This window comes from Electrophorus electricus, chromosome 6, assembly GCF_013358815.1.
Source record: "Electrophorus electricus isolate fEleEle1 chromosome 6, fEleEle1.pri, whole genome shotgun sequence".
In the NCBI taxonomy this organism is placed as follows: Eukaryota; Metazoa; Chordata; class Actinopteri; order Gymnotiformes; family Gymnotidae; genus Electrophorus; species Electrophorus electricus.
Window position 1 is genome coordinate 23,538,849 of NC_049540.1, and position 103,375 is coordinate 23,642,223.

Here is a 103,375-nt window from a genome sequence, read left to right on the forward strand (position 1 = left end):
AATCCACATCAGTCTTCAGTCTAAAAATGATTTTGAGACAGCAATGTATGTACCTTAAAATCTTGCTACAACTTCATAAATGTTTTGGTTTGTCAGGAGTAATATCTTTGTCCTATCATTCAGCCAAGTCTCCAGTCTAGACAGCGCACCACTAATGCCACCTGACAGTCACAGTCACAGCCTGTCACATGCAAGGCCTTTCTTTTTAACAAATTGGCCTTACTGTGGTGTGGACCAATAACAATGCTTACCATAATGTCCAAACATCTCCTGACAGGGGTGTCATGAAGCATTACGACCGCTTATACCATGACAACAAATCAGAAGAAATTACTTACAGCAGCAATGGAGCCATGTCTCGATTAACAAAATACCCGTTACACAGCAGAAGTCATAAATGAATGCGACCTAGATAGGTTGAATGAATGATAATAGCCTACTAATCAGGGCTGTATGGCAAATGCACAGCTCCATCTGGGAACGCCTGCCACAGGAGGTTGACCAGGGTGCCTTCCCATCTCCCAAGGTTGATGAGAAGTACAGGCTCATTCTCTGTGCACGCCTCCCTTTGGGCTTGGCTCCTTTGTGACTGCATGTTCAATTCATCCCTAAATCAATGTTCAGACAAAACAAACCAATGCACTAGCAAACTAAAATTTCATGTCCAAAACAAAGAAAGAGCTAATAACCTGACTCAAGCAGACAGAGCAACACTGATTCAGAAATGGGTTCATGCATAAATGCAGCCAATACTGAAGGTGCGATGGCACACAGAGACACTGCAGGTTTTAAGGAAAGTCCTCCAACTCATTTCCTGTGAAGGTCATTAGTTCTGCTTTCTTTGTTCTGGCATATGCAAGAACATCTGTTGTGGGAGAATGGCATCTTATCCCACACTTTCCAAACACTCTTGCTCTGCAGTATTTATTTGCATTTCCACTGCCCCTAGGTTTTACCTTTCAGCAAGGTGTCACCACAAAAGGAAGGACTTTCATTTTAATATCACTTGAACTTGCTGGGGTCAATGCTTTCCTACCTTGAATTCATGCATCATGGTTGCTTTGGCCATCTGCTCGGATCATGTGGTGCTCTCTAGCACAGCTATTGCAAGAAAGATAAACAAAGATATGTAGTAATGGTATGACTTGCATTTGAGACTTGAAATCAAAGTACTTCTTTGATAATAACAAACTCCAATCATTATCTTCTCATGCAAAGTTTATTTGTCTGTCAGACTTAATATTTTACTGCCTTTCTACATAGACCTTATTGCGTTATGATAACCCTGGGAATAACACTAAACACTTTGCTGTACTGGAAGTTCTGTCTGACCATGCTTTGCTGGTTTTCCACCCTGCGGGAGAGCTTTCATGAGCAGCAATAATGAGAAGGCTAGAAATCTACATATTCATTAATAGGAAATTAGTATGCCATGTATGCATGATGCACCACTGTAGCTACTATAGGTGGGGCAAGATGACGGCTGTGGTGTGAGCCATAAAGCTGTGGTGCACAACCATCAGAAAAGAGTATGAAGAGAATAAGCCCAGAGGAGGCTGGGGACTGAGAGTGTACAGACTGACTGTGGCATGCTCTTGTGTTGCAAATATAGTCGTAAATCTTCTTAGGAATTATTTAAGATATTTTTGCATGTTGACATATATACACTTTAAAAAAAAGGGTTTTCTTGCTATATATTCAAGAAGAAAAATGATTTTGTGGTTTATGGTACTTTGGACTGCAGGTTATCAATACCAAATAAGCACTGGGAAATAAAAATGCACTAGCTCTAATCCTAAACTAATGTACACTGACATATTCAGTCAGTTAGGGCATTTAGACAAGGAACTTTCAAAGGAAAATTTATAGGCATGCGTGGGTTATGCAATAGAACTGCATGAAGGCTGTTTAAATGTGTTGCAATTAGTACTGATGGTTATTATTGAGGAAGTCACCCAGTGAACATAACCTTCTACAGAATATGACTCATCCTCCTGACTGTCCTTATTTATATTCCATTTGGCAAAGGAAATAGTGCAGATGCTTGGGAACCAGGCAAAAATGACTGATCAAAGCCCAGTCTCTATAAGCCCATCCTAGAGAAAAGTCAGCTCAGTGTTAAGTCTTATCCCCATCTAAGCAAAAAGCCACTCGATTGGGGGTTGCCCTCAGCCTGATCATTAACCATTAGTTTGCGTACTCTTCACAGCAAAACTGCCTTTTATCAACTAACTGTTATTAAGCAGGCTCATTTCCTTTTGATGAACAGTTCCTGGATAAATATAGATGACTGCTATTGTTGTTAAAGTGCAATCACTATTATTTGGAGCCTTGGTAAAAATAGGTGTGGTGTGGACTCCCTGTCAGAAAGCCAATCACAGCTCTGCTCTGATACTTGTCTATGTTGAATGGACTGCACAAATGAGTATACAATTATGAAACTAGTACATTTTCTTTTTTGTGACAGGTCACCCACCTGTAAGTTACAGGACCCACAGTCTAACTTTTAGTTACTCAGCTTCACTGGCATATTTATTTGCAGTAGACCAACCCAATTAATCCAAAATAAAGACACATAGACTAAATATTTAGCATTAGTATTTTACTAAAAAAAAAAGAAGACCAAAATAAATATTTACAATTTAAACCAATGCACAATTGGTTTAACACAATTCGCACTGTATCAGGGCCACTATACTGAAATGTGTCTGTGCAGTGGCAGAAAATAAGAGTACATGTACTTCATCATTGTTTGTAGGTAGATTTGTCAAGGTTCTGTACTTGGATTGTTAACTCATTTTCTGGCAACTTTAATTTTTACCTTACTACAACAAAGAAAAAATGGCACTTAATCCAGCTCAATTTTTCTAATACACAAAAGTACATTTTAGAAAACAAAAACTCCTTATGTCTATCATACAGTCCAACATAACTTTACATTAGTGTAAGCTTAATAATGGTTTCCAGAGATTAAATGTTTGGACTGTCTGTAAATATATTATCATTGTTTTGTGAATTCTGAAAATGTAGTTTGAATCATACAAGGTGAACAATACAAACATGTTTTACTTAAGCTGATTTAACTTCCACATCTTATTTTTTTGAGGGAATTTACTATAGTTTGAGTACTTTACTTTTCCAGCAACTATATATGTGAGTCTCTGAGAGTAAGACAGTATGAGAGTGAGAAAGACATAAAAACAACCACAGATAGAGGACACAGGAAAATAACATAAAAACAGACCAGAAATTGCACTTTTTAAGGTAAAATGCCTGTGTACAAGAGGTTTGGGTAATAGTTAGTTGACATAGAGCAGTGTCCCATTGTAGTGTCCTGAAGCCAAGTGATGGTTTCAGTGTCCTTAATGTGGACATCCATTCAAATCTTGTGATCTCTGTAGACAGACTCATTCCTCTGGCTGGAGATGGCTCCATTGCTACAGATTCTGGCGGAGAACACTCTCAAGGCCTGGATGAGGTTACACAGTGTTTTGTAGAAAGGGCCAAAGCAAGGCTCTGACCATGGCTCTCAACGATACAGTGTCTTCAGAGTTTCAGAGTTCTTTTCTACACAGTTGCCGCTTTTTTGTTTCTTGAAAAGGCATAAGAATGCCTACTACTCATAAATATTGATATTTGATTCATAAACACATGGCTGCTCTAAAATTAACAGGCAGACAGTAAAATATTAAAGTACTGAAAATTTAGACATGAACAACCGCATAAATAAAAAAAATAAAATCTTTTTCTGAGCAAAATAAAACAGTCTAGAAAGTTCCATGGTCTACAAGAGCACAGTGAGTATGCAGGGCATGGCACTGGGGGTGGGCTTTTATTTAGATATACCATTAAACTGCCCTTCCCCAAGTCTGGGCTGAGCACATTTTCACTGCAGTTGATATCACGCCCATTGAATTCAGTTTTGGAGCTTCATATACTGTGTGTCTATATAAATAAACCATTTTATTTCTTCACAATTTTCTATTCATTATTGCAATGAATTATTTTCTAAATGGTTAAAAAAGAGAATTATACTTTATCCACTACAGAATCAGCTATTTACATTTGTTTAAAAAGCAAGCGAGTTTTACAGTCTTTATTTATATTTACAGAGAAATGTAAATAATTTCTTTCGTTATGATTTCAGAGAATATACATTTACTCTTCTTCACAGTTTTTAGTGAGTATTCATAATTAATACTGTTTGAATATTATTCATGTTACATCTAAAAATGCCTTGTACATGTGAATGCCCATTTTAACTATCAGTTATGCTTTTCCATGTCAGTGCTTCAGGCTGGCAAGGTCTACGGCCTTGTGTTGGAACAAACATAGTTGCACCTCATTTTTCCCAACAAATCATCAAAGTTCCATGCTGTGTTCTAAAATGACAGTTTTGTGGTCCTTTTACCCTCTTCATCCTCACTGCTGAACTTGCTCTGCCAGTGCAGCCCTGAATGGCAGTTCTTAACACAGCTTTCGAACACTGACTTCTCACATTCTGTGATCAATATCTCATTGTGGCCCACACTGATGATCTATAATGTCTTTGCCAGTTGTTTTCCAGTATAGTTAGTGGCCAAAGGGCTCTGTTTCGGCTTTCTAAAAACTGGTTGTGGTGATGGCTCAGCTCTGTAACGTTACTGCTACTCTAGGTAGGTTGTTATACTGTTTGATGTTAGGTGGAATTAAGGCACTTAAAGGTTTTTGGTTTTCATGGCAAGTCAGATGATACCAAAGCCAGTCCAGAGCTCTGTCGCAGGGAGGGGCCAGAGTGGACAGCTTTAGGGCAGTCAGGGGTGAGGACGCGTCCATTCTCGCCCACACTCCCTGTGATTGACAGGCGAGCCTTGTTCCGCATGGCTTCAGTGAAGGTCAGCTGGATTCAGAGTGGATATAACAAGAGAAAAATGGGAAAGGCAAGGGTGGAGTGAGATAGAAGGAGGGAGAGAGAGGAAGAAATGAGTGAGCCCCACAGCCTTGAGAGAAAAAAGCATCTCAGGATCACCATTATTTGAATGAACACAGCAAGCACAGACAAAACACCAGATTAAAACACACCTCAGCGATGAAGCATTTTAAATGCATCTGGCAAAGTCCTGCATTTCTACAGTGTTTAGTAATGAGAATTTCTAATGTGAGTTTTTGAAGTGTTGGCAAAAAAAGATTACGGATCACAGATGTGCTTGTGCATTTTATAAAATCTTAAGTCATGTTTGATCATATTAAGACATCTTATGTGTAAGGCTGCTTTCTTTATCTGCAGGTCTAATTCTGCAGTTTACTCTGCACTGTAGGGAATTTGCTGAGCAAGGTGATTTTTTAAAGAGACAACAGTTTGTGATTACAATCTATATGAAGTGAGAGCCTCAGTTTTGTGTGTAGACAAATGTGCAAATGCAGAAGTCTCCACTTGGCGCACACGGCGAGGGAGAAAACAAAATGAGGACATCACAGACATGAGCAGCTTTACCACGGGTTCACACGCTCAACACAGCAAAGCTACTGCGGCAGTACAGAGGAGCTCCACTTACTACAGTAGGACACCTACGTACGTCTGAGCGCCTACATCTCTATGCCTTCCGTCCCGTAGATGTTGTAACCCTCTCTATATGTGGCTAAACTCTGAGTGCTGTGGGCAGGACTGGGCGCTGGGGTTGGGTGAGGGTCAGGGCTGGGGAGAGGAGCAGGGTTGGGATTGGGTGTGGGAGAGGGGGAGTGGCTTTCAGCAGCTTCCACCTTCATTCGCTTGGCTTCGTTTCGGGACTTGTAGCAGAATTCGATGAGGGCTACCAGCATGGCCAGGCCCAGGCCCCCCACCAGGATGTAGAAGACCCCAGCCACATTACTGAGGCTAAGGGCCTGCGAACTCTTGTCCTGGAGGTAGGAGGATGGAGGAGAGACAGTTAGATGGATGGAGTAAAAATTCAGCACAAACAAGTATCCAGACCCCATTCAGATGCATGAAGCGCAACTGTAACTCCACATGACTACATTGCTTAATTCTCCCTCTCTCTCTCACACACAAACAGACACTGATACACATTCTCTCTTATGCTTGCAATTATTCAAATAAATGCACATTCTCACGGGCAACATTTATCTTCAGACTACTCTCCAAATTGAGATTTTGCTGTCCTTTCACTACTGAATGTTAAATGACTGTTAAACGTATTTTTTTTTTTTTCAAACCAGGCATCAGTTTTTTGACAGCAAACATGGAAGAATTTCTACATAATTACAATGGCAACAGTTTTTTTTTTGGTCACACTCTGGAATTAATTATCTCCATTATTTCTGGGTTTAGAGTAATACACTGTGAGTTCTCTTAAAGAGATCAGAAATAGCTTTTTCTCACAGAGCCTTACGAAATGCTTCACAGTTCAGGCTTTCCTTTCACTGAGGGATCCAAAAAAATCAGGCTCACAGTAGTTAGTCTGTCATGCAACAAATTGATATATTCTATGCAAAATCCACAAGTTACTTAAACTAAGTACTAGCTCAAGTTACTTAAACTAAGCAGCAAAGTCAATTCGTTAGTTTTCTCAAGTAATGCATTAGATGCAAGCATGTCTTATTCTTGGTTGTGATAGATATTAAAGCATGCATCAACCTCAGTGAAAAAGACTGAGTAGGGCATGCAGAAACTATGGTGTTGTTTGAAGCTTTGCACATATATCAAGCAATATACTTGTAATTTTTACATAACTGATTACATAACTGGTGTATAGTAAAACTAACATCTCTTTTAGAAAGTACATGCAATAACTAAATGCATGACTTTTTCAAATCTGTTTGGTCTTCCCTATTCTGTTTCTTGCTCTTTCTCTGACACACAGGCTGTCACTATGTCTGTGTGAGCATTTGACAACAGTGATGGTCCCAGACTTGTGAAGACTGACCTTACTTCCCGAGTCCTTGGGTCCACACTCGCCCTTATCGTACCACCATTTGTTTTTCAGCTTGTCTAAGATGCCTGATTCACTCAGTTTCAAAACGGCAAGGTTTACGGGCGTTCTTCAACCACGTAGGGGAAATAACATAAATAACATCATAGGACATGTTATTTTATGTTATTCAGTTATAATAGCTGACACAGCAGTAGCACTGGCAAAGTGACAGAGGACAGACTCCCACTGGAATACATGTCTCTATGCTCCTGGAGCAGAAAATTTTAGGAACTGGGGTGGAACTACAGACACATAAATGGGAGCCTGCTCCATCGCTTTGGGCAACGGGCACATACTGCCACGGCCTCTTTTTCTGAAAGTACCGGAGGCAGTTACTATTAGTCCACAACTATTGGCATACACCAGGAGAAGCACATGCATGTGACTGCATTATACATCACCATATCCTGTTTTGGTGAGTCCTTCAAACAGGACGAGATACTTAAAAAAAAATGTATATAAAAAAACTGCTTTCTTTGAAAACTGCTAAATACCGCAGGAGCATCATCAATAGATGTAAGATTTTATAGGGAAATCGCTTTTGAGAACGTTCCAGTTTTCTCATATAAAAAAACACAATTATACTGTGACTGCTGAAGGTCTTTTTAAAAGCCAATGAATCAATCCTGCAGTTTTCATCCTTACAGAGCTAGATGTAGCTCCCAGGGGAATAGGAATGATAAAAAGACACAGATTAAGTGCTAAGGAGAAAGGAATGCAAAGCATAATGTCTCAGTGCATCAATTCTAAACAGGGTGCATGGTTGTGGATACATCACATTAAAGGAGGACTTTAGATCTGGCAGAGAGCGAATATTTGTGCTCTGACAGTAACTGCTTTCCTCTGCCTAAATGGGGCTGGAGCAGTGGTCAGGTTTACTTGGTATGGCCCTGGCAGATGCACTCGTTACAGAGGAATGTGGTTACCCGCACTGGTTGACATAGTGGCTAACCTTCTCACCACCTCCTCCGCTGCCACACTCGCCTTTGTCGTACCACCACTTGTTTTTCAATTTGTCCAACAGGCCTTGTTCATTCAGTTTTAAAACTGCCAGGTTAACTGCACTTCTTGAAACGATAAAACATAGTTTGTCAGAGTAAGCAGTACCCAATCAGTTAAAACAAACAAAAAAAAAAAGACAGAAAAAATGATGGGGTGGAAAATTCTAGAGTTTTAGTGACCTCCCCATCCCTCCCACACAAAACCCATGAACACACTGGACAAACCTCCCATCATTTGTTTCCACGTTATGTAAAATGCACACTGACGTGGTTTGTTTTTAACAATAACAACAAAGGACCTGTAAAATAAAAGAACTGAAAAATCTATAGCTCCTGTACACACCCTCTCAGCTCTCTCCTTCCTCAGTCTCACTCGCTCGCTCTCTCTTTCTTCCTCATTACTCTAGTCAATATAGCTTTGAGATACACAAAGGACCTTCACAGTATTGAACACCTGTTTTTATCCCCCGAGACATTTTCAAATAGCTTAAATGAGCAGTGAGCATCTTGAAAAGTGCTGAATCAGGCTGGTCCTTGACTCTAAAATCCTTTATCCTCAAGCCAAACTCTCATTTTCCAATAGCTACTCTCCTTTACATGAGCTGGCTAACAATACATTAATACTTTTAAAGACCAGGGGCATTCTTGCCCTGTATATTACTATTCTCCGAAAATTAGCAAATAACTGCTCATATGAAAATGTGGCTAATCATCAGTTATGATCAATTATCACAGTATAAAACATTTATATGATTTTCAGGTGAGGTTTATCCAGAATGCCTATCCTAAAGGAAACACTGATATACACACAGAACAAAGGAGGAAACACAGGAGAAGAATGCAGTAAGGCCCGTCTGAGCTAAGGAATGAGAAGAGACATCATAGCATTATAGCAGGCAGTCAGGGAGCTCAGAGAACGCCCCAGCCCTGCCCTGACCCTGCCACATGGCCGGCCCAGACTGTTCCCTGTTCAGGCAGGCTGGAAGGACACACAGACGATGGTAACTCCAGTAAAATGGCCACTGCAGGGAGCTACCGTCATCTGCAAGTGACACTTTTTCTCTTTTTTTCTTAATAGACCAAACATTGTGAACATTGTGGAGTTTACAGACCGAATAGTATGAATTAGTAGGATTTGATTCCCTGCAATTCAGTGTCATTCTAAAAGGAGGTTTAATCTCTCTCTCTCATTCACTCACACACACACACACACACACACACACACACACACACACACACACACACACACACACACACACACACACATTGTTTTTATATCTTTGTTTAATCATTTTTTCAGGCCATCCTTCCAGTCTGTAAATTCCACAGCAGGCACAAGAACAGGGCAATGTCAGACAGGGTTGTGGGTTCTCTGGGATCCTCATTAAAAACAAACCATTATCAACATGTTTAACACATTTGTGCATTTCATCTCAGAATCAATGGTATCTGCATGCAACTCAGTTAATCAAATTAAACGTCTCAAAGTCATACAGTCTCAAACAAAATCATAAGGCACTACTGCAGCAGTAACTCCACTCCAAATAATAATGTTCACAAATGCAAGAAAAGTGAAACAAGACAGGAGACAAGGGGAAAGAAAGAGAGAGAGAGAGAGAGAAAGAAAGAAAGACAGAAAAGTGAAGACAGGCAAGCCAGGGAAGGTGGAATACCATAACAACACGTGACATATTGTTATACTACTCCACCCACCTTAACTGTGAGCCCTTGGGCGTAGCCACTCCGTAGCCCTTGGAGTCCAGGTTGCCTCCGACCTTCATGGTGTCACAGGGTTTGCGCTGCTCTGTGTACTCGTTCATGGTGGACTCCAGCAGGAAGGCATACTTCCCCTTGGACTTCCTCACCCGGGCCACGCCCTCTGCTGTGGTCTTAGTGAACACTGTGGGCTCGGCTGAATTCATGTAACCCCACATTTTCTCATACACAGCGATCTTTGACCTCTAGGAGGTGGGACGAGAGTGACATTGAAGTGTACAGATGTACGGTTCCAGTTTGTATTAGGTTTTGTTACTGATAGATTAATAAAGTGAATGCACACAGATTCTACTAAGGTCTAGGCATTCTTAAGTCATACAAATAAATGTTATGTGTTTCTTTCAGCTGCCTAGTATACATAAGCATTACTTTTAAATGCCTTAATTAAACTGCAGATAAAGATATAAACTGTGCCAGCTCAATTCATCACTCCTCAGTCTGGTTTACTCACCTTAAAGAATTCTTTGGTGGAGCCTGAGTCTAGAGTGCCATACGCTATGTCTGTTTGCTTTGCCAAGTCTTCAGCACTCTCGATGGGTGACACCATCCTCTCCACAGTGAGGAAGGCTGCCAGGTTGGCTGTGTAGGAGGAGATGATGATGAGGGTGAAGAACCACCACACACCTCCCACGATACGACCAGAGAGAGACCTGCCCCGGGGGGTGGCAAGAGATGGGTTAGAAGAGAGGCATGCTTATAACAGAGAGAGGGATCAGGGTGGGGGTCATCAGAAGTGGGGTGGGGGTGGGGGGGGGTTAAAGAGAAGAGGCAGTGAGAAGCACCATCAGTTAATGCAGTGTGTAAAGCAGTGATCAATGTCTTTGGACAGATCCATAATCAAACATAATGAGGCCAAGGCTTATCACCTCAGTGTGGGCAATTGACTCAACATGAAACATGCAGTGGACCACCGGAGCGAAATGGCAGCAGCGAAACTCCTCGTTCTTGAATGGCAGCCCTGCAGTACTCAGCTTTACCCCAAGCTTAAGATGTGTTCCACCTTACAAAGTGCAGGCCATTAAAGCAAGCCTTGAAGTCACAGTGGTCATCAAAGGGTCAGAGGTCTTGTGCACTAGGACCCTGCCTGGGAGCTCTAGGAGAGACTGTAGCTGGGGGTGCAAAGGCTAGTTCAAGGGCTTCTTTCTTTTTCTCTGAGTGGATGACAGATTGACAGCCATGGTGGGCAGAACAGGACGTCATTGATGAGTGTCTTCATGGGGGTGGAGTGAGAAAATCCAGCACCGCTTAAATTTACACCCTACACTGATTATGCAAATTGTTTCATGAGACTGATCAGAAGGATGTGTGTTGTGAATGTATGCCTTTCTTTTCTTGTTCTGGGGATTCTTGCATTTCTATATTGGAGTGCACCAAATGTGAATCAAAACTAGATTAATAGTGTTGAAATGGAGAGAGAGAGTGGCTGCTTAAAGAGCACGGCTGTCAACCTCCTACATCTCTAGTACATGTCCACACTGACTTGAAGATAGTTTTGTAATTATGGTCTTATGAAACCCCACGTGAAATGGCTGAATGCACTGGGGAGTAATTGTCTACTGTTAAACTCCAAGGGGCATGCACACACACCGCCCACCATGGTGACGTCCAAGGGACAGAGGTGTCTGAAATCACAGTAACCATAGCTAATCGATTTGACTCTATAAGACGAAGTCAATTTAATAAAAAGCCTCAACTGAGCGGACATGGCACTGGCGACGTGCTCAGCGCGCTGCTTTGCTGCTTCACTGCTTGGCATACTGGATCATTCATGAGGACATATGATCCATGACAAATAGGCATTCTCTCTGGTCCCTCCCATGTCATTGCTTGTAATACAGCCTTTCTGATCACAGCACAGTGATGCGAGTCTGACTGTCACACACACACACACGCACACACACACACACACACACACTCACACACACACCTGCCACCAGTACATGTATCAGAACAGCTCTTTTTAAGGCAGTGTCATTAGCGGCACATTATACGTATATTGTTGACAATGAAATGCTTTGTATTTGTCACCAGAATCAGTACTTATGCACTTGGCTCTGGTGCCTGAAGTCTGTGTTCAACAGAGTCATTAGACATCAAAAAGTCAGTTTATGTGTTCTATTGGGTGAGAGAGAGAGAGAGAGAGAGAGAGAGAAACAAAATATATTTTAAGTCTCTGAAATGAGACTCCGCCTACTGGGCTCATTCTCAGGATACAGATCTAGAAGTGGACAAAAGCTCACAGTGGACATTATCTACCAAAAAGGCTTTTTAGTCAAGGGGAAGAACCAGTCCACTGAGAATAGGTGAGTATTATGATAGAGTAGTAGTATGAGAGGGTGGGGGGACCTTGAAACACTGTAGATAAATGAAAAGGTCACTGCCTGAAGCCCTAGTAAGCCTCCAGTGCTTTATTTATTCATGGCTTGCTCTCTACTGGCCTGATTAAGATTTAATACCTGCAAATCAATTTCTCCATGCATGAGGCCAAAGCCATTCGCCATCACCCTCCACATTACTGATCTCTAATTTTGCTGGCAGGTTGAGGGGAAAAAAGTGCTCCCATTTCCTAACTGAACAGCAAGCAATTATATTCCATTTCCTGCCACTGCCGGATTCAGAATGGAGCGTCAACCCATTTGGCAACGCCTTGAGGTATGTGTTGCTATGGCATGGACATTTACTAGTTAATGACAGTGCAAGGTCGTTTATAGAATTATGTTTTGTTTTGTTTTTTATTATTTTGTCATATGCATGAATGATTCAAAGAAGCAGTCTCGAGTCCTAGTCCAGTGGGAAAGGGCCTCAGCTGTAGTGTGAGCTCCACCCACCAACCTCTCTACTCTCATATGTCTGGCCTTATGAGTGACTCACATCCTCTCACTAGCATCACTACCATGAGCTTCGCCTCCGCCTAGCCCTGCAATAATTTCCCATCCATTTCCAGAATAAAGGAAGCTATTGAATGGAGGCAATTACTGAGGCATGATCGACCCTAAAATACAAAAAGTATAAAGGAAAAAAGAGAAGGAGAGATTGACAGAGAGAAAGAGAAAGATCGAAAGAGAAAAATGGAGAGAGAGAATTTTATCATGCTGTGCAGGAAATGCGTTGGGATGATGAGGAGATCTGGAGCTGAATAAAGGAGGAAGAGGAAGTACTGAATTGGGAACAGAAAAAAAATAAAATATATATATATATATATATATATATATATATATATATATATATATACAGAGAGAGAGAGAGAGAGAGAGAGAGAGAGAGAGAGAGAACGAGAGAGAGAGAGAGGGGTCCTTCATCAGCTGTGTAAGCAGTATGTCTTGCAATATATACTATTATACTATTATACTAACTGATAGATAAACAGGAAATAATATCACACTGACCAAATGCATCTATCACCTTGTTCACATAACACACACACACACACACACGCACACATTTATTGTGCCATCCGTCGTGGACTTCAGGCATTGGCTAGTCAGGGGGAGTCGAGTAGGGCACAGTGAAGACTCCTATAATGTCATGTGCTTCTCTGCAGATTTATTCAGTTTAAATATTTATTATGCTGGACAGTTGATTTGCGTGTGCATTTGATTCTGTCTAATTCAGCCTTCATCTTTTAGTTAAGATTTAGCATTTTAGAATTGTTACTGCCGTCTTTATTGTTTTATGTATGTTTTATTGTTAATAACCCTGTCCTCATTTCCTACTTACATTAATTGTTTCTGCTTGTTTTTGTTGTGTGTGAGCCATGTTAAAGGCTTTGCTGTTGCAATAAAGAGCGTTTCTCCGAGAATAACTGTCTTTGGAATCTCATATATATATATATATATATATATATATATATATATATATATATATATATATATATATTTTATTATTATTTATTTATTTAAAATTTCCAACTGGTCTTTTTCCTTCAAGCTCGTGTCTGGAAGATTGAGAGTGCTGCGTAGTATCTTAGCTATTCCCAGGATGGATTGCACTTTTCTTCTCAGATGTTGCTCCTGGGATCTGCTGGATCCATTCCCCCAATTTGGGGGTCATAGATCCTAGTGCTCCAATTACCATGGGAACCACAATTGCCTTCACTCTCCACATCTTATTTACCTCTTCTTTCAGCCCTTTGTCTTTCTCAAGCTTTTTGTATAGCCTGTTCATCTGCGATCTTCCACCTGCCTGGTCTCCCATGATGGTCCCTGCTCCTCCTCATTCCCATCCTCCTTGGGTTTCTGCTGTCTGAGGTACTCACTAAGCACTTCATCACTTGGGGCCATCATCCTGGTATACAGCTTGATCATGGTGGTTCCTCCTGGATATTGGCTCTGACACTCACTAGTCCTCTACTCCCTTCCTTCGTCTTAGTGTAGAGTCTCAGAGTGCTGGATTTGGGATGAAACCCTTCAAGCATTGTGAGGGGTTTCCTTGTCTTGATGTTAGTAGCTTCTATCTCCTTCTTAAGCCAGTTTATTATACCATAGGTGTTGTTAACTGGGACGTTATTTCTCCCATTCAGCTGACTTCTCAGGACTTGCCTCCCTTCGTAGGTATTTGGCTATAGCTGTTTTCCTTGTGGCCTCTTCATCTTCCCCATTTGCCTGTGGAATTCCAAGGTACTTGTAGCTGCCCACAACATGTTACCTTCTGGTAGTGCAATACCCTCTGTTCTAGTTACCTTCCATCTCTTTGTAACTATAAGACCACAGTTGTCCAGTCCTAATGTTGCTGTATATCCTGGTAAGATGGATTAGTGAGTCGATGTCTCGTTCATTTCTGGCATACAGATTGATGTCATCCATGTACAGTAGGTGGCTGGTAGATTCTTCATTCCGTAGCTGGTGTCTGTAGCTGCTCTTGGCGATGATCTCAATGAGGGGATACAGACTTATGCAGAACAGCAGCATGTGGCAGGGCATCTCCTTGGTAAATCCCGCACTTGATGGTGACTTGTGCTATTGGCTTGAAGTTGGTCTCTAGGGTTGTCTCCCACAGCCCCAATGAGTTCTCACTTAAGGCTCTTAGAGTGCTGTTGATATTATACAGCCTCAAGCATTCCAGGATCCATGTGTGGGGTACTGAATCATAGATTTTCTTGTAGTCAATCAAGGTGGTGCACAGGTTGGTCTGTCTGGTCTTACAGTCTTGAGTGACTGTATTATTCACCAGTAGCTGGTGCTTGGCTCCTCTGGTGTTCTTGACAATGCCTTTCTGGGCCCTGCTCATGTATTCAGCTATGTGCCTACTCATCTTAGCTGCAATGATGCCTGTCAGGAACTTTCATTTTGTGCAGAGGCAGGTAATCAGCCAGTAATTGGATGGAACTACACCTTTCTGGGTCCTTCAGTATCAGGACTGTCCAACTTTCAGTTAACCATCCATAGCAGGTGGTTCATTTGTGCTGCCAGGCACTCATGGAGTGCATTTAGCTTCTTCAGCCAGTAGTCATGGACCATGTCAGAGCCTGGAACTGTCCAGTTCATCATATCCGAGATCCTTTCTTGGATACCTGCTAGTGTGATGGTTACTTGATCCTGTTCAGGAAGGTTGCTGCAGTCAGCTCTCAGGTTCTCTAACCACTCGGCATTGTTGTTGTATGATGCCTCCTTCTCCAATATGCATTTCCAATATTGTTTCAGACAGAGGCCCTTTGGAATTGGTCCACTGGAAATGACAAATCATTACTTTTGATGATTCAAAGGTGTTCAACAAAATGATCAGCAAGCCTTCTATTGGTTTCTCCAATGTAAATCTGATTACATCCCTAGCAAGTAATACAATAGAACATCTCTTACAATAATGCACGAGAAAGAATGGGTGATAACAATTTATCCATTTGTCCTAGTTATTTTAGTGGCTGTGTTAATAATTTTACATGCAGCACATTTAGAGCAGTGTAGGCTACAGTACCGCAGTTATCTGAATGGTCATTTATCTCATGTTTGATGAGCATGTGTTTGATGTTTTTAGTGGAGGATCTTTAAAATAGGATGCAATGTCAGCATCATCCTGGAGGATTCTGAAGTGTTTAAGTATAATCGTAGCCACTGCTTTATCTGTAGGATGATAAGTCAGCACCAAAGGAATTCTTGTTGCCTTAGCATTAGATTGTTTATAGCTCAGTGAGTCCATTCTCTGAACAGATAGAATATGAGCAGAGGCATCATCTTAGAAAATCCACAGTTATGAAAATATTCACACATTTCCATAGTTTTCATGAGGAAGTCTTCATTCTCAAGTTTTAATATCTGTGAGTAAAGGATGACTAAAGTAGAGGGGGGGGGGGGGGGTTGCAGCTAAAAGAATATTCCACATGAGTAACTGCAGTGTACTAATGCACTGCAGTGTACTAATAAAAAATGTAGAGATTGTCATAACTGCTGTGTAGTACACAAGGTTTCCAAAGAAGTACTTCTGAAGTTCTAAGTCAAACCAGTTTATAGTCAAAACGGTAGCTAGATGTTTAAACATTCATTCCATGAAGTTCTATAGTTCCAATAGTAATATTAAATAGTACTAAGTTCTTTTCCCTTATGTTTCCTAACTTCATTGTGCCATAGCAACAAATGCCAATGCAAACAAGTACAAAAGGTGTATAATTTTTTCAGACTCTTTTGTTATGTTTCAGATTCATGTTAAAATGGATTCAACTCATCAGTCTATACACAACACTCCACAACAGCAAAATCAAAAACAGCTTATTGGAATGTTTTATTCTTAAAAAATGAAAAATATCTTCACTTAGTACTTGGTTTTGCATGTCTTTATGTTAGAAGATTGTTCAATTTTCTTGGCACAATAATTGGATGGACTGCATTAATGCATAGCCATTTTCAGGTCTCTCCAGAGAAGCTGGAGATACAAGTTTTCTTGCTGGTATGATTCAGATCATTGTCATGTTGAAATTTTTACCTTCACCCCAGTCTGAGGTCCTGGACACTCTGGGAAAGGTTTTCAACCAGAATTGTTCTACATTCTTCTGGATCCATCTTTTCCTCTATCCTGACTCATCTCCCAGTCCAGGTTACAGATAAACATCCCCACAGTATGCTGTCACTACCATGCTTGACTGTAGGGATGGTATTATTGTGACCAATATTGTGGTATTATTGCGATTATTGTTTATCAAGGACTGAGAGTTGTTCCGGTGTATTTCATCAAAGAAATCTCTAATACCTTTTCGTTAGGCATGGCTTCCATCTTGCCACTCTACCATAAAGGCCTGATTGGTGGAGTGCTTCAATCCATGGTTGCCCTTTTGAAAAGTTCTCCCTTCTCCACAAAGGAAACCTGGATCTCATTCATAGTGACCATAGGGTTCTTGGATACCTGTCTGACCATCATCCTTGATTATTCATATCTAGGAAGACTGATGGTGCTTCCAAACTTCTTTGATTAAAGAATGATGGAGGCTACTATACTTTTGCACTTTTAAATTTTATACCTGTGACCTGACACAATCTTGTCTTACAGGTCTACAGATTATTCTGCTGACCTCACAGCTTGCTTTCTCTGACATACACCATCAAGGTGTATGCCTGTCATAACTATGCCCAATTAATTCACTTTGGCACAGGTAGACATCAGTGAAGCTATAGAAGCCTTTCAAGGATCATTGAGCCAAGTAGGAGGCCTCAGAGCTCAACTGAAAATGTAACAAAAGAATACTTATATAGTCATATTTCAGTCCTTTATTTTTTAATATATTTACAGAAGATTCCAATGTATTTGGGCTTTGTTGAGTTGTTAATTATTATGTGTAAATAAAAATAATTATCCATTTAATATGAGTCTGATACATACAAAGATGTCGACAACTTCAAAGGGACTGAAAATATTCTATATATACTGTATGCCATTAAAACAAAACATAAAATTGAAACATTGTCTGAAGGTGTTCAAAAACAAACACCAAGCCTTCTGTTTGTTTCTACAATATATAGCTGATTACATCTCTTGCGAAAGATACAATAGACAACACTTGCAAGGGGAATGCAGGAGTCAAGGCTTATCACTTTATAATATAAAATTGGAACAGTAACAAGTAAGTAAGTGAGTACGTAAATAGGTAAATAAATAAATAAATAAATAGATAAATAAAATGTCAAATATGAGTGTTTGTTTGCTGTTGAGGACATTAAAAAATTAGCTTAATATATGCAATTTTAGGTTTGGCCAATTTTTAAAATATATATAAACTATTTTTATCAACATGATTCTCACTATCAACACCACTACCTTGTTCAAATGTACACTCAGACATTTTTCCACACATACCTCCACCGCCTGCACATGTAAAAACACACACTTGCAGAAAATATGTAGGATTTGAGGCAATCGCAGTATTTCAAGGACTTGCTTGACAGAAGCATGAAGACTGCAGGGAATTGGTGAAAATGACATATGTGACAGAAATGGCTTATCAAGAGGTTTTATATAGGAAAGCTGAATTAACAAACCTCTTAGTGCAGAAATACTATGACCAAAATTAGCATAACTCAATACACTGCTGCGTTTTCTGCAGCAGACCTGTTTAGACCTGTTCCACTGGCTAAGTATTAGGAATGTGAATATGGTTTTTCTGTCTGCGGGTGCCTGATAACGTCTTCTGCCCATGTGCACTATGATTCCTAGAAGAGTCAAACAGCCGGATGCTAGCTGTTCTGAAGCCCAGAGATCTGTTCTACTGGTCTACTAACGACACTTGTCAGACAACTGTGCCAAAGAAAAAAAAAAAGAAAAGAAAGCAAAATCCCCCACAGGAATTCAGACAAGACTTATAGCCCTGTCCAAATCTATCACAGATGCTGGCCTCAACAATCACGTCATCCTTTATCATCATTCATCTTGTTTTGGACAGGTGTTTTCCTGCTGTGATAACCATCACCATGTCACAATAGGGAGAGAATAGGATAACTAAAGATGAAAATGATTAAATATGAGATGGAATGGAATTAAGTTAAGGTCCTCTGCTTGAAAAGAAATAAGACACAACTTGAAGTGCCAATCTTAAGCAAGCAAAATTCCATTTCGTGTTTCTCCATCCAGTGATAAATAATTCTAACATATGTGGACCTTGAAAGTAAGCGCAAATCTACAGCTTTAAAAATTCCTACTTCAGCTTTATCACATGTGTATGGAATCATTAAGAGAGTTTCCTCATAAAGTGTCTTTATCCTCTACAAATGATCAGTATGGTATGCCCTGCTGTATATTACACTATGATTGCACCAGCTTTGCACAGATCACAAAACAACATATTTTAGCACCAGAGAGATTGTGGAATAATGCCTGAAGGAAATTAACAGAATGTAAAATGTTGATGCAGTTCTTTTTGCTGTGCCTCACTCTGTACAAGATCCTTAATAAATTAGCATTTGACACAATCTCCCTTTCTCTCTGCTCCACGCATCCTTATTAGGTCTATGCTGGGATGATGAAAGACATGGGCATCTTATAAGTCCTAAATGAAATCCTAAATGAGTCTTCTTAAGCCAGATCAAAACCATAGGGCCTGCTATAGTGCTGCGGGCAGCAGGCTATAGCACCAGACGGCTGGACCCTATGATTCTGATGCCACTCTAAGTACCTGCTGTCTTCTGTCACGTGTTGCTCTTTCTATTGCTCCTTTGTTCCCCTTGTCATGTGAGTGATTTCTTATCTGGCACGAAGGGGGCTGAAAAATAGAGTCTGTTTTTTTCTCTTCTATTGATAACATGCCTTAAAAACTCCATCTATGGTCATGTAGGTGTTATAAAGCAGAGAAGGAGAATGAGGTGGATAGAGAGAGAGAGAGAGAGAGAGAGAGAGAGAGAGAGAGAGAGAAAGAGAGAGAGAGAGAGAGAGAGAAAGAGAGAGAGAGAGAGAGAGAGAGAATGAGAGTGTAGACAGCACAGATAGCCACACAAAGCTTAGGGTCAACCGAGCGGGCAAGGGAAATGGCCAGAGACAAATAACATTAAAAAAATTGTATGCAACAGAATGTGAGTACAAAATAAGCTTCCTCAATAATGGGGATGTTTCAGGCAGACCTCAAGAGTTTATTTGCAGGACAAATGGGTGAGGGCAGAAACTGAACAGCATCGGGCAATGACCTCCATGATTGTTTACTGATAAAACCCCACTGGGTTCACAGAGAGTGAGATTCATCAAAAAGCAATGCAGACCAGCAATGACACTTCACTCACCACCTATGGCCCTTCAGCACAGGTGAGACACGCCATTTAGCTGGCCGAATGAGACAAAGATAATGTATTTTGTAGGTGCAGAGATGCACTGAATTACAAAGACTCTGGCCACAGATACACAACAATGAGAGATGACAATGTCATTTTGTCCTAATAAGGGAGAGAAACATATGGTGTGGAATTACAGTAGCATTCATCCCCTCTGCTTCACCCCCACACATAAAGCAGCAAAGCAGACACAATGATAAAGCAATTTACATTAAGGTTAGTCTGCTGCAGAATACTGATTACACATCACTCATTCCTTGTTCTCCTAGTTGCAAATTACGTGCACTTTTCAGGCAAGTTGTTTGGATACTCTTTGTCACTATGGTAACTATAGTGCTACATGTCTATTTCAGGTGTCTGGAATTAGCATATCAATTCTCCTGATACCTTTTCATGAGGTAACCTGAGGTTAAGAGACCCTTTCTCCAATAAATAATCCCCTAAAGAAAGAAATGAGGGCAAATGAGCAATTTAAACGGTGGGTGAATGGGGGTGGTGTTGCTCACCTGGGAGTGAAGTCACAACCCTGCTGCATGAAGGCACCCAGGGAGAACCAGAGACTGTTGAAGATCCCGAACTCATTGGGGGGCTGGTCAGTGGGCAGACTGTCGGCGCCCTCGATGGGCTCCTCCGTGTGCCACTCATACGGGCTGAAGCGGCTGACCAGGAAGAGCACCACGCTCACGCCGATGTAGGCGAACACGATGCACATCCAGATCTCGTAGGCTAGAGGGTCCAGGAAGGAGAACACGCCTGGCTTGGACTTCTGGGGCTTCTTAATCATGATGGAGATGCCTAAGCTCATGAAGGGCTTGGAGAAGTCAATGACCTCCTCCCGGACCAATGTGATAGTCAGTGGAGCCACAGCGATTTCCGCTTTCTGAAACCAGAGGGGGGATTAATTTGTACATTGGCAAAGAGAAACAAGATAAATCTTCCTTTGTAACCAACACAGTAAGTGGTAATGTTAAATACATTTTTTAAGATGATAAGAATGACACCTGTGCATGGTACCTCACACTGTTGAACAAAACCCCAACAACTGAAGAGAAATGAAGAACATTCCATTCTTTTCCACCCTTTCTCTCACATCACATTTTACAGTTCCTCTAATTGGACAAGGCTTTGCATCTTAGCCTTGGAAAAAACTAAGCAGCTAATCCTTAGGGCTTAATTCTGCACAGCTGAAATTTGTGGAGGACGATGAACCAATCAAGTCAGAGAAATAAGACGGAAAGACAGATGTTTAGGTTTGGCTGCAGTGTATTGTTACATGGTAACATCCAAACACTCGATTATTGTTGATTTAGCAACACACCCGACCTCGCCAGGACTGTGAAGGGCTCAAAACTAATTCAAAGAAGAAATTAAAATTTTGTCATAATAGGCTGGCACTTTGTTGAGAAAATACAAAAAAGGTTATATATTTTTCATGCCTCAGCATAAATCTACAATGTGTGTATGGCTGTATAGTGTATGTGCATGCACTAAAATACACTGACTTGCCAAAGTTTTTTTTTTTTTTCCGGAGGTGCAAGGAGTGTCATGCACTTTTACTGGGGTTTGGTAAGGAAACTGCTGACATAACCTTCTCAAATCCACCCCAAGTCTGTCCAAAAGCCTCCACAGAGAATGGCTATTCCATAGCCATTTTAACCCTCATAAGTGCAATGTTATTGAACTGTCTTGGGTCTTTTACTCAGCTTTTCACACCAAGTTACACAGGCATTGACTGCCCTTGAACTGAATATTTTATCCCAAAGCATGAACGTGCAGGGTCCGCAGAATACAGACTAGCCTAGCATGAACTCTGCACCGTGAATTGTTGTTCTATTGCTGTTACTAGGCACATCTGCATACTTTCAGAGATGAGTGGTCACGTCTCAATAACCGCATTGACCTTTGCCCCACTACAAATGTTCAGCTATTATTAAGGTCTGTAAATCAATGAGCTATTCTTGCAGTTGTGAGTTCCTTCAATCATGATTCCATGCTGGGGGGTTAATTCTAGCATGCAGTCACATTTGGTAGGCAAACTGTTTAGACAATAACATTTGGTCAAGATAAGACTTGAGGAATTCTGGGCTATGCTCACAGTTATAGAAAAATAATTCTCTTTGCAGAGAGAGGACATGAGCACGCAAAAGGAAATATCTCTTGAGTCTAGCACTCCCTAGCTCACTCTTGCTCTTTTTCTCACTCTTTCTCTCGTGCTCACTACCGCTCTCTTTCTTACTCTCTTTTGTGCCTACTTCTCTTTCTCTCACTCTCTCTTCCTCTCATACTCACTCCTGATCTCTCACTCTCATGCTCACTCTTGGTATTTCTCACTCTCTCTTGTGCTTACCCCTGCTCTCTCTCATGCTCACTCTTGCTTTCTCTCTCTGTTTCTCTCTCTTCTCTCATTTTCCCTCTAGTTCTCTCTTTACTCCATGCTGTATCTACTGTACTCCATGCTTAATCTCTGTTACTTACAGTATGCTTTATATATGCCAACACAGTATCCATCCAATAGAACTATTTAACCAATTTATTTTATACCGCAGTAAAACTGCCCATTTTCCTTAAACCCATATGAAGCTCAACTTTTTAAAATACCACTGCACACAAAACGTGACATAGTTCAAGACTAAATAACAAAGTAAAGTTAACCCCTAGTCGTCGACACACATGCCAGAGCACGTGCTCGATATTTTGCACATCATCTGCCTCTCACCGTGTGATTCGTGTGTCACTCAGGTCTAGTCCATCTAATTGCCATGAGTGATTGATGAATTTGTGTGTCAATCTGTGTGAAATTAACCAATAAACAATCATAAAATCACTAAGAATTTACCTTTCACACAGGAAACATTTCCTTCTCCGTTCAATCGACATCTAGCTAGCTAAAATGTTGCAAATTTACCATTGCAGAGATTCCGGTGCTATTTTGTTTCACAATGATTATAACCTATGTTACACTTAAAACAATCTTTAGCATATTTAACATATCATGACCAAATAACTGGCCTACAACAGACGTAAATCTCCTCAATATCCCAGATTCCATTTCATGGGGAGAGAAACCCTTGATGCTAAAATTATAACAAACATGCAATTATATATTTTCAATGAGTATTTAAACAGCTTTATGTGGCTTCATTATTTCATTATTTTAGTTCTATCATGTTTTTATATGTTTGCATAAAGCATTTTGCCACTGTGTACAAAATAAACTTGCCTTGCCTTGCCTTCCCCAGTGCAGAGATTCCCAGGAATTACTCTGTTCTAATACCCTTTCATCTGCAGTTCTAATACCCTTTCTAATACCCTTTCATCTGTAGTTCTAAACAGAAACTAAACAGCTAATAGTTCAGAAAACCTCTTACCCCGTACACCAGCTCCCCAACCATCCCGTTCCAGATCTTGGTCTCTGCATCCCGGGCTCCATACTTCCCATCTGGCACAATCGAGATCTTGTATTTGATGCCAATGTGTTTGGCGATCTCAGATGCCAGATCCACGCAGTATCCCTCATACCTGTCATTACCCTCGTACATCTCCCAGTTTTTCTTCAGCATCACATAAGGTCCTTCCTGGAAGGAGCAAACCACACAAGAGGTTCAAACTGGCAACTAGTCAAGACCTCCATTGAGCCCAGTCAATTGTCCAGTTCATGTAATTTTGTACAATTGTTGCAGCTTACTCCTCTCAAGATGGAAAAACAAAAATAAAACAGGAAAACTGCACATTAATTTGAATATAAAATAGCCCTGTGTCTAATTTTTCACACACACACACACACACACACACACACACACACACACACACACACACACACACACACACACACACACAGACAGACACACACACGCAAACACACACATGTGCACACACACACACACACACACACACACACACACACACACACACACACATACACACACACACACACACAAAGAAAATATAAAGAAAATATTTACAAAACAACAACAAAAGAAAATACAGTTTGGAATGTTTGAAGAAATAATGAAAATAGTGAAAATGTAACAAATACATAGGGTGCAGGTTTACTGTTTTACTATTGGTCCTACAACCATTTAATTACAGAACAGCAAGTACATAGAATATCCATTTAGTTTAGATTTACACCAGTAAGTAATCAGATCACATGAAAACCTAAACATCCTATGCAATTATAAAACAGATAAATGAGGTCATAAAATTAATGAACAAATGTTATCAATAAAGATAAACATAACTGAGTATATGCTAGTGAAATGATATGTAAGATCAATGCCACCATTACCATTAATACTACTAATATAATGTGTGGTTGCTAGTTATAAATTTGTAGTTCACTATTTAATTATTGTATTTTGTATGTTTGTGAGAGAGAAAGAATGAGATGATGTAATTGTGTCTGTGTGTGTATTGGGTAGATATACCAATACAAAACAAATACAAAACAGGACCTAACATAAAAATATTTAAATATAATTCTAAATAATTGAACCTTATAATAGGAGACAATTTATTTTAAGGTGTGGTTTTGTAGCATTTTCCTAGTTTTTCCAAATATTAAATATTAAACTGTAATGATAACACAGAAATTATGGTGTTAATATTTTCAGTATAATACAAACAAAAGAAAATCAGTTTGGGAAAACAAAGAAAAATACTAAGGACAACAATGTCATTACATTATTATAATTCCACCATAATAACAAACATAAATCGAGTACATTTGTCTAATAACATAAAAAATTGCCATGAGAGGGAAACAAATTTCCATAAGGATCCTGCAGAACCTGTCTCACTTCTCAGAGGTTTTCTCTAAGCCATATGGCTAGAATGTAACCATGAAACACAGCCCAGCAGGGCCAATCAGGTGTTCACCCCCAGAAAACAGAGAGCTCTTCATTAAATGCCAGCTAGGGATTCATTTCATCTTGAGTTTCTTTTTTATGTGCAAAAATGCAGCTTTTCCTTCATATCAACACATTTGTTACAAGAGCAATAATATATTGTTCTTGGATAATGTTTATAGGTAAAAGAAAAGGCAGGCAATTTATCATAAGCCATACATAGTGCTACCAAACACAGGCTATCTGTTGCCCTAAGACATGCTTTAGTGCAGGATACTCAGTCATGCAAAATGACATCCCAAGAAAAGCCACAGAAAAACACACATACAAGCTCTAACCTTAAAAAGCTGCCACAGAGAGAAATACCAAGCAGCAAGCATCAGAGAATAATAAGATGTCCTACCGAACGTCATCAGTATCTGAAAAATTCCTAATGAATGCATATAAATATAAATAATAATAAGCACATACAGTGTTCACTGTTTCACTTAGAATAGCAAACAAACCCCAACCCTGCATGCTACAAGACCACATCTTGTTATTTATTTACAATACAGTACCATTCAACCTTCTAATTTACTTCTAAATAAAACCTCCTTTAGATTCATTCAACACATGTTTTCTAATGAATGAGATGATAGTTCTTGCAGTCATCCTCCATTGTTCTGGTCCTTAATGAATCCTTGTCTTTGTCTTTGCCTGTGTTTATCCATGGCTCACTTTCTCATCATGAAGTTCATTTCAGCTCAGGAAGTGTCTGTCCATGGCACATTCTTATTGCTTTCAGTTTAGAGCTGTTTGTGTCTGTCCATGTCTTAATAAGGGCTTCATTTCAGCTGTGCAGAGTCCGTCTGCTGCTCAGTTTCTTAAAAGAGGATTCCTCAACAGGGGCTGAAAAGAGGAGCATTTGCTTCAGGTGTAACTCTCCTCATGCCTTCTCCATTACCAAATGCTGCATCAACATCCATACCTTTTAGACACTAGAAAATATAATTACTCAAGTGCCTGCATATAAGCACTAATTAGTCATATGCTCGGTTTCTCATGAAATAAGAACACAGTGTAGAGAGGCTGGAGCAACAGCATGTTCCAATTCATGCAGTGTTCTGTCTAGTATCTTCAATGACATGAAAGTTTTTCAAAGGAACATGACAATTGCAGAAGACAGAAAAAAGGCAAACAAACCAAAACATAGTATTGCATCCTTGGCACCATGTGAGGCAGCCATGAGACCTTCCAACAAACAGTATATGAGAGAGGCAGATGACACATACATTCCTGCAGAGGCAGCGACCAACATCACACTGCACAGAGCTGTTGAGGAACGCTAATCAGCAAATGCAGACATAAACTCTGGTAATCTGTCTGGACAGTGATATGACTGACAGGTCAGGCACACAGAGACCTTGCTTTCGTGAGCGACAACACAGCAGGATCGTGATTTACATGAACTTTGCAGCCAATCTAGGACACACTGCTTATCAGAATGCAAGTGTGTGTATGTGCGGCGTAGGCATGAGGCAGTGCACTGTGGCTATCTTTAATGTAAATTTCATTCAAATGAGTGGAACACCTCATTAGTTGGAAGCACTTGGATGAAAATTTAGTTATTTATTTATTTTGTGGCCAACAATTTAATAAAAATGTATTTATTTATTTATTTTGTGGCCAACAAATGTTACTGTGTGCTATTACTGTGAATATCATTTGTCTAAGAAAGGGATAAAATCTTTATGACACTCACCATGATTGTTGTCACGACCACAGTCCTGTTCTCCATTCCAGAGGTTTCATTTGTAAGCAAGGCTTGATCTTGGATCAGAACCAACTTATCTGCATCATTCCAATAGCCAATCTAAGGATGAGATGGTCATACAATTAAAAATCATGTATGTTTTGGTTTGGATTAGTATATGTATACGTGCCTATGTGCGTGAATATCTGGAGTTATGCTAATTAGAACCAGTTACTCTGAGAGCCAGCATCACTGAATTCAGTGTGTATACTGAACGCCCACTCCAAAGGATGGCGCAGTGGGGCTAGGCCTGAGAGAGCACAGCCAAGGCAATGATATCGCCTTGTGTTATGTGACACTGAGCAAAGAGTGACTGATGCATGGAGGAGACAGGGGCCGTGTTCATGCGGGACCTGGCGGAGTGAATGGAGCCAGGTCTCCCTGCCCACCCCCACCAGCACAGGCTGCAGCCTCTCAGGTGGCTGATTGATGCTCCCCAAAGGCTGCCAGCCCACACCGCGTTCCTCGCCTCCCTGCCCTGCCTCCCTCTATCGCTCTTCCCCAGACACGCTGCTCAATAGCAGCCAGAAGCCACCACACTCCATAAAGCAGCATGCTGGCACAGGACCCTCTGTAGGACTGTAGAAGAGAGATGTGTGACAGGAACCTTTGCAGTACCTACTACATAAGACCAGGCTTTGTTAGTTTTTGTTTGTTTGTTTGTTTTATTGTTTTGATTAAACCTATGATAGGATTCAGATTTAAAAAGTACTTTGGTGTGTTTTACATGTTAATTGAAATGGAAAGGTGATAGCAAACTCATTGCTATTTTCCACAGTCTCAACATTCAGAAAAAGACCAAACTATTGGATCAGGAGCACATACACCATTTAACCAGATATGCAGGAAGTTGCTAATTTTATGAAAATCCTGAATAACATTCTTTAAAACATTTTAATGAGTCTTATTATAATTTCAATCCTCAAAAGATCCTCAGGTATGCTATGCATACCCTGCCACCCTGCAGCAGCAAGAGAGGGCAGTCAGGATAAACATGCAGTCAAAAGGCAAGGCAGTCTCTTCAGGATCGCTCCTGTTAGTTCCATCAAATAGGCCATGGACTATTAGACACAGAGAAAATCAAGTAAAAAGACCAAAAATCAGCATATGAAAGGGGAAAGATTAAAGACAAAAACTTTTCTCAGAAAGACAGACACCAAACAAAGGGCAGATAAACATACACATTTACTGTATGAGTTGACTGGTTCACCTGATGTTGTCACATTTACTTGAAGACAATAGTAAAATAATGCATTCTGGTATTCACGAAAATGCATGATGTATGACAAAAATGTAAAGATAAGACCAATCCAGGACATTACAGATGGGACGATGGCATGCTGGAGATATTACTTTTCGAGGGCCGTTGTTTTTCAGCTCAAACACATCCATAGTGTAGTTGACTCTGCGCCCGTAGTGGTCGAATTGGACATTTCCTGTTAATCCTTGGAGCCGGACCTGGATTGCAGTGATAAACAATGTAATTACTGCTTATCCAACTGCTGCTGTGCACAACCCCATTAGTCTGCTGCCCCTACTCACTCTTAAGTCATTCTCCTCATTCAGGCTTAGCACCATCTTCTCTCTCTCTCTCTCTCTCTCTCTCTCTCTCTCTCTCTCTCTAGCTCACTCTATTTCTCACACCTACTTTCAATTTCCTCACACCATTTTCTGCTTGAGATTTGTGGGTTTTGCGGGTGTGTCCAGTACACGTTTGTCTTCATCTTTAGCCCACAACCACCCTCTCCCAGGATGCTTTGTGCCCCTGACACTATACACCCTCATCCCTTCAAGTTCTCTAGTGGTGCCAACCTGTTTGAGGGTGCGCTCCATGTCGATGCCCTGATTCCAGGGAGCTGCGGGGTTGGCCAGGCAGTCTCCTGCATTGCCTCTGCGAGAGATGTCCACTTTCTGCCTGCGCAGGCTCCTGAAGGCCTCCGCCATCACCATCACACCATCGTATGTCAGAGCAGAGGTGTACTTCAGAGGGAGAAAGGTCAGGTAAAGGTCATAGAAATACCAAACATCCAATGCAGTACTTTCTCAAACCTATGTTCCTTTATCCCTTCCTCCCAAGCCATGTACTTAATTCTTCCTGTACACAAATATTGTTCTGCTACCATGGACATATGAAATAAGTAGAGTGGATCTCATAATTGTAAATGGCTTAACTGTCATGTGGTGTCTAAAAGAGGGAGTCCATGTTTATAGTTCAACCGTTCAAAATAACAAATTCAAAGCACACTGAACAGCAAAATTTAGCAGAGCTGTTAGGATAAGAAGGATTTTTTTGCTGTAAAAGACAGCTGCATTACAAAAATAATGTCACGCTTCTCCAGCATAAAAAAAAGGAAATGGCTCAGCTAGTTCACAGCATATGAATGAGAGAATGTGTGAGGTTGAGACGCACAGAAAAGAGTGCAGGCAAGGGCGGGCAAGAGAGGAGAGAGCAGTGGCACGTTGGAGTGCACAACTCGCACAAGCTTGTCATTGCACAAGTTAGGAGCAGGCTGAGCATGTGAAATCATGGCACTCTGACACATTGCCTGCCAGGCGCTGTTCACCCTCCAGGGAAGAGGGAGGGGAGATGGAGGATGGCTGGCCGGATGTTATGGGAAGCAGGTCTGACTGCACCGATAACTGGCCATGCTGTGATAAAAGAATACAGAATGAATCATGCACACACATATGCGTGCGCACACACACACACACACACACACACACACACACACACACACACGCAGATGGAGCTGGCAAAGAATTCTGTCCATGAACCATGATCCATGAGAACTCAAACCTGTTATTGTTACTTAAACCAATGTGAATCTGTCCACATAAAATAAAACAATGTGTCCACAGTTTTCCACTCTTCTGTACAACCCCAGTGCTCACAGTTCAATCAGCCTGTTCTCTTTGATGGCTGACAGGACAGCTCTATGAAAATGTGTTTGGATTCCCACAGAAGGATTGATGGTGTAGGAATGGCAATTCTTTGTTCCATCACCAACAAAATATGGAGAGACCTCAAGGCAAAAACATCACATGAGAAGAGGAGGGAAGGGAGGCAGAGCATGTGCATGTGAGGGAGAAATAGAAAAAGACAGAGGAATGGCAAGAGAGATATATACACTCACTGACAGAGAGAGAGAAAACACTGCAGTGTTGCAGTTGTGTATAAATTATCAAAGATGGCAGGAGTTCATCATTGAGACATTGGTGTTGCAGTGATGGGGACTAGTGACCCACCGTTTGTACCAGGGTAGAGGGTTAAAGAGTGGATGCTAAACAGTTCGATCAGCCTAGCTACTGTGCGGTGCTCGATTGGCCCTCTCTTGGGCCATGGGGGGCAAATTTGTGTAAGCTCTTCAACATGGGGATTGGGCCCTGACGCACCTGCCAACAATTCACATGATGAAGAGAACTGCCTACACTTTAGGGACTTGGAGAATATCTGTGGCAGTAAAAGGGCCTTAATTAACAGGTAAGAGAGCTTTGAGTGTACTTTTAGCAGTGCAAATGCTAGAGAGTAGTCTTTGAACAAAGAGAACAAAGAAAGAAACGACCATAAGAGATAGAGAGTGAGCCAAGACAAGGGGGAAATACAGCATTCCTAGACCTTGCATTCACAGTCAATGTGTGCAAACCATGTGTCTCACTGTGTTATGCATCTATTTGTCAATATGTGTGTGTCTGTGCCCCCCAGCTACATTATGAACACACACACACACACACACACACACACACACACACACACACACACACACACACACACACACACACACACACACACACACACACACACACACACACACACACACACACACACACACACACACACACACACACCATGCTGCCCAGCCACCTTTCTCTGAGCTCTTAATACCTTTAAACTCTTCAGAGCACAGGTTCTAGCCTTAGCCAGTGGTGTGTGGTGAGAAGTAGCCACCCAGTAAAGCAGCATCCCTGAAGGGATTTCCTTTGCCCCACAGCACCCTTCACATGGACATCCTTAGTCCCCCTGTCCCCCCAGCATGCAGTCACAGTGAGAAAGGATATAACTACCACAGTGCCTTTACCTGTTAGACTCTGACAAGGTTAGACATGGGCTAAATCACTGAGATTAAAATAAGACCATTATAGCATATACAGCAAGACTTTATTGTATATGCAAAGCATAATACAGGGCATATGGGGCTTCAGGTGTACATGATTCCAGCATGTGTTGGTGAAGACTGCTTCAAACCCTTTTGAATGTATAGGGTCATTGGGGATTAAGTCTTACTAATGTTACACAGCAATGCATATGTGCATTGCTATCCTAAAATGTTGGATAAGATCTGAGAGGAATTGGAATGCTTGCGTTTGGCATATCTGTAGAATATCTCTGTATGATTTTATATGCTAGAGCCGGAGCAAAAAGAGAGAGGGGCCATGGCTTTAGGGGGAGTTTACCTTAGGAGGGATATCAGAGCCAGGGTACTCGCGTTGGTCCAGCTTGTTCCAGCGCTGCAGGAGCTTAATCACCATGGGATGACTGAAGTCCACCAGCTGAAAACCCGTCACATTCGCCCCACCATACATGAAGCGCTCCAGATTGATGTCTTTAAAGCCCTTTTAGGGCAAAAGGAGGGGTGGGGGTGGGGGGAAGCAGAAAAATGAGAGAACGAGAGTGAGAGAAAAATGATTAAAGCTGGGCAGAGATAAGAGTAATTCTGCAAACACTCATCCCCTGCATGCCCCCATGAGTCAGTCCCGTGCAAAAGCACAGAGCCAGTTCTGTCCCTGCCACTGCAGCCGGGAATATAAATTAGACTCCACAACTGACGTACCTTGCACAGAAAATAGAGAGGATTAAGAAAGCCACAGAAAAAGGGAGGGGAAGGAGAAGTAGTAAGATGAGGGGAATAAAGCGAGAAGGTGCTAAATAAGGAAGACAAGAAGGAAGGGTGGCACAAAGAAAAAGATAAATGGGGACTTGAAAAGAGGCAAAGCTGACACGTGCAATAGGGTAATAAGGGAATACAGTTTTGCTCACCAAATTTGCCATGATGTAATGGTAGCCTTTAACATGCTTTCCAACACTCACAATCTGTGGAGTTAAGCCAGACAGTGTGATGAGGAAGATCCATAGCACAAACACAGTTGTCAATGTTCAATCCTCATCTGAGAGGGACAGGGCAAGCAGCAGGGATGTGGACCTCTGCTGCTTTTAATTATCAGTAATCAGGGAGCCTGTGCGTTCTGATAATATTCTGTCAGTGCAAGGATAATAAGTAAATAACATCTTTCGTATCTCAAAGGCATATAACAGTGAGGAAATTATTCCAAAAGGCAATCTTGTGGGACTGTGATCTAGCAAACAGTAGATGTTTTTCTTACAGATTGAATCATTTCAAACTGTATTTTTTTTTGCCTACTGGTTTGTCATTCTTTTTGTTTACATAGATTCTTTGAAACAGTAACAAAAACAATGCACTTTGTGGTCAGGAGACATACCTGCTCCAGCATGTTGGAAAGTCTCTCTGGATCCAGATCTATCACAAACGACTTCTCCTGTCTGCGGTCCAGGTCTTCCAGGAGCTGTCGGTAGTTGGCATCATTGAAGTTCTCCACACAGATGGCACTAACCTGCCAGTTGTTCTGGCCTGCTTTCTCCATGATGGCCTGCAGTACAGAGTATCCTGCAGGATGGGAGAACACTGTCATTCTGCTTCTAACTGAGCAACAAAAAGACAACATGTGACTTAATCAGCAAGTCATCGCAACCACATTATAGAGAACACAGCTGCAGCAAACTGTATAAAATTCAATGCAGTGTCTACATGGTAATGAAAATAGTCACATTTCAGCTGGCTTTAGGCCTCCTTCCACAGCAGCAATCATTTCATCATGAAGAACATTTTGGGGGAAAAAGGGCAGAATGCCACACTTCTTGCTGCCATTACCTGCAATCCAAAATAAGTAATTCTTGCAACTGAGACAACTATCACATTGTAAAGCCAAGTTGGCAGAAAGAGTAGCCTGTTCTCACACCCTAGAGGTGTTAGTGAGGCTCTGATGACAGCTCTGAGGAGAGCTCCATTACCAAAGCTCTAATTCCAGCCTGCCATACTGCTTGCTCCCGTCACACCAGGATGATGTTAGATATGTTAATCTGGCTATTCGAGAGAGACACCCTCAGCCTTCATAAGCCACTTGACTCCAAGATGAGCAGATGTCCCTGTAAAACAGACCCTTATGGTCACAATCAGAATTTGGCAACTACTCCCTCTTGCTCCCCTAATTAGTGGATTAACCTATGTTTAATCTGGCAACCCTGCAGTTTGCCATTTGGGGCCCATGTTTATTTATACTTACTAGGTTCTTATCCTAAATTCTCACATAATAAGGCATATGACCCTGCATGCACCTGGGTCTTTCTTCAGGAGCAAGAAAGTTATATCCTGTTAAACAGCAATCAGACTGACAGATAACCTTCTGGCTTTCTTGAGTTGTATATTTATGCACAGTTGGTGGGTTGGATGCATATACATTAAGCAGTGCACATTAGATGTTATTAGATGCTCCAGGGATACACTTTTCCATAGATTTCCATTAACATATAACATATTAGGACCAACATAACATATCTTCCACTGTGGCAATCTGTAAACCAATTCAGTCAATGCCAATCAATCATAAACAAATATCACATAGGACCAGGTATGTGCTCACAGACATACATTAGGTTCAGTAATGTTAAAACTATGCCTGGACACAAAGCCTTCTCTGGGCCCCTAGCAGCTGCAGACACCTGCAGTAACAACTCTCTGTGCTGTGTCATCATATGAAATGCCTTCACTTCCAATTCCCTGTCACAGCCCTTGCAACTAATAATTCAAGTACTCCCACAGAGAATACAGCACTGATTAATGTCTAATAAATCTGTAGCCAGAAGCTGTGTGTGTGTTTGTGTGTGTGTGTGTACATGCGCGTGTGCGTGTGTGTGTGTGTGTGTGTGTGTGTGTGTGTGTGTGTGTGTGTGTGTGTGTGTGTGTGTTTGTGTGTGTGTGCATTTTTGTATAGAGGACGATTCATTAAAAATTCACATTAGTATAATACTCTGCAAAGCAGCATCTCCTTGACAACCCCCCCTCTAACCCTTACTGCATATTTGCCATCCAGCCCAGCAGGGGGAAGCAACACTACACAGAATTGCTTTCTTTCTATCAGTAAAAGAAGATGAAAAGAGAAAGAAGAGGAAGAACAGTGGTTGACAGCAGGAAAGAGATATGGAGAAGGAATGAAGTAATACAGAGATAAAGAAAGAGAAAGGTAGAGAACACGAGCAAGGACATCTCCTCATTCTGAGCCATTCATCATGTATCTTTGCGCTCTGCTTATGTCTTATGAGATCCCTCACAGTCCAGTGAGTTTGAACCAACCCCACACTGCTTTCTGCATACTCAGTCTGCAGTGCAAGCATGCACTCACAGGGAGGCACACTGGCCCTACAACCACAGTAGCACTGGATCAGAAACACCTAGAAATATTTAAAAACATTTTTCAATATTTGAGATATAATTTCTGCAGTAAAACCATGCTCTACTATTGGTCTACAAAAGTTTGACATCTCATGCCCCTAATGCGTACATTTGTTCCTATGTCTTGTCGAAATCATTATTTTCTTCCTGAAAGCATCCTCTGATACACATTGCACAAGCCATGAAATGATTCCATATCTTGACACTAACTGCAGTGCATCAGTTACAAAGTACCTTTTACAAACTCCAAGAACATCAGGGCATTGTGGAAAAATAACACATTCTTGCACCCAAAACACAAACTCGAAATGTTATTTCTCACTACTTAATATTTTTAAAGGCACTGTGGCCCATTTACACATGATTGACTAAACATGATTTAACTTAAAATAAAAAACCAAAATAACCATATTCTTAAAAAACAATAACCATGATAACCCAGATACTATACTAACATATGTCAAAATTGCACTTCTTGCACTAACTCTTAAAATTCAGATGCCACTGCTGTTTCACATATTGAAATGCAGAATCTGCTCCTTGTGTCATAAAAATCAATAGACCTTCATGTTATTTAGGTTGGAAAAAGAATATGGCCATTTTTTTTGTTGTTGTTTTTTCTAGATGGTGTGGATTACTCAGATATTGTGAAATTTTAGGTGTACACAAAACACACACTCTCAGATAATGGGAGGATAAAACAAGATGTATCTGTAGTTCATCTACTGGGCTCTTGCAGAAAGGGTAAATGTGTAACAGAAGTCACAGCTCTCCCACTGGGGCTCCTGCCAGTATGGTGATTGAGCACACTGGGGAGGAGGAAGAGGGGAGTGGAGATGCTGACAGAGAGGAAGGACAAAAGACAAAGGCTCTGATTCTTGGCAAGGGAAGTATTCAAAACAAACGGGACCAGGACACATTCCAGAAAAATAAAAGCACAGCAACCATCCATTCTAATACAACACTAGCAGGAAATATAAACACTTTCCCAAAGAGAAGAGCCTATAATCCCAGGCTGTCAAGATGTCAGCACTAAAGACATCATACTAAACACCAGACTGTTCTTAGAGGCATTGTGCAATGAGTCTGTTATACTCAGATCAACATGTCTTTTAACCTCTGCATATATCTGTTAGAAATCTTTATTTATTTATTTCTATTTTAGTGTTGCTATAGTCACGGCAAAGTGTAGGAGGTTTTATAGATGTTCGAAGCAAGAGGTATCACAGCAAACACTTATTTTGAGGAAAGCAGCAATTACTTTCATTCATGATCCACTGGAGCAATCCCATCAAGGCATTAATTTGGTACTGGTATTAAACCCAAAATCTCCTGTAATTTAGATAATTGTTTACATATATTACATACTCATGCCCTGGTAACATATTAGGAACATGCCTGAAATTTCCAACAATTTAAAGAGCTCACCAATGCAGAAACATTGGTCATTTCTATAAGACTCAGTAGAAAATGTATTGGTTTATTAAGTGCAAGGCCTCAGAATAATAATAAGTTGCAGCTGCATCTTTATTCCCAGATGAATGTTCCAGATCCGATCCATTTGAAGGAAGAAGTGCAAGCACTTCCTCTCTCTACGAAGCACTGACCCTTGACTTCAAACATATTGGCTACACTGCCGTCCTGTGTTTTGTGTGTATGTGTGTGCTTGAGTCTCACCCCGATCAGTGTCATACAGGAAGACGAAGCGGTTCCAGTCATAGTGGTCGAGGATGCTGAGCAGGGCGCCCCGCATGGATGGCCTCATCTGCAGGACGAACTGGCTCTCGCCCTCAATAGGGAAGCTGGGCGTGATGAGAGAGATGTGCAGGGCTCCGCAGAAAGACGTCAGCGTATGAACAGAGCGCTTGTCGTACAGGCCAAAAATGGCAAACACACCCCTTGAGTACTGTGAGCAGACTGTGGGATGGTAGACAAAGAGAGAGAGAGAGCGAGAGAGAGAGAGACCGAGAGACAGTTAGGGACCTAAAAGTTTAATTAAACAACCGACCCCAAGGGAGGATATACATCCACTTTCTATTGCATTTGCACACTTAAAGCAGATTAGTTTGCACTCGTAGAATTCATTTAGAGTCTCTTTGGTAAAATTCAATAGAGGGCCTGAGAGAGCTGCTTGCCAAAGTGGGTAACTTAAAGCAGTTCATGAATTTTGTCATCACATTTTACTAATCCAGGATATGCAGAATAGCTCGGGTGCATAGCCTCGTCCGGTATGTAAATACACAACATTAAATACAGAATGTATACAGATTAACATACACTCTACTTCACCATTTCCAAAAAGTGCAAGCTATAAAAATATAAGCTGTGAAATATACAGATGTAGACGTGTCCATTATAGAAAATTTATATTGTGTTCAAATATGCAAAATGCATATAAAGTTGTACAAGACTGTACATGTTGTACATGTCACTGCAGGTGTAGATGTACTAAAACTGTGCATTTGTACACAAGAATCATGCATAAAGAATACCACCACTGGACTCCAGAACAGTGGAAACGTGTTCTCTGTAATGATGAATCACACACTATCTGGCAGCCTGACAGATGATAATTGGGTTTGGCAGATGCCAGGAAAATGCTTCCTATTGGAATGCATAACGCTAACTGTTAAGTTTGATAGAGAAGGTGGGCGGTGTTTCGGGGTTTGGGCTTGGCGCCTTAGTTCTAGTGGAGCATAAAGTTAATGCTACAGCATCAGCAGCCATTTTGGAAGGGCCCTTTCCTATTCTGGCAATCAATGGGGGAGGAGTGGGGGGACTCCATATTAATCTGCATGGTTTGGGGAAGTACGCAAATAAGTGTGATGGTAATGGGCTTTTCATGTCACATATTTTTGACCATATAATGTATGTGCAAAATGTATGTAATGTGTTGGTTAACCACAGGAGTGCAACTGGGGATTTGAAAACACCATAGATATATTTTTCCCATAAAGGAAAATGGCCAGAATGGCCAGAAAGATAGCTCTAGCTATGACAGTTAGCTACTAGCTATCTGTTTATCTTGTTCATGAAAATGTATTAACCCCAGATGCAGGCTGTGCAAAGATGCCCCTGAGACAATCCAGCACATAACAGTGGATTGCAAGATGCTAGCAGGCAGAGCATACATGGAATGCCATACCCAAGTGGTTGGCATAGTATACAGAAACATCTGTGTCAAGTATGGGCTGGAACTTCTAAGGTCTAAGTATGATATACCCCCAAAGGTGGTGGAAAATTATCATGCCCCAGATCCAGTGGGACTTCCAGATACAGACAGACAAGATGTGCAATCCCAAGTGATAACAACATCAGGAACAAGGAACACAAAAAGATTGAGAAATACTAAGGGCTGAAGAAAGAGCTAGAAAAGATGTGGAGGGTGAGGGCAACTGTGGTTCCCGTGGTAATCGGAACACTAGGGGCTATGACCCCCATGATGGGAGAATGGCTCCAGCAGATATTGTGGCACCAGCAGACCCGAATTAGTTCTTTGTAAACATCTACTGAGAACTACATTCATTTAAATGTTTTGTCCCATCTGGATGCTGGTTAATCTTTCAGGTAAGTATTTTTGCAGACACCAAACCCATCATTTTTACAACTGCAAAAATGATAGATGACTTTTTAATGTCCTTCATCAATTTCTTTTCTAAGACCATGAAAGCTTCTCTACATTTAAAAAAGATGCCTTGCATGTGACCACATTAATCATCTTCATCTTTTCTATACTGTTCAAAGACATATTACAAATTTGCACTGTGGCTAAAATGTAGACATTCCATGGATGTCTGCAAAAACAATCTTTCACATGTTTTAGATGAATTAGAATATCATGGGAAGAAGGAAGAATTTCCATCATTCAGGTCAGGGCAGAATACTTCAATAGGACTGAGGTCCAGGCTCTAAAATAACAAATTTCATCTGTATGTGGCACTGTTGCTGATTTACCTGTGTGCATTAATTGCATGACACCTCTGAATTTTATCCTCTGTTCTGCCATGGAACATTCTAACACAATTTAGAATTCATTGGCCACTGATTGCAAGCCATGTGAGTCCTGATTCAGCCCCACATCACTGTATATCTACCTCTATGTATCATAGTGGAGATTAGGGTTTGGTGAGCAGTACTTTGTTCCTACATACTTGAATGTACACTTTCTATAAAGTTAAATTATTGTTTCATCTCTCTATTTGACATTACTCTAGTAGTGCCATGGAACATCCAGTGTTTTTTACAAACTTGAGAAGGAATAGAATGTACTTTTTAGTTCCTCCTGAGAGCTGTGGTAACCTCAGATGAACACGTGTCAATGTTTTTCCTAAAGTAGATGCAGGAACACAGATGTATAAGAGATGGCAGCAGATTCTTAGTTGTCACTCTAGGGGTTTTGTTACTTGTTGGCAGATTATGAGGCATACCCTTGTACCACTTCATGTAAGACTCCCTCTCCTAGAGTAGTAATGGTGCTGAAATGTGTTTTACTGGGTACAGATCTTCAAAGAACCCTCAAGTTTGAAGTCTTCTAAAATCTTTTTTTGTCAGACCAGATTGTACTTATCAATCCATGCTGCAAAGTTTTCCTTAGAATACTATTGTAAGTTACCAAATTGTGCACTTTTAAAATAAAGCAGCTAAATTCAACAACTGAGTTGACTGGAAAACCTGATGTCAACTAACCTGTTTAAAACAGATAAATAAAGATAAAATATAATGATCATATTAATATAAACATTTTTGCATATGTAATAAAGGCCTTCTATTAAATGCTTCTCCCTTCTAATAGTTCTGATATCCTAAAAGTTTCATCCTGAAAGTTTCATCTTGAAAGTTTCAGCAGCCAGTCCTACTCAGAGGTCTGGAGCTTAACTGCAAAGTACTGCCAGAAAGCTGGCTTTGATGGTTCACGTTCTTCCTTATCCACACACACACTGCAAAACAATGCACAAAACAATGTACAAAAAATGTATTGTTGCGTTCAGCATTTGCTGTCAGGGAGACATATGTTAGCATTAGTTACCCACACACTACGTTAAATTGGCCTCTGTCATAATTATAATTTACCGAATATAGACCCAACTAAAGCATCTTTTGTCTAGCTGTCTCAGTAATTCTCCAGTGATTGCCACTCATGCGTGTTCGGGGATAATTGTAGATTATTAAAATGGTCTTATTGTGCTTTAAACACAGGCTCTTTGATTATGGATGCATTGAGAGGGCTGGCTTATGGACGGCAGACTGCAGAGCCCTGCCTCTCCTGAGGGCAGAGGAGGACCCCGGCACCTGGAGCTGAGCACATAGATGAGAGTGCAGAGGAACACTTTATCCAAAAGGACAGAGGCCAGTTTATGTTTTCTGTCTCTGTCTCTCTCTCTCTCTCTCTCTCTCTCTCTCTCTCTCTCACACACACACACACACACACACATCACACAGACCCATCCGAGCAAAAAGCACTTGGCTAGAATCTCCACATTCCCATGGGATCATAAATAGGGGAATTATACACACTAGTAGAATTGTTCATATACACACACCCACACACCATGCATGCTCTCACTTAAAGACACACGCACACACACATGCACTCACGGACAGTTTGATCTTATGAACATACGCCAGCTCACATGCAAAACATGCAGAGTTAAAGATATCTGCAGGCTTCCACTTAAACAACCACCTTAGAAACTCTCATCCTACTCAAATCAAACAGAACTGCCACAGTCAAAGGTTTTATTCAGCTGAGTGAAGTTTCGGAGAGCTGCAGCTTTTAAAGACTCTTTTTACATACCAATCATACAATTCCACAGTGAACACTCTCTGATTTGATGCAGTATATTCCCTTACCTGGTTTGTCATTCCAGACCTCTTACTCAACATGAAACCATTACAAGAGCCACACTGTCTTGTTTATACTACATATATTTTTTTCAATTAAATCTCAATGTGCTTCAATTTGCCTTTTTTCATGGAGCATGGAAATCTGGGAACAAACATAGAAATCATTCCCCAAACATAGAAATCATTCCCCATCAAGCCACCAAGCTGTACATACACACACACACACACACACACACACACACACACACACACACACACACACAGAAACGGGCTAAATAATTCCAAGCATAACAAGCATAACAATGAAAAAATATAGAAAGAAAGAAAGCCTTCATTGCAAGTATTCATTATCATGCTGCAGTGGATGCCTGAGTGGCAGTGATGGGTTTCAGGCACAAAGCACATGGCAAGCTGTTTCCATACTACTGCAGTTTTTCAGTAACATTTTCTACTTTCTTCTGTCTTCTGGTGCAGTAGAGTCTTCTATGTTCTACTATCTGCTAGAGTGGCGGGTGCATTGCATGCTGAAATTACCCATGTGAGTCCATTCCCAGGGGGATGGAGGGAGGAGCGGGAGCTAGAGGGAGAGAGAGAGAGACAGAAAGAGAGAGAGAGAGAGAGGGGAGGGTAAGAAGCAAGGGAGAGCGCTATAGGGTACATGCAGGCTGCTTGTAGCAATCAAGACAGCAATCACCTTAACAACATTCTCCCTGGCCTCCCCCTCCCAAACCTCATCTTAACTCTGCTCTGGGTCAGGGTGACCTTTTTAAAGGGGCTTTGGCTCCTCAGGAACATAGCCCAAGGAAGGCTTTCATCTGACATTATCAAAAAGCTCTAAGCCAAACACATTCTATGTTTGCCTTCTGTGTTGACACAGAATACATAACTAGTTGAGTTGGTTTTCAGTGGGTGCTTTGGGAGATACTATTAAGGTTTGGTTATATAGGCTAGATCATAATCATTGATCTATTTTATGGAGAGATCTGGTTGCTACAGCAAATCTGTTTAACAGCTAGCTAGTTCTGCTCTGGCCCTCAGTACCAATGACAGAGCATCTGGGAATATTCAACTCAAATGAACAGGCAATTCAGTGGAGCTATGTTGCATTTCATATAATCAATAGGTGTGTGTGTGTGTGTGTGTGTGTGTGTGTGTGTGTGTGTGTGTGTGTGTGTGTGTGTGTGTGTGTGTGTGTGTGTGTGTGTAAACAGCATATAATATTAATATATTTAACCTTGGTTTTATTCATCAAAGCCTCCCGACATCCTGGCCATTCTTAAAGTCGATGTGATCTGTGCTGCACAAGCCAATGGGGCAGATATGACCAAAGTGTTATATATGTTTCATGAAGCTCTACATAAGTGATTCCTAATTAAGATTTTTCAAACTTGTTTTTAGCTCATGTGTCTGTACATCTCTAGCACATATGTCTTCCAGAGGCTACATAAACTGGCTTAATTCATATGATGGGAGAACAGTATGATATATGATCCAATGAAAGCTTGTTGGTATTGCTTTTTTCCAAGCAGACCCCCTCTCTCCACGTGGTCAGTGGGATTGATAGCCTCATGAATGTGAGGGAAAGGAGTAAGGGTTGAGAGGCTACTGATTCTATGTAAACCATGAAATGCAGGAAAACAGATCCTGCTTTCTGCTTCAGAAAGCTCAGCGCTGCTGACAGGCTCTCTCACAGTGTACTTGACTTCATCTTCCATGTTACTCCTAGGAGACGAAGGATGGGCTACCATCCCCCACCTCTGTGGCAAGACCTAAGGATTATGTAGGGAAAAAAACAACAGCCCTTGGTTTCATTAAGCTGTAATGTGAGATGGACAAAAAGCATTTAGAGGCATTTAGCTGGAGTCTGTGCGTTTAGTGAATACACCCCTGAGCTGGCTGTGGTTGCGGAGCAGTGAAATGAGGACTCTATAGACCCATTGTCTAACAGCAAAGTTAAGAGGCTAAGGCATCCCTCCAGAAACACCATGAAGGTGGCTGCTCTATCAATACTTATAGACTTGCACATAACAAGAGGAACACCAGCAAAACTATCTCACTAGTTCACAAAAACAGCACTACTCTCACTTGGGGAACACTGACAGCCATAGCATTTTTGGTATTGAGAAACACATGATAAGGTGGTCATTGAGTGTATGGGTAAATATTTGTAAATGCAATGGTAATGGTGAGTGTACAGTGTATTGTCTACAGTTTTTATCCCCATTCTACCAGTCTCCTGCAGGAATTTCCTTAGCAGAAAATGTAGAACTTAGAGATAAGAAATTTAAAGAGTAAATATTGTGCTTTTTGGGTTTTCCTTTTTTAGTGTGTTATATAGCTTTTTGTGCATGTTAACAGTCTACAAAGCCCAAAGTACATGCCAGAGTGATTAACACTCTTCTGAGGAAATCACTTTTCTGAGCTACATGAAAGACCTTGTCAGAATTTCAGCCATATTCTTTGTTACAAAATGATGCAATCTCATAACTGTTTATATATTGCCTGCCTAATGACAAGCTTGGCACACCCTCACACAATGCACAGCAAGTACTAGAGGCTGGGAATCATTTGTCGAGATTTGTAGCCATGCTGAAGAACTTCTGCATTGAGGGGAAATCTCCTTTTTATGTACTGCCAAAGGTAGAAACATAAAGAAGTCAGTAGTTCAAATAAATTAATAATAAATTAAATAAATGTACCACATTCTTTCCAATTATTTTAATGTGTACCTGACAAAACTGCTTCAAAAAAAAAGTGCAGTTTGATGCTGGATCTTTGAATCTATTACTCCTGAATGAGCCAGTTCCAAATTTGTTTAGCCCAATGGAAGATTTAGGACCACAACATTGAAGTATGTGTTATTTTTTGTGGATTTGTGATGTTTAAAGTATACAAGGCAGCTACTTTGAGAATGGAGTAGTTGTTCAAGAGTGGAGTCATTGTCTGTAGCTAAACCACTGACCCAGTGCTTAACCTGACAACTAATCTTATTCTGTTATAGTGGTTTTGCTAATCAATGACAGGTCCACTTTCACCCAAAATTTGAAAATATGACAATGCACTGCTTTTAGATCTCTGTTAAATACTATTCAAGTGTGGAGGTTAATTTATGATTACAAGCTATAATGCTACTGTCACAGTCCACTTGGCTAGCCAGTTAAGTTTCTAAAGCCCCCAGTATATTTACACATGTACAATGAGTTCTGCCTGCCTGCAAAGAACTGCATATCCATTCATGGCACTGTGAACAGCTTGGAAACCATCAGACACTGTAATGATTTCTAACATTTCAAACACACTGTTCAATAGAGAAAAGTATGTCTGCAGACTGCAAGATGGGTGGAAGTGCAAAGGAAGACCCCCTCTGGTGGTTGACCAATCAGAACAGAGTGGATGAACTGACCAATCAGAGTAGACTGCGGGAAGGGGGTTGCTTAAAGGCACAGAAGCTCTAACAGATATACAGTATGAGAAAAATGTTTTTTGGAACACTGAAGCATGTAAATCTATTCCAGTAGACCCTAAAAATAAAATAATAAACAGTGGAAATGAGCATACTAGGTCCCCTTTAAAACCTATTAAACCAATCAAAACATATTAAAACCTATTAAACCAATATGTGATTATGACAATATGACACAGGTTAAATTTATCCACTATAAGTATATGAAAATGCCATATAAGAAGGGGATGCACAACATAAGGCATTTTATGAACATGAATGGGTGGAAATATGCCAAAGCCCTCAGGGAGGAGACCAGGACAAAGGCCTCCAGAGTGCTGCTTTTGGAAGTGATCCATACAGTTCTAGTCAGATGTTACAGAGAACTGCTGGAAAGAGAATCTGTACAGAGACAAAGGGATCAAAAGTTGACCTTGCACTTGATTAGAAGAAAGAGGACAGAATCTAGGTGATTTTCAAGAAGTAGAAAAAAAACCCCAGCTATGTACCATAGCTGAATGAAAGTAACACAACATACATCCATGAGAAATCAGAGAATGTTTACGCAGGGCAGACAACTTGATACCTTTTCTGATTAGAAGCTTTAGTAATTTTCATGATTTTCTAACAGGAGATTTATTGCAGGACAAAAGCATATTCAACATTTTCAATATTGAAAAATCTTTCATAAAAACTATTTGTTAGAGACAGTAAAATTAGGTATCTGGATTATAAAACGGCTACTGTAGCACACTTTGTCAATCCTGAGTTAATAATGGGTGTGGTGGGGATGCGATCAGGGCAAATATTAAGGATGATGAGTAATGTGGAGAGCTTTTGTGATTTTTGTAATTTATGGTAAGTATGTGAAGCATTGTATTATGTTGATGAGCATGCCCAGTTGGTTTAACTTGTTAAAACAAAATTAGAATGGGAGTAGCTTGGGGGTGGGGTAGAGAAAGAAACTGACAAAGAAAGTCATTAAGTCAGCTTCACATCACTCTACTTTTGACTTTTGGCTTACTCAGACATCCAGCATGACTAACGTCTGCATGCAAATGAATAAATGAACACTTGTCAGTGGCATTTGGAAAATTTGTCATCGCAGGCAATAAAGTGAGAGGAGAGGTGAGCACAGAGAACATGAGTGAAAGGTGGGGGGAGGGGCGAGGCAATGAGAGAGAGAGAGAGAGAGCGATAGACACACAAAGCTGTCAATGAAGCATGATAAGCACACCTGCTGTTTTCTCTCGCCCCACCCCCACTGTCCCAAGCTTCAGCCCACTACTAACTTGCTAAATGTCACAATCACAGCAATCATTTACTCATTATAGCCTCATTTTAAAAAGACATTATGCAAAATAAAAACAAAAAAAACAAACTTAGTTTGTGCACAAACTGTTGGAGGAAGTGCAGCCAACCTCGAGAGAGGAGGACAGATAACCCAGAAGAAGAAAGGGAGCCTGCAGTGATACGGAAAGACAGGTTGGAGAGTGCAACTGCAAAGGTGCTCACCACTATGTCACACTGACACACTGCATGTAGCATGTGCCCCAGCGATCGGCAAGGACACGGAATACATTTTAGATAATCATGTCATGTGCTCTTATTCCTGTGGGGTAAGCAATGAACTAGAATCATAAGAACAAGTAATTTAATGCCACATTTAACATAACTGTGTACCATAAAGACTAATCTGTTAGTCTAACTATCCCTACAAACACACATCAGCAGATCTTTCCTCTTATTTAAATACACATAAATGTATATACTCTTCAGCCTACTCCAGCCATTACTGAAACGAGTAGATCTTCATCACATCTATGTTTTACTACATAATCAGATGATACATATTCATGAACTCTCTGAATGAATATAAATAGTAATAGAAGTTACTGAGACAGCATTTGCACATTTCTGTGAGTTTCACAGATGCATGTCCTTTAGCACACCACTGTGACTCTCAGCTCTGCCACACTTCATTCTTTTTTTCCTGACACTGTATAAACACTGCTACCTCAGTTCTTAACCAACATTGTTCTCTCTCCTTCAACATGTCTATTGCATTCCTAAATGGTTGAATGCCAGGCTATGCCTTGCAGGGGAATGTTGGCCCATTTCTCTCCCTCTGTCTCTCTTACTCCCCCCCCCCCCCCACCACAAGCACAATCTTTTTTCTCCCTCTCTCTATCTCTACATGTTTGGCTAAGGTAGAGCCTTTGCTCTAGTCTTTGTTGAAGTTAGAGCCTCCTCTGGCCCTTCTATCGCTGTCCTTTGTGTTTGCTTCTCTTTCTTATTCACCCTATGCCTTCTTTCCCCATATCAGTTCCTTCCATCTCTTCCTTTCTGACTTTTTGTGCACTTTCTCTCTGTATCACTCTGCTTCCACTCCTCTCTGGGTCTAGACTCTCCATTTACCTCTCTTTCTGTCCTCTCTCTTAGTTTGTATTCAATTGCCTTCCCCCAGAGAATTCCCTTGTCCTTATTTATTTATACACACCCCCACTCCCCCCCAAAAAAAGAAAAATATATAAGGAGAAATATAAATAGACAGACAGACAGACAGATAGATAGATAGATAGATAGATAGATAGATAGATAGATAGATAGATAGATAGATAGATAGATAGATAGATAGATAGATAGATAGATAGATAGATAGATAGATAAAGTATATCGCATTTAAAACATCACAGAGGAAATCAGCATAGTATGTAGTGATCTAAATAAAATAAAACACTGTGGGTAGGCTAGTTGTCATGGGACGCTCCCCCCTACAAGTCACGTGCTATGTCCTGCCGTGTTTGTAACCACGCCCTCAATAATTGTACGCACCTGCACGGGGATTTTCTTTGTCTTGTGTTTCTTTGTCTATTTAAACCTCTATTAGTGTATGTATTGTGTTGGTTATTGTTAGTCTGCTGCTGTATGTTAACACACGTATGTAGTCATTGTTAAACTTTATTGTCTGTGTTTATTCGAATGTGTACATTATGTTTGTCGTTAATGTTGTGTGAGTACTACCGTTATTCGTATGTTATGTTAATAAATGTATCACTTTATCGAGGGAGTCTGTGCATCCTGCTCCATGCACTTTGGGCCAGCAGAATCGTTACAGTAGTATTAATGAAAATCACAGGACCAAAGAAAGATTGGAAAGTAAAGCAGTCAGTCACATCATCTGTCTCTGAACTGCACTGAATATATTATTTAGTATAATGTTACTATAATTAAATTAAAATTAAATCAATAATCCTTATTTGCACAACAGACTAAATTCAATTAAATGTAGTTGAAAATAAATATTATTTTTGCTAATTTCAATGATTTTATATCCTATTTTATCTTAGTTGCCTGAAATATGAAATAACAACAGATGGATTCATTTTTATTTTGTGTCACTAATTCACATAAATCCCTGGTTTTCTATTTAATTTCTTACTAATTACAGTAATTAGCTCCAAATACAAACAGCTCTGAATACAAAAAGCTATGAACGCAAAGGCCATGATATTTACAAGAAAGAAAAAAATAATCAAAAGAAGAAGGCAGAAAACAGAATTTTTTGATGCTCGACTAGAGCCAGGCTTCTGAGCTCCATTTAAAGGACTACAATTTGGCCCATTTCTATAGTTCTTTTACTCCTTGTGCATCTGTCACCCACTTTTAGCTTGGTGCTTCTCTATGGTCTCCCTCTCTTTACTTCTTCTGGCTTTGCTTGGACTCTCTCTCTGTGCTTCACACTTTCTCAGGTGGGACAGCCATGAAAATAGCCAGCTCCAATACCAGTGGGAACTTAGTGCATCCACTCACACTAACTCTCTGTGGATGAGCATAGGCTCTTTTCCACTATACAGCTGTTCAGATTCATGTAAGCTCTCAGCTCACTCACTCTCACACTGCCTGAATAGCATAGAATGTCTCCACTACTTTGAGCCTGCTGGTCATTGCACAGCTTACCCATCTCACAATATATATGATTAGGGGAGTTGAGCTTTGGATGTTTCATCACTTCTGAGAAAACAGATTAGTATGATAAAGTGAACCATTTTAGTAACTTAGTTCCTCTGGGGGCTATGGACCACTTTTCTTGGCTACTTGATCTAGAACAGGGGCTGCTGGGTTGTGCTGGAGTGAAAGGTTAATGTGATTTGTAAGGTTCACCTGACGTGATCAGTCAAAAATGTCATTTTATTACTGTACCATGTGTACCATACGTTTATTATTTCCATGGGACAATTTCAAGCTAAATTTGAATCAGAAGACCCTTATTAGTCTACAACTTCCCACACCACCACCACCTGCACCTACAAGAAGGGCAAATAAAAAAAAGTCTTTTGCTACAATAACAAATAGTCAACCTCTCATTTTCTATGTAAGGAAAAAATATTATCGCATACTTTATGAAATAGCTTTTGTTTACTTGTTAATAACAATAATGTATGTGTTGGCAAAACTTCTAATGTCATAGCTGGCTCCTGGTTGGGAGCATGGATTTCTATTCCAGAGGTACCAGTTTTGGATCTCAAAGTATAATACTACATTTAGATGACACTTTTATCCAAAGTGACTTACAATTATGACTGAGTACAACATGAGGGTTAAGAGCTTTGCTCAGGGGCAACTTGGTAGTGGTGGAGCTTGAACCAGCAACCTTCCAATTACAAGTCAAGTACCTTGACAACTGAGCTACCACTGATTAATACTCAGCACTTGTTCAGTGGTATTTTGCGCATCCGTTCAATGGCCCTCACACAGGTACACAAACCAGACCGACTGTACTGACTGGAGCAGTTACAGCACTGACACTGATCCCCTGAAACAATGACATCACAGAGTGAACAGAGATAACTTAATATGTTAAGGAATGAGGTGATCTTCTAAAAATCTCTTTGTGTCTTGGTGGTAAAAGCATTCCAATCTATTAAATACTAGAAATAAAAAAGTCTGACTGAATCAGAAGCTGGCTACTTCATCAAATCTGACATATTTTTCTCAAAAAGTAGGACAGAATGAAAATATGGAAGACAAACTTGGCTGCATCTGTTCCAATCCCTAACCATTATCACCATATCTCAGAGCGAGCCCTCCCCTCTATCCATTATTACCATATCTCAGAGTGAGCCCTCCTCTGTCCATTATCACTATATCTCAAAGTGAGTCCTTTAAGTCTGCACTGAGCTCTCCCTTTTAAAGCATCTGGGGATTAATTCCTGTCACTCACCCAATGTCATACCACAGATCTTTTAAACAGGAAGAAATCTTTGTTCAAATATGTATATTTGTACCTCTGTATGAGCAGGAATTTCTCCAGTAGAAAGTACCTGCAATGTATGTGCTGATAAGTAGTCTTTAGTCTAAACAGGGATCATGTTTAATTCTGCGTACAAACACTGAATGCTCTCATCATTCTTTACATTATTACTCTGAGCCTATAATCAACTCTATACTCATTAGTATCTCAGTAGGAAATAGAAGTGTTATTTTTGTTAGTAAATCAGAATAACAAAAAGCCTTGAACATTCTCATGCAATATCTCTCAGGCTTGAAACCATGAGTGTAAGTTAAAAGAGCACATCAAATGTGTCTGAGGTATCAATTTAGGCCAATCAAATGACTTAATAAACACAACAGCCTCAAAGCAGATGCTGTGATACATTTATTTCATTATACTTCTTCAAACCTTTATTTTATTTCTTTATATTAATACCTTTTTTTCACTATACTTCTCCAAACATTAACCCTTTATTCTCTCCAAACCTTAAACCTTACTCTTTTGTAAGCCTTAAAAAGGGATCACATCCCATATGTCTTCATATGTGTGCAGTGTATAATTGCCCATATGCATGCATGTGGTATGTGTGCGCACTTGTAAAAGTGAGGCACTATTCTGATTGATTTCAGCACATGCTGACAGGTGTGGCCCCTGGCTGAATAACTGGGTGTGTTTCTTCCTGCTGCTTTGTATGAGGAAGTGCATCTTCTCCAAAGTCCTGTCTACATCTCTTCTTCCTTTAACTGTAGCATTTACAAAGAACACTGCCTTCTATAACCTCTGTCACAGTTTGTTCAAGGCTGAATTTACACAAACTAGTGGTTCAGTGCTTGCTTCACAAAAATACCACATGGCACCACTAAATTAATATAATATGGCATCTGAATTGATACAGTATAGTACTTTTGAACTGACACACTATGGAACCTTTGAATTGACTATTCTGGCACCGAATGAGCAATGAAGCCAATGTAACAATATGTGTCCCCAGGGCTATAGAACAAGATGGAATCTTTCTTTAGAAACATTAGGCTGACTGTCATACTGAGAAATTATTAAGACTCTCATAGGGAATTTGTTCCTTGTTCCCTGAATTAACATTCATGTTTGTATTGCATTATATGTAGGTGGTTGGCATCAACATGACTGGCTAGCCCACTCACACTGTACAGCCTTGTTGCCGAACAGAGATCTCACAGCCCAGGCGAGGCTCTGATGCAGATTAGGGAGGAACCTCACCTGAAGAGTGAGTGGTGCACACAGAGCTCAGAGTGAGGCAATGTAGCATAGCAGAAGTCATCAATGCTGTGGTTCGACACACTGATTCCACGACAATCCCCTCAGTATAGTGTGTGTTCCTGCATCTAGCAGGACTATATGTGGTGGACTCAGACATAGAGAGCTCCAGTGAGTCAGAGTCTCTATAAATCTCTATCGGGGCCAGACAGTGTGCCTGTGACCTCATTATAGACTGTAACAAGCATTATCGACATTGCTTGGGCCCGGAATTTATGTCTCTCTGTACCACTGGCCTGTTCCCACAAACACCCCCTAATACCCGGGCTTTATACAGGGCAAAGAGTTTGTGTAAGCCTTTACTGGAGCTCTGCTGAGTTAATGCAACCCCCGGTGTTTCTCTGTACACAGCCCACAGCAAAGCAGCCATTCCTGCTCAAGCTAATTTTGCTGGGCCTAATGATAAAAAAGTTATTTCACAAAACCATTCCGAATGGCCATTTCTCCATCTAAATTGCATATTCAGGTCTAAAAATAAACCTCGATTAGGTGCAGCCTGGAGAGACTCCTGTTAGTCAGGGATAAAAAGAGGCCAAATTTGCACACCACATTACCATAACCTTAGGACTCAGGGTTTCAGTTATACAAAATGACATAGCAGAAGAAAAAAAGTATTGAAGATTAACACAAAAGATTTTTGCTCTAAAACAGCTCCACAGATGTACTGATATATTGGCCAAGGGCACATAAAATGCCTAAAAGTATAACTTAGTCATCAAATTAGCATGCTGCTTCATTTACAAGTCTAAATAAATGACCTTATCTCCATGGGAACAATGTACACTGTTTACCTCTAAATGAAGGGGTTTGTTCATGTAATTGTCCCACATGCAAGCAAAATTTGAAAAGATACACACATACAGACATACACAAATGCACACACTTATTATTATTGTTGTGCATAGAAATAAAAACACGTCTTAAATTAGAGATAACCTATAACCTTAATGTGTCTCTACAACATACTGGTAAATGAGATCTTTCTGGACAACCTTGTAGGGCTATAATATCCATGAGTCTAACAATACTGCTGAGTGGGGAATAGCACTAACTGAAGAAAACAAAATTGCTTTTCATTTGAAATCCATTTGCATCAGGTGGGTCTTTGCCTCTGCAGTCATGCATTAAAATTGTATAATGCCTGACTTGTCATGAATTAAACCTAGCACCAGTTATTAAAGAGGAAATTGACAGTCACCAGTTTTTGTCTGCCCTTACAAATTATTCTGTGCATGATTTTACAGTTTCAGAACATTTCAAGACCTCTAAATGTGAGAAGGGATTTCTATAGATAATACATCTTTTGAAGTAAGCTTAACATTACTTCTACCTTCTATACTATCTTATGTAGTCAGCTATGGTAATTAGCTATAGCTAACTAATGTTTAGATCATTGGCCTAGAATTACTTGAAACTTGTTATTATCATTCGTAATTATACTATACTATATACTATACTATATTTTCTAATACTGTAATTTAGACACTTAGGTGATCTGTCCTGAAACTGTGAAATACTGGCCTTTATCCTAGTGGCATAAATTCAATACATTGCTATTTCAGCATCACCTGGGAATGAATGCAAACTCATTCGACGTTTCACTGAATATTTCTTAAAGGTGATAACATGCAATGAGTTCAATCTGTAACTAGTCAAAATCATTGTTTATGACAACTACATTGCTGCTATTTACCTGGAAGTAAGAGAATGAGTTATTAGCTAATAATTTTCTACAACATTTTCTACAAGCAAATTACATTCTACTGGACAATCGTAAGGGGCTATAATATCCAGGAGTCTAACAATAAGCTGAGGGGGAATAAAAGTAATTGGAGTACACAAAACTGCTTTTGATTTGAAAATTATTTTCCAGCATTTAGTAAGAAGAATTTAAAATAGCTTGGTAAATATTTCTGATGGGCATGTTTTTGATGTTTCGCTTCTCAGATTAATAATCTAGAAAGTGTGATCTAAAAGTAATCTAAAAATGTGAGGTAGAAGGGGTCTGAATGCATAGCTAAATCTGAGGCCAAGGTGCCAAAAATAAATAAATTAGTAAAAATAAACAAATCAAATAACAGCAGTGGAATCTGGCCAAATGAGGCAATTTAACATAGGTGTAGATTTAGAGGTGATGATGAGGTGATGTGCCCATAATAATTCTTGCTCACACTACCCATATAATGTGTTAAGTTGGGTGGTGTGTGCATTATCCCCCAAAGTTGAAATGAAACCTACGCCACTGCATTTTAATATACTTCACCTTCTCATGCTATCTACGTCACACTATCCCTTTGTAAGAGCATCATTTTTTTTCGAATCTCTAAGAAATAATAATTAGCAGTACTATATTGTTGATTTTCTAATAAATTCATCAGGCTGTATTTAGTCACAAGGGTTTTAAGGGTCCTGTCAGTCTAGCTTGCCACTAAGCTCTGGCACAATGATGCCAGACTTTGAGGTTTTATGTACTGTAGAATGGTTGCAACTGAAATTAACAGGTAGGCTAATCCACAGTGATAACGTTTTCATCTTTCATCTTCATCTCTGCATCACTTAAGTTGAAGATTTGGTCACATAAAAAACAGTTGTACCTTCCTCCCATATAACTGTTGTTCACGCTGCAGTCATTTTGTAAAAGCAGGAAGATGATAGTGAATTATACAGCAAACTGTCAGAAGAATGTAACCCAGAGGGCAGTGGGGTGAGCACAAATGTGCATTAAGGAGGCTCTGACTGACAGCCATAACCTGAGGGTGAAGGGCAGTGAAAGCTGAAATAGAGGGAAAACTATCTTCACACGGCCATGTCTGTGTGTCCTCTTAAACTAGCAGTAATGGGAAGGGTCTTGGGAAAAGGCCTACCACTAGATTTCAAAATGAAAGGCCAGGGCCATGATTCCTGGTTACTGTTGGATACTGTTGAATGCTCCCTTACACCTTTGCAGCCACTCCAGGTTAAACCATGATAAACATTATCGTAGAAAATCATTTTCTGTTTTTGATAAACATGTCTCAGGAGGTAAGTTTTAATTTTTTTTTTCCTGTGGCTACAAAGACCATATCCACCACATATATTTTCTCAGAAACTTCTAAAAGTTCTTTAAGCAGCATCTATGCCTCATCTATGCATCTATTCTGTAAGCATCATCTATGCCTCATTTAGTGAAACACCTCCGTGCCATTATGTGGAGACAGAAAAGAGAGAAATAGAGAAGAAGAGAATGAGTGTATAAAAGAGAGTAAATGAAATAGAATGGGGATTAGGTCCAAGAAAGTGGTAGCTATAGAAAAAGAACATGATAAAGAGATAAAAAAGAGACTAGGGGAGAGAGAGAAAATGGAGATAAGGGACAGACAAGGGAATATATTCTTGTTACTGGGCACATCTAGAAAAAGCAGGTTTTATGAGTCTGTCATGGCCCCCCTGCATGCTAGCTTGCATGTTGCATGAAACCAGGAGTCTGTATGTCTGTGTGTGTTTTGGTTGCAGCTATATTCCTGGCTCCTCTCTGCTAACTCCATTCACACTGTAGCCGAGCCTGCCGTGTAATTGGAAAGCACCCATCTCTGCACGGCCTGGCGCTCTGCCTACGGCCCATATAATTGAAAGTGTGCCTTGTGTCGTAAGTCCTGCATGGTTGTGGCATACAGGCCTTTCACAGCAGCTGTTCCCCAGCTCCCACCATTATGAGACAGTACTGTCAACTAATGCACTAAAGATGGATGGTCAAGATCAAATATGTTTTGTCGGAATATATAAATATGTATAAACACATATCTCAGCAAGATTTCTCATGTTAAGTGCATTAGTAATTGCATCATATTGTTTGGGATAGTATAGTTTAAGTAATATTAAATATTATTTAATTTTGAAAAACATAAAACACAGTGAGATATGAGTATGCACTGAAATGTATTGAAAATTGCATACAATTACTCCCATACCCACGAAAAGCAGCTATTTGAAGATCCAGTACAGTGGATCCCTATGGGCCTGTCTAAGCAGAGAAACCTCTGGTTGAAGCTAATAATAGCATCTCATTATTACCAAGTTATGGTAAAGGAAACATAAAGATGACATTGCAGGCCAGAAGCTGCATTCAAACACTTGACTTCCTTCACTAACTTGCTCTACTGATGGGAAGGAATTTGAGATTTAATGAACTGACCTTGCAGACACAGATCTAATTGTAGATAAAATTTTGCTGTCTGTGAATGCTCACAATCCATTTTAATGCGTACCCTGCACCTATACACATTTCACATTTATGGACTATAGCCAGGTTGTTTCTTTTTGTCAAATTTTGTCAGCCACGCCAGCCACCTCTTAAACTCCCAGGAACCATGGGCAGTTCTAGAAGCACATAACTACACTTTTTAAATTAGCTTCTCTAGAACTACTGAATAATTCCTAGAAATTTACTGAATAACATGCGTTTAGATTAATAACTCCAACATCTTCAAAACTGGCTTTTAAATAGTGTGTTTTGTAGCAGTAATGTTGGTACAGCAACTTTTTTCCTAACATGGTCAAGCACAGGAATTGAAAAATGGGACAATACAGATCACTTTGAATAAACGTTAAAACCTCAGTTGATGGAATAATTATGGTTGTATAACTAGAAATAGTTTACAACAGTGCTTTATACAGCAAGCAAGTTATACAGTGACACAAACTTAGTAATACTAAGCCTGGTGCAAAAGCATTTGACACCAAAGCATGTGATTGTTTGAGGTCACCCATGCATTTGCATGTGTTTATGCACAGGTATATGTGTGTGTTTATGCATCCATTCCAACTACCAGAAAGCATAAGCAGCACCCCTTGAGCTCAAACACTGAGCCCCAAAGAAAGACCTGCTAAATCGACCATTTCACTATTTGTGGCAACCAAATCCTCTGACTGCTGTAGTTTTTGCCCAAATACGAGAGACAAACAGATCCTTTGTAATCAAGGTCTGTGTCTCAGAGTCTGATGTTAGCAACATACTGGGGGAAATGGAGAGCGGGCAGCGAGGACCATTCCACTCACACAAGGTGGCTTTTCTGCAATTAAAAAAGTGGTTTTGTAAAAGTATACTCTCCTTTCAAACACTGAGGGCAAAAAAATGCACTTTGGAAAACATGACCTACTAACAGAATTCTATTTAATATTAAAATTCATTCAAAGTACACGATTACTACAAAACTTTGGTCCAAGTCTTCTTTAGGTGTATATGCACTATATTATATACATAGATTATTTACTCACATTTACAATGGTAAAAAAGAGTCAATTGTTTAGTCAGACATATGTTACTAACTTGTGTTTGATCACACAAATTTATCATGCGAACAGATCGGCTATTGTCTCTAACTGTACACTTACAGGATGAGTGTGAGTATAGCTTTGCTGTTGCAAACTGATTCATACAGAATTGTTCTTATGAAAACCCTTTCAGTCATGCACTGAATGGAGAAGCATCACTGGTTTTTCTAACCTTACAAAAATGCCTAGCTATAAATATAGTAGAGAGAGGCTGAATAGAAAGCATTTAAAGAGAGTGCTTAGGAAAAAGCTAAGCTCATAAGGTAAGTTTGTAAATAATGATAGCTGGATGATGAAATTTGGTGTCCATATTTTAAAATGGTCTCTTCTGAACTCTAAAATGGCATGCAGTGATAATAATTGTGCATGAAATGCAACTGGATGCTTTGTATAAGAGGTGACACAGCATTAAACCATCTCCTCGGGTCTACAGAGCCTCTTGTAACCACACCGAGTCTGAAATTTTTGTGTGATGACTTTGATTGCTGGCCATATGCCATCTAGCCAGTAAGGAAAAACAGAGAGCTTTTCTCTATAATTCAATCACAGCACCAACAATTTAAGTAATTAATCAATACCTTCTAATGTGATACAAAAAAACAATATGATTCACTACAAAATGAAAACCTTGAACATTTCTTTGCTCACTGAAAAAGTCAACTGAAAAATCCTAACAGTGATCAAGTTAACCTGAGTTTTCACAAGCCATGTGTTCTTAATTTTTGTCATTCCCCACCCATAATATTCCGCTTCTTATGCAGCTATCTTCCCCTGCCTCTTTTCAAAGTATTGCCAACCTAATGTTGCATACCAAGCGTTTTTCCTGCGTGCCTGCCTGCCAGCCACCTTGTATACTGACCTGTGCTTCCCTTCCAGACCTTTTCCTCAGTCTAATCTCTGAAAACCTCCTGCACTCAGCCTTTCTGTTTTGACCCTGGATTGGAAAGACCTTGAGAAAAGCACCATGCTCTGGAAACTGTCTGAACCCCACAGCTTCTCTGAATCACACCCAGAAATTGTGGCCTCTGAAATACATTCATAGCTTGCTTGTCTTAAAAATAAAACCTCTCATAATTGAACCTTACTATATCTTGGATACTTGCTTTCCTTATAGGTATACTGTATATCATGAGAGATGCAACATGTGAAAGCATCATTTTATACATGGCCCGTTAATATTGGATGTGTATCAAATGCATATTAATATGGCCAAAGTTAAATAAGTAAAACTGTAAGAATAACAAAGAGCACATCTGGATCTGTGAACACCTACATCTCTTACTAAAGCTCACTGATGACATTCCAGCCCTCTGTGTCCTTTTTTTCTCTCTTTCAATTAAAAGCACTTTACTAGAATAGCCTCTTTGCTTCTGTAACTTTCCATAAAATGTTTTAGCAAAGTGTGCAAAGCGCATCCTCATATCTTTAATCATAATGGGGAGAGAAAGAGCAAGGTGACACTGCCAAAAAGAAAAAGGAACCAAAAGAAATTAGAATAGTAAGAGATGGGAGATAAAGAGATGGGAGAGAGATGGAAAGATGGATGGGGTGGATATTGAAGTGTGTTTGATGTAGACTAATTAAGCATATAGCAATCAGGAGTTCATGCAAGGCTGCCTCCAGCACCCCTGCCTCCAGCTTGGCTCCAGGGAATTTAAAGGTGATGTTGGGTGGGGGGTTGGGGGATTTACAAAGCTAGAGGAAAAGAATTCTGAGGCACGTACTGTGAAATGGGAGAAACTAAAATTAGCTTCCAGAAATATTTACACTTTTTTTCTTATAATATTGAGCAGAAATCTTACAGATTAACTTTTAATTGCATTGATTTACAAAACCTATACCCCATACAAATCATATAATGTTTGACCAAATGATTACTCTACAAACAGAATCATTAGAATGGGTAAATGAAAAACAGCTTGCACTTGTTTATAAAGTTTTTTTAACAGAACTTGAAAAATATTCAAGGAATAATTTTAGCTAGCCAAAAATATTAGTGATTTAAAATGGTGAAATATAAAGTCACACTTCTAGTGATTTTTTGCAGCAAGGTCTGAGATAATTGCTCTTAGGAAGTATGTTGGAGAATATGCCTGGCTCAAAGCTCTACAACAATACAATATTATTCAGCAACAATTTACTGACAACACTCCCACCCATATTCACTGTAGCCAGTTATTTAACACGCCCCTCTAGCAAATTATCAGCAAAACATTTGAAAAAAACAAAATAAAACACAAATTAGATGTCAGACAATGGTGTTCTTCAGTAACTTATGGAAGAAAGACTGTACATAAATTCATCCTTCCTAGGCAGCTTTCTATACATTCCCAAATCTTCTTTTTTTTTCTTTTTCTTTTTTTTTTTTTTTTTTTTTTTTTTTTTTTTTTTTTTACAATTCTACCTCTCTGAAAGTTATACTTAGTCCTTTAGCTCTGCCATTCTGGTGCAGAACCCAGAACTGTTTTTTTTTTACCTCCTACATTTCCACAATCACTCCTCATGCCACAATCATCAACTGACAAAGACATCATCTGCATTTATGAAAAAAGCATTTGTGCTTGCTATTTCTTATATCACTTGTATTGTTGCCCATGATGTGATAAGATCATAATGAAAAAATAACTTCAGGTACTGTATGAGCACCTGGAATGAAAGGCCAGTCATACTCTTTGACTGTTCTGTGATGGCAGCACATTACAAGCAAGTTTACAAAGAAAATACCTTCAGAATGCACCTTGAGAAACACAGGGAAACATTTCTAAACAAAGCCATGGCAATATACCTGTCTCACCTAGTTAGCTATGCTATCCCTCACCAAAGAGTGTTTATTCGGCTCTCTCCTGTGTCAGGTTTTCCTGACATTCCCATCCCTTCATTCTAAGCTTTTCATCCGGCTCTCTGCAGGTCAGTCTATCAGACACTTTAAACAGGAGCAACTGACTCATATATTAGAAGGGGTTTGCATTGATACATGCTGGGGTGGGACCTGGGACCATTTTAGAAGAGCACTGCAGATGTGCCGAGATCATCAACAACAACAACATCAACAAAATTTGATTTAGTAACCTCACACATTATATTTTTGTCATTTTCTTATTTTCTGTGATGTCTGGGTATTGTCCTTGATTTTCTTGGAGGTCAGTGTACTGGGAATAATGATTACAGTTACTTTATAAAATATGGTATCAAACAGGGAATATATGATGTGGAAACCCTCTCCAGCTTATCTAAAGTCATCTTTATATAATATAAAAGAATGCTCTATACAAAGAAACTGGCTCCTCATGCTAGATCCAATTATTAATTAATTATATGGTTCAAACATAATTTTGCAACATTTGAGGACTTATTTGATCTCATGAAAATCACATTTAATTTGAATGATTGGCTGTTGGGAGAGTTAGTATCACCAAAATGAAGTACAATACTTCCTTCTCTACAGATAAAGCCTAGTCCCCTGGTACATATTTAAACAACATCTCCACACACATCTACCTTTCCTTTCTTACATCCATATCTGTGCAGTGCACATATCCATAGAGGGGGACCACATGTCTAGTTCTTACTTGTAGAAACAGTAAGATCTGCAGGCAGATGATAAAAAGAGGTAAACATAGGACCTGCCAGAGGAAGCCTGACAGGCAGCTAGTGTCCCCAGTATCACCGTTTCTGCCTGACTGTCTGCTTCCTGCTTGCCATCCATGTATGTAGGACTGAGGCAATCCATCACGTCAACCCCTGCCATGTTCTTTGAGTGCTGTTTAAAGAATAGGGGACTGTGCCATGGGTAAGCATCCCAAAGGCCTGGAGTGGCACTTTGAAAAAGGTTCAGAAGGTTTGAATGGATGGAGTCTGCTTGGCTGCGATGGTAGCTACTGCTCAGTGAAGCAACTGCTTTGAGGCAAAGTATAAAGTCACTAATCAGTAGAGAAGCCTGTCCAGACATAAAGATAGCCACGATGGAGCATAATGAATAGAATTCATAGATATTTTCTATGATACATGACGCTATAGGATTTATGGTGAAAACTCTGAAGGACATCCAAGGGCTTTTAATAACTGTTTTGATAAACAACTGCACAGAGGAGAGGGAAAATAAACAGCCAATACATAAGTCTCAAATAAAAACCATGACTATGAAGAGAACACTGGCCAATTACCATTTGTGTGTGTGTGTGTGTGGGGGGGGGTGTATGCATGTTCCACGACAACTACTACATCAATATACCATCTGCCTAAACCTGGACCTTGAGTCCTGGTTTTCACATAAAGCTTCATTTGGGCTCTGCTGGAGCAAGTAGCCTGATAATGAGGTAAGATCTGATTCGTGCTCCTTCAAACTGCAGGCCAGACCTGCTGGGGCACAGTCACTGGAGAGCCCCAGTCAGGACGTGAATCCCACCCACTTAAAGGTTTTTTCTAAGCCCTGACTCCCAAGGCAGGACAGGAAATGGTTTAGCAGAGTGTGAAAAGAAGAAAGCATACATGCAGACACCAGCACACACACTGAGAAGAGAAGCTGCAACAAGCCACCAAATTATGGCATAAATGTATTTTAAAAATTAAATATCTTGTACCCACAAAAAGATAAACTGTTAGTATATGTTTCTGTTCTCACAGCAGTGTAAATTTTAATACAGTCAAATAAAGATAGGAACCTATAAATCAAAGCTGGGATTTTAAGCAGGAAACCCATTAACCTTGTAATTCTCCAAGCTTTCCTCTCCCTTCCACACCATACATCTCTTGTCTCCACGAGCTAGCATCAGGTGACCAGAGACTTCTCAGCTCCACACTGCTCACCACTGCAGACAGTTGCAGGAGGTCACTATTGATTAAGAACCTGCAGCCAACTTATGCAAACATCATCCCCAATAATGAAAGCTTGAGAGGGACAGGTTGAGAGAGGTAGTGTGCCATGGTATTAACCATGGAGGGAAGAGTCGAGTGGAAACAGGGTTGAGCTCTGTTCACAGATGGTCCCTAATGGCTCAGAGTTCCACTCTGAGTCTGGTTTCCAAAGCACATGGAAATGAAAGCCTTCTGTGAGTGGCTCTGCAACACAGGGAACATCATGGCTTCAGCCACATGCATAGAAACACACACACAAGCCAGTTCTTTTTGTTAAAGTCTTCAGTGTGGACAGAACAAGAAGAATCTCCTCATCAAGAAATGAAACAAGACACTGGCAGAGAAGGATAGAATTATATATATATATATATATATATATATATATATATATATATATATATATATATATATATATATATATATAGAGAGAGAGAGAGAGAGAGAGAGAGAGAGAGAGAGAGAGAGATATTCCCAAGTGATAGCAACATTAGGAACATGGATGAAGAGCTTAAGAAAAATCTGAATCTGAAAAAGATTCCAGGGAGTAACTGTATTGTACAATAGTAAAAGAAAAAGATGTAGAAATGGCCAAAATTGCAGTGAAATAAAGAAGCTTTCCAGATCAACATGACATTTTGGACAAAGGTCCTTCATCACTGTGCAAAGTGCTTCTGAAATTATAACGGATGGATTCAGTTCATATTTAAAAAAGCAGACAAATCAGAACATTCATTCCATAGGTTTCTAAAGTTCAGAAAGTGTAGATCAGTTCCTTTCTTTTAAATTTCCTAGCTTCATTGCTGCCATGGCAACAACCAGTAATGTGAACAGTTATGTCATTAATGCAATTTCCATAAGCATTAAAATGCTTTGCCACTGGAAACCACAAATCCCTAATTGTGATGGTCTAATGGTGTTCAACAAAATGATCAGGAAGCCTTCTCTTGGTTTCTCTAATGTAATGCTGATTATATCTCTTGCAAAAAAATACAATAGACAACTGTTGCAGTAATACATGAGAAGGAATGGGCGATAACAACTGATCCTTATTATTTAATTGGCTGTGTTAATAAATTTACATGTAGTACATCTAGAGTGGTTACAGGCTACAGTACCACTGTTATTATTTGACATTTAACTCACTTTTGACATGCATGTTTTTGTCTCATCTGTATCAGATTAGTGGAAGATCTTTAAAAAGGCATGTGGTCTCTGTACCACATGCAGATCCTTATAAAGGCATGTGGTCTCATCTTTGTCACGATTCCCCTCTCCTGCCATCATGGTTCCTGTGGCGACAATTTTGGTCCATACTGACCAAATTATTTTGCCCAGAGAACTGCCACTTTTCGCACCATTCTCTGTAAACACTAGAGTTGGTTGTATGTGAAAATCCCAGTAGATTAGCAGTTTCTGAAATACTCAGACAAGCCCATCTAGAACCAACAACCATGCTACACTGACAATCACCTAAATCACCTTTCTTCCCCATTGGGATGCTCAGTTTGAATTTATGCAAGTCATCTTGACCATGTCTACATGCCTAAATGCAATGGCATTACATGGCAGATATTTGCATTCATGAACAGTAGCTGCTGGTATATATAAGATTCCAGGTGATTAACTGCAGTGTACTGTAGTAAGAGATGTAGAGATATTCAAAATTGTAGTAAAATACACAGTTTCCAGAGAAACAGGATGTTTGGGACAGAGGTCCTTCATCAGCTGTGCAAGCAGAGTGTTTCTGAATTATTAATAGGAGGAGCCAGTTTATATAATGAAAAAAAACATCTTCTTTTCATATATAATCTGGTGCCTCTTATATATAAATATATGTAACTTTCCCAACTCACCCTCCACCAGGTCTTTATCCTTCAAGCTTGGGTTCTCAAAACAAAACATTTTTGCCCTTGATTGTGAAAGAATCGTGTTCTTGCACTCCAGTTGAGCTTTCCAAGCAATGTGTAGAGTTGAACTCTTCCATGCCACAATAGACAAGCTTGAGCTCTGCTTAGTAGCTTATGGGATAGGTATGTGTGGCGATGCTATCACAGGAACTGACAGCACAGTAGGAGAGAAACTTGATTCAGCAATAACACAATTATACGGGGAAGGGCTAAAACCACAACTGTTCTGCTGTATCTGCACGCAGCTTGCAAAAAAAGCTAAACAGAATTTCCCACAAAGGTCATAGAAATCCTGCTACAGTGCAGCTAAGACTTCCCTCATACCCACTATATCACAAATTTGCATCATTCTCTGCCCAATTTAGCTACCAATGGTGTGAAATAACAGAAAACAGGGGAACCAATTGTAAAAGGTGAAAAGATCATTGGGAGAGAATAATCTGTCCTCTGCCTATCCCTCCTTAGCAGCTACAGCTCCAAAAAAAAGGAGTGAAAGCCCTGGTGCAACAAACAGCAAGCAAAGCTCCACCCAGAAGAAGAAAGAAGGAGCAAAGGAAAACAAGGCAGAGCGTGGGACACTGGGCTGCTGGAATATTATGCATGCATGGGTCAAAAGCCACTGTTCCTCCACTGTGATTTACATAGGCCCCAAAATGAAGAGTAATTCACTGAGTGGCTAATCTTCTTAGCCGAAACCAATTGTTCATACACAGTAATGACACCAGCACTTATCAGGCTGGTGTGAGTTACTGATACCACACTGTGTGCTTAATCTGATGAGCAAATTAAAAGTGCCACATAATTTCTCACAAATCTTTCATTTATTTCACAGAAGACATGCTATCTCCAGGTCAATGAACATTAAGCACACATTGTGGTGGTGGATTAAAGGTGCAGTGCTGGAAGTGGGAAAACAGCAGCAGGGAAGAAATGCCACCATAAATTTTTCTCATTATGCTAACATACAAATCATTAATGATGCTGATGATGCAAAGAATGATGACACATCAGATGGTCATGGTATATTATAAAACATAATGCAAGTTCATATACAGAACAGGCATTCATTTAGTATTAGCACTAATATAAAGAGCCTTGAAAAACTTGCATGCAAAAAGGTCTTGTTTAGATGAATTATGTTGCCTATTGTACTGGCACCAACTCACAAGTCCATTCCAAGTATGGACATAGTAGACACACAACAACCAGGCATATTAAAATACAAGACACACAAGAAAAAAAGGGGAGACCAAGCTCCTCATAAGATGGCTAAGGGAGTGAAGACCAGAGTCCCATGAGCTGGGACAGGCAGAGGCATGGGCCCAGGAAAAGAGGTGGCTGGCTGATGTGATGTGCTGGTTGCAGCTCTGGCTCTGTGCTGACCTTACCTTAGCATGAGCCTGATAGGAAGCGACAAAAGCCTCAACATTGGAGAGGTTGGTGGAGGGGGCTGTGCTGTGGCAGCAGCGAGGAGAAGGCCCTCGCTGGCCCAGACTGACCCCTGGGCAAAGCACAGCACCCACTGTGGTACTCTCATGGCCCCCTCCTTATTTTCACACCAAACTGTAGGCCACATATAGATAAGCTATACCAGGATTACTTTACAAACAGACTGTGACAGACCTACGCTGCTTTATTGGCAGAGAAATTAGGCTAATTACAGAGTAAAGTTGAAAAAATAAATAGATTGGACAGTAGAAATGTGTGTCAGTGTGAGCTCACATGAGGCTGTATCATTCATAGTATATAAATGTATACTATTCATATATTCATACTATACTATATTCATACACACAATGAACACCCTGGAAGAGAGAAAGAGAAAAAAAAAAGAGCATGTCCTTTTGTACTGGGGGGATGGGTGCGTATACACACACACACACACACACACACACACACACACTGTAGTGTCACTGGGAATGAATGCACTTAGTCTGTATTTGTGTCAGTAGAGAGCCTGAGGATAGATCTCCCAGAGAGAGACAAATACTGGCTGGGCAAGGAGTACCCTGTATCAGTGCAGGGTGGCTGCCATGTTCGTTCCATTCCTCTCAGGTGTAGCTATGCCTCTCGTTCTGAGCTTTAGTTATGTAGCGCTCACACCAGTGTCTATTAGTGGTACACAGGAACCCTAATAGCAGCTCATATGAAACCAACCCCCCTCTTCCCCCTCCCCCAGTGCCATTTCCTCCTATGGCTAATTAAGCAGCATGAATGCAAGCATTTGGTAAGCAGTCCCAGGCCGGACTCACAGGCATTGGTCACGGCAAAGCTGTTGGCAGTCTCAATGTTGTCCACGTGGGGCACCAGGTTGAAGGGAGCCTCCGTCGCATTTGGGCTTGTGTTGTGCAGAAATATGGCCAAACGGAAGGCAGTGTACTCCTGGTCTGTGTTTCTGATGAACAGCCCACCTGCAGAGAGAGGGGGGGGGGGTGGGTGGGATTACACTCTTTGTCAATGTGCCAAATAAGAGGACTGTAATTTGATCATGTCTTTCATGGAGATAACTAAAAAAATAATTAGAAAATTAAAAAATGAAAAATTGAAAACATAAGCAAAACACTAAAAATGGTAAAAAATATATAAAAATCACAACCAGCCCAACTGATAAAAGTACATAATGTAGTGAGCAGTTCTTTCAAGGGACTAACACAGCCACGCATTTGTGACGTTAAGCTGAAATATAAAAGCACGTCGTAAATCCTAGAACCTAGCATTTTTCATCCCAACGGAGATAGGATCAAATGTGACTTTTTTTTTGGGGGGGGGGGGGGGGGTGTCGAAAACTGACATACAGACACAGTGTGATGCAGCACTGGAATAAATTAAGGCACTTTCAAACGACGAAGAAGAGCGGACCACGTGAATTCATATCTAAGTCGTTTTATGAATTTAAAGCTAGGCAAATTTGCTACACCAGGAAACTGAGTTAACAAAACAAAAACTTTCATTGTATTCATATTCTTGTTCTGATCACTCCATACACGCAGAGCATCCTGTTAGTGCCGTAAGAACCACTGCAGTAGTGGCGCTCTAACGGCGACCAATGCCGAGCGTTAACACAGAGGACTTCATGACAGGAAATGAATGAAAGATACAGATTACAAAACACTTTTATATTTATAAAAACAAACAAACAAACAAACAAACGAAAAACGAGCACTATAACCTGCTTGGGCTTTTATAGCATGTGTGACTCAAACGCGAAGATCGCACGCTTATTCAAGTCTTATTCACATCCTACACGTTATCATTTGAAAAAGAAACTGGATAGAACAAAATAAATAAAGAAATAAAACGCAGTTTATGGCACTTGCCGCACAGCCTTGGGTTTTGGTTTAAATATGCATTCCTGTACTTACCAATTTGAACGCTGCTTGGAAAAGCACCCATAATGAGTCCCCAAGTGCAAGTAAATATCAGTAAAATCTGATTACAAAAAATCCTCATTTTGTTTAGTTAAAAACTATTGAGAGACATCGAGGATGACGTCAGATGGATAAAAGGAAAAACAGAAACGGTATTAGCAATCCATTGTCGCTGATTTTCCCCCGCAGTGCCGCGAACCCTGGTGCAACTCCGTCCGGCACTAGACGTTCCACATGCAAGATGGGGGAGCGCGACACAGTGGTGGGCAGTGTCTACCGACTGCATGTACAAACATCACACATGCGCCTTCGACCGATCTTGCTGAGCTCTCTTCGGACATTCTTGTAGTGGACTCTACTGTTTTAATGTAATGTAACTTAATGTGCAAGGAAGCAAAATCCGGGCACCTGTACTAACGGTCCAATGTGGTGACAATCCTCGCGGTTGGACCGTCCCTATAAAACAATAACTAAGACGGCTAAGTGGTGTAGCCTTTGCATGTGAAGGCGGTAGGGCGCCTGAAGTTGTAGTGTGGCTGTAAGTGTAATGTGTCTGGAGCTTTGGATTACAAATGGCATGCTTACGCAGTGTATATCCTTCTCCAGTGGAAATCCAGCAGAAAGTACATAAATAAACGATGAAAAATCAAAAATGCGGAGAAAGACCAAAAACGCCAAAGAATTAAAACAGGGTAAGGACGGCATAATATAACTGGTTATGTGTTTGGAATGTCATTGAGTCATACTTCATTTATCATACTGGCAATTTTTAAAATTTCCTGCATGTTCGTAGATCTTTAGAAAAGAAGATTTTCATTCCAAGACAATTTCCTATAGCGCTTATCGAACTAGGATTTTCATCGCTTTATTTAGTCTTTCTCGGGGTTTCATCGAAGCATTAGAGTGGCCTTCAATGACCAGGGTAAAGTATCTCTGAGGGAGAAGAGGATGGATGATAAAGGGAGATTTTAGCCTGTACATACTGAGTATGAATCGATTTTTCTTTATGCAACAAATACCGAGGAGGTTCCTGGGCGTTACTTCAACGTGCATTATATCTATTATAGCTACATGACTGTAATTATCGTAAATTACCTAAAGTGTCCTAAATGAAAAATTAGATCTAAATGTTACTAATGTTACTCCCTATAACAGTGCCCCAACACAATGCTATTTCTTTGACTACAACTAGCCTACTGGTTGCTGTGTACATTTCTTTTTCTTTCTTTCTTTCTTTCTTTCTTTCTTTCTTTCTTTCTTTCTTTCTTTCTTTCTTTCTTTCTTTCTTTCTTTCTTTCTTTCTTTCTTTCTTTCTTTCTTTCTTTCTTTCTTTCTTTCTTTCTTTCTTTCTTTCTTTCTTTCTTTCACATTACATATTTATTATAAATGACTCCAGGACAGATGTGGCAGACTTAAATATAGTCAGAGCAAGTCTTATAAAAGAGGCTGCGTGCATAATAACTGCCGCTGTCCATGGTCCTGAAAGAGCAGAACTATTAGCACTTTCGAATTCACGTAAATGTTGCCATTTTCAGTACAATACTTAAACAGAAGTAATGTTCATATATTGTTCTAGTGCAATTTAGAATAAATCCATTTAAACCTGTTTAAAGTTCTAGCTCTTTCATACATTAATTATTTAAAAAATTGTAAGCTTTTTATTACCTCCAAACAACACTTGTAATTGGCTGATTAGATATTTGTATAAATGAGCAAAGATGAAACATAACCAATTGATTTTTAAGAAATATTTATTTACAATATTATTTGCATTTACAATAGCAAATACATTTACAATAGTAAATGCTCTTTTTAGTAGAAACAGGTAATTCTCTGGTATATCTGTGATCAGACACACAAGCACACACACACACACACACACACACACACACACACACACACACACACACACACACACACACACACACACACACACATGTGCATGCAATGAATAGATATGCGAATGTACTGCAAGTATTTAGATAATACATATAACATATATCACCTAATGCTATCATTCCCAGTTGACACCCAGTTGATGTCCACAGTGGACAGTTAACTTTTCACTCATAGAGGACAAAAATGCATAATATATTTTAATAAAACTTTGATGAAAGTATTCTCTACAACATAATTATTACAAAATTGTATTGTATTTGTACGTTTCTTGTGGAATAAAAAGGTTTAACAGATATTCTAGAGGTCATGTGGTCATGTCCACAACCATTCGCTATTTTGGATTTATGATGTAATATTTCAGGGTAACAAATATTACTAAGACAGTGATTATACAGAAATACATTAAAGGGTTAGGATATGACCCTCTGTTGGTTTGGAGTAAATATCTCAACTTATGTTTGAATATCTCTCTACTGAAGTAGACACCATGCATGAATGGGCTAGATATGGTCAGTTCATTTTCTAGAAACAGCTTAAGTCATTACATCATTAATTTACATCATTACATGATAACCTTAGTCTTACATCATTAGTATCTTTGCCTTTTTAATAAATACAAAATCTGTTCTACAGTCATGGGTCACATGAGAAAGTGAATATAAATTACTAAGGCCAGAAGGAGGAAACGAGAAAATTGTTTGGGATATTTCCACAGGTAGCCTTTATATTTATAAGGAGAAAGAAGTTTGACACATCATGTGTCATTGAGCCTGGTATATGTTTATTATACATTTGTAGTGTGAAATTCAAATTTTATACATTACACAATGTCTCTGTGATGTCATGTGACCTAATTTATTTTATTCTCAAACTCAACACTATTTGAATTATGCATGACAGCCAAGCAGCATCTGGGATATAAAAACAAAAGAAACAATAAATAATACAACTTTGTTCTGAAGACCTATATCTGCTGTTGAACTAGATCCTTTAAACTGAGATTCTGAAATTTTAAATGAGGGGAACCTGGAGTAAGAAAATGAAACATTTCCCCTTAATTCACCACTAGTGCAGTGTAATGTTACTAAGGTTAGTTACTTTGCCACTCTCACGCTGCCTTCCATTACCCCAGATTCTGCTGACAGACATGAAGTTCTCTGAATTCATCAAAGAGAGTTTGAAAGCAAAGCTGAAGACATTCGTGGCATCATACTCTTTATGAACATTTGTTACTGGGTTCTCCATGACTCCTTGCCAAACATTGGTTTAGGCACTGAGGTTCTCAGTGTTATGTTGCGTTTATCATAAGTATTTTTATTTAAAACACAACTGTAAGAACTTGACAATACCAAATACTATAAATCATTTAGGTTTATATAAAAACTATTATGGTAAATTTATGTTAGTGCTGTTTTGATACAATTGCATGCAGTTTTTAATGTGCAAAAGGAAATGTAATGATTCTGATGTTTTAAAAGGAAAATATTAATAGTTTGCCCATTAACATCTGTAATTTATTTTTATTGAAAGACTTAAGCCTAGACTCTGCAGAATTATCTTAGTGTTTAGTATCAAGGACTATAATCAAATTATTTTAAGACATTTTTCTCTTCACTTGTACCCTTCTGATGACTTTTAAAAATTTTATTTAGATCTGTAACAACTCTGTTAATCTCAGATGTAAATTGTATATTCATTCACATCAACATTCTATCAAAAGCTTCTTGACAGTTACCCAAACTCTCTAGCAAACTACTGAATATTGCAACAAAAAGTGTAAATTGCTAGAATAATAGCATTCGCACCTAAGCACTAGCCCTGAGTTTACTAATAGACATACAGTGAATGCAGACATTGTATATTTCAAAGGCTGCTGTCAAATACAGCTGTTGTTACACTGCTATAGAAGGTAAAAATAGTGTTATCAGACCAGTTACAGTGAGCAATAGGTGGGCATTCATTGTCTCTGCAGTTTGTATGAATCTTATTTTAAACTCATAAAGCAATGTTCTGTCTCCATAAGGGTTGGTTAATTCATTAATTGCATTTTTAAATGTAAATGAAAAAAAATGTATTTGCTATGGGTCCTCCAACTTCCTTTGTTGTGGCTTTAGTGGTTATTGGGCCTGCTGATTAATGAGGTTCTGTGACGCGGAGGCTAAGCAGGATGCAGGAACGAGCCATGTAAAACAAAGTGATACGTTTATTCACACACAACAAAAGACATGAAACAAGGAACAGGTGTGATACATGAAGAGGGCGTGGCCATGCAGACAAACACAGACACATACACACACGTCTGGGAGGAGGGAGCTGTACTGTTACAGAAACCCATGTGCCATTTTCTTATTGTTTGCTGTGTTTTTGTAATAGAGTGAGCGAAGTAGGCTGTAACTAGGAGAGGAAAAATGAGTAGTAATCTGGAAAACACATGGTGAACTGAAGGGGAGGTGCCAGGGGAGGATCCAGAGGGACAACGGGAAAACCCATGTGGGAATATGTCCTTTCATTTTTTAAAAAATGTCCTATTGCATATCAAAGGTTCTTGTTGTTTAATAGATTGAATTCATTTGATTTTGCTGACTCTACTTGACTGTTCATGCCATGATTGCATGCCTGGATGACTAATTGGAAAACTGTTGCTTTAATTTACTACTAATGTGAGTTTGCTGTAGAATATGAGACTAGTTTCTAGGGACAGGTGCAATATTTGATTTGTAGGCAAGCATCAATGTTTTAAATCTGATGTGGCTATAGGAATCCAGTGCAGGTAATACAGCAAACAGTATATGAGTTGAGCAGATACAGTCTGGATCAGCTGCAAGTGCCTAGTGTCGTATGCAGGAACTGCCAGAAATTAGTTGCAGCAGTCCAGTCTTGAGATGAGGGTCTCTACAAGCATGTGAGTGGTTTCTCTGGGAAAAAAATCCAAATCTTTGTGATGTTATACAAGAGAAACCTGCATGTGGCTTCACACTAGTAATATGGGTAGTGAATAATAACATGAGTTGTCCAGGTCCACAGCCAGGTTTTTTTTGGTTTGTTTTTTTCACAGCATTAACCAGGACTTCTCAAAGGAGATGGACAGATCTTGATGTGGGCAGGTATCACCAGGAATATGTAACAACTTGTTCTGGGATTCATTCTTAGATGACAGGCAGCCATCCATGATGACATGTCAGACAGGCATGCTGAGATCAGATTGGAGGAGGTAGTATCTGAGGGAGTGAAGGAGAAAATGTGTTGTGTCATCAGTGTAGCTCTAGTAATAGAAGACATATAAGGATTTTACACCTAGAGAGAGAAGAGAAGTGGTCCAAGCATCAATCCTTGTGGGATGCCTGAAGAGATCCTGCAAGGAGCACCTGAGGATCCGGTCCATGTCATTTGATATGAATGTCTCACTAGGTAGAATGGCTTAGTCTCTTACCGCCATGTCTTCCTAAATAAATTTTATATATATATATATAACATTACAAAATTTAAAAAATGGTTTTACTCTCTCAGATGAAAGAGAGGTGACACAGCAGTTCGCAGCAGTGACTAATAACAATTCCATATATTCTTGACACTGAAGTAACAGTTCTTCAGGACTCTTCTATATACATGATCCCTTTGCTGATAAAAGGCTTTTTTTGTGTGATATGGCCATGGTAAGTATGACAGTATAGTGGTTATGTGCAGTGCAGATGCTCATGCTGCAGTGACTCCATGACAAGCCCCTCAGAGCCATGCAGGAAACATGCTATGATCAGGCAGATGACAGGCCATGACAGACCCTACTCAAAGCCCTGCTGCTGGCCACTAAAGGCCAGATACTGTAATTTATATCATCGATCCACTAGCCCCATCTCTCACTGCATCTCAAGTGTTTGTACTACAAAAAAAGTGAGTGTAGTTCATGCTGTCCCTATAGGCACTCCAGCTAAAAGGAAGAGAAAAAAATCACTTACTGCAAGAGGGTTGGTGGTGTACGCAGAGAGAGGTCTAGGAGCTCTAAGTTACAATTTCACTTGTTATACTGTACCATAGAAGTGTACTTTTTTATTGTTGAAATCAGATGCTTTAAGTTAGAATTGTGTGACTGACTGTGTGTGTGTGTGTGCGTGTGCGTGTGTGTGTGTGTGTGTGTAAGTGCATGCATGCCTCTAAACACATAAGTATTTCTTTCAGCTGCTCTGTCTGTTTAAACAGTTTCTCACATTCTGTCAACAAACCTTTCCATCTGTGCTCTGAGGATTCACTATAGTAAGTAGTCTTAGTAGCATTTAAACACATGACATTTTCCAGAGAACAGACATTTTTGTTCAGGACTCTACCTTTCCCATCACTTACATCCTTTTTTGGGTTATTCCAAAGAGTGAGCTAACTTGTACAAGGATTTTTAAACACCATTCATGCCCAACAATTGCAATGCACACACACACGCACAATTCAAATCCCCTTAGAGAAAGACAAAAATATTAACAATAATATTAATATTAATGACAATATTCAGCCAGATACATAAATATTAGACACATACTTATAAATCAATCAGACACTGAACATGAGCACAGAAATGAACACATCTTCATCTGTACAGGCTTCTGCATTTACAGCATTTGGCAGATGCTTTTATCCAAAGCAAACATTACATATGCTGCATGGCCAAAAATATGTAGACCACCTTCCTAATTAATGAATTCAGGTATTTCATTCATACACATTGATAACAGATGTATAAAATCAAGCATCAGACCTTGCCATTTCCATAAACAATCAATGGCTGTAGAATGGGCTATACTGAAGAGCTCTGTGTGTTTAAATCTAACACTGTCATAGGATGCCACCTTTGCCACCAGTCAGTTTGTGAAATTTCTGCCCTACTAAATCTGCCCCAGTCAACTTTAAATGCTATTATTATGAAATCGAAATGTCTAGGAGCTGCAACAGCTCAGCCATGAAGAGGCAGACCATGCAAGCTCACCGAGCTGGGACACCAAGTAACCCAAGTGCTGAAGTGCATAACACAGAAAAATCGATGATCATCTGTTGCATCACTCACGACAGTGTTTCAAACTGCTTCTGGATGCAACTTTAGCACAACATTAGCCCACTAGGCACTGGGAACTTCATGAAATGGGTTTTCATGGCTAAGCAGCTGCAGAGAAGCCTAAGTGTACAATGCAAAGCATCAGCTAGAGTGCTGTAAAACATGCAGCTTCAGGATTCTGGTGCAAATGTTCTCCAGAGTGATGAATCATACTTCACTATCTGGCAAGCTGATGGATGAATCTGTGTTTGGTGAATACCAGGCAAGCCAAGTATCAACTCTTAAGTTTGGTGGAGGAGAGAAAATGGTCTGGGCTGGCTTTCAGGGCTTGAAATTGGTTCCATAGTTTTAATGAAAGGTAAGGTTAATGCCACAGCATAGAAATACATTTTAGAATTATATGCTTTCAATTTTGTGTCAAAAGTTTTCAGAAGTCTCTTTCATCTCCGAACATAACTGTGCCACTGTGCACAAAGTGAGGTCCATAAAGACACGTGTCAAGGTATGCCGGCCACCTAGAGGGAGGGACACACCCATTAGCACACACACACACACTCCCAGCACCTGCCCCGCTGCCAATCGCCTGATTATTAAATCATATGCACGTGTGCCGTGTTTGCTCCCTTTTTGTTCCCTCCCCTACATAAGCCCACAAATTGCCTACCTGCACTGCTACACATTGCTCAGCTTGGGCTACATCGCTGAATCATGAGCCATTACTGGCAGATATACAATTTTGTTTAGCCTTTCTCATTTTCTGTGTTATGCTTGCCGCTGTGCTGTGTATTACAATGAAGAATAAAGTGTCTCCACAGCAAAACTTGCATCTTGCACCCTCCCTAATGCCGTCACAATATGGTTTCATGAGTTTGGTATGGAGGAACTCCTGTGACCCACACAGAGCCAAGCAGGGAACAAGCAGGGAAGGTTACTTTTAAAATGCATTCTGTTATACATTATTGATTATCTGTTAAAAATGTAACTGTATCCTAATGCAAAGAATTAGAAACATTCTGCATTCATGTCAATGGCCAAGTCCAATAATTTGCGATTGATCTTCAAATAAGTGCTAAGGAAAAAACATTTCATCAAGATAACTTTCATTTAACATTAAAGTCATATGAAACATATATATGAAACCTTGAGAAACAAATGTTGAAAATTCCCCATGTTCCCAATCAACAAATCTATTAGAACTCAAATTGTATATTATGTTAATGAAAGGAAAGAAAGGCATGAGTTGCGCCAGAATGGTCTGTTTCCAATCACGATTAGCAAGGGAATAAAATAAAAGACCAAAAACACACATACCTACAAGGCATGGTACCTATTTTAAACCTTTAAATGCAGGCTACATTTGACTGATGCTGATTACTGTTTTTTTTTTTTCCTGTAAATGTAATAAAGCACAGTTACCTTTTTATTTATGTAACGCTATTACATGTATTCTGTTACTATTCAACCAACAAGCCTACAAGCTCGTATAGGTTTGATGATCAGGTGTCCACATACTCTTGGCTATGTAGTGTATTGATCAGTTCCACAATACTCTTTTAGGAATCAGACCCATGACTTCAGCATTTCTAGCACTTTGCACTGGAACACTAGAGCATCTAACAGTTTGCTTCTATGAGTTTCAGAACACTTCACTTCCCCAACTGTGCAGATATTTGCCATTGGTATAAATGTGGTGGTAATATATTGGAGGAAATTAAGTTTTAACAAGAAATAAAGTAATGGAATCATGACCATGTATTTTTTCAACCTGTGATATTCTGACAAAGAGAGAGACAGGGATAAAGAGTGAGCAGTTTTTGCTAGTCATGCCTGCTGCTACAATGCAACATATGAACTCTGCTCAATTTGTTTTATTGGGATCCTAATGTCAAGCTTCTCCCACTGAGGGGAAGAAAGACAGTTTACTCAGTGCTTACTTGGCAAACCAATTTAAAGATTTATTGATTCATTGATTGTCTTAGTCTTACACCCTCAAGCTAACTCCTGCTATACAGCCAGTATGCCATCTGGTCAAGCATAACATTTTAATTGAAATCACAACTCTCTGTTTCTAGTTTTGTATCCTGCCCTTTTTCTTCCTCTCTATCTCTGCTGCTGTCTGTCTAACACACACACACACACACACACACACACACACACACACAAACACACACACACACACACACACACACACACACACACACTTGTGCTAGTCCACTGCAGTGAGAACCTAAGCTCTTCACTCATATATAAAGACTTCTATTTGCATATTTTTCTGTGCCCTTGTTCTTCATAATGAGAGGAAGTAAAGGTCCTACCTCTGCTGCCTGTTAGAGGAGCTTATGGGGTTTGCCGCCTCTGAAAATTGAAGATAGTACACAGGAGGAGAATTTGACAGGCATGTAGCAATGCAGGATGTATTATCCTCTACAAGTGACAGACTAGCAAAGACTGCATCTCTTTCTATCGCTCTTCCTCTACCTTCCTCTAAATGTATGGAAGGATTTTGCCAAAAGATTTTGCCATTATTTTGCAATGGCCTTTAAGCAGGTGACATAAGACTATCACCTTGCAGGAGGTGGAAACAGGACCTCATGGCACAACATATCCAGGACTGCTGGACTTGGCGGAAGGATGGCAGGGCCAGAAATAAGCATGAGATATACAAACACTTTACTTCCCCATTGTTCAATGGGTTTCATTCATCTCCCCCTGTTGCCTGTAGTAGGATGCAGGCTTAATAGACAATGCTGCTGCTGGGTGTCAGCAGGTATAAAGGTGGATGATCCCTTCACATCTGTATGTGCTGGAGGAATTAAAATGCAGCACATGTTCCTTTTTCACTTGAACCCCACCCCCTCGTAAATCTCAAGCTGTCATGTTGTGATTTGAACCTGTGTCATTCATCACTCACTATTTCACCCCGTATTTCATTACTCACCTACTCAATTTTTGTCATTTTAAAATATATTCTAATCATTTGTGGTCTTTGAGTGTGACAGTGAACCATGTCATTTTGGAAACACTTCAGTCTTAAAATGTTGTCATCAGTATACACACTATGTTCTTAAAAACAGCAGATGGATACACAGAAGGAAAGTTATTTAGAGATGGTTTATTTGAGCTGTTACATCCTAGTACAATGTGTCTTAAATTTTGCTGGCCAAATCAGGAACTAAGCTTGTATTGAAGGAGACCTTAGTGCTCCTGCTGTGCCTCAGCTGGTAGAGCAGGCAGGTTTTAATTCCCACGGAGCACATGTACTGTCATGGTGATAAATATGTAATTTACTCTGCTTAAGAGCATCTGTCAAATAATGTAAAAGTAAAGATCAGACAGGACTAAAGCCTACAGCAATGGAGTTGTTTGAAGGTGTTCAAATAAATAATAGTGAACTACTTTAAATCCAAAACACCTCACTTCCATTCCTAGGAAAATATAAGATAAATATCTACAGAATGTGTCTTCCCTCAAATGCACTAGCATGACCTATAAGAAAGCCATGTCAACATTGAAAGACTAATGATTTGCCTGTTTAATTCAAGGTGAAACCATATTAAAAAACAGATTCTCAAGGACAAATTTCTTAGTTTCAAAACTGGACTGCCTTCAGTAATCCATGCACTGAAAGGGATACAATCCCCATACTGAACAAAAAGGATATATGATGCTATGCACGCTCACATCACAAAGGGCTCAGTCCTGGAACCATGGCCTCTCTCTCCCTTGCTCTGTCTTTGTCTCTCTTTTTTTCTATTTCTCTCAAGCCAGACAGAGGGAACTGGAGAGCCAAATGGGTCAATAAAGAGAGTGCTCCGAGGCTCTACCCATGTCACACGCATTTCCCCAGCTTCCCACCACGTCCCCATTAATATTCCTGCCATCTGCACAGCTGCACATGCACACATGCACCAGCACACAAACCCCTTCCCTTCTAGTCCTTCAGCAGTACTCTGCAGAATGAATAATTGTGTGCAATTTGGAAAAGGGAGCAAACTGTTTCCCTTTTCCTACTGAGACAAGAGAGCAGAGAAATACTAAAGCACTGCTGGACTGATATTCTACTGGACTGGAAAGCATATTGAACATATTTTTCACTTTAACTCCTTCTCCGTGGCTCTCTCTGTATTAATGAATGAAATGAAATTGTAATGGAATTAAAAAGCTGCATGATGGTAACTCCCACTGTATACCTTTATTGTGATTAGTTACTTTAAAACGCCTTTTAATTTGGAATTGGTATCAGAGCACAGAAAAAGAAAGTCAGTGCTCATAAAAGTCAGCAGAAGTATAGAGAGGAGAAGAAAAAAAAAACAATACATATGTGACAAAGTGACATGATCCCTTGCTCACTGAGTGTTAGTGAGTCACAAACACAAAAGTATTTTAATGGATTTAGAGATGTGCTTAGATTCAATGAAACTATAAAGCATTAGCCAATGCAAATGATTAAACAATGTGAATGTTCTCAATACTTTAAACTTTACTAACTCTAGTAACTTTAAAGCCACTACTGGGTCTTGTTAAGGGATTGTCACGATTAGTCCCTCCCAGTTTCCATGTTCCGTGTTTTATCTGTCTTGTGTATTTTGGTTCCATGCCATAGATTCGTTTCCTCCGCCCCTCGTTTGATTTTCCACACCTGTCCCTCGTTTAGTTCAGGTATTTAAACCTTGTCTTGATCCTGGTGTCTTTTGCTGTTCATTGCATTTGTGTTTGCTTCGTAGTATTTAAGCGTTCATTGTGGCTGTTAGGTTTCATTGCGTTTATGTGTTTGGTGAATGCTTTTGAAAGCCTGTATAGGCATGTATTTACGTTTGTACTCCGTGTCTTTGTGTTTATGCTAGCCTTCGTATTTCCTAGCCTTTGTTATAGCCTGCTTCCCCTCTTTTGTTTGTTTGATCCTGTATCCCCGTAATCTCCGTATTGGATCTATGACCCTGGACTACCTTTACGACTACGACTCTGGATTTGCCATTAATAAATCTCGTTCTTCTCCGCACACGCGTCCGCCTCCTTACCTCCTTACCGCAGGTAATGACAATAAACAAATTATCTTGCTTATGTGTGTAGGAACCAAAGATTAAGAAGACCTAATCACTGTTGAACATAGTAATGAAGAAGAACTCTATCTGAGTTATATGTAAATCATCAAATTCAAGGCATTGGTTCTGATCAGGACTATAATACATCCCTTAGGTGGTTCCCCGTCTGACAACTAGTTTATGCTTGTCTTTTCATCACTATTTGAATTTACCTTCAGTCTGACAGGTGGACTCTCTGACAGTCTGAAAAGGACATACAAAAACCCTAGTGCATGATTAAAAATTTGCATCTCATGTCACCTTGAGACATTGGTGTTCTTGCCCCAGGGTAGAATGGTATGAGGGGTGTGACATTTTTCGGTTACCTGGCTAAAAAAGCGCTAATAAAATCAGAGTAAAAGATCGGAAAATCAGAGGGACGGCATTTCACCTGACAATGCACATTTTTGCTATAGCTGTGCATACAGTTTATGTATGATAAAACAAACATTTGGAAACCAGATCTTTGATCTCAAGAGATTTAGCTGGTAAAATAAAAGTTAAACAATAAACTGAACACCTGTTAAACTCTTAATCTCTGTTCTATAACTAATGCATACAAAATATGTAACTTGCTTTTTCTATGTTAATTCATAGGTCTGGTCCTAGTGCCTTACATGCTGTTGGCTGAAAGCAGTGACACTCTTTGTCTTAGACACTGCTATTGGGCAGTACACAAAGGAGAGTGCAGCAACATGCTGGAAAAACCCTGTCCATTAGCTGAGGGTGACTAATATACTGTATTTAGGAACTGTGGCCAAAAAATGCATACTTTAATGTATGTACTGGGCTTAAAAATATGTAATTGAAAACTCCAGCTCAGTTACATTAGTAAATTGAGCTAAATTACATTATCAAAAAGGGTTCCTATTTCAATTTAGAACATTTTGAATTTACTCAATGAACATTCTCTAATAATGTTTGAGATTAACAAAACTTGGCAGGTCACACAGTCCATTTGACTGCACTTTATAGCTGCATTTGCTACAGTATCCTCCTAGGCTGAGCTCTCTTCTATCTCATCTCCTCTTTGAGCTTCCAGCTCCTGAGGAATGCTATGCTAATCTCTGGAACACCGATAGCCAACAATATGAGACTGGATAGATTATAAACGTATTAATAGATCTTATATAAAGGAAATTAATCATATCTAATAAGAATGGTCATCTTAATCAACATAGTGTACCTCTAAGACTATAGTAAAAGGAAAGTTAATCACATATTTTTTAAGATTGTGCATTAGCATTTACATTACATTTTTGTACCAACTATTAAGGACAATGTTGATGGATTCCATGTTTTGTCTGCTATTTTGTTTCTCCCTCCTCTATTGATACATGAGTGTAGAACTCATGTCAAACACAATCAATTGACTGTCAACAGGACTGAATTAAATTTCATTATTTCTGCAGTAGCTGAATTTTGGGAATATGTAAATAAAATAAAACTACCTATCAATTTTTCTTGTTCATGTCTTCTTTTCTTGTGTTTATAACTTTTTTGGTCTAACCATCAGGCATCAGGTTGTTTTGAACTTAACTGGGGCACCACCCTGAATAATAGAGAAAATGTATTCATTGTAATTACTGTATTAATTACTAATAATTCAGTCTCAACTCCTGAAAGTCGTGATTATTTCTCGTCTACCAAACATTATAATAGCATTCGGGTTCACAGACGTAATAACTAAAGTATGTTTATTGAATAAGGCGAGATAAGAAAACATGCACCACAATCAGTGATTAAGATTCTATTAATGACCAGAATTCGCTAGTTCACTAGAATCATTATAATCACAAGCCTAACAATGTAAAAACGCTAAAGTTAACACAGGTTAACTGGAAACAGGTAACTAGATAAGATCATTTAAAAAATAATAAATAGAGAAACAAAGTAAATAGACTGATTTATGTAGTCTATGGGAGCAATCAACCGGTAATCTACTTATCTGTCAAGACCAACAAAGGAAACGTATTAATCAGCAAATTTGTAATGAACATATACCTACAGTCTAATAGGAGGATCAGGAGAGAAAGTGAACAGTGAAATAGGAAACTAATTAAAAGTCATTAAAAGTTATGTCACCGGTGAGGAAAAAATTACTAATATAATTTGATTAATAAACACTAAAGCTAATAATAATACCAACTGGAACCATATGAAGGAAATGTCGGCTCTTACAACTCACTGGCGAACAGTCTGGAGATGCATGAGTGTGTGCCGGTCAGACAGTGCGGAGAATGCAAGGGCGTCAGGGCAGCATGCCAGAGGTTAATATCAGTCTTTCATCCAACTGCCTGAATGGCGCTGAGAGTAACATCCTTTCTGTGTAATTGTCCGATGACTCTGAAACAGTCCGCTGTTCCTTGTACAGTAGTTCTTGATATTTGATGATGGTGTGGAGACCAGGGTTCTTAGACCGAGGAAATAGACCTTCGGCTCTGGCTCTGGTGAGAGTCACAGAGACCTTCGTGGGCAGACCTTTTCTGAAATTTGTGTGGGTTCTTTACCAGCAGTGTGTTGGAATTCCAGTCTTGACCAGACGGGTGTGTTCAATAAGAGCCGTGATGGGTCAATTCCGACAAATACACACTAACAAAAGCATTTAATGAGATAATAATAAAAGAAACAACGACATCCAATTAACATATGGAAAGCTAAGACAATCGAATATTTATAGTTTCTTATCGAGAAGTTACTGACTTGTTTGAGAAATGCAAAAAGAAGAAAAAAACTTTGTTTTTGCTGAAGTTTAGTGGGGATGGGGTTAGGCAACATACAGATGAGGTAATATGAGTGCATAATTAATGAAGGACAAGTAATGAACAGAATAATGTGACAACAAGTATTTATAAAAGAACAGGAGCACACATCACACTTTGGAAATTATATTAAAATCACTTTACATTATTGGCTAATTATTTGACATCATAGTAGATTAAATGTTAAGATGTTACTTTGTGAATATGTGGGAATTTGCCATAGTAGGAATTTGAGTCTTCCTTACTATACCCATTTGGCTTTGTTGCTAATCCTCCTGGCACCAGCGTGTCCCAGGTCTGGTCTGTGGCCCAGGTGTGGAAGAGAGCCCCCCTTTTGACCAGGTTAGAATTTCATTAGAGGAATAATTTTTAATCAATCTTCACTACACTGAGAAGCATGAACTAGCAGATTTTATTCTATCCAACTTTATTTTAATTTTATTTTACTTGCTGTCTGGATCACATGTTACTTCTGTGTGGAAAAGCATCAAGTCAACTGGTAGGATCCCCCCTTCCCCCCATGTGGTGAAATTCATCATGTGGCTTTGGGTTTTTGTGTTGTTTATCTGTCGACATGTTTCCATGTGCGTGTGTGTACCTTTCCCCCACATATTGCCTTACCCCTCTTTCTCAGTTCATTTGGCCTTTGTTCCATCCTAATAAGCATGTATGTATATATAAGCCCCTTTGTGGAATGTAGTAGTGTCAGTTATTGCCTACTGTGTTTATTCAGCAAGACTGTTTACGCCTTGCATTAACACGTTTGGTGATCGGACCACATTTAGATTTCATTTGATCACATGAAAAGCCCAGTGTAAAAACCCCATGGCACATTATTATTGGATTACAGTTGGAGCATAGCTTCACTGTCTTAAGGATGTATAAGTCTAGGATGTATAGGAATTGGAAATGTATGTGTCAGAATTGTTTCTAGAGAACACCTGAAGTCCCTATTTAGACACATAAATTAAAATATAGTTCAGGAAGAACTAGGGCTAGTGTTGGCACCTAGGAATTTAGGAAGGAATTAGGTTAGGAATTTAGTCACTTGAGAGCCTGTATCTAGCAATCATTTGCATTCTTTCTGTGCTATGGTCACTCCTGAAGTATCCTTTGCTCCAATCAGAGCTTTCATATGGGTTTGGGTCTGTTACTTGGGATAACCTATCACTGTGGGATGGCTGTGCTTTTTCAGGTCTTAAAAGCTGAGATACAAGCTTATCAGCAACTTCCTTGGGCACTGATTTTCTTTTGGCTTTTTTTATTTGAAGTAACCATTTTTTGGATTAACCATGTAAATTATGACTGCAGATCAGTCATAAAAAAAACCTGTATCTATGCACTGGGTTCAGAATTTGAATTTACCAATGATGGTTTACTGCATTCTTCATCATCCACTTTTTGCTTAGAACCATAAAAGTGCTTCTTCATGCCACACATCTCAGAGATCTGCTTATTTCCTTCAGTCAGGAGTACTAAAATAAATTTTGCCAATGTAGGTGGATTTTGACTCCTTTGCTCAAGAAGAAGCTCAGATATCAGGCAGGTGCCAAGAGACAATCAAGTAATCTGCATGATTTGTATGGGTCAGCAGGCTGAGGGCCCCTCAAAAAGAGTTCAAAGCCAGAGCAGCATGTTTCATAATCTACCTCATGGTTTGGAGGTGGTCAACGCTCAAAGAAGGATAGGAGTCTCAAGGATGCATGTGTTTGTATTTAAGTGTTCTCTCTTTTGGCTATGTTTTCAACAACAACTTTTTCAGATATATTGACTTCATAAGAGTTCAGAATAGATTGTGTCTGACTTTGATAGAGGTGTGGAGGTAAAGCCTGATTGTGTTCAGAGAATTTGTGCAGTACTGATATTGAATTGGACTGGAGACAATTCGATCTGCATTCTCCAGAGTGTGAGATCCATTAGGTGAGTCCGGTACAAACTCACTTTCGATTTCTAGGTCAGCAGTGTCAACAATCTTATTGATTTGAGAGTTCATCTCCAAGTACAGAAGTAACTTTTTGCCATGTCTTAATTGAGCATCATCTGTTGGAATCACTCTCTGTTACTCATATTGTTTCAAAAAGCTATAGAAGCAAGTTTGGAGTTTTTACATAATTAGCTGGAATTGTCATTTGACATATGTGCTTAAAATGCTATGTGAGTCTCTGGCTTCTAAAATGTAATTATCTTAAGGACCACTCCTGGCTGACTCACCATGTTTATAGTAATATGTTTATGGTGTGTAACGTTACCACTCGGAACAAGCGAGAGGCAGAATGCATGGGCAGGGAGCAGTTTATTAACAGAGGAAAACAATCACAATCACAAAGGGCAAAATGACAGAGTGAGGAGGAAACACTAAGACAAAATGACACACAAATTAAGCAATGGTGACGACAGTACAGGGAGCGTAACATAGACATGACAGAGGGAACGTGACTTACCAAAATAACTGACGAACCCGAAGACAAAATACAGGGTACAAATAACCAGGACAATTAGGCAATAAACAGACTCAGGTGAACATGGGGACAGGGAGAACCAAAACATGGAATGGAATGAAAGAACAGATGATGGGCGGAGAAAATGAAACCAAGAAACAGAGCAGAGACGCAAAGGAAAACAGACACGACTGGGAAACTACAGAATTTAATGACAAGATATTCTGCGTAGACAAACATTACATGCCCACAGATATTTATATTTACATTTAATGTTCAGAATAAGATAAATAAAACAATGCAATTATTATAATTATACTTTTAGGATTTATTTATTTAGTCAAAATAAGTATATTTATTGTGGATTAATTTGCAGTAATTCTGTTAGTTTGGGCAGTTTGATATAGTATTATTTGTGTCAAGTTACAGGCTATGTATTTGAAATTAGGTTTTTGAATTTATAGGTTATGCCCAGTGTAGTAATTGTAAGGTTAAAAGGTAAGTATGAAAATGTAATGTTATTAAGTAGAATGGAGAAGGAGTCTTGAATCATATGATCAAGCCAAATACCTTTATAAGATCATCAAACACCAGGTTTGTTTTACAGTGAAGAGGGTTAACATTATATAAGCACATTTAGCTGGTTAGTAAGGCTGTAAGCTTACAGTATTACAATAGTATCAATGGTATAATAGTAGGTTACAATTAGGTAAATTAGTCCATTAATTCACATCAGTTTAATAATCAGTTTTAACTCACTAAAACCATTCAAACAACCAACAAAGACAGTTCCCATTCCTTATCTTATTGGTCTTGTAACCACTTGCAAAGTTGGTTTTACAAGTACTTTAGTTCTTTTATTTTCAGAAGATATGTTACATTTTAGTGTATTTTCCTACTCACTGTCCTCTTTTTGTATTCTCTAAACAGCAGAATTGTTTTTGCTCTTGCCAGTTTTTGTTGTTGTTGTTGTTGTTGTTGTTGTTTTTTTGTTTTTTGTTTTTTTTAAGTTGCAGGGTTTTTAAAGGAACAGGACACCTTCTATTAAATTCCATACAGTTGCTGAATGCTTTTAATGCTTTAATAACAATTAAATCTTTACAGGGTTCTAATATTAATTCTGCACATTTAATTGTATTAATTATTGAATATTTATAATGTGAATGGTCATATTTTAACATGGGTTGCATAAGAGCTCAAGCTTCAGAGAGCTGTACTTTTGCATGTTCCTTTCTGTGGGTCTAGGTCCTCTGCTGACATAAGCTACTGGTCTCATTCTACCTTCATGCTCCTGACTGAGCACAGCATCCAAACTTGACTGACTTGCATCTATCTTCACAAATGACTCAGAGAAGTCAGCATAAGCCAACACAGGAGTAGCTACCAACCTCTCCTTTAAGTCCTGGAACCCTTGTTCATATTATTCTGGCCAGCAGATATTGCTTCTTTGTCCCCACCATTGCTGCTAGCGGATGCTGTAAAAGGACAGCAATCTTGGCAAACCCCTTCACAAACCATCTGTACTAACTGGTGAAACCTAAAAAAACACTAATTCAGTGATTTATTGACTGTTGCCATTCTGGTAATTGATCTGCTGCTGAAATAAACCTTTCTGATTTTGCCATAAACACTTCCTTTTTAAGCTATGCAAAGACAAATTTCTGCTTTTTAAAGTGTTGTGCTCCTGTGGAAGAAAAAAACAATAATATAGACAAGAAAAAGTGTCTGAAATGTCACTGAACATCCACTCTATCAACAACTGATGAGTGCTTGGAGAATTGCAGGACCCAAAAGACAATTTGATTGAATTTGAATAGCCCAAAGCTGTGCAAAAAGGAGTCTTAGCCTTGTCTCCCCCTGCAAGGTCCAAAGCGTAGAACCACTAAGCCCCAGAAAAAATGCATCTGGTTATTCTTCACAGTGGAGCAAGGGGAAAGCATCCTTTTGTGTTTTACTAATAAGTTGCCTGTAATCAATACACAACTATATCTGCCAATCTTCCTTTTCAACAATAACTATATGTGAAATACAGGGGCTACTACTTTCTCCAATCACCTGATTTTCTAGCACTTGATAAATGTGCTCTTTAATAGACACATAATCTTATGAATAAATGTACTGATACCTTCTTATCCACTAAAAGAATATCATGAATGATAAAGTTGGTACAGTCCAAATCACCATGATTAGCTCTGAACACAAAGACTTTGTACTAGAGCCTTACCTGAACCTGTTCATCTGATGTCAGCTGGCATAAATCCATATTTTGAACTACAATTACAGTCCCTGATTGAAAATACTTGTATATCTGTTGCCTGGTAGGCTCACCTAAGTGTGTAAGCAGAATGTCTTCTGGTCAATAAACAGACTGAACCTGACATATTGTACCTATTACCATATGAGCCTGTAGAAAAGTATTCTAGTCTCCTGTATTAACAATAATAATAACTTTAATATATATAGTGCCTTTCACAGTCTCAAGGTTGCTTTACAACAACGATAAAGGTGGAGAGAGAAAAAAAAATATTATTTGACACATTCATTAATTAACATTAATTAACAACTATTAATAGGAAAAAAGGGTTATGAGAAATGTTGAGGAAAGAGGTATGTTTTAAGTTTTGATTTGAAAGAGGAAGAGAAAGGACAGGGAAATTGAGTGTTCCATAATTTTGGAGCCATGACTCTAAATTATCTACATCCTACAGAGACTAAACTTGGGGATTGAGATGAAACTTGCATGAGAAGACTGAAGTGTATGGGTGGGGCAGTATGAGTATAGTAATTCAGCTAGGTAGGGAGGTACAAGACAATGCAGGGCTTTGAATGCAAGGAGGAATTTATACTGAACACGTTCAGGAATGGGGAGCCAGTGTGGGCTGATTTTGTAACTTGTAGGAGAATTCTCGTGGCTGAATTTTGAACATATAGAAGTGAGTGGGATAGAAGTATAGAAGTGTTTGGGATGCCAATGATGAGAGAGTTGCAATAATCAAGACAGGAGGTGATAAAAGCATGAACCAGAGTCTCAGCGATATTGTGGAGATGAAAAAAGACCATTTTGACCAATGACTTGATGTGGGGTTCAAAACAGAGTGAGGAGTCAAAAAGTACACCAAGGGCCCTATTGTGAATGAGGGTGTGACCAACACACCATCCAGATTGAATTTAAAATCGAATCCAGAATCAAATTGCGAATTTTGATATTTTGCATTTAGAACCAATAAATAGAACTTATGTTTTGTCAGGATTTACTTTTGATAAGTTTATGTTCATGCACTGCATGAAATCTTGGATACAAGAAAGTAAAACAGGAGGTGGTAGGGTAGTGTTAGCCTTGGTGTTATTAAATCTGTCATCAGAATAACAGTAGAAATGGAGAACATGCCTGATGACAATGTGGCCAAGGGGTAGCATATAGATTATGAATAGGAGAGTGCCAAGGACTGATCCCTGGGGAACACCTTGAGTCATGGTATCAGTGTGCGATTTGTATTTACCAAAAAAACAACAAAATGTGATATATTATAAATAGAGGAGGAGCACCATTCAAGAACCAGATCAGAAATGCCAATGTATGAGAGGCAGGCGATAAGTATGTTATGGTTAATTGTGTCAAATGAAGCACTTAAATCTAGCAGGAGGAGAATACTCAGGTCACCAGAATCAGTAGAAAGAAGAAAATTATTGAGAATGCACAAGAGGGCATAGGATGGAAGCTGTGCATAGGATGGAAGCCAGACTGGAAGGGTTCAAACAGAACCTGAGTATTTAATAAAGACTGCAATTAAGAGGCTATATCTTCTTCTAATACCTTGGCTAGAAAGGGAAGATTGGAAATGGGCCAGTAATGATCAAGAAGTTCAGCATTTTGACTAGGTTTTTTTAAGCATGGGAGTGATAGCTGAGGTTTTGACAGCTGAAGGATCATAACCTGAAGTATGGGATACATTAATAAGATGACAGATTGGAGCAAAAACAACAGAGGAACACTTCGTAAGAAGATGAGAGGGGCCAGGATCAAATTGCCAGGTAAAGAAGCTAGATTTTGTTATAAGAACAGAAATTATGGAAAGTTGGGTGAGCTAGATGGCAGAAAATTGTTCAGCATGAGGAGTGAGAAAGGTGTCCCTGTAATTGGCTGCAGGGAGTTCATTTTGCTTATTTTTTTTCTTTAAAGAATCTAAGAAAACCTTCATATTGCATGAATTACCAGATGGAGTAATAGATGGAGCCTGAAGATACTTATTAATAGTGGAAAAAAGTGTTTTGGGCTTATGTCTGGGACCATTAATAACAGAAGAAATAAAGTGTGAATGGGCAGTATTTAGAGATAACCTATAATTACGCATATGGTCAGAATAGGCTATTTTATGAACAGTAAGACCAGTTTTTGTCACGGGATGCTCCCCCCCCCGCCCCCCAAGTCACTTGGTACAGCCTACCGCGTGCAGGGGGTTTCACCTCATGTGTAACCATGCCCTTCATGATTGCACGCACCTGTACGAGGTTTAACGTCTTGTTTCATTGTCTATTTAAACCTCTGTTAGTGTGTGTATTGTGTTGGTTATTGTTAGTCTCTGTTAGTCTGCTGCTGTATGTTAACACCCATATGTAGTCCTTGTTAAAACGTTATTGTAGTCTGTGTTTAGTTAAATGTGTACGTTATGTCTGTCGTTAATGTTGTGTGTGAGTGCCACCATTAGTCGTATGTGATGTTAATAAATGTATCACTTTATCGAGGGAGTCTGTGCAACCTGCTCTACGCCCTTCGGCACTCGGGCCAGCAGATCCGTTACAGTTTTCCTGTAGAGGTGCTCAACCTGTGGCATGTAGCTCAGGGGTAAACCATGGAGACAAACGTCCTTTGGGAACCTGCCTGGACTTGACATGTGCTACCTGTTCAAGAAGATTGGAGATGGAATGATTATATATAGAGAGAATATCAGGACAGGATACTTTTGAAACAGATATCAGGGAAGAGGGCTGTTAATGAGCAAAAAAAGTGAGAGGGTCAACAGCTTTAAGATTATGGAAAGAGATGAGAGAGTTAATGCATGGCTGAGTGACTGAGATGCTAGGAGTGGCTTCAATAAGTATATGATCAGAGACATCAACTAGCGATCCAGTAACAGAAGTAATATCTTAAGCAGAGGAGCAGATTAGATCTAGTATGTGACCATGAGATTGGGTAGGAAACTGAACATGTGTCAGAGAAAAATAGTCAAGAACAGATAGGAATTTAGCTGAAAATGAACAATCAGTGTCCACATGGATGTTAAAGTCACCTCACACAACAATCACTGAACACATAGAACTGGCCAGAGTGAGAAGTTCACTGATTTATGACAGAAAGTCTTATGTTCTGGGTGGTAGGTAGATTAACAAAAACATTAAGGGTAAGGAGACAGTTAGTTTCAATACCAAATATTCAAATGAGAATACCTCATGAAACATACAGACAGACAGTCACAATGAGAATGTTATTATAAACAGCAGCCAAACCACCACCTTTTCCCTGGGTTCTGGGCTTAACCAAATAATTATGGCCACTGGGTGTTAGTAAATTAAGATTTAGGAAGTCCCAGAGTTACTGCCAAGTCTTAGTAAGAAAAAATAAATCAAATTTGTTTTGGACAATGAGATTGTAGCATATGGAAGCTTTATCCATAAGGGAGTGACAGCTGAGAAATGCAAAGTTAAGTTTATTAGTCCAAGAGTTTTCCCAAGGGGTCTGGGAGGCAGAGTGAAGCAGAGGGTTAAGAGCATCAAAATTAATTCTCTGGGTGCAGGTGCAGGTTAAGATGGGTTAAACATTTATCCACAAAGAAAAATAAGCAGCTCTGGTACCTACATAAAATAAAGACAGGCTGCAAAAAGAGTTAGAATTCTACTACCTACTGGGTGCAGGAGTGCATCACAACACACTCACATACAAAGACTGTCCAAATCTCAGTAAAGTGATTACATACAGTGATCCATCACCTTGCTTTGCAGGCCCAGGTGCCCCAAACAGGTGGAAACCTGACCTGATAGCCACCCTGTTTCAGAATGACCTGTATATTCAAATAAAGGGCATGGCTATGGGTAGCACAATGGCTCCCACTTATGCCAGTTTGTATATTGGCATGATTCAATGTTTGAGTGTTGTTAATGTTTTGAATCCCTATTCAATTCAATTATGGAGGTGATACATTGATAATATGTTTTGGTCTGGCAGGTGTCAGAAACAAATTTACTCGGATTTTATACATTTTTGAATAGGCCTAATGAACATATACTATTTATTTTTGGCTTATGAGGCCAATAAATGTTTGAGATATTCTGAATATTCATAAAGGCAAAAACTATGTGCAGATTTGTATACAAAACCCACATATTGGAATTCATCATTACATGGGGACATTATATTTCACAAGTAACCTTTGTCTTATGGAGTGGATGGTGTCACCAATTCTGGCCAGTGGAACAGGTGTTTGACAGGTTATATTTAGAGGAGGGAGCACAAGTTTGTATGAGACCTGACAAAGATTCCTTGGTGGAATCAAAACATTTCCTTAATAAACCACAGCATGATATATTGTGTGGAATTAGTTCTTATTTACCAATGCCCACCCTAAAAAACAAAAGTACAAATGGATCAAGAAAGAAAGGCTACACAAGGATATGAATTAACTTAAACAAAAATACCTCAACTGTTCAAGCAATAAACAAAACATAGAAAAAAAATAATAAGCAGCTCTCTCTCTCTCTCTCTCTCTCTCTCTCTCTCTCTCTCTCTCTCTCTCTCTGTCTGTCTCTGTTTCTCTCTCTCTCTCTCTCTCTCTCTCTCTCTCACACACACAAAATAAATAAACTTCAGTCTACAAAAAGAAAATAATGGATCAACACTAGACCAAAATCAAATAAAACAAAAACAGCAAGAAAAGAAAAAAAAAATCAATATGAAAGAGCAAGAGAATAAAACTTCATTCAAAAGGGAATAAAAAACTATTAAACAGTAAGATATCAAATTAAGAATTACGATGGACATCAATAATTCTAATTACAACAAATTACAAAAAGAGAATATCAAATTAAAGTCACATATAGAATAAAATATCAAAATAGCGTAAGAGAGCAAAACTGTGGTTCATGTCAACCACTCTTACCTTAACCAAGCAACTGTAACAGTGAGGAGGCAGGATGCAGAGGCAAGTCATCGTATAAACACAAACATTTAATAAACACGACAAAAATGAAACCAGAACACAAAGATCTATTCTGAGTGATAACAAGACAAACACACAATGCGCAATAAACGGTATGGCAGTGGCAGCTGAAGACACAACATACATGGGGCAAACACTGAGAGAGACTAAGAACTAAACAGGGCCTTAAATATACATGTTAACGAAGGAAATATCAAGAGACAGGCATTGCAAATGGGAGGGGTGTGGCAACGAAGACACACACGCACACACAGACACACACACACACAACGTCAAACAAACATAGGGAGAAGTCTAGGAGGAGGGGGCTGTGACAGCAACAAAGGGCAAAACACAGCTGAGCCACAGTAAATCAAAAAAGAAGAAATTACTGAACAGAAAATATCTAAAGAAAAAAAGCATAAAACCACAAGGAATAACCTTAGACCAAGAAAGTATGCTCCAACACTATCAAAAGCATGTCGTGTTATATCAGGTGGCTTGACCACAGGAAAACCACTGCTAGCTAAAAGCCAGCAATAAGGTTACCATCAATAGCAACCAAGACCCAATGCAGCAAAGTCATAACACAGCCAAGGCTCAACACAGTCAAGCCCTAATACAACCAAGGCCCAGCACAACAAATCTGTGGTAAAGAAAAACCATGTTACAGCAAAACAGCAGCTTCAACAGGTCACCTCAAGTAACTCATACCACTCCAGACCTATGGCTTATCTTAAACTAAACAGATTTATGATGAATTCATGCAATGACACTAATTTCTGCACTACTAACAGGTGGAACTCTGTGACTGGATATAGCTCACCAACTATTGACATGAAGAATTGCAGGTTTAATGATGCAAACATGAGAAAGCAACCTGGTGACAACACTCAAGCAGAGAAACATAATTCATGCATCTGTAAATATATAGGTCATGCATTACATGCAGTTTTATAGTGAACAGCTCTGCTATATTTCTGCCAGAAGTGGACCAGTGGACCAGAAGTAGACCATTTGTTTTGGGTCATGTGGGCCATATGAGGTTTTTTTAATTTTATTTTTTTAGATATGGTTCACTTGTGGCACACATGCAGTGTGCCAGTGAGTAGTACTGCCATATCTCTACCAGAAGTGGACCAGATCTCTTGGCACATGAGAGCCAAACGCCCATTTTCAAGATATGGGGCTCTTTTGGCTGAAATGCAGTGGTTCCATATCTTTGCCAGAAGTGATCCACATCCACATTATCAGAGTAGATAAATTCATTTTCCCTGCAACTTTCCCATCATTCATCATTTTTAGCAAAAATGAATGAGAGATCTCCAAGACACAGAATAATTGATAATTGGTAAACGTTCTTGTCAACCTCCTGCAGAGTGATGAAGTATAAACACTACTCCCTGCTTACTACTGTGACTTGACCATTTTTACTCCCTGTGGTTTGGAGAGTCAGAATTGCCCAATTCCTTGTATAGTATGCTTTGCAAGGACCTAGTAGGGCTAATGGAATGCACCTTAAGTTTACAATACAAAATGAAGTAAAATGGAAATTAGGTATGTATTGTTGTGCTTTTTACACAGGGTGGTACAATATCCACTAAAACAGTTCCAACCCAATGTGAAGACATTAACCAAAAGAAAATACAATAACATTAGCTGGATACAATGCAGATGGGTTATGGCTCTGTGATGCTTAAAGTAGAATGTTTTCTAGTTCTTTTTTTAAATTATTGCATTGCTTTATCTATATCTGCAGAATACATTTATAGAGACCTCCTTTTGTACATTGTGGTGAAGCAAACAGGTTAAATTTGTCATTTTATGAAAGAAAAATCACAGATGATGAGGGACTATAACAACTGGCAGCTTTTAACAGGTCAACCAGAGCATTAAATAAGATTGCAAAATTAAGGAGCCTGAGAACCAAATTGCTCTAAATTAAGAGAAGCAAATTATTACTGGGCAAATGCTGAATGTGAACTCTTAAATATTTTATTGTTGCTTAAATTGCTTTTAACTGCTCAGCATGGAAGATGGTCCCTTTTTACTGCTAAAGATTTGAGACTTTTCCCTCTTACTGCAAGATATCATTTGTCAGAAAAAAAAAGATAATTAAAAAGCTGAGAATGAAGAGTTTTGAATAACTCCTCTAGGCCATGTCTCTCGGGAGATGTACACTTAGATGAGCTCCACATTCAAACCTGCTGCAGAACAAATGGGGACTTTATTTTCTGAGGTGTTACATTTTGAGCACTTGTAATGGGAAAAAGGTTTTATTTATTTAATGTTCATTACCATTTAATTAACTAAAGTTCTATGTCAAATCCTTTAACATAATCTTTTTGTAACAGTGCTACAATTCCCCCTTTTAAAAGCTCTTATGGAAGAGCTAGCTTGTCACTTTCCTGACAAGAACTAAAAGCCTGCCTGTGACATGTAAAGGCATGCTGTACATCACAGCTCAAAATAATGTTGCTATTAAACTGAACAATAATTTACATTTTGGATTGCATGCTTTTGCATTGTTTGTATTGCAGTTACTTATTTATTTATTTTCATTGAGGATACAGATATGATTTAAGAATACTGTAGGCATTGTAATAAAAAAAAACACTTATTTGTTTTTATTGTGAAGAGAGAAATATTTTATTAGAACTGTATCCATTTCAATGGCTTCGCTGATCATAATTAGTAAGTCTATTCATATGAATGCTTTGAGAATGGGAGTAATTTAAATCTGTATGCTAATCACTTATTTATCTGGTGAAACTATGCAAACAGTTTTTGTTTGTTTGTTTGTTTATTGCTTTTACACATAGGGGCCATTCTGCACTTTATTAACAGTGGGAAATTGTTTGATATTAAAACAAGGTCCATATATTTTTGTAAACTGTTATTAAGTTGGTAATACAGGACAATTCTAGTGTTCATTTCCTGATTTTATTCTTATCTTGGTATATGTCACCTAATATTACAACCAGAATTTAGGAAATGTCTCCACAATAGATTAGATGACATATAATAAGTGTATATAATTAAATAAACATTCGAATTAGCATTAGAACATTGCCATTTTATGACCTTATCATTCCAGTGGCAGCTGAAGGGCTGTCATATGTGAGTTACAGATAGTCTGTTTCCTCTCACATCTTCTCTTCTTCAGTGTTTGCACCCAACCAGATTTTAGTCAATTGAACACAATAGAAAAATCATTGTGCACAGTTACTCAGTTCCATGCCCAAATTTAGACTGTGTTTGTTCAGATATAATTTCCAGACTGAGTCAGGGAGCTCTTTGACTTAGCCACTCTCTCTTTAAGTGTATGGTTGAGTAGAGATGTCATGATGTGCACATATTAGCCTACTAAGTTCGTGGTTATTGACTGTGCTATTTTCATATTCCCAACAGTATTGCATAAATACGTATATGCTTTTTACAAAGTGAGTAACCCGTATAAGATATATTGGATGATGAACCTTCACTAAAACTGAAATGTTTATACAACCGTATTGCTAACTAAAACTAATGATAGGTTTTACCTGACTTTTTGAAAATAATGTGTTTGCTGTTGTTTAGGCATGCTATTCTAATGATAAACTTTTACTGCTTTGACAGTTAGAATCAGTGGTAATTGTAGTCTGTCACTGGCCCCCTTAGAGAATTCAGGCCCCCCACTGGCCTGGTGTCACAAAATATTGCCTGCCATGTCTGTTGGCAAGCAGTACCTTTGGTTAGAACTCATGAGTCATCATAAACTGATTCCTTTAGCCTACAATGGTTTTAATGGGTACAGCTCACAAGCTACCAACTGTGCACTTAGCCACACAAAAAACAAGCAACCTAAATAGCCTGCTATGCTATTTTGCTTTAGAATTACAGGGTCATGTTTCTTCGCATATCAATGTGCAGCACAGTCTGCTTGAAAATGGTTAAACTTTTTCCAAAGTCATTGCAGCATTATTAGTGCCTGAGAACTACATACTATGTCTGCATAAATACATCCTGAAACCAGGTCTCACATTCATAGGAAAAAGGAGCTGAAGGGCCCTTAGTCTTTGGTGCAGATGTGAAAGCCCAAACAGATGGCTTCACTGAGTGCCAGAGCAGAAGTCAGACATGAGATATAGATCTGAACTTTAGTTTCAGTCTCACACTGACACAATGCCAGCCCTCTCTCCCAACAGCCACCAAAATAAAGGTAAATACACCGTGCAATGAGTGTGAGACCCAGCTCTAGAGAGCAGTGGACAAAATGTAGTGTCATATACCAGATGCTGTCCAACATATTTCTAATCTTCTGGCACCTGGGCTTCTTCACTTTTGACATGCACCCCCACTTGTCTGTTGATGCCAAGGACTCGTTTACAGCGCTTGCGCGGGTAGCAGGCGCTGCAGCACAGCGCCTTGCGTGTTTGCGTAGAGTTGCTTCTGTTTGTGTGTATTTGCGCCTTTTAGGTGTCTGCAGGCACAATGTTACGAGGAGCGTTCCAGACTGCCCTGAGGGTGGCAGGGATTCTGCCATCCTCCCTCCATTTGAAAGGTTTTCCAGCCTTCATTTTCTAGCCTGTCTCATGTTGGGTGGGCACCGGGCAAAGCCGTACAGTGTTTGTTTATGTGTACATGGCTGCCTGGGGCTTGCAGTCCTGGAAAGGAGGTCTTGGGAACCGCGCCCCTTGGGAGGGGATTCTGTCATGGGACACCCCCCCCCCCCCCCCCCAAAAAAAAAAAAAGTCACGTGGTACAGCCTGCCACATGCAGGGGGTTTCATCCTTGTATGTAGCTACACCCCTGAGATGGCGCGCACCTGCATGGGTTTAACGTTGAGTGTTAGTGTACATGTTGTTGCTAATGTCTCTGTTAATGTAAATGTTAAATACCCCTGTCTCTGTTAGTGTTCAAACTGTTTGTATGTTCATGTTCACTATAGTCCCTATGTATGAGTTCTGCCATTGTCGTTCGTGTTTTATGTTATTAAATGTTTCACCAACAAGGGAGTCGGTGTGTCCTGTTCCGCGCCCTGCGGTACTTGGGCCATCGTGATACTAGTGTGTCCAGGCAATTTGCATGGTATGTTACATTTGTGCAAACCAAGACAAATTCTTCACGTAAAATAGATTCTGATTATTCCTACAAACCATAATAACAATGAAATAACAATGAGTCTTATCGCTTTTAGTTTTATTCTACCTCACTGCCAATTTCCTTTCCTGGCAAAAAATAATTACCAGCCCAAAAGATGTGGGCCTCTCTGACTGAGTCTGTATGTTTTTCAGATTCAAAGGGGAAAAATAATTTTAAAACACTAGTGAGTGAAGTTACTCAGATGTAAAAGTAAGGCTCAGCTGTTGCTGACGTTCTGAGGATGATTACTCTGTAGTTCCTGCCATGATATACATTTTTTTCCACTGAATGTTTGGCATATTAATCACACTTAACTTCCCCTCTCTCAATGAAGAAACTATATACCTGCATTTGCTACAATATAGTCCTAACCGTCATAATCCCTAGCACACATGTAGCCAACAATACATGACTGATGCTTTCTATTTTAGAAACATATTAACTGAGTTGGGGTTTTTTTTTATCAAGGAAATTAAGAATATCTAATAAGAATGGTCATCTTAATAAACCTAGTGTGCCTCTTAGCTCATAGTAAAGGGGAAGTTAATCACATATTTTTAAAATTCTCATACTAATCTCAATACTAACTATTAAGGGTAATGTTGATGGACTTCATTTTTTCCTGTTTTCTTCTATCCTTCTGTACAGATTAGTGATTTGACTGGACTCAGCTGAATGACAAACTCCCCTCTGACTGTATGATAAAAGGAAGGAGAATGGACACAAAGGAAGACAAATGGATGGATGCAGTAACAGCGACAGAGCTAGGGATAGTGACAGGAACAAGCACATGTGTAACAGAACCATTTAAAGTAATGGGACGCAGTCCAGTGAGGCCAGGAGGAAGATCAGATACCTCCAGGAGACCAGCCACGGATGGTCACCAGTGGAGACGAGGACCAGGGAATCTAGGAAGTGGTGCTTGGGTGGTGATGGCACCTCCACTTTATGAGTAGATGAGCCGGGGTGCATACCAGATGATGCGCCCGCCTTGGGATTGAGCGCTGGTAATGCTTCCACTTTTCCACTTCTGTTTAGGCCAACGTGCAGGCACATGGGCTTTGGGGCCTTGCGCTCTGATTAGGGGAGCGTCCCTTAATGACTTGGGTTCAAGAAATGAAGGAAACACAGGGAAACTCATGGGCTCTAGAACAATGTGCTCTAGGCTGATACATAGGTTCTGTGAGCTCATCCTTATCAGAGTTCCCTGACCCCATTTCTGAGTTGAACGTGGGATCCTCATGGAGGGACTCCCCCACCTCCATTTAAGGGTCCACAGAGTGGTCAGACTCCACACCTGGCCTGAGGCTATGGTCATCATAGGGGGCAGTTGCAGCTCAATGGTTAAGGTACTTGACTTGTAATCGGATGGTTGCTGGTACAAGGCCCTTGTTGGGCCCCTGATCAAGACCTCTAATCCTCAAGTGCTCAAGTTGTACTCAGTCATAATAGTAAGTCGCTTTGGATAAAAGCATCAGCTAAATGCTGTAAATGTCATAGTCCTCACCCATTCCATAATCTTCATTATCATCCTGATAGTCCAGGGAGGGCAGGTAAGACTCTGCAGAGTCATCATCCTGGTAGTCCAGGACCCTGTACCACCAGGCCCCTCCCAACTCTTCTCAGGGAAGGTCTTTGCTGCTGCACTAGTAGGTAGTGTGCCCACTAGGATGAAGGTTTCCTCCACGTGGGTTGCGCTGGAACAGCTAAGCTGCTTCTTTTCCTTCTTCCTTTTTGCCTTGCTTGCAGCATCCCTGAGCGGTCAGTGTTTCTGTAACACAGGAGGCAAGGCAGGTAACACGGATGATAATTAATACACATAACAAAAACAAAAACAAAACATGAACAGTGACACTAAGTGAAATCAAGACAAAATGTACTAAGCGAAAACCAGGACTCAAAACACGATAATGTGGCTAACAGCAGCCTACATGAGGTCAAACACAGAAAAGGACTGACAAATACACAAGGACTTAAATATACATGTTATTGACAACTCTAAGGAGGGACATGTGTATTACGGAACTAATTAACAAGGGAGGGTGCGTGGCCATGTAGACACATACACACACACACACACACACACACACACACACACACATACACACACACACACACACACAAAGACATCACACAAATATGGGGAGGAGTCGAAGAGGAGGGGGCCATGCCATAACACAAACTAGTTATCATTTGTGCTTGTTCATGTTTTTCTACTGGGTCTGTAACAACTACAAAGCCAAACCGAATCATATGAATAGGACAAATCAGCTCTCCCCACTGTTACAGCTGCACCTGCACAGGATTTATAAATAGTAAGGAAGGGAAGGCACTGGGAATGCATAGAAATGAGAAGAAAAACATGTCCAGAAAAAAAGAAACCTGGGGAATAAGATAAAAAAAAATAAATAAAATAAAAATAAATAATAATTAAAAAAAATAAGAGAATAAACACAATCCAGCCGCCCCAATTTTTTATTTATTTATTTATTTTTTGGATTTTGATAAGGGGAAGGGTTTTAATTATTTTCAGATGAGTCTTTTCACAATAACTTCTCTATAATTTTAAGTTGCACAAATCAGGAATTAATCACATGTGTAATGTCACTGAAGACATATGTGAAAAACAGCTTAGTATGTTCTTCGGTTTCAGCTGGCATTATATCACCCCTATGATGTGCCTCATAAGTTATTCATCCTAAAATATGCATACTCAGTAAACCATTTGTTTTCACAGTATCTTATGGTCTAAATGAAACTTTCTCCTCCCCTTTTTCACCATCATCATAATCATCATTATCATCACTAACATCATCATCAGTCTCTTCCTTCTCTTCACTCAGCATTTCCTTTGCCCCCAGAGATCTTTTTTCTTTTACATATCAGCCTTTCAGGTGTAACCGTGGTAACCGTGGGAAGGAGAGATCTGTTGTTGGGATATTGGCTATAGTTCAGATCTGGTCTCTTTTAATCAGTAACTTTTACCAAGTTTTGTAGGTATTAGTTAAATATAAATACTGATTGTATGTTTAAAAAGATATAGAACTAAAAGTATTGATCTATTTTCTTTTTTCTAAGCAGCATTGTACAACTTTCTAAGCAGCATTGACACGCTGCCCCTGACTCGAAAGGAAAGAGCAGAGTTAGAGATATGCAAGACTCAGATGACAGGAATTTGACCAGACCATCAACACTGGCTCCAACCCAATTTGAAGCCATTAACCAAATAAAAATACAACAAAATTAGCTGGATAAAGTGCAGATAGTTTATAGCTCTGTCATGCTTACCACAGAATGTGCTTTCTATTGTATTGCTCTATCCATATTTGCAGAGTACATTTATAGAGTCCTCTTTCTGTACATTGTGGTGCAGCACGCAGCTTATATTAGCCATTTTATGAAAGGAAAATGTTCTAAAGCTTATCACAGATAATGAAGTGCTATAACAACTGACACCTTTTACCAGGTTGTTTTTTAATCTCACTAGCATTAAATAAGACTTCGAAGTTAAGGAGCCTGAGAACCAAATTTGCTCTAAATGAAGAGGGGCAAATTATTATTGGGCAAATGCTAAATGTGCACTCTTAAATATTTTATTGTTGCTTAAATTGCTTTTTACTGCTCAGCATGGAAAATGGTCCCTCTTTACTGCTAAAGATTTGAGACTTTTCCCTCTTACTGCAAGACATAATGTGTCAGAAAAAGAGCATTAAAAAGCTGAGAATGGAGATGTGTTGAATAACTCCTCTAAGCCATGTCTCTCGAGAGACATACACTTAGATGAATTCCACATTCAAACCCTCTGCAGAACAAATGGCGACTTCATTTTCTGAAGTGTTACATTCTGAGAACTTGTAATGGGAATTTTTTATTTATTTATTTAATGTTCACTACCATTTAAGTACAACTAAAATTATATGTAAAATTTGTTAACATAATATTTTTGTAACAGTGCTATATTTCCCTCTTTTAAAAGCTCTTATGGAAGAGCTATCTTGTGACTTTCCTGGCAAGAACTAAAAGCCTGTACCTGAGGATATAGAAGTGATTTAAGAATACTGTAAGCATTGTGATAAAAGGAAAAAAAAAGTATTCATTTTTACCATGATGAGACAATTTTTTTATTAGAACTGAATTATTTTCAGTGGCTTTGCTGATCATAATTAGTAAGCCTATTCATCTGAATTCTTTGAGAATGGGAGTAATTGAAATATCTATGCTAATCACTTACTCATCGACTGAAGAACATGCAAACATGCAAACACTTCTTTGTTTTTTGTTTTTTATTGCTTTTACACATAGGAACCATTCTGCTCTTTATTAACAGTGGGAAATTGTTTGATATTCAAATAGAGTCCATATGTTTTTGTAAACTGTTAATAAGTTGGTATTACAGGATATTTCTAGTGTTCATTTCGTGATCTTATTCTGATTTTGATATATGTCACCTAGTATTCCAGCCAGAATTTAGGAAATGTCTGCATAATAGATTAGAAGATATATAATAAGTGTAAATAATTAAATAAACATTAGAATTAGCATTAGAAGTTTGCCATTTCATAACATTATCATTCCAGTGACAGTTGAAGGGTTGTCATATGTGATTACAGATAGGCTATTTCTTCTTCAGTGTCTGCTCCCAACCAGATTTTAGTCACTTGAACACAATTGAAAAATCACTGTGCTCAGTTCCTCAGTTCCACATCCAAATTTAGATTTTTTTTTGTTTGTTTGTACAGATATAATTTCCAGACTGAGTCATTGAGCTATTTGACACAGCCACTCTCTCTTTAAGTGTATGGTTGAGTAGAGATTCCATGACTAGCACATATTAGCCTACTAAGTTCATGGTTATTGACCGTGCTATATTCATATTTCCACGAGTATTGCATAAATACGTATACACTCTTAAGTAACCTGTATAAGACATATTTGAACCTTCACTAAAACTGCAATATTTGGACAAACTAAAAATATTTATAGATTTTACCTGACCTTTTGGAAATAAAATGCTTGCTTTTATGTAGTAGTGCTATTCTAATGACTGACTTTTGCCACTTTGATAGCTAGAACCCATTATGAGTCATCATAAACTGATTCCTTTAGCCCACAATGGTTTTAATGGGTACAGCTCAAATGCCACCAACTGTGCACTTAGCCACACTACAAACATAGCAACTTAATTAGCCTCCTATGCTAGTTTGCTTTAGAATTGGAGGGTCATATTTCTTCACATATCAATGTGCAGCACAGTTTGCTTGAAAATGGTTAAACCTTTTCCAAAGTCATTGCAGCAGTATTAGTGCATGAGAACTACAGACTGTCTGCATAAATAAATCCTGAAACCAGGTCTCACATTCATAGGAAAAAGGAGCTGAAGGGCCCTTAGTCTCTGGTGCAGATGTGAAAGCCCAAACAGATGGCTTCACTGAGTGCCAGAGCAGAAGCCAGCAGTGACCACAGAGGCATGCAAAAACATGAGTCATCACATTGTTCAGCTCTGCTAAGGGCATTGTGATGTACGTAACATCATGTGTAGGCAGACACTCACCACCCACATTTATTACCTATGAACACCTTCTAGGTGTACAGTTGGAGACTATAGTCATTGGTTGCCATATGTTGTTTTTTTGTTTTTTTTGTCTTTTGTGTGTGTGTGTGTGTGTGTGTGTGTGTGTGTGTGTGTGTGTGTGTGTGTATGTGTGTGTGTGTGTGTGTGTCATCCTTCAAATATCCATCGGACAGTCTCTGAACACTGTTAGCTTGACAGTTTTCATCAGCAAAGCACTCATCCCACCAGTGATGTGTAAAAAATATAATAAAATAAAATCTTTATGTACTCTTGTACATAATATAAATAGTCTAGTGTGTCTGATCAGTTTGTATGGTATGTTAAATTTGTGCTGACCAAGGTAAATCCTTCATGGCAAATAAAACAGATTCTGATTATGCCTACAAATCATTATAACAATGGAATCATTATAAAAACGGAGACGTTTATCTTGGTTAGCCACACTGCACCTCACTGATAATTTCCTGTGGTAATCAGAAATAATTGGCAGGACAAAAGAAGTGTCCCTGTTTGTCAGAATTTATGGGGGGGTGGGGAAATATATATATATATATATATATATATATATATATATATATATATATATATATATATATATATATATATATATATGACTAATGAGTGAAGTTAGACAAAGAAGAAGTGCCAGTAATTGCTATTAGGCTGGCTGGGTCCCAATGTTTGTGTAACATTGTGTGTGTGTGTGTATCTTCATCTTCATAGCCACACCCCTCCCATGTATATCACACCTGTTCCTTATTTCCCATTGTTAACACATATGTTTTTTGTCCTGTTTTGTGTTGTTTTGTGTTGTCTTCTGTTTTGTGTTGTTTACCTTCCTCATGTTTTTGTTTTGTGTTGCTTAAAGTGTAATAAATAAATGTTTATTTTATCATGGCTGGCCTCTGTATCCTGCCTCGCCTACCACATTACACTGGGTTCCTACTTTAGAGATGTTCTTTAACAATTTGGTCAATGCAACTGTACTATTAACTCTCAGACAGTTAGACAAGCTCCTGGGCCCTGAGAAAACATCCAAAGGGTATATTTTGCTGCTGCCATGGAGCATTAAAGAATCCTTCTCTGCTTCTCATCTTCTCATGCAACAAAAAGGTTTTGAAGCAAAAAATGGTAAACTATACTAACCTAGCTTCAAGGGAAGTGAAAATTTCTATTTATGGAGGGCTAGACACACCCATGCTCTCTATGTTAGCGGCTCTCGCTGGAGAACTTGGCATTCATATTTAGGTAGTATGATATATGACAGTATGACAGTATGACACAGATCACAGTGGCCTTGGCACATGTTGATCTTTACATGCAATTGTTTCTAATATCTTGTGGCATTTAAAATGTTTGGGAGATCAAAAAAAGAAAATGATTACTTCTGAGTATTGCACTAGTTTTTTGTAAACAGTAAACAAGCGATGATGCCGAGTGTCATTAAAGAAAGAACTGCCTCAAGCAGTTCCTATTAACGTCAATCATAAAAGCCCAGCTGAGTGTGAGCAAAACTTCCTCTGCACCTCCTGCCAGGTTTATCATCCTTTGCACACACAGAGCAGATGGACCAATTATACACTGGCAGCACACACAAAGGGGAACAGACAGATCAGGCAACCCATCTTCATCCCCCATCCATAATGGAGTCACTGTGGGCAGAAAGAGCACAGTCTCACTGAAACATGGCTAGAGTCAGAAATGGCTGACTCTCAGGAAGGAGCCACTCAAACCTGCATAGTTCAGGATCTGGTGTTTCAGCACTAACCTGCTCTTGCTACTTTACACATAATGTGAAGACAAAATGACTCTGGGGAAATGTTTACACAGACTGAAGGAGGTGTGCACTTTTGAGAAGACTTTCCCATCCTCGTTGGCTGGCAGGTCAGTGATGGTGAAGATATAGCCTAGAGTAACAGCACATGCCTCACCCTTGGACACATTGTTTTAGCTACCCCTTAGGACACTGAGGATGATTTCTCTGTATATTTCTAGCTTGATATATATTTTATGCACCGAATGTTTGGCATATTGTCATAAGAAAAAGACATAATTATATCTACTTTATATAAAAAAAAGATACTTTGGACCTGCTTTCCTCTAAAGCATCGTAGCATTAAGATCATCTTAAATGATCAGGAGTACACTACTGTGAAAAATAGAGAGACTGGAAAAAGACTGTTAGTACAGTTACTTTTGAAAGCTCAGAATAATGAGCATGTTATTTATAATAGCAACTGGTTACTAGATTCATTTAGATTTTACAGTTCTGACTTAGAGCACTTAATGGGGAACATCATTGTACAAATGATAAATGAGGATAAGTATAACCATAATTAAAATAAATCATTCTATTGGTTGTGTTTTACATTAAAAAAATCCCAAACTAAATTAAGACAGGAAAATAAAGGTAATCAAAGTTAAATTTACTGTAAATAGCTAAGATGTATTAAAAGGATGTCAGTAACTCTCAACAGACTTTAATACATAACACTAAGCCTTATACTAGCTAAACCTTTATGAAGACAAGAATGAATCCATCAGCTAGTGCAAGGAACAATGAATTGCAAAGACCCACATTCCGTTCTGTTGTTGACAGACCATGAATTATTAAATCAGACCATTTCATATTTAATCAGAATACCCATTTTCATCTCTCTGACCAAAGACTTGATGTCATTTATTTAAACGCATCAAAAATAAACAAATAAAATAAATGAAAAATAAAAATGTCATGTCTAAAGCACTTTGTGGAATTTTGGTAGTCAATCTGTTTAACCAAAAAGCTAAATGGTGCTTATCCTGCACATTATGAAATCAATCAATTAAATGTAGTGTGCTACACAAAAAG

The 103,375-nt window shown here is 39.3% G+C and overlaps 1 protein-coding gene across 5 annotated transcripts; it reads right to left on the bottom strand.

Annotated features, from left to right (window-relative positions):
• Positions 1-2,585: 2,585 nt before the first annotated feature.
• gria4b (glutamate receptor, ionotropic, AMPA 4b) lies at positions 2,586-65,904 on the bottom strand. Of its 5 annotated transcripts, none has more exons than XM_027004781.2 (16): positions 65,418-65,904; positions 64,308-64,466; positions 35,805-36,044; positions 32,101-32,285; positions 31,640-31,693; positions 31,057-31,215; positions 28,417-28,584; positions 27,958-28,062; positions 26,554-26,664; positions 23,331-23,537; positions 20,469-20,842; positions 10,179-10,377; positions 9,665-9,912; positions 6,903-7,017; positions 5,740-5,877; positions 2,586-4,879 (listed from the first exon to the last, which is right to left on the bottom strand). In XM_027004781.2, exons 1-16 carry the CDS (start codon positions 65,503-65,505, stop codon positions 4,715-4,717), a joined length of 2,715 nt encoding a protein of 904 aa, XP_026860582.2. In that variant the 5' UTR covers positions 65,506-65,904; the 3' UTR covers positions 2,586-4,714. The 5 variants fall into 5 exon arrangements, with proteins under 5 accessions (XP_026860582.2, XP_035383056.1, XP_035383054.1 ...); XM_035527163.1 differs by lacking the exon at positions 6,903-7,017 and adding an exon at positions 7,903-8,017; XM_035527161.1 differs by lacking the exon at positions 6,903-7,017 and adding an exon at positions 7,903-8,017 and having other exon boundaries at positions 4,800-4,879; positions 5,556-5,877.
• Positions 65,905-103,375: the final 37,471 nt, after the last annotated feature.

What these genes read in the sequence shown, in the direction of transcription:
- gria4b (XM_035527161.1), bottom strand. Translation starts at nt 65,505, where the DNA reads ATGAGGATTTTTTGTAATCAGATTTTACTGATATTTACTTGCACTTGG. An exon ending in CCTGTATGACACTGATCGGG is followed by an intron (nt 32,286 to 35,804) that starts GTGAGACTCAAG and finishes CCCATCCTGCAG; the next exon opens with GATACTCTGTACTGCAGGCC. An exon ending in GGTTGTGACTTCACTCCCAG is followed by an intron (nt 10,378 to 20,468) that starts GTGAGCAACACC and finishes CCCCCGGGGCAG; the next exon opens with GTCTCTCTCTGGTCGTATCG.